The sequence below is a fragment of the Kogia breviceps genome, chromosome 5, assembly GCF_026419965.1.
Source record: "Kogia breviceps isolate mKogBre1 chromosome 5, mKogBre1 haplotype 1, whole genome shotgun sequence".
Taxonomy (NCBI): Eukaryota; Metazoa; Chordata; class Mammalia; order Artiodactyla; family Physeteridae; genus Kogia; species Kogia breviceps.
Window position 1 is genome coordinate 1,150,176 of NC_081314.1, and position 121,896 is coordinate 1,272,071.

General features: G+C 38.6%; 1 protein-coding gene across 1 annotated transcript; it reads left to right on the forward strand.

Moving 5' to 3' along the window:
* The first annotated feature begins 50,945 nt into the window (after positions 1-50,945).
* Positions 50,946-121,471, forward strand: GPR149 (G protein-coupled receptor 149). Its single transcript, XM_059063641.2, has 4 exons — positions 50,946-51,965; positions 52,932-53,124; positions 58,699-59,156; positions 120,290-121,471. The coding sequence occupies exons 1-4, from the start codon at positions 50,946-50,948 to the stop codon at positions 120,860-120,862; spliced, it is 2,244 nt and encodes a 747-aa protein (XP_058919624.1). The 3' UTR covers positions 120,863-121,471.
* The last annotated feature ends 425 nt before the right edge of the window (positions 121,472-121,896 follow it).

Consider the following 121,896-nt stretch of genomic DNA (forward strand, 5'->3'; position numbering starts at 1 on the left):
AGCTATTAATTACTCAGCCACGAAAACTTTAGTTAAATCTGGAACTTAGAAACACATAGATGGTTTATAAGTAGTAATATATTTACTTTGTTTTAATACAGAGGGAGCATCACACAGACACAGATGATGGAGGGGAGTCAATTCTGTACATCATTAGAACATACAGAAAAAATAACTCAGAAGTTCTAGTATCCCAATACAAATGTACACAACGATCAGAGAGATAGCCAACATTCACTTAAGGAGAGCATTTAGTACGAAAGCACCCTTAACAATGATAGAAGGAGAGCGTTTTCAGATGCCAAGCCCCAGTGCTGCTGTTTTGGGCCCTGCAAAAATGAATGACCAAGGAGATAAAGAGAGCTAGGATCCATCCTGTGCTCTGCTCACCAAGCCCCACACCCTTGCATGGGACTGCCTTCTAATAGGCAAGCCACGCCTCCAACTGGCGGCAGTCTCAGAGGAGTGCCTTATCCTAAGGCCACTAAAAGAAAATATATAGGAGTGGACCCCCATCACTTTTTATGTTTTAAATCCCCTAGTGATTCCTAGGGACTCTCCATGGCTAAGGGCAATTTTAGAAATAACACTATTTCTCGTACAACATCCTTTCAACACATAGGAATCAGAGTGTAGGCTGTGAGAGATGTCTTCCGAGTTCAGTATTGCCTGTTATTACACAGAAGCCCCTTCCATTTCCGTTATGTTTGTTGCCTTTGTCTGTCATGAAATGTATAGCATACTCCAGAAGGACAAAATCGAGTCTTTCCTGCATTGTATCCACACTGCCTATCATAGTGCTTTGCGTGAATTCAGTAAAAATTTCTGAATGAATGTATGTATGAATGGATAAGTGAGTGGGTGAATGAACATGTGAATAAATGAATATATTCATCTGAACCAGCAGTTTTGTACTAAGCTACTTTATCTTCATAATACATGGGTTAAATCTAGATGGCACAAAATCAACCCAATGATAGTTTCAAACTCTAGTCACTCTATCAACATACTAGATATAATACTATTAAACAAATAACTTGATTTTCCCTCCAAGGATTTCATAATAAGTTGGTCATTTGGGTATTGTATAAAAACAACTGTAAAAATTAATAAACAGAAACCTAAATTAAAATAGAGTCAGGAGGCCAGAAGCGGGGACTCTCATACCCTACGACAATAGCAAAGCCATCTCTTTCTTCCTGCTTGTTAAGAGCTTAGCCAATGAGAGACTGTCACAACTCAGCCAATAAAAAACCACTAGACTTCAAACTGTCAACTACTCCAATGGACTTTTTCTTTACTATAGCCTTCCCAGCTTCCCTTTCTTCATTTTAAAAGAGTTCTCTTCTTGCTGTGGAGTGACTTGCAAGTGGCTCGCCATGGTTGCAGCCTCCAAACTGCAATTCTTTGTTGATCACGAATAAACCTCTTTTTTGTTGGAGAAATAACTGGCAGTCTATTTGTTTTAGGTCATTACAACTTAAATCACAACTTATAGAAATTAAAACACTAAGAACAGTATAATGGCAGAGAGAAAAAGAAAGACACAAATAACTTTTAATTTCAGGAGAATTTGGGAACTTTATCTTTTTTAAAAAATTTTTAAATCAAACTATAGTTGATTTACAATGTAAGGGAATATTTTATTTAGATAGTCTCAGATTTGCTTAAAACTGAGATTGTTGGTTCAGGGAAAATAGACACAGAAGAAAAAAAAGAAAAGAAAAATTAAGTGTCAGCTGATTTAATGAACTGTGACAAAATTAAAATGAGATTTATGTTTTCATGTTATTTAACAGCATGAATGGATTTCTCCACGGAGTCATCAACAATGACCATAGTTAAGCTTGTGTATAAACTTATGCTACAAATGGTGGTAAAATAAGACTCCTGGCCAAGGTAACAGCATGAGAAAATCCAGGGTTTATAGTCAGACGTTTTTAAAAATTCTAGTTCTATTATGTGCTGCCTATACTACATTAGTCTTGCTAATTTCCCTCTTCAAGTTTCAGTTTATTCATAATGCTTCAGTATATTTCTTAAGATTATATGTGAGAGCCACATAGAAATTGCCTAATAGTGCAGAGTGCATAGCAAACACTAAGTGTATGTTCATTTTCAGCCATTGACTTACTCATTGACATGGTGGCTACTCCATAACCCTTGAGTCTCTTGAATCCTGAGTGGAAAGCCAACTTTCTCTCTTCGGGAGGAATCAGAAGCAGAGAAGATGAGAGTGTGCATAATGTGTTAGGTATGGAAACCTAGGAAGAAGAGAGTCAAGAAAAGAGGCGCTGATTTCAATTTCAAAATTTTAGAGTTGTAAGCTGGTAAACTCCCTAAAATATTCACTTGCTTCTCACTCCCTTAAGCTATAATTTCTGTTAGTATGTTTTAGAACATAATTTTTTCATTTTCTCTTTCTAGTCCATCTCCTCTGTCTCCAGTTTATTTACTGTGGGGCCCCAACTCTGCCAATCCAACCACCTCATGGAAACCTCCTATCCATTGACCTTGCCACTTGATGATAATGCCCCTCATGTTCTCACTTCCTTCTTTATCCAACTGGACAATGGGAATCCATCTCTAGTATCACTCTCCTGTATATATCATTCACTCCCTTGCTCCTCTCTCTTCACCTTACTCTTTTGAAAAATCCTAACTCTGGTTAACTCAACTCTTTACTCATTCTGCAGCTGAACAGAGCAGGAGAAAGACACACAATTGTGGTGTCCCTTTAAGTTTGAAAATACAAGTGGGCACTTGGCACTGCTCTGCAATCTAGTTGCATTCTCCTAATAAATTAACTTTCTTCTTCTCTTAGAAAACTAATTCACATCTTATTTCTTATACTCAAATTTCCATGTTCTCCTCCCTTCTTTCTCACTCTGTCCTGATGATCTTGACTCCTTTATCACTCAGAAAATTAGAAGTAATAGCAAAAATACTTCTCCAACTTCCAATACCATATCTGCTAAACGACCTGATTCTGTTCCCATATACTCTACTTTCATTCCTGTTACAATATATATTCTTAACATTGTGTGTGTGTGTGTGTGTGTGTGTGTGTGTGTGTGTGTGGTGAGAACTTCTAGCAGTCTGGAAAAGCCTGTAAACTCTTTTCAGAATAATGTTCTTGAATGCATAAAATAAAATGACTATGAATACAAAAAAATATTAAAATTTAACTATCAGGATGTTTAAAAACTTGTGTTATAGTAATATATGTTTCTTTATTAATGCATTACATAAGAAGATCTAGCAGGTGGTCTAACAACTACCATATTTTAGTGTAGTGAAGAGAGAAAGTTATATTTTAAGATATTTCCAATAGTTATGTGATTTGAAAATATCTGTATTAGTATCCAATTCTGATTTGTTGATTACATTCATTATTGAAGGAAATATTAAATTTCAATCAAAGATTAATAAAAATAAGGATATAGTCTTTTGCCCATTCAAGTTCACAAGCCTTCTGAATTCTCCTATGGGCTTCTTGGAAGTAGGTGCATACCAGATTTAAAACCTGAGATAAAGCCAACCCTTCCACTTGTACAAAAATTGGATTGATCCCTTAATCATTATGTAGTGTCCTTCCTTGTCTCTTGTAACATTCTATATTTTAAAGTCTATTTTATCTATGAGTATTGCTACTCAGGCTTTCTTTTGATTTCCATTCACGTGGAATATCTTTTTCCATCCCCTCACTTTCAGTCTCTTTGTTTCCCTAGGTCAGAAATGGGTCTCTTGTAGACAGCATATATATGGGTCTTGTTTTTGTATCCATTCAGCAAGCCTTTGTCTTTTGGTTGGAGAATTTAATCCATTTACATTTAAGGTAATTATCGATATGTATTTTCCTATTACCATTTTCTTAATTGTTCTAGGTTTGTTTATGTAGGTCCTTTCCTTCTCTTGTGTTTCCCACTTGGAGAAGTTCCTTTAGCTTTTGTTGTAGAGCTGGTTTGGTGGTGCTGAATTCTCTTATCTAGAGCTGATCAATGAATTTGGTAAAGTTGCAGGATACAAAATTTATGTACAGAAATCTCTCATTCCTATACACTAACAATGAAGGATCAGAAAAAGAAATTAAGGAAACAATCCCATTCACCATTGCAACAAAAAGAATAAAATACCTAGGAATAAGCCTACCTAAGGAGGTAAAAGACCTGTACTCAGAAAACTATAAGACACTGATGAAAGAAATCAAAGATGACACAAACAGATGGAGAGAGATACCGTGTCTGTGGGTTGGAAGAATTAATATTGTGAAAATGACTATACTACCCAAAGCAATCTACAGATTCAATGCAATCCCTATCAAATTACCAATGGCATGTTTAGAACTAGAACAAAAACATCTTAAAATTTGTATGGAGACACAAAAGACCCCAAATAGCTAAAGCAATCTTGAAGGAAAAAAATGGAGCTAGAGGAATCAGACTCCCTGACTTCAGACTATACTACAAAGCTAGAGTAATCAAGACAATATGGTACTGGCACAAAAACAGTAATATAGATCAATGAAAAGAGATAGAAAGACCAGAGATAAACCTACACACCTATGGTCAACTAACAAAGGAGGCAAGGATATGCAATGGAGAAAAGAAAGTCTCTCCAATAAGTGGTGCTGGGAAAATTGGACAGCTACATGGAGAAGAATGAAATTAGAACACTCCCTAATACCATACACAAAAATAAACTCAAAATGGATTAAAGAGCTAAATGTAAGACCAGACACTATAAAACTCTTAGAGGAAAACATAGGAAGAACACTCTTTGACATACATCACAGCAAGATTGTTTTTGACCCACCTCCTAGAGTAATGGAAATAAAAACAAAAATAAACAAATGGGACCTAATGAAACTTACAAGCTTTTGCACAGCAAAGGAAACTATAAACAAGACTCTCCAAAGAAGACATACAGATGGCCAAGAGGCACATGAAAAGCTGCTCAGCATCACTAATTATTAGAGAAATGCAAATCAAAACTACAGTGAGGTATCACCGGACACCAGTTAGAATGGACATCATCAGAAAATCTACAAACAACAAATGCTGGAGAGGGTGTGGAGAAAAGGGAACCCTCTTGCACTGTTGGGGGAATGTAAATTGATACAGTCACTATGGGGAACAGTATGGTGGAGATCCCTTAAAAATTAAAAATAGAATTACCATATGACTCAGCAAAGCCACTACTGGGCATGTACCCAGAGAAAAACATAATTCAAAAAGACACATGCGGGGCTTCCCTGGTGGCGCAGTGGTTTAGAGTCTGCCTACCGATGCAGGGGACACGGGTTCGTGCCCCGGTCCGGGAGGATCCCACATGCCGTGGAGCGGCTGGGCCCGTGAGCCATGGCCACTGGGCCTGCACGTCCGGAGCCTGTGCTCTGCAACAGGAGAGGCCACAACAGTGAGAGGCCCGTGTACCATGAAAAAAAAAAAAAGACACATGCACCCCAATGTTCACTGCAGCACTATTTACAATAGCCAGGTCATGGAAGCAACCAAAATGCCCATTGACAGATGAATGGATAAAGAAGATGTGGTACATATATACAATGGAATGTTACTCAGCTATAAAAAGAACGAAATTGGGTCATTTGTAGAGACGTGGATGGACTTAGAGACTGTCATACAGAGTGAGATAAGTCAGAAAGAGAAGAACAAATATCGTGTATTAATGCATATATGTGGAATCTAGAAAAATGGTACAGATGATCGATTTTGCAAGGCAGAAATAGAGACACAGATGTAGAGAGCAAACATATGGACACCAAGTGTGGGAAACAGGGATGGGAAGTGGTGGTGGTGGTTGGATGAATTGGGAGATTGGGATTGACATACATACATTAATATGTATAAAATAAATAAATAATAAGAACCTGCTGTATAAAAAAAAAAAAACTGCAGGGCTTCCCTGGTGGTGCAGTGGTTGAGAATCTGCCTGCCGATGCAGGGGACACAGGTTCGTACCCCGGTCTGGGAAGATCCCACATGCCGCGGAGCGGCTGGGCCCGTGAGCCATGGCCGCTGAGCCTGCGCGTCCGGAGCCTGTGCTCCGCAACGGGAGAGGCCACAACAGTGAGGCCCGCATACCACAAAAAAAAAAAAAAAAAAAAAAACTGCAAACAAAATATTGGCCATATGCTGGGACAAAAAGCAAATTTCAAGTGATTAAATTCTGACCTCTGAAATTAAACTAGAAATCAGTAATAAGATAACCAGATAAAATCTCTCTATTTAAAAATTAAATACTAAATATATCAAATAACAAATTAAAATAAAAATTAGAGAAGTTTTTTATTTGAATTATAATAAAATTATCACAGAACTTTAAGCATCAACATTATTGTGGTACAGATTTTTTAAAAGTTGAAGGAAATTTACAGCCATTAAAATTAAATGCATAAATTTGAAAAGAAGTGTTGAAAATTAATGAATTAAACATCCATTTCAAGAAATAAGAAAAAGAAACCCAAAGAAAATGAAAAAGAGGTAAGAGTGGACATCATTAGAGAAATGCAAATCAAAACTACAATGAGGTATCACCTCACATCAGTCAGAATGGCCATCATCAAAAAATGTACAAACAGTTAATCCTGGAGAGGGTGTGGAGAAAAGGGAACAACCTTGCACTGTTGGTGGGAATGTAAATTGATACAGCCACTATGGAGAACAGTATGGAGGTTCCTTAAAAAACTAAAAATAGAACTACCATACCACCCAGCACTCCCACTACTGGACATATACCCTGAGAAAACCATAATTCAAAAAGAGTCATGTACCACAATGTTCACTGCAGCTCTATTTACAATAGCCAGGACATAGAAGCAACCTAAGTGTCCATTAACAGATGAATGGATAAAGATGTGGTACATATATACAATGAAATATTACTCAGACATAAAAAGAAATGAAATTGAGTTACTTGTAGTGAGGTGGATGGAACTAGAGACTGTCACACAGAGTGAAGTAAGTCAGAAAGAGAAAAACAAATACCGTATGCTAACACATATATATGGAATCTTAAAAAAAAAAAAAAGGTTCTGAAGAACCTAGGGGCAGGACAGGAATAAAGATGCAGATGTAGAGAATGGACTTGAGGACATGGGGAGGGGGAAGGGTAAGCTGGGACGAAGTGAGAGAGTGGCATGGACATATGTACACTACCAAATGTAAAATTGATAGCTAGTGGGAAGCAGCCGCATAGCACAGGGAGATCAGCTCAGTGCTTTGTGACCACCTAAAGGGGTGGGATAGGGAGGGCGGGAAGGAGACACAAGAGGGAGGAGATATGAGGATATATGTATATATATACCTGATTCACTTTGTTATAAAGCAGAAACTAACCATTGTAAAGCAATTATACTCCAATAAAGCTGTTAAAAAATTAATGAAATAAATGAATATATGTTAAAGGGAATCGACAAAGTCACAAATTAATTCTTTGAAAAGGCTAATAAGCTGGTAAAACTCTTGGAAGACTGATCAAGAAAAAGCAAGAGGCAACACATATAACCCAAAGAACATCACTATAGATCCTACAGATACTGAAAATACATAAGAGCATGTTATAGGCAACTTTATGTTGATAAAATGTTGAAAACTGAAGTAATGTGGACAAAATTCTAATAAAGAACATTTAACAGTATGAACAGAGATGAAATTAAAATATTGTTAGTCCTTTGACTATTATAAAAATTCAACCTGTAACTGAAACCTTGTCTGAAAGAAAACTCCAGGCCAAGATAGCTTCCCTTGGTGGAATTTTCCAACCATTTAAGGAAGAGTTGTCCCTAATATTATAAAAACCCTTAGAATTAAGGGGAAAAGTGAATATTGCTCTGTTTGTGAAGTTATCATAGTCTTGATATCAAAGCCAGATAAGGAAACCACAGGGAAAAAAAATTAAATCCAACTCCACCCATAAACATGGACAGAAAAATCCTAAGCAAGACGTTAGCTAGCAAATCATATTCAACAGATATAAAATGAATAAAATCTAATTAATCAAGATGATTTGCTCCAGGAAAGCAAGGTTGTTTTCACACTTGAAAATCAATTAGCATAATTCACCACATTAACCAAATGAAGAAGAAAAAGCATGGGATTTCAGCAGACGCAGGAAAAAGAAGGTGTCATAAAATTTGACATCCATTTATAATAATTAAAAAACACTCAGCAAACCAGGAATTTATTTAATATGATTTTTAAATAAAAATAATTTATAAGATATTAAATACATTTATCTGATTTAAATACATTTATCTAGGTTAATGAGTATGAAAAATTCAAAAAAGCCATTTTTTCAGAATACCAGCAACAATAATTTAGAAAATAACCTTTATAAAATAGTACTACTCAAAATAGCATCAAGAAATATCAAATAAGTTTGTTTGTTCCAATTTGCTGGGTGAGGGAAAGCCTAAGGCGCCCCAGGAGAAATGAGGAGAAGGATATGGAAGTGGAGTACGGATGGCATTTAAGGCAAAGACGTGCGAGGGAGGTAAGAGCTATTTAAGGAGAAAATTCTACAGACTGACTAACCAAACATGAGGAGAGCAGGTGCTGCAAAGATGGCGGCAGCTGTGACAGTGTCTCTACTGACATTTTATGTTATATTTCAAGTACTTGAAATAAAAATGAATGCAAGTTTAGGAATCAATTTGCAAGATTAGAACACAACTCTATGTTGTACAAGATCTCCCAGATCAAAAGATTACACCAAGAAAAATTTTTTAAAATAAATCCAGGTGTATTTAGCTACCACACAAATGCAATAAAATTGACTCCTTTTGTATATGCATCTTGACAAACATCGGTCACGTAACCACCACCACAATTGGGATGGAGAACATTGGCATCATCCTCAAAAGCTTCGTGCCTATTTGTAGTCAGTCCTGTCCCCTTCACTCTAGCCTGTGGCAAAGATTTATATATTTTATGTTCTTAGAGTTTTGTCTTTTATGGAATGTCATATGCCTCTTTGCTTCCAGAAATATATTTTTAAAGAATCTAGTATTTCTAAAACACTTCAAAGTTTACTCACTATAATAGCATTTTATCATAGGAATCTCTAACAACTTCATATTCTAACCACAATTCTAAGTAAAAATTCCATGCACAGTATAGTCACATGTATTAAAACAGACAAAATTTACACAGATGAAAAAATATAAAAATAATTGTAATAACACTTACATAGTCTCTTCTATGTGCCAGTTACCTATCTAAATACTTTCACATATATTAAATCATTTCATCCTCAACTATTATAAATAATTTTACATGTAATAACTCATTTAATTCAACAAAACTATAGGGAAATTACTATGATCCTAATTTTATGTATGAGGAAATTGGAGATCAAACAAAGTAATTTGCCCAAGGCAAAAAGCTAGTAAATGGCATAACCAGAATTAAATGCAAGCAAGTTTGTTACGTATTCATTCTTTTAAGAAAAACAGGAGAAAACAATATAATATTCAACCATAATAGATTGGATCATAGCAACCTGGAGATTGCGGCTGACCTTAGTCATGCACCTATGTATGTACACTAATGAATTAGAGTCCCCCAATCAGCACACTGCATACAGAAAAGAACTTGCAGCTCATCTTGTCAAATTCCTTTACTTTATCACTGAAGAAAATGAGGCCCAGAGAAAAACAAAAAATGTGTTCTGTATTGTTAGGCTAATTTATGGCTGACTTGGCAGTAAAATACAGGTAATTTCTTCCACACTATTTCAAAATATCCCTAATCACCTTGAAGCAGATAATCTACACAAGTTATCTGTCATGTACAGAGCCCTCTTCTGAAAATCCTCAAGTGCCTTCATTCTCACAGACCCCTTCTGAACAAAAATAGACAGACTACCTTATACACAGGCTATTATGGTTTATTTCACATGACTTCGCTAGTCCAGGATCTTTGCATGGCCAAAGGTGCATGTAATATGTCTAATATAAGAGCTGTGCCCTACAGAGGCACTCTCTACTGAAGAGTGGCTGGAATATCCAGTCAAACCATTGACTCCCAGGCACAGTTGGCAGGTACAAATGCAGAGGGTCACAGAGAGAAAAAACAAAAAGCAGAAGTCATGAAGCACTAGATTCGATGAGTCCCTGGCTTCAAGGACTTGAGATAAAAATGAGAACTGCTATCAGAATAAGATCAAACAGGAATATGGAAGCAGAATCGAAGGGACCAAATCACTAGCCCTAGAATGCCCTGAGGTCAGCACAGTGGCTTTTATACCACTAGGTTAGGGTGCAGTAGAATCACTTGGGAACTGGTTAGAAGTGCAAATTTTAAGACCCCACACAGACTTACTAAGGGTAGGGCCCAGAAAACTATGTTTTTAATAAGCACCCCAGATGACTCTGATGTACCGTAAAGTTCAAGAACCATGAAACTAGGCCAGCGACTGTACCCTGAACATTGGTCAGAATGACATTCCAATTCCTTGCTTCCTTACTTAACTTTCCCTAAATCCTTTAAGATAAAAGCCTAGGAGTTATCTAGGAGTAACCCTGCGGTTTCTGTTCCTTGCAGCAATTTAATTAACAATCAGCTTCAAGTGTTGGAGAACTGCTGCATATAATCAACTTTAATGAATTGTTTGAAGTTTATTCAAATTATGCTGCTCTTTTGCATATTAATTTCTTCATTCATTCAATAAATATTTATTATTCACTATTTACCATGTGCCAGACAGTACATAGCAATGAAAATACAAAAATCCCTGCATTTTTAGAACTTAGATTATGGCGAGGGGAAACAGACAATGAACAGTTAAATAAATAAGGTAGGACATATGTCAGATGGTGATAAGTGCTATGGGAAAAATAATAGAGTCAGGAAAGGTGACGGAGTATAGAGGGGGCTTTGTGATTTTAAATAGAATGGACAGGGCTTCCCTGGTGGTGCAGTGGTTGAGAGTCCGCCTGCCAATGCAGGGGACATGGGTTCGTGCCCCAGTCCAGGAGGATCCCACGTGCCGCAGAGCGGCAGGGCCCATGGGCCAGGGCCGCTGAGCCTGCGCTTCCAGAGCTTGTGCTCCGCGCAGGGGGAGAGGCCTGCGTACCGCAAAATAAATAAATAAATAAATAAATAGGGTGGACGGGAAGGCAACTCTACTAACGTGCCATTTGAGCAAACACCTGACGGCTCTATGGGAGCAAGCCTTGTGGATACCTGGGAGAAGGGAGATCTTAGAGGATTATAGGAATGCAAGGAGGCCAGTGTGACTAGAGCTGAAAGAATGATGGGAAGAGCCAAAGACATAAAGACATAAAGTCAGAGAGACTAACAGGAAGCTAGATGGTTTAAGACTTTACAAGTGATTGTGAAGACTTGGGGGTTTATTCATTAGTTTTTCAAGTTGTGGATAATTTATTTCTCCAATCGCATAAGCTTTGAGATTCTTTATTTGATAGGAATAAATGGCCTAACCTTTTTAACCAACGTATGAAGTGCAATTGTGCCGTTTGATAAGGCAGCTTTACGATCATAATTCCAGGCTGGCCCTGGAGAGAGGAATACCAAGAGAGTAGCCTATACGATCTTAACCACTGTAACAGGGAGAATCAAAAAATAAATCTCTCTTCTGGTTTTCTGGAGATAGACAAATTCTTTGCAGCATTTTGAGTAAAGTGACTTTATCTGAGGTTAAAATGATTCCACAGAGAAAGCAATTCTTTTTATTATTTTTTTATTTTTAATTTTTTTGCGGTATGCGGGCCTCTCACTGTTGTGGCCTCTCCCATTGCGGAGCACAGGCTCCGGACGCGCAGGCCCAGCGGCCATGGCTCACGGGCCCAGCCACTCCACGTCATGTGGGATCTTCCTGGACCGGGGCACAAACCCATGTCCCCCACATCGTGAGGCAGACTCTCAACCACTGCGCCACCAGGGAAGCCCAGCAATTATCTTTAGAATAGAATTTATCATTGGGCTAGGAGGATGCATGAACTTCTTCTGAAACCTTTTGTTACCAAGTACGTGGAAAGTTATAGTTACATGAAAATATTCAGCTTGACACAAGTCTAAGACCTAAATCCATTAGAACAGATGTGCCTGGAGACACAAGTGATTGTAGAGAACATATCCCTTCTTTGTGCACCATCCCAGACACACTGAGTGTGGGGTGGTCAGCAGGTCTGCAATGAATGCAACAGACAACAGTCCCTGTCACGTGGAGATCACATTACAGGATAGGGATGCAGAAAACAACACCTAAACAATAAATTGGCTGATTTCACATAGTTATGAGTGATATGAAAAGGGTAGCAGGACAAGGAGTGACTGGTAGAGTCTGTGGCTTTCTACTTGAGGTTAATTGCTCAGGAAAGCCCTCTCTGAGGTGGTGACATTTAAATTAAAACCTAAATGATGAGAAGAATCCAGTCTTGCAAAGATCTGGGGCCCAAGAACAATGTAGATAGTTCAGATACACAATAACCCTTAACATTTATAATGTCATCTACAGTTTTCACTTCTGTTTCACATACCTTGATTTCTTTTTATCCTCACAATAACACTGTGGAAAAAATACAGTAGACATTATTTGACCTATTTTGCAGATGAGTAACTAGGTTTCAGGGAGGTCTAAGGGCCTGCCAAAGACAGGATTAGTAGATGGGCTTTGGCAGGCATTCCTTCCTGGCCCAGTTTGTTGCTATTGTGATTCCAAAGAAAATGAATATTCTCAAGTTGAGAAATACCGATGTTACATAGAGGATAAAAACAAAGAAAAAAGTTGTATTTAGGTTTTAGTTATTTGTAAATAATAAAATATAATTCACCTGTAATTTTTTAACTATAGGTTTTAATTGCTCTTTATTTTTCATTTGAGAGTTTTAGTTTGGGCCATCTAGGTTTGAGGGGTGATATAGTGGTCTCTTCTGCTAAGTCTTGATTTGCATTTCCTTCTAATTTTAACCACAAGAGATACTTAAGAATCTAGCCTACACAGATTTTTGCTACATTCTGAGCTTATACATTCCTCATATGCACAGATTTATAGAATAAATCTACGTACAACCTCCAAATCTAGGGTTACTAGGGCAAGGATATACTTGATTATCAAATGAGGTCATTAAAAGGGTTTTAAAAAGTAAATATGAACAATTTTACTCTATCATTGATATTAGTATTAAGATCTGTGCAAGGGTAAGTTTTTCTTCAATTCCTAAAGGCCTATACCACACTACATTTTTCCAGAAATGCTTTTGTTTCCTAACATTCTGACGACATTGACTATATGAATAACAAGAATTTTTTTCTACCTCTTCTGGAAATGTGTAGTTCTCTGTCATTTTACAATAATAAATTTCAGGGAACAAATTTAAGAAATATTCATGTCATCTTTTCATGAAATGAGAAATTCCTTCTTTGTCTCATGGATCTCAGAGGACTACATTAATAAGTTCAGCTACTACATCACAATTATATGAGAAACACTTCTGAAATTTACTGAAACATAATATTTTGAAATTATAGGATAAAATATTATCATATTTAAAATTAAAGCTGATTTTGCACACAGTGATCTATATCAGTACCTAATAAGCCAGGATGTGTGTTCTAGGCTTTTTAAAAGTCACAGCACAGGGCTTCCCTGGTGGCACAGTGGTTGAGAGTCTGCCTGCCGATGCGGGGGATGCGGGTTCGTGCCCCGGTCTGGGAGGATCCCACGTGCCGTGGAGCGGCTGGGCCTGTGAGCCATGGCCGCGGAGCCTGTGCTCCGCAACGGGAGAGGCCACAGCAGTGAGAGGCCCACGTACCGCAAAAAAAAAAAAAAAAGTCACAGCACAAGGCAAGAAAAAAATGGACAATGACAAGCTTTGATGCTGATAAAGTCAACAGTAGATGCAAGTTGTGGTAATAGTAGTATTTTATGGTTTCCTTTGCTGTGCAAAAGCTTTTAACTTTCATTAGGTCCCATTTGTTTATTTTTGTTTTTATTTCCATTCCTCTAGGAGGTGGGTTAAAAAGGATCTTTCTGTGATTTATGTCATAGAGTGTTCTGCCTGTTTTCCTCTAAGAGTTTGATAGTGTCTGTCCTTCCATTTAGGTCTTTAATCCATTTTGAGTTTATTTTTGTGTATGGTGTTAGGAAGTGTTCTCATTTCAGTCTTTTACATGTAGCTGTCCAGTTTTCCCAGCACCACTTATTGAAGAGGCTGTCTTTGCTCCATTGTATATTCTTGCCTCCTTTATCAAAGATAACGTGACCATATATGCATGGGTTTATCTCTGGGCTTTCTGTACTGTTCCATTGATTTATATTTCTGTTTTTGTGCCAGTACCATACTGTCTTGATTACTGTAGGTTTGTAGTATAGTCTGAAGTCTGGGAGCCTGATTCCTCCAGTTCTGTTTTTCTTTTTCAAGATTGCTTTGGCTTTTCAGGGTCTTTTGTGTTTCCATACAAATTGTGAAATTTTTTGTTCTAGTTCTATGAAAAATGCCATTGGTAGTTTGATAGGGATTGCATTGAATCTGTAGATTGCTTTGGGTAGTATAGTCATTTTCACAGTGTTGATTCTTCCAATCCAAGAACATGGTATATCTCTCCATCTGTTTGTATCAACTTTGATTTCTTTCATCAGTGGCTTATGGTTTTCTGCATACAGGTCTTTTGTCTCCTTAGGTAGGGGGATATATGTATATGTATAGCTGATTCACTTTGTTATAAAGCAGAAACTAACACACCATTGTAAAGCAATTATACTCCAATAAAAATGTTAAAAAAATAAAAGGCAGTGGGGCTTCCCTGGTGGCGCAGTGGTTGAGGGTCCGCCTGCCGATGCAGGAGACGCGGGTTCGTGCCCCGGTCCGGGAGGATCCCACGTGCCGCGGAGCGGCTGGGCCCGTGAGCCATGGCCGCTGGGCCTGCGCGTCCGGAGCCTGTGCTTCGCAACGGGAGAGGCCACAGCAGTGAGAGGCCCGCATATCACAAATAAATAAATAAATAAATAAATAAATAAAATAAAAGGCAGTATCTATCAGCAGTTGCAATGTGCCAGGTGCCAAGCTAAGTACTTATACTATCTTAGCCATCCTGCTGTTTTCCCACCACTCTCCTAAATAAATCCTGCATTAAACCTATCTCCTCCCTCTACGCCAAATATACTACACTTATTAATGCTTTATTCATTCACTAAATAAATATTTGTGGAACGTCTATTATATATTATGTACCATGAAATGCAACCACTGACTTCCAGTGAGAGAGACAAACAGAAAGAGCCATGCATAATGGTGAGTACTCTGACAGAGGGGAGTACTGGGTCCAACAGCAAAAAGTACAAGCAAACATCTAGCCCAGCTTTGAGAAAGTTTCCCAGAAGAGTTAATCATCAGAACTGAAAAAAGATGAGTGAGTGAGCAAGGGGGGATAACTGCCAACATTGTTCCAGACAAAGGCTCTGTGCAAAGAAGTGAGAAAGACCATGTAGGATTGGGTACCAGCAAGTTGATCATATGGCAGTAATGTACCCTAAGGGGGCAAGTGCAGAGCAATAAACTTGGACGGATAGGCTGAAGGGGAATTTTGCTGGTCCTAGCATACATTCCTAAGGAATTTGGATTTTATCCTGTAGTGTAGACCAGAGATTGGCAAACCTATCCTGTAAAGGATAAGAGAGTAAAAATTTTATGCTTTGTGGGCTATGTGGTCTCTGTCACAACCATGTAATGCCGCCATTGCAGTGCACAAGCAGTCACAGACAATAGGTAAACAAATGGACGTGCTTGTGTTCCAATAAAACTGTGTTTAAAAACTGGTAGTGGGGCTAGATTTAGTCCATGGACTCGAGTTTGCCCTACCTGCACTCCCAGTATAGATTCTTATTTCTCAAAGTTTTATCTGAGGTCCAGCAGTAGCAGCTGAAAATTTGTTAGAAATGCAGAATCTCAGACATCACTGCAGGCCCACTGAATCTGAATCATTTAACAGTTTAATTGTGTGCACATTCAAGTTTAAGAAGCACAACTGGAAAACAGTGAAAAATTTTAAGCATGAGAATGACATAACAAGCTTTGTTCCAGTTACAATGTGACTCTTTCTGAATATCCCCCATCCAATATTTTCCACACGTGTAAACCTTCAACATTGTTCAAGCCCCAGCTTGAGTCTACCTCACCCATGGAACCATATGCCACCAACCTGACGTGACAGTTTTCTCCTCTGATATCTTAAGCACAAAAACATGTTTTATCATTTAATTGTTTCTGTGACTTTTCTTAGGTCATAATATGCCCAGGAATAGGAACTATCCATACGTCTTTTGTAGCTCCCACCTAACAAACCTAACAGTGAAATATATGGAGGAAGAAATGTATTCCAAAAGAACCTGCCACTTTAGAAGCTGGTGTTAGTAATTTAGATTGGGACTACAGAGTTCTTAACTGTGGCATTGGTATTGCCTTAGGGAGCATAATTTCATATCCCACAGAAGCCAGCTTCCATTGGGCTGGAAAATTCTCTAAAAGTATACCTCTAAACCATGAGTCCTTTTGGATGTGCAAGGGCTGGGTCAGAGGAATTGCGTGGCTTAAAAAGAAAAAAAAAAAAACTCATCTAAAGTTTTGGGAGAAAAACCAATTCTAGGCAAGGGTATCATCTTTGGATAGTTCCTCAACTCTTGAAAGTCTGATCTTCAGAAATAACCATCAATACTTTGTTTCACCATATCAAGAGGCTTATGCAGTTCCAAGGCTCCAAAAGAATCGCTGGGTTGACTCAAGACATCCATGAAATTTGTTATAATCTTGTTATCATCAATTGAAGGTATCTGGCATTCCAGGGTCATCTCATTTTCCCCTGGGATGGGAGGCTACACTGACCCTGAAGGCCTTATTCACACAACCTGGGGTCTCTCTGCATAAAAACAAACATGAATTACTAGTTCTCCAGGGATATCTAGACTGGAATGCTCAAGAGTTAGGGCACTTACTGACTCTGTCTCTGGACGGGCAAGGGTCTGGTATGATTTACCAGAGCCCAGGTTCTAGGTGACAGGATTAGGGACTGAGTAGAGCAGTGCTGGTCCATGGGCTGTAGAATCTAGAACCAAGGAGGAAAAACAGAAAGAGAGACTGTCTAAGGGTAAAACCGGAATCAGAAAGACTATCTAGTACAAGTGATCAGGATAGTTAGATAAGAAACTGGAACCATAAAGGCAGGGGAAGCATCTGACTAATGGAAAGCGGAAGGCGGGGCCAGGAGTGATTCCCAGAGGTATGGGATGATAACGACAGGACTTTATGGGGTGCCAGAGACGTTTCCTGTGGGAGGAGGAGAAGTGGTTACAAACACTCCACACATTGGAACAATAGCATTTTGGTCTAAGTTAAATATATTTCATCCGTTTCTATAGGGCAAAAGATAACATCAGTCTATGTACCCCATAGTTTCCTCTGCATAATGGACATCCCAATAGTTTTTAAATTTTTTCATGGATGGTTCTGGGGAAATTTAGATTCATTAACTTTTAAAAAGAAACAGATTTAAATTCCCTTCCCTGGCCAGCTAAGCCCTTGCCCACGCTTATCTAGAATGAGGAGTGGCGCTAAAACACCGAGAAATCCCATCAGAACGAAGGCCTGGCAGCCACAGTTCAATTTAATGCCTAAATATTATCAAGTTTTCTTCAAAGAAATGCCATTAGGGAGGCATTAGAAAAGCAGTGGGTTAGCATTTCAGAAATTGTCTATGAAAATGGTACCATAAATTATAGTAATGGAATAAAATTAACTTTGATTATTTATAACACACTGGGCCTCAGCATTCTATACAGATGATCGCATTGTTTCCTCACAAAATTCTTTTAAGATAAGTGCCAATGTATTTGCCATCTTATAGGTGAGGAAGCTGAGGCACCAAGAGGCAGGTTCACACATAGCCAATCTGACCCTCTGATTTTAGCCACCCCATGGATGGCAACCCACCATGCTGTTTGCTCAGCAACCTATAGAATCCTGGCTTCTGAAGTGATCGCTGTCTAATGTGAAAGAACATTATCATCAATGCAAAAGATGGTTTCAGATATTCCTGTTTTATGAATGGTTTTACTAAAATACTTTTAATTACATTTACAAACTTTTCAAATATCAGTGACAGCTTTTCTCTCACAATTTCAGCCTCAGTGCTGAAAGTTACGGTGTTTTGTTTTGTTTTTATAATGCACATAAGCCTAAATGTTTCTCCAAATATAGTATTTCCATCAATCATCTGTAGATATCATCCTGTAAAAAGGAAACTAAAAGATCCCAGTAACACTGAATTTCATTAGCATGCAGTGATTTACAGAACATTTCAGCATTTTAGCCCACACAGTTTCTATGAATGTTTCAGACTGGAATATGACAAAACTGCAATGAAAAATAAAGATGAATGTACTGAAAATATAGCAGTAAATTGATTTAAACATGGTAAATAATAACAAAAGATCTTTTTGAACAGAATGAGAATTTTTTTATGTTGACTTCAAGAAATCTATAAGGAAAATGGTTGCATAAAATATATTATTCATTAAAGACAGGACTATTTTTTAAGAGTATATGTATGTTTACTATTATTTAAGTTATCCATAAGAAACATGGGAACTATGACATTCTGTACACTTATTCTTATTTACAGATCTTGTTCAGAATAAAAGAAAAAAAAGTACTTTAAAACAGCTCATTTTCTTATTCCTTTCAAATGCTCTTTATTTTTATAACCCATCTTTTATAAACTGTTTTGTTATTTCCACAGACTCTGAATGTAAGAGAAATACAGATCATTAAAAAGAATTTTGACTATAAATATGTGTACAAAGTACCTGAAATATCTTAAGTTTTCAAGATGAGTAAACTAAATTATTTAGTACTAATTATGCGATAATTACACTATTTGTCCTTTTATATACATTATCAAAGAAGCTGTGGGAGGTATTTTGCTATCTCCAGATGAGAAAGGTAAGTGACCCACCCAGAGTCACACAACTAGTAAATAAAAACTCAATTTACCATTCGATTCTTTTCTTTTAAAGATTTAGTTTATTTAATTTATTTTTGGCTGTGTTAGGTCTTAATTGCGGCACATAGGATCTTCATTGAGGCATGTGGGATCTTTTGTTGTGGCGCTCAGGCTTCTCTCTAGTTGTGGCATGAGGGTTTTCTCTTCTCTAGTTGTAGCGCACGGGCTCCAGTTGTGGCAGGCAGGTTTAGTTGCCCCGCGGCATATGGGATCTTAGTTCCCTGACCAGGGATCGAACCCACGGCCCCTGCATTGGAAGGCGGATTCTTTACCCCGAACCACCAGGGAAGTCCCCACCATTTGATTCTTCATATTCCAAATATTTCTGCATTCTGACTGACATCAAAAAGAAATCTTTGTGTCAAATAGGTCTACAAGAATCTGGAGTAAAATGAGAATAAGGTCAGAATAAATGACAATGATTCTAACAATGTTGATGCTATTTAAAAGCTTACTATGTACCTGACATTATGTTAAGCATTTTATATGTATCATTTCATTTAATCTTAATATCATGAAATAAGTTGTTTTACTACCTCTGTTTCATAAATAGAGAGAAAAAAGTTTAGAATCTCATCTCATTTCAAAGTTAAATATCTTAATCTTCCCAGGATTAGACATGAAAATGTATAGAAAAATTTGTCAAATTTAACTTTAATGCATTGTAAGCCTATTAAAATTATGGTTATGAAGCTTATATAATAATGGAAAATGCTTGTGATATGATAGAGTTGAAAGGAGGGTATACATATTTAAATATACTACATTATTACAACTATATAAAAACAAGCTTAATGGAAGACTATAAGAAGAAATATACATGAAAGGCAGAATTCTAAAATGATCTCCAGTGATCTAAACAAATGGTACAAATGAGCATATTTAGAAAACAGAAGTTGAGTCATAGATTTAGAAAACAAACTTGTGGTTACCAGGGGGAAGCAGTGGGTGAAGGATAGATTGGGAGATTGGGATGGACATATACACACTACTATATATAGAATAGGTAACTAATAAAAACCTATTGAATAGCACAGGGAACTCTATTCAACACTCTGTAATGACCTATATGGGAATAGAATCTTAAAAAGAGTGGATTTGTGTGTATGTATAATGGACTCACTTTGCTGTACAACAGAAACTAACACAACATTGAAAATCAACTATACTTCAATTTTAAAAATTAATTTAAAAAATTAAAAATGCAGGTGCAAGATGATTATGTTGCAGAGATGTCCCATACAATATCATGCCTATGGTTAACACTGTACTATACACTTAAATTTTTTTAAGAAAGTAGATCTCATGTAAAGTGTTCTTACCACAATAGAAAGTAAAAATAATATAAAATAAAATGATCTCCAATGACCCATGCCGTTGGTGAAAACTGTGAATATGATAGAATTTCACTCCTATGATTATATTATGTTATTTTTAAAATTTTTATTGGAGTATAGTTGATTTACAATTCTGTGTTTCTGCTGTACAGCAAAGTGAATCATATATATATATATATATATATATATACACATATACGTGTGTGTATGTATGTGTGTGTGTGTGTGTGTGTGTATATATATATATATCCACTCTTTTATAGATTCTTTTCCCATATAGGTCATTGCACAGTACTGAGTAGAGTTCCCTGTGATATGGCTAAAGAATTTTTGCAGATATAATTAGGGTTCCTAACCAGTTGAGTTTGTCAAAAGGAAGACTATTCTAATTAATTCTAATTAGATGAGTTTTTAAAAGGAGGTCTAGAGATTGAAGAGATGCTCCTGATGTCCTGGAAGAAAGCAAAAATCTGTGTTGTGAACTGCCTTTGGAAGCCACGTGGCAGGGAACTGTGGGCAGCCTCCAGCAGCTGGGAATGGTCCCTGGATGACAGCTACTAAGAAGATGGGGATCTTCATCAGATAACCACAGTGACCTGAATTCTGACAGCAACTTTGAAGGGCTTGGAAGAAGACCTTGAGCCCACGATGAGAACTGCAGCCCTGGACAGACCCTTGATTGTAGCCTTCTGAAACATGAACAGAGCTGCAGCTAAGTTGCACCCAGACCCCAAACTGTGCTTCAGTTTTCTCATCTATAAAATAGGGTTCAAAAGAGTGTCTATCTCATAATGTTGTTTCAAGGATTAACGAGTTGATTCATGCTGACTGCTTGAAACAATAAGTTTTAGTTACCTACTGTTATATAAAAAATTACCCCAAAGTTTAACATCTTAATACAACAAATATTTATTATATCGTGATTTCTGAGTCAGACATCCAGATGCAGTTATCTGTGTCTTCTAGCTCGGGGTCTCCTCACAGACTGCAAGCAAGGTGTTGGCCAGGGCTGCAGTCAAGGCTTGACTAGGGAAGAATCAGCTGTCAAGTTCATGCATGTAGTTGTCGACAAGATTCTCAGATTGTTGAACTGAAGACCTCAGTTCGATGCTGGCTGTCGAAAGGAAGTTGCCCCTAGTTCCTTATTACATGGGAGTCTCCACAGAATAGCTCGCAACACGGCAGCTTGCTTCATCAGAGAGAGCAAGTGAGAGAGTGTGAGCAAGATGGAAGCCATGTTCTCTTTGTAACCTAATCTCAGAAGTGAAAGCCAATTACATTTGCTGATTCCATTTGTTAGAAGTAGGTCACTAAATCCAACGGATAGTCAAAGGGAGGGATTACACAAGGGCATGAATACCAGGAGGCAAGAATCATTAAAAGCCATTTTAGAAGGTTTCCTACCCCCAGATGCTTGAAACAATAGCTCTCAATGAATGTTAGCCACTATTGCTATAATTAAGTGCTTTTAAGAATAAGCTAAACACAAAAATAATAATAATAGCAAGATGACTTTTGGGTAGGCTTAAGAAACCAGTTTAATGAATTTTTATTGAGTACTGTGTGCCAGACACTATCCTGTAAAGTAAGAATACAAAGATAAATGAAGCATGGTTACTTACCTTTTAAGGAGTTGATGGTCTATTGGGGAGAAAAATCCCCAAAATGTCATTTGCTGTGATGGAAGTAGGTATACATTTTAGTGGGGCTACAAACAAAAGAGTGAATAGTCATCTTAAAAATTGAGGTGATGCCTGAGCTAAGTTCTGAACAATTGATAGGTATTCACAAGATTGGGAAAAGAGCATTCTATGGAGAGAGAAAGCTGTGGATAAAGATAAGAACAGGCAAAAGAGCATGACATATTTGGGGAACTACTGGTTGACCAATATGGCTGAAGAGTAACAATACATAAGTCTTCAAAGAAAGTATAGATTTCTGGATGTGAAATAATTATGGTTTAGCTTATAATGTGAATATGAAGACTTGGAGGTAGGACATCTGGGTGTAGAAAGGCAAGTCGCATGCAGGTTTCTAACTGAAGGGGGATTTTTGAGTTGGAGAAGTAGTCTTCAAAATCTTCAGCAATCAGATGTTAATTGAAATTCTGGGATTAGGTTAAGTCTCCTGGTGAAAGTGTATAGAATAATTAAGGAATGGGCTAGTATTAGAAACTTTAGGAAAACAATATTTAAGGGGCAAGATAAAAACATAAGAAAAAGAAGGAATAGTCAGAAGGGTAGGAGTACAATCAGGAGAGCCTGATGTCTTAGAAGCTGAGGGAGTACAAATGTTCAAGAAATAGGGAGTGGTCAACAGTGCCCAAAGACAAGGAGAGATCAAGTAAAAGTGACCAAGTGAACTGTAGATGGTCAAAAGGAATCCGATTTAGTAGGCAGGAAGGAAAGTGTCAATTATCGATTCATACCACAATTGTTATGTCCATCAGCCTTCTATGAACAGTATTATTACCCTTCGTTTCCATATGTACACACTGAACTAGTTACTTGCCGAATATCACACAGCTATTGGATGGTGGAGCCAAGATTTGATCCCACAGGTTTCAGACCCCAAAAGCTCACTCTCTAACCCTGAACATAAACTTAAGTTTGGGTAACGTTGGTATAGTGGGTTAAATGTTGCCTTCTCAAATGATATATCTACATTCTAACCTTTGGAATCTGTGAGTGTGACCTTATTTGGAAAAAAGGTCTTTGTGGATGTAATTAAGTAAATAATCTGGAGATGAGATGTTCCTGTATTATCCAGGTGGGCTTTAAATCCAATTAAAGCCATTTTTATAGGAAATAAACAAAAGAGAGACACACAAGGAGAACAGGAGAAGGCCATGTAAAGACAGCAGCTGAAATTAGAGTGATGCAGCCACAAGGTAGGGATGCCTGGGGCCACACGAATCTGGAGGAGGCAAGGAAGGATTCTCCCCTAGAGCACTCAGGAGGAGTCTACATTATATTTCATATTTCTAGCCTCCAGAAACATGAGAATAAATTTCTGGTGTTTTAAACCACTAGGATCGTGGTAATTTGTTATGGCAGCCTTAGGAAACTACAGTTGACCTTTGAACAATGCAGGTGTTAGGAGGTGCTGCCACCTTGCTCAGATGAAAATCCAAGTATAACTTTACAGTCTGCCCTCCATACCACAGTTCTGCATCCCTGGAATCAACCAACCACAGATTGTGCAGTGCTATAGTATTTACTGAAAAAAATCTACGTATAAGTGGATCTGTACAGTTCAAACCTGTGTTGTTCAAGGGTCAACTGGAATACAGTTGGTTTCTTACTCAGCTTAGGCTGCTATAACAAAATACCATAAACTGGGTACCTTACCAACAACAGGAACTCATTTTCTCACAGTTCTGGAAGGTGGAAGTCTAAGATCATGGTACCAGCATGATCAGGTTCTGGTGAGGACCCTCTTCCAAAGTCCCTCTTTATAAAAATAAAATAAATTTATTTATTTATTTTTGGCTGCATTGGATCTTCATGGCTGCACACGGGCTTTCTCTAGTTGTGGCAAGCAGGGGCTACTCTTCACTGTGGTGCGCGGGCTTCTCGTTGCAGTGGCTTCTCGTTGCAGTGCACAGGCTCAAGGCACGTGGGCTTCAGTAGTTGTGGCTTGCAGCCTTCAGTAGCTGTGTCACTCAGGCTCAGTAGTTGTGGCTCGTGGGCTCTAGAGCTCAGGCTCAATAGTTGTCGCACACGGGCTTAGTTGCTCCGCGGCATATGGGATCTTCCCAGACCATGCTTGAACCTGTGTCCCCTGCATTGGCAGGTGGATTCTCAACTACTGTGCCACCAGCGAAGACCTCAGGGTCTCTTTTGTAAGGGCACTAATCTCATTCATGACGGTTCCACCCTCATGACCTTATCACTTTCCAAAGGCCCCACTTCCTGATACCATCACACTTGGGGTAGAAATTCAACATATGTATTTTGGGAAGACACAAACATTCAGTATATAATAATTGGTAATGGTGGGGTTTTTTTCTTTTGTTTTTGGGGGGCTTTTTGGGTGTGGAAGGGGTTGGCCACATTTTAGAAGAAAGAATCATTCCAAGGAAAAAGGAATTAGATTAATCAAATGAACAATTTTCAAATTAAAAGCTTTTTGATTATTGCTATATAAAGGACCTTTACTATGTACATTTTTTACATCAAAGCTGTCTTATCATTTGAACTTAATATCATTGGTATAGCAAAACTTCATAATAAACCATCAAAACAATGGCTTTCAATTAAAGCTTTTGTTTGCAATTAATAACAAATGCTTTAAAAACCGTAATATATTTTCTTTTTTTTTTTTTTTTTTTTTTTTTTTTTTTGTGGTACACGGGCCTCTCACTGCTGTGGCCTCTCCCGTTGCGGAGCACAGGCTCCAGATGCACAGGGTCAGTGACCATGGCTCACGAGCCCAGCCGCTCCGCGGCACGTGGGATCTTCCCGGACCAGGGCACGAACCCGCGTCCCCTGCATCGGCAGGCGGACTCTCAACCACTGCGCCACCGGGGAAGCCCCATAATATATTTTCCTTTAATATTTTAGCACTTTACGGCAGTAATCAACTGTCTTTTAAAGTCATATTTAACAATTTTTTTCCAGAAAATTCATTTATTCAACAGCATTGAGATATTATAGCATCATGTAAAGCTGTCTTTAGCTTTACTATTTAGCTTTACTATTAGAAAGAATGTTGGTGATCCAAATTAAGGAGTAGTAAGTGGTGATCCCCAACCAATATTTTCCCAGTGAGTCAAACTTAAGATTTCTAGCATATAAAGGAGAAAATCTCCATTTTTTAATTTTTCAAGTTTCTTATAACTTCTTTTTCGATGTCAATATGTTTTCATTGGTGGATCACCAAAGATAATGCATACTCTTCTCCAAAGGTAATTTAGAGGTAATTTTAAAGGTAATTTTACTCTTTCACCAGATTTATAAAGGATAAATGATTTTTATACATGGCTTCATTCCTTTTTACTATTTGACACTGTGGCAGATCCTGATTTTAAACACCATAACTCACTCAACATAATTATGGCCTATTTTATAGCTTGCTGTATTATATTTGAAAAGCACATTTTTCATTGTGGTCTGAAAACATTCATAGGATAAGTGTGAATGTATTAATTTAGTTAACAATGTTTCAAGCAAAGCGCAGATAATATTAAAATAGATGTTTTCTTTGACTGCTAGCAACACATACATTATAACAACAAAAAAAGAAATTATTTTGAAGGCTAGTCATGTTATACTAGTATCTTACAAGTAGTGAGATAAATATCAGAATCTAGATTTTATTTTTTTTAACTTTTTATTTTATATTGGAGTATAGGTGATTAACAATGTTGTGTTGGTTTCAGGTGTACAGCAAAGTGATTCAGTTATACATATACTTGCATCTATTCTTTTTCAAATTCTTTTCCCATTTAGGTTGTTACATAATATTGAGCAGAGTTTCCTGCGCTGTACAGTAGGTCCTTGTTGGTTATTCATTTTAAATATAGCAGTGCGTACCTGTCAACCCCAAACTCCCTAACTATCCCTCCCCCTCCCACTGTTCCTCCCCGGTAACCTATAAGTTCATTCTCTAAGTCTGTGAGTCTAGATTTTATTTTAATGCACCATAAAGTAAAAAGGAAAAGGAGATGGGGTTAGTTAATTAAAAATAAGTACATTTTTACCCTCTTAAGGCAATTTCCAGGTCGTGTGGTGTTAATGGAAGGACCATGAACCTTCTGCTCAAAGAGATACGGTTTTTAATTTCTGTTCCACTACTAATTAGTTAAGTGATACAGCACATAGTAATTAATCTCTCTGCGACTTTATTCTTACCTGCAATGAGAGAGTGCCTACTAACTTCTGGGCCTCTGTGAAAACTAAATACAGTACGTAAGTAGGGCAGTTAATAGTGACTGACAGATAGTAAATAATCATTACATGATTGATGTTGCTGTTGTTGAATCTACCTTTAGAATTTGAAGCACTGACAGGACAATTCCATGATTTGTGAGTCTTTTTTTTTTTTGCGGTACGCGGGCCTCTCACTGCTGTGGCCTCTCCCGTTGCGGAGCACAAGCTCCGGACGCGCAGGCTCAGCGGCCATGGCTCACAGGCCCAGCCGCTCGGCGGCATCTGGGATCCTCCCGGACCGGGACACGAACCCGTATCCCCTGCATCGGCTGCACCGGCAGGCGGCCTCTCCACCACTGCGCCACCAGGGAAGCCCTGTGAGTCTTCTTAGCTATGATATCATTCCTTTTCTCAACATCTCTTCTCAGATTCTTCTACCATTTCTTTGTAAATTTACCTTATTGCTTATAAATTCTATTACAGAGAATTAATCACAAATTCGAGATGTCTTATACAGCTGACTATATCATTATCATGTGGCTTCTTAATATTTTTAGGCAACCAAGCTCACTTAAGAGAAATGGAATCCACAATAAATGAAGAATAATATACAGTTGACCCTTGAACAATGCAGGGGTAAAGGGCACTAACCCCAGCACAGTTGAAAATTTGCACATGACTTTTGACTCCCCAAAAACTTAATTGCTAATAGCCTACTGTTGACTAGAAGCCTTACCAATAATACGAATCATCAATTAACACATATTTTGTGTGTTATATGTATTATATACTGTAGTCTTACAATAAAGTAAGCTAGAGAAAAGAAATGTTATTAAAATCATGAGGAAGAGAAAATATATACATTTACAGCACTGTACTGTAATTATGGATACCATAAATTTGTCATCTGCTTACAAGATATCATCTGTCTGTCAGTACCTACATCAATATTGTCTTATAGAATACAAAGCACTATAGATGTTAGATGTATTACTAACACTAGACATTAGAAGTGAAAAGATGGTGTGATAAAGAAATTCATATTTACAGGTAAAACAATTCATGCATTGATAATGAAGAAGCATCAGTATGATGGCTTTATGGTAGCCCAGTATAACTGATACGATTGCCTCATGGTAGCCTAGCTTACACACTAATGGATGAATTGTTATAAAAATGTTATGGCGTATAATATTACAGTCATGTTCATAACACGATATTGGAAAGATTGTTACATCTTTTTTAAAAAACCACTTACCACTGATGATAGGCTAATACGTAGTTTCTCCAATTGTGAGAGAGAGGGGCATACTGTACAGTAATGTACTTCTTTGAAAGCCAATTATAAAACAGTAAGGAAACCTACACATTATTAACTGTATACTAAATATCACTCACCATATGCCTATGTAAGGATAGATTGTCCACTTCCATACAAGTCTTGCACACAGTGTTCTACACAGTGACTACTTAGGCCTGATGATAATGACGCATAAACATCTCATACAGTTCTTGCCATGGAGTTACTACATTTTCACACACACATACACAACACATAAGTTTATGAACTCTACAGCATGATGATGATTTAGTGTTCATTAAGGGGAGGTGAATCATCAGAAAGATCTCCATCCTTGTCGTCTTCACATTGAGTAGGCTGTGGGAGAAGAGGAAGAGGAGGCGTTGGTCTTACTGCCTCCAGGGTAGCAGAAGCAGAAGACGGAGAGGAAGCGGAAGGGAAGGCAGAAGAGGCAGGTACGCTCAGTGTAACTTTATGGAAATACATCATAATTTCCATCTGAATTTTTGCTTTTTCATTTCTCTAAAAATATTTCTCTATGGTACCAATTCTTCTTCCACCATTTCCTTTGGTTTCAGTGCCCATATCATAGAAGGGTCCCTGTCATAAAAGAAGTCAGAAGCAGTCTTGAATAATCAAAACCCTTCTGCCAGGTTGTCTAACATCCATTTTTTTTCTGGCACTGCTTCTTCTACATCTTCTTCCTTATCATCTGGCACTGGTTTAGAAGCACTCATCTCCATCAAGTGGTCTTCTGTTCATTTCTCTGGTGTGGTGTCTGTTAGCTCTTGAATTTCTCCAAGAGCCATATCTTGAAACCTTTCACCCTCATCTTTTTTTTTTTTTTACCATATCCATAATCCTTTCCATGATTTCCTTGATTGGTTCTGTCATAAATCCTGTGAAGTCATGCACAACATATGGACACAGTTTTCTCCAGCAGGAATTTATGGTTTCAGGCTTAATGGCTTTCATGGCTTTTTCTGTTACAACAATGGCATCTTCAGTGGTGTAATCTTTCCAGACTTTTATGGTGTTCTCTCTGTTGAGGTTCTCTTCCATTGCATTGACAATCCCTTCCATAGTGTACCATGTGTAAGAGCCTTAAAGGTCCTTATGACCCCCTGATCTATAGGCTAAATTTAGAGATGTTGTGTTTGGGGACAAGTACACCACTTTGATGCCTTTGGTCTTGAACTCATGGGGTTCTGGGTGGCCAGGGGCATTGTTCAATATTGAAAGAACTTTAAAACACAGTCCCTTACTGATATGGTACTCCCTGACTTCAGAGACAAAGCATTGATAGAATAAATCCAGAAAAATGGATCTTGTTGTTCAGGCCTTCTTGTTGTGAAATCAAAAGACTGGTAGCTGGTATTTGTCTTTTTCCTTCCAGGCTCAGGAGTTTGCAGCTTTATAGATAAAGGCAGTCCTGATCATAAGCCCGACTGCATTTGCATAGGTCGGTAGAGTTAGCTTACCCCTTCCTGCCTTAAATCCTGGTACTAGCTTCTCTTTCTTAATAATAAATGCATTTTGTGACTTCTTTTCCCAGAATAAGACACTTTTGTCTGCATTAAAAACCTGTTCAGGCAGGTATCCTTTCTCCTCAATAGTTTTCTTAATTGTGTCTGGGAACTCGTCTGCTGCCTCTTGGTCAGCAGAAGCTGCTGCTTCTGCTATCTTGACATTTTCAAAGCCAAACCACTTTCTAAAATTATCAAACCATCCTTTGCCTGCATTGAATTCTCCAGTTTTAGATCCTTCACCTTCCTTTTCTTTTAAGTTATCATATAATGACTTCACTTTCTCTTGAATTATATTAGAGTCTACAGGTATGACTTTCTTATAGCAACCCTGCACCCACATAAAAGCTGCATTTTCAATAAGAGGTAAAAAGGTATTTCATGAAAAGTACAAGGTTTTGATGCCTGCTGTCCTAGCTACAGTGACAGTTTCATGAATTTCCTTTTTTATTTTAAACGTGTCCTTATGCTGGATTCGCTTATCTTAGAATGGTGGGCAACCACCATTTCAGACCTCAATCTACAGTACCTATCAAACAACTGAACTTTTTTTCTTATCATATCATGACTTTGCTTCTTGGGAGCACTTCCAGCATCACTGCTTCGTATGGGTACCATGGTGTTATTTAAAGTTATGGTATTGTACTAAACACAATGAAAAATACACAAGAACCTCGAGAGTTCACTGCAATATGAAATTTCCTGGAGAGGTGAACTGCTCATGTGGAGACGATTAGCATCGCAAAGTGTTTTAAGCAAATACTTGCAACGCTTGTGCTCTCTGCAATAGCAACAGGAGGTGGCTACAGAATTATTACAGCAGGACAGCGTGTACTACAGTTTTATGCAGCTATGATTTAATACTGAATCTTTATGTTTGTTTACATTTCTCTCAACTGTACAGTCTGTGTGCATAAGTTTTGATACATTTTAACATTTTATAATAGAGTTGTGTATATTTTATGGTGGTAAATGGTAGAATAGTATCTACATAGGTTTCATGAATTCATATCATACCTTTTTCTTAATTTTTTCAGCATTTCAATGCTACACGGTTTACCTGAGAGTATTTCAAACTGTCACAAGTCTCCAGAATTTTTTCCGATATATTTATTGAAAAAAATCCACATATAAGTAGACCCACACAGTTCAAACCCATGTTGTTCAAGGGTCAGCCGTACTTAGGAAATGATTCCACAGATGCATCTGAAGTGAGGCAATGATAAATTTTTTGTCCATCCTTGTGTACAGTAAACAAACAGTGGAATACAGTGCAAACTCTCAACAGTAGATTTAGTCACATGCAGCACCTCTTCTTTAAAAGTGGTAAATAAATCAGAGGTTTTTAAATTTAGGGTATTTCCTTCTTTTTTCTGTGTTAAAAATTACTCTTTTAAAAATACCCAATTAAAGGTTTTTAGTCCAAGGTGGTATTTTTCCTTTCTCTCTCTCTCTCTCTCTCTCTCTCTCTCTCTCTCTCTCTCTCTCTCTCTCTCTCTCTCTCTCTCTCACACACACACACACACACACACACACACACACACATACACAAACTAGCAAAATCATGTGATAATCATCTTTTCAGGTGTACTACCTGTTATTTCACAGTGTTGACAAAAGTTCAAACTCCTCTGTAAGAATAAGAGAGAACATAAGTCTGTCTAGGCTGGGGTTCTGGGAGATGAGCTTAAATGAGGAGTAACGTAGGGCCAAGCCTACCTTGTGCGGGAAGGATCTTAGGCAGAAGTGGAGGAAGGCTCCCATGGAGGAGGGCGGCTCAAGAGCCAAATGAACTATCCTCACAGACAATCAGTCCCAACGGGACCAAGCACAGAGATGGAAATGGCTTCAAGGCACTAGGTCTGTAAATAGAGGTAAATATATGAAGAAGACAGATAAGATGAGCCCGATAAAGACCCAGCAGGTAGAACCATGGACAGTGTTTTCAGTTGTCCGTGGTCTTATCCGTGGACGTGAATGGAGCCCTTAAAGGTGTCACATCAGTCCAAAGAATACAACCAGGAGATACTATCATTCCCTCAATAGCTGACTTTGGCAAATGTTTGTTTAAAAGAGAGCCTTCAGGGCTTCCCTGGTGGCGTGGTGGAGAGTCCGCCTGCCGATGCAGGGGACGCGGGTTCGTGCCCCGGTCCGGGAAGATCCCACGTGCCGCGGAGCGGCTGGGCCCGTGAGCCATGGCCGCTGCGCCTGTGCGTCCGGAGCCTGTGCTCTGCAACGGGAGAGGCCACAGCAGTGAGAGGCCCGCGTACCGCAAAAAAAAAAAAAAAAAAAAAAAAGCCTTCAGTTCTACCTTCATCAAATGTTCTTTGAGCACTTGTATGGCAGGGTGATGATCTATTAAGTGACATTCCTTAGTCACTTCAAGCTGACAATAAAACTTACCTTTACTAAAAAACAATTCGTTGCCAGACCCAGGGTGAAAACATACAAGATGAGTCTAGAATATTATTTCTTGCCCTACCAATATGCTGGGAAACTATCAGCTACTGGAGTTGTGTCGAAAGGACTTAAGGGCCAACTTTAAGAAGCTCTCACTAGCCAAAGTTGAGAAGATTTGAGTATCAATAAAGAAAACTGCAGCTAATGGAAAAAAATTTTTAAATGTATGCCCATAAATTCATAATAATATTTTAAAGATAATAATAATTGGTCACCTTAAGAGGATCTTAGGGTTTCAATCATTATTTTGAAAACTGGTAACAAAGGAAAAGAATCAAAAATCTGTTTTGCTGTTAAAACATACTGTACCTCAGGATAAGTCAATAGTTGATGAGGGAGCTAACAAATGAAAGTGAGTTGACAGAATTTCTTAGCCTCTAATGCATTAATGGATCTGGGGAATGATCCTCCGTGGCTCGCGACATCACAGAAAGGGAGGCAACCAGACATTATATGTCTCCTGATGGAAGCATGCATCAACTATGCAGTATTTAAAAAAAAAAAAAAAAAGTGAACCTGAGTCTTATCAAACCTCTAAATCTAACTTCCAGTTCACAGAAGACAGAGGAAAGTTACAAATAGGCATATTTGACAGCATAGGAAGCAATCTGATCCACAAAATCCAGACTGTGGAAAAACAATGCATTTCTTCAACAAACACATTTCAAGAAAAGAAAAAGAGATTGAAGGAGAAACTATAGTTGAAGAGATACTTAAGAGACAGCAACTAATCTAAACACTAACCTAATCTTATTTGGGTCCTGATTAAACAATCTGCTAAAAAGAAAGAAAAGGTGAGAGAGAGACAGATTTGGTGGAGCTGGGGGAGAGAGAGAGAGAAAATTGGGCAAGTGGAAAAACATAAGTCCAGTCTATAAACTCGATGTGATAGGACTTTTTGCAAATATTTTTAGGCGTGATAATGGTATTAAGGTTATGTTTAAAAGAGCAATATTTATCTTGAGATATACATACTAAAGTATTTACAGATGGAAAGACGTGATATTTGGAATTTCTTTCAAAATAATCTGGAAAGAACTGGTGGAACACAGATCAAAGAAATTTGACCATGAGTTTGTTGAAGGTGGATAATGGGGATTCCTTATTCTGTTTTCTCTACTTTTAACATATAAAAATTTCCATAAAATTAAAAAAAAAACTATTGACCTTGATGACATCCTTTTTGGATGAATTTTTGTGGTTAGGATCACAATTCTAAACATGCTAAAAGTTATCAAAAGGAAAGAACGTTGCTATAACCCCTGCCTTACAGTTTTGATATGAAGTCACAGATAACACACAAAAAGTTCCTAGCCATTGTCTTGCAAACCAAAGTTGTCCAGTAAATAATGGTAACTATTATTATTTGTTTGACCATTGTAGCATCCAAAGTGAGTGCTGCTGAAAAGACAAAGTAGAATCTTCCTGAAAATGTGGTAAATTGAGATTATGCCAGGAGCATCATCACTGCACAAAATAGAGGAGAAGTAATTACCCGAAACAAAAGGGAAAATTGGTATGTTTCACCACAGGTTACAGAGCAGAGGCTGGGAAGCAAAAGAAACAAACATCCACCATATGGAGAATACAGGAAACTTCTGTTTTAAGCCTAGTACTTGGCTTTATATAAACTAAGGATTCAGTACTGATAGGGTAATACCAGTAACATTTAAGTTACATCCTAAATCCAAACTAAATTTTTATGAAAAGATTTAGAGTATGTGTTATAGTGATTAATTTTAGTCAGATCGCACAATAATTAATATTTAGTTTTAAGTAGAGTTCTTAAAAATACACATTATTATCTTCCTTCTAATGTCAATTTGAGAATGTGTCAATATCTCACAATTTACATAAACTGAGTAAAATTCCACCATCAAAGTTATAGGGTAAGTTTTTGAATAATATGCCTAAAATCATAAATAGATTTTTGAAAGACCACAGTTTACTCTGCCATGCACATATAAAAGCGTCTGACTACAATGAAGAAAACCAAAACATAATATTTTAAATTTTGTTCGTATAATGGCTTAAAATACTCTGTTCTGGAAAAAATGTTGACTTTTTTACACGGCTAAGATTTCAAAAGCCCTTAATTTCTTTCAGAAGGCAGTCTGTATGCAGAAAATAGCACTAAAGTGATAATTACATTGGTAATGATTAAATATATAAATTTCCATTTAGTTAAGGCCTTACTAAAAAAACTGTTCAAAACATATAGGAGGAACTTGGGGTAAATTATTTGAAAGATGCAACCCAGTAACTCAGCAGATTTTTATCAGATTCTTCCTTTCTCCAAGAACTGTTCGAAATCCTTCGTATACAATGATGAGTAAGATACCATACCATCCCCTCCTTTACTGCCTAGTGAAGAAGAGAAGACCTCTGTCTAAAGAATCGCTGTATGATATCACGAATGCCATGACAGAGGCAAAAACTCAATGCTATGCAAGATGGAAAAGAGGTGCTAAGATTTTCTCAGGGTCCAGGAGTAAGGAAAGTTGAGTGGAATATGAAATAAGTAGTAGCAGCACAGTTGACTGTAAACGAGAGTCATTCGATTACATACTCCAAATTAATAATTCAAATTTGTAGAGTCATGGTCACATAATACACATATTTTTAGAAGGATGACTTTGGCAGCAATGAAAATGGATTGGAGTGGGTGCAGCTGGAAACAAGAACACAGGAAGGATATTTCAAGAGGGGAGAATTAGGACAGAGACAGGTGGATGGATGGGAAAGTTGTATGTGAGAATATTTAGAAGGTAGGATTCAGGAGACTTTGTGAATGAGCACAAAGAGGGAAATGGAGTAAGAAAAGCAGTTAGTGGTTCTTAAAGCAGAGTACCTGGAACAGCAGCAGCAGCAGCATCCCCTGGGAACTTTCAAGAAATGTAAATTCTTTGGCCTCACTCCAGACCTTCCAAATAAACTCTGGATATGGAGCCTGGCAATCTATGTTTAATAAGCCCTCCAGGCAATTCTGAGGCATGCTACAGTTTGAAAAGCACTTGCAGCGGTTGATTCTCAAAATTAGCTGCATTGGGGAATTGCCTGGGGAGCTTAGAAAAAGAAGATTCCCACCCCAGAGATTCTGGTTTCATTGGGCCAGACTGTAACCTAGACATCAGGATTTATATATATATATATATATATATATATATATTTTTTTTTTTTTAACTGAAGTATAGTTGATTTACAATGTTGTGTTAATTACTGCCATACAACAAAGTGATTCAGTTATACATATATATATATATACATTCTTTTTTAATATTCTTTTCCATTATGGTTTATCGTAGGATATTGAATATAGTCCTCTGTGCTATACAGTGGGAACTTGTTGTTTATCCATTCTATATATAATAGCTTACATCTGCTAGCCTCAACCATCCACTCCAGCCCTCTCCCCTCCTCCATCCTGTTGGCAACCACCAGTCTCTTCTCTATATCTGTGATCCTGTTTCTGTTTCATAGATAAGTTCATTTGTGTCATATTTCAGATTCCACATATAAGTGATATCATATGGTATTTGTCTTTCTCTTTCTGACTTTCTTCACTTAGTTTGATAGTCTCTAGTTTCATCCACGTTGCTGCAAATGGCATTATTTCATTCTTTTTTATGGCTGAGTAGTATTCCATTATATATATGTACCACATCTTCTTTATCCATTCGTCTGTTGATGAACATTTAGGTTGTTTCCATGTCTTGGCTATTGTAAACAGTGCTTCTATGAACATTGGGGTACATGTATCTTTTTGAATTATAGTTTTGTCCGGATACATGCCCAGGAGTGGAATTGCTGGATCATACGGTAGCTCTGTTTTTAGTTTTTTGAGGAACCTCCATACTGTTCTCCATAGTGGCTGCACCAACTTACATCCCCACCAGCAGTGTGGGAGGGTTCCCTTTTCTCCACACCCTCTGCAGCATTTGTTATTTGTAGACTTTTTAATGGTGGCCATTCCGACTGGTGTGAGGTGGTACCTCATTGTAGTTCTGATTTGCATTTCTCTAATAATTAGTGATCATGAGCATTTTTTCATAGACATCAGGATTTTATAAAGTTCTCCCGGGTGATTTCAGTCTGCTCGTGGTAGACTGCTGGTTCTGATTGGGGAAGCTCAGTGGGTAGTGCCCATACTCACCAAGGAAAGGGGGAAGGTTTAAGAGAAAATCTGGTACCAGTTTCCCAGGCTAACTGTTCTCTGTTGAATCCCCAAAGAAGCACACCAGACCTTATTTAACTAGCTTTTCTATAGTTTACTACAGGCAAACAGATGAAAAAAGTAACAAAAGTTATCAAAACATGAGCACATTATAAGGGCATCGAAACTTTGAAAATTCTCCCTAACACCCTTTTCATTCTCTGAATTTTTTTTTTTTTTTTTTTTTTTTTTTTTGCGGTACGCGGGCCTCTCACTTTTTTTTTTTTTTTTTTTGCGGTACGCGGGCCTCTCACTGTCGTGGCCTCTCCCGTTGCGGAGCACAGGCTCCGGACGCGCAGGCGCAGCGGCCACGGCTCACGGGCCCAGCCGCTCCGCTGCACGTGGGATCCTCCCGGACCGGGACACGAACCCGCATCCCCTGCATCGGCAGGCGGACTCTCAACCTCTGTGCCACCAGGGAAGCCCTCTCTGAATTTTTTAAACTAAAATCTCCAAAAGCTCTAATGTCCTTCTGCTCTCCTCTTCCTTTTATTCCTAAATATAGAATTCATCAATGCTCCCTCTTCCTTTAGTCCACATTCAGTCCTTAATGTAGTGGTTAAGCATACAGGCTACCTGTGTTCAAATCTCAGCTTTACCACTTGCTAGCTCTGTGGGCTTAGGCAATTTACTGAACTTCTTTGTGCCTCACTTTCCCCATCTTTAAGTGGGAATAACAGTAGAACCTACCTGTTCGGCCTGACTGAGGATTTAAAGCATTAATAATTGTAAAGTTCTTGGAACAGTGCCTGGCACATGGTAAGGGCCATGTAAATTGTATTAAATTAAAAATGTTTTAAAGTTAGCATGGAACATTTGGTGTATAAATCAAAAGGCAATTCAAGGGCTTCCTAGTACAAGGGAAGTAATTTGCACTAGGCAAGCCTCACTTGTGTCTCCAGGAGACACATACAACATGATGACTCCTGTAACTAGACTGCCAAGTCCTTGCAGACGGGTGCCATGGCTTACTCACCTTTGTATTCCCACTTTCTAGCACAATGCCTAGCCCATGGTAATTAGTAAATATTCACTGAATAAATGAACTCATGATGGATTATTCATTTCATTCATTAAGTTTTACTCTATGCAGAAAATAAGATCTCATATGGTATCTTCCAAGAGGAAATAACCAGTTTAGGGATGGTGGTTTAAGCCAAAGTGTCCCAAGATGAAGGCAGAAGATAAAGAGAACTGCGCTACACATCCTACCTCATTTAGCTCTAGCCAGGAAATCAGGTAGGTCCGGGCCTGCAGAAAGATCTCTCAGAGATTCTGGGAGGGGCAGAGGCAGGGAAATGAGGTTGGGACTGACATTTGGAGTGGAGGGGAAAAAAAAAAAAAAGACTTAGACAACCAGAAAATCTTTCTGAAGCAGTTTTCATTAGCCTAGCAGAAGAATAGGGCAATTTTATAATGTCAGAAATTCTGCCAAAGAAATAAAAGCATTATTTAAGACTTGATAGACTTGGAATCAGGGCCAGCTCTGCCATTAGCAAGCTCCTGACCTGGCATGTGTCACCTAGCCTGCTGAGCCTCTCTAAGCCTCAGTTTCCTCCTCTCCAAAATAAGGCATTGACTAATGATCTAGAAGGTCCTTTGCAGTTCTGTAGTTTTTGATTCTAGCAGCAGACTGAAAATTTAAGCTCTTCCAAGGAAAAATAATATACTTTCTTTTAAATTCAGGGAGCTATTGCAGGGACTCCATATCTCCTTTCTGTGTGCAATAATACTACCTACTCTTAAAATTTATTCTGTGTTTTGGACTTTCACTTGTAACGATATGGACTGACACCCAGCTTAGGATAATTACCAAAAAACAGAGCTTAATGCACTAGACCAAATTTATTTTTAACTTTGAGTCACCCATCACAACTCTGTAACAATATGCTATGAAAATCATAAGTCTCTAAAGAGTCTTTGTAAAAAATAGCTTGAAAATACTACAATACCTATTTAGTTTTTGAACAATTTATTAGTAGACTTAAAAGGCTCTACCCTTCATCTGAGTTACAGCTGCTCTTTAGGCTTACAAAAATGAAACAAAATAAAGCAAAACAAAACAAACAAACAAAAGTGAACCACTAACTCTGAAGTGGGTAGGTAAGAAAAATGAGTCACAATTCTATGACTTTTATGTTTCCATGCAAATTGCACATATCACACCTAGGGATTTGTGTCAAACTCAGGTTTAAATGGTAGAAACTGATTTACTTGGTTCACAAAGGTTCAGAGCCTCGAGGCAATCAATCTAACTCCTTGCAAAAAGACATCAGTTATTTGAGATTTTTACCTCAAAACCTACTGTGCCCCCAATGTGCTATCTCTGATTATTGTTAAATGAAGTCTCAGTTGGCAGAAAAGTTCACCATGCTAGGGCTCTTGATAGCTTCAGAGAAATACTTCATTAAATTCTAAAGCATTCAAGCCATACCTCCAAAGCACAAGCAAACCTCCAGAGTTTCCTTCAGAAATTACTCACAGCCCAACTACTATTGGGGCCATAAAAGGCCTAGCATCAGAACCACAGAGCTAAGGTGGGAACCAGTTCCTTGCTCTGCTAACTCCATAAGGACTATTTTCTTGTTATCAAGATCTCTAAAGCCCCACAAAATACCATGTTCCTGTCAACATCGACTTCAGATAAACACTACGAACGTGAAAGTAGTTCCCAGCAACTGTAATTCAGTTCTTGCTTTGACATACAGCTGGAGCTTGTCATTCTCAATGCAACATTTACCACATTGAGTATTTCTTTGTGTGTGTGTGTGTGTGTGTGTGTGTGTGTGTGTGTGTGTGTGTGTGTGTGTGTTACGCGGGCCTCTCACTGTTGTGGCCTCTCCCATTGCGGAGCACAGGCTCCGGACGCGCAGGCTCAGTGGCCACGGCTCACGGGCCCAGCCGCTCCGCGGCATGTGGGATCTTCCCAGACCGCGGCATGAACCCGTGTTCCCTGCATCGGCAGGCGGATTCTCAACCACTGCGCCACCAGGGAAGCCCCACATTGAGTATTTCTAAGCAATCCGAAGGTTCATACCACTTATCAATTTATCAGTAGTTTTGCCCAGTGTGTACATGATGCGTCTTTTGTGTACGAGACATTAAGCTAGTGAGTAAGTATAGCTGAACACACAGCATCTCAAACTCTACAACAGTTTTGTTGTTACCTACTTGCCATCATAAAAAATTGTTCTTTATTAAAAATCTCCTCTGAAGGAGAGTCAGGTGCTCATCATGGTGATTAAAATGTAGAGAATCGGGCTTCCCTGGTGGCGCAGTGGTTGAGAGTCCGCCTGCCGATGCAGGGGACACGGGTTCGTGCCCCGGTCCGGGGAGATCCCACATGCCACGGAGCGGCTGGGCCCGTGAGCCATGGCCGCTGAGCCTGTGCGTCCAGAGCCTGTGCTCCGCAACGGGAGAAGCCACGACAGTGAGAGGCCCGCGTACCACAAAAAAAAAAAAAAAAAAAAAAAAAAATGCAGAGAATCATAAGCTTCCCAAAGAGAGATACTAACCAGAAAAAAAATTCTATGGGGGAAAATTACAGTATATGCTGTCGTAAATTATTGTCGTGTACACACTGAAATTTTTGAAGTACAGCTACTGCAGATGTTAAAGGTCTGTTTTCATATGCAAAAGGCAAATGATAGTGAACCCTTGTAACTGTGTGTTAAATCAGCTGTACTGTATTAAGAGTAAAAAAGATCACAATGTAGGTGAAATTGCTTAGTAACCTGCAAATCAGTTTACAAAGAAAAAAAATTAAGAGCTATGTAGAGAAAACTACTGCGGTGCATCATCATTTAAGGGTGCTGGGGTGTCATAAAAGATAAAGAGACCTTTTCTGTAATCCTTCTGAGAAAACAAAAACTTCTAGTTATATGTTGCCTCTGTGTCATTCATAGTTCCACAAGTTCCTAAAAGGGAATTCTGTGTTTGGAAGCGCTACATGAGAAACGAAGAGAGAGAGAGAAAGACAGAGACAGAGAGAGAAGTAGAGACAGAGAGACAGACAGAGTGAGAGGGAGACTCTGAAGGGCTAGAAGTTTCGTATGTCGCATGTATTCTATCATATGGGACAATGTGGATGAACCTTAAGGACATTATGCTAAAGTGAAATAAGCCAGTTAGAGATGGAGCAATTCCTTTTAATTGATTTTGATCATCTTTTGTTTTTCTCGGTTTTCAACTATTGCAAAAATATTCTTTCCTTTTGTTCTCACTCCAGAAACCTTGTTCATGATATTTGTTTTTTTAGCAGAAATTCTTAATTTTGATGTAAAAAGCTGCATCAGTATTTTCACCTTATAATTTGTATGTTTTCAGTTTTCATTAATAAGACCTTCACTTCCCTGGCTTCAGAAGAACTTAATACTTTGCCTTTTATATTCAGGTCTTTGATCCATCTAAGATCATCTATATATATATATATATAAGATCAGGATCAATTTTTATTTTTCTCCGTAGAGTTAGGTGATGATCCTTCAGGGCACCACACTTGTGATATAAGTTGTTATATAAACATATAGGCCTGTCTCTGAACTCTCTGTTCTGTTACATTTGTAGTTTATGCGGGGTTTTTTTGTGTTTTTCTTAAAAACATCTTTATTAGAGTATAACTGCTTTAAATGGTGTGTCAGTTTCTGCTTTATAACAAAGTGAATCAGTTATACATATACATATATCCCTATATCTCCTAACTCTTGCGTTTCCCTCCCACCCTCCCTATCCCACCCCTCTAGGTGGTCACAAAGCACCGAGCTGATCTCCCTGTGCTATGCGGCTGCTTCCCACTAGCTATCTATTTTACATTTGGTAGTGTATATATGTCCATGCCACTCTCTCAATTTGTCCCAGCTTACCCTTCCCCCTCCCTGTGTCCTCAAGTCCATTCTCTACAGCTGAGTCTTTATTCCTGTCCTGCCCCTAGGTTCTTCAGAACCATTTTTTTTCTTAGATTCCATGTATATGTGTTAGCATATGGTATTTGTTTTTCTCTTTCTGACTTACTTCACTCTGTGTGACAGTCTCTAGTTCCATCCACCTCACTACAAATAACTCAATTTCGTTTCTTTTTATGGCTGAGTAATATTCCATTGTATATATGGGCCACATCTTCTCTATCCATTCATCTGTCAGCAGACACTTAGGTTGCTTCCATGTCCTGGCTATTATAAATAGAGCTGCAATGAACATTGTGGTACATGACTCTTTTTGAATTATGGTTTTCTCAGGGTATATGCCCAGTACTGGGATTGCTGGGTGTTATGGTAGTTCTATTTTTAGCTTTTTAAGGAACCTCCATGCTGTTCTCCATAGTGGCTGTATCAATTTACATTCCCACCAATAGTGCAAGAGGGTTCCCTTTTCTCCACACCCTCTCCAGCTTATTACACTTTCTAGTTGGTTGTTGCTCCTATTGATTTTTAAAAATTAATCCTTTGCCCAACAATTGAATTCTCTTTTTAGTTGTAATCATTTTTCTTTGAGTTCTTTTGCTTCCTAGGTTTATGATTATATCATCTGCACATAATAATTCTCTTTCTGAACTTCCACCCAGTCCAATCTCTTGTTTGTATTTTTTCCTCATAGCATTGGCTAGGACCCCCAGTAATATGTTAAATAGTAATGGTAATCGTGGACATACTTGTCCTGTTTCTATTGGGAGATAATTATCCATGCATATCTTGCATCTCTGTATGTCTTGCAATCAGAGACACTGACTGTCTTTTTGTATTTTCTTTTTAGTGATGTCTGTATCCAAAATAAAAGGCAGACTTGCTTACAGCCTTGGAAGAAAGGGATAGCGTCTCCCTCCAGAGTGAAGGACAGGCATACTTACTGCCCATGATAAACTGTTTGTGTTCCTAAGCTAGTTCAGGGTTTCTCTCCTGACACAACCTCCATTGTGTGTGCAGGTGTCACCTGGCCGTCTGCATGTGACCCTGTGGGAATTTGGGCTTGGGAAACTGGCACGAGAAAGTACTGATATTCTACTGCTATTGTTGCGAATAATAAAGTCCTTTGCTTCTGAACCAGGAATCCCCTTATTCTGCTACGAAACTGCAGCAAGTTAACTTTACAAGCTTGCAAGTAGGGTAACATCTACAAGTGTTTGTTTGTAATAGCCCCAAACTGACAGCAACGCAAATGTCCATCTATGATGGAATTGACACTTAAATTGTAGGCTATTCATAAATCTGGAATTCTATATACCAAAGAAAAAGAACCACTATATTAAAAAACATGGATGAATCTCACAAACATGACATTGAACAAAGGAAGCTAGACTCACAGCAGCACATACTTTAATCTTTCCAAGGAAAATGAGTCTACAATTATAAATTAGAAGTCAGACCCTAGTTACCCTGGGGGTGTGTTGTTGGAGGCTGGTTCAGTGGTAACTGGAAGGGACACTTGGGGGCTGCTGACATCCTGGTCATGCGTTTCCTCATCTAGGTGCTGTAACACAGGTGAGCTCACTTTGCGAAAATTTATTAATTTGTGTGTTAATCGTTGCACACCTTTCTGTATGCATGTTATAGAATTTATAAAAATATATATTATTTTATGGGATAGGAATCAGCAGAAAATAATCTGTATAACAAAATAGAGATTCAGAAATAGACACAATTCATATAGGAAATGATTATACCTGTATCGTAAAGGTGTCATAGCAAATCAGTTGGGAAAAGGTAGGCTATATAAAGTTATGTTGGAGCAACTGGATACGTACTTGGGAAATAAAAATCAAGCAAAATTCTGTTCTAAATCCTTGTACCAAAATATATTTAACGGGAAAATTTTAAGTGCAAAAGTGATTCCATACTAGTATTTTAAAATGATGTAATTTATTTTACACTTTTGATGTGAAGTATTTTGTGTGACACAAAGGAAACTGTCAGTCAGTTTGCCTTAAAAGAAAAACCCCTTTTAAAAATAAGCCATAAAGGGCTTCCCTGGTGGCGGAGTGGTTGAGAGTCCGCCCACCGATGCAGGGGACGCGGGTTCGTGCCCCGGTCCAGGAAGATCCCACATGTCGCGGAGCGGCTGGGCCCGTGAGCCATGGCCACAGAGCCTGTGCGTCCGGAGCCTGTGCTCCGCAACGGGAGAGGCCACAGCAGTGAGAGGCCCGCGTACCGCAAAAAAATAATAAAAATAAATAAATAAATAAATAAATAAATAAAAGCCATAAAAAGATTAACAAGTACCCTTGAGAGATTATTTCTTAGACCCTGCTTCTCCCCACTCATGAAGTCTTCAATTACCTCTAAGTTGTTCAGCGACAAAATTTGTTTTGAACAAAATGGGAGAATGACAATGTTGAACTTTATCTGAACCCTTTGCTTCCAGAAAGCGGTAATGGTTGAGAGATTCCCACCCTTTATGCTCTGGGAAATGGCTAAATCCAAAGACCCACCATATTCTGGCATTTCCCCAAATAAAACCCACCTCCATCCTTATCAATAATTCCCCTGTTACTTCCCTCAGTACAAACAAGGCCCATCCCTTTTCTTTGAGTTATTTCTCATTAATGAATGCTCTCCCAATTGCAATAGCCTGAATAAAATAATTTCCTAAAAAATTAATCATCAGCAAAATCATAATATAATTGAAAAATTCATAACAAATATCTGAACATATGAAGTTCTTAGTTTCTTCACGCCAAAAGACACTTATAAATCAATATTTTTTTAACCTAGCAGATGGAGCAAAAAAATTTAAAGCTTTCATAACGCTCAGTACTGGTGAGAATGTGGGAGAAGCAGGCAGTCTTAATATATTTGGGTTTATGCTACCATTATTGGTGCAGATTTTTGGTAGGCACATAGACAAATAGGTCAAAATTAAAGCAACTTTGGCCCAGCAATTTCAACTTTAAGAATTTACCTTGTGTATATACTTACAAAAAGGTGCCTTGATATGTATACAGTGATGTTCACTCAACATTATGTTTTTAGAGCAAAACAATAGGGAAAAAACCTTACACATTCTTTCATAAGGAACTAATTAAATAAATTATAGTTCATTTATATAGCCAAATATAAAACATCTATATAAATAATAAAGAAGTGCTGGTATGAAGTGATTCCCAGAATGATTTCATCCATAAAAAAAATATAAGTATGATACCTCCAATCTACTATATATTCATTCATTCTCATTCTCTCTCTCTCTCCGCCCCCTATCCCTGCCATCCCTCCTTTTCTCTATCCTCTCTTCATTGCACATTTTAGTAACTGGAGCATCCAATTTAGAGATAGCACGATTGCTTGGTGACTTTTTGGTTCTGATATGCATCAGACATGGAAGGAAAGGAAGGAGATACATACGCTCCATCACAGCTGCTGCCCCTTTATTGTCATCTACCAGAGAACCCGGAGCTGGTGCTAGTGTAGTCTTTCACGTCACAGGAAACTGCCAGTTCCAGAGATACGTATACTAGAAACACATCATTATTTATTCTAACCTTTTATGATGCTTTTCATCTGAGCTTTTCAAATTCTTCAGGACAGGTGTTATTTTCCTGTCTGTGAAGCTGGAGGAACAAAGCCATAGGTGAGATGAAGTGGCTTGCTGAAGGGTTCAAAGCAAGCCTGTTGAGCCGTAGCAGTGATTCTGGTTGTCGAGTCCGGCTGCTCTACCACAGTGACCAGAGGATCAATATCACTTTTCACCTCTGCAGGACTACTGTTTCTAAGCCCTTACCGTGTCTCTCTTTCATGCGAGATTTTAAAAATAACTTCATAAATACATAACCTTTTCATTTCAAATACACCAAAACTTGGGGTATTTCTCACTACATAGCCCTGAGACACTGCTGTCCCTGTGAGTAGACACCAATGAGAAAAAGGAGGAAGGTAAATCTAATTTCCACCTCAGTCACTGAATTGCAGCATCATCTTCAACAAGTGATTTTGCTTCTATGCTCTAACTTCTCGGCTGTAGAGTTTGGATAAAACTTCACTTCTTAGGGAAGTAAGAACTACTGAGATAATTTCTTTAAAACCCTTGGAGCTCAATGATACTAAATGAAAAGAAAGAACAGGCAGCCATCTGTATCATTCTATTACTGAGTTAGGACCTCAGAAATTTGTATTGCCTCAGGAAGTTGTCTTCCTCAGCAATCCCTCTGATTTATTAAAGCTCACAGAATGTTTGCAAAGGCAAGAAATCTAGAGAATAGGAAAGAAAAATAAACCACACACAATTTTGCCTCTATAAGCGAGGGGTATGTCTCTGAATAAAACCTAACGTCTTCGTTTACAGGCAGTGTAATTTTAGGTGGGTTATTTACTCTCTGTTCCTCAGCTCCTTTGTTTGGAAAGTGCGACTAAAACTAATACTCACATCTTAGTATTGTGAGTATTAGTTAATTAGTTAATACATGTAGTTAACTTTATTAGCAGAATGTCCAACACATTATAAGGACTTAAATTGTGTTAGCTGTTGCTATTATTTTTGTTATTGATATTAATTATATAATTTATTATATAATATAGTATATATTATTATATATGTTAGAACATAGATAAACCCACATACATGTGGGTTTGTCTAAAGCTCACAAATGACCCAAACATTCTATCAATTGGAGTTACTTTGCACTGAAATTCTCCTGTTTTGGATAAACCAAGAATCAACATATTTTTTTTCTGTAAAGTGCCAGATAGTAAATATTTTTGGCACAGTCTCTGTCACAACTACTCAGTGTTCAACTCTGTGGTTGTAGCTTGAAAGCAACCACAAAAAGACTTAAACAAATGGGTGTGGCTATGTTCCAATAAAACTTTATTTACAAAAACAAACCACAGTTTGCCAGCCCCTAACATAGAACAAGAACTCTTTCAAAGTCATTGTTTTTTACTTAGTGAAGTAAACTGGAACCTTAATAAGGAAATTACTCTTCCTGCCAAAAGACATGAGAGAAAACATGTTTCCCATGACTGTGCCCCAGATACCACCTCAAGGCAAGACAGTGACACTCCTACAGGACAGATTAGAAAGCAAAGCCATAGCACTGAAGGAGATGCCACTCCTACAGCAATCAGTGGTATTCATTTTGCAAAGCACTGGAAAGAACGATCATCTTTGAGAACACGGTTGATGAAGTTTGGGTACTTAAAGTGGACCTTGAGCCTTTATAGATGTAGAGACTGAGAAGTTTCTGAAGTACTAAGGAAGGCTTTATTCAAAAGGCAGCAGGGTCCCAGCACACACTGGTATGGGTCGCGAACCACGTGGAGGTGGTGGTCGGGCTGGGGGGGATGGTCACTTAAAAATTAAGGATCAGCATAACATGGGCCATGCGGGATGAAGAGAAATCTGGAGCAGACCAGAACCAAGAGCGACTCTCATAGCTACTTAAGTGAAAAGAAACCAGCTCCCAAGTGAAAAGAAACTAAAACATAATATCAGAACTGCTGCGTATATCGCTTATAGTCATAGTACTGAGCTGAGGATTTATTCTATCCTCAAGATACTGACATGTTGAAATAATTTCTTTGAAACCTTGTAGCCCCAAAAATAAGGTACAGGGGCCCTCCTGTATTCCTTCATTACTAATTTAAGACTTGGTCAATTTGTTGTGCATAAGGACATTCTCATCCTAAGAATTAAATATTTATTGTGTGGACTCCCTTGGGATGAGAGATTATTTTCAGAGAGGAATTTAGGGAAGAAGATAGTATGAAAAATAACTAGACCATGAGCTTCATAAGGGCAGGAACTCTAATGTTCTGTTTGCACATTGTCTGAACTTTAGACACTTAAATGTTGAATGAATGAATGAAAGTTTACACTGTATAATTATGGTTAGAATGACTATATATTATTTATATTTTTATTCTGTGGAGTGGATTCAGTCATTCTCAATCCACTCAATGCTTCACACAGCTCTATATTAAAACTCTCTTCCAGATATAATCATTATTTTATGACTAGGTGGACCTTCACAACTACCATGGTCAAGATCTTTGCCCAGAATGAATAAAAAGAGTGACCATTAACAGTAAACCTATTTCTCTCTGTAACTGTTCTACATTAACACATATACACATTCATATATATATGAAGTTAGCCTCTCTGACTTGGCGCCAAGTTAAATTGTGTCCTTATTCAAAGTTATTAGACAGTTTTAAATATTGTACATTTCTGATGAGACTTTGAAAAAGAAGAAAATAAATCACAGCATTTGGGCTCTCCTATGACACCAAATTGCTAGTGACTTTTTTTGGAAACTATCAGCTAAAGCAGAACATGCATATGTTTAATACAATCTGGATTTTACATATAAATATAAAATATATATATAACATATATAACATATATATGTATATAACATATATATTCATATATGTTATAAATTTATATGTGTATTATATATATTTATATTCATAAATTCTAGACTTTATATATTATGTATATGTATGCATATGTATTGGATAATTTATGATATTTTTCGCTTGAGCTTTGATGATAAGTTAGTAAGAGTCTTAACCTGGGCCAGTCCTTTAAAATGTTTTGGTTACATCCTATATTTTTAGAAACAAAGAAATGTTATGTCTTCATGATTGTTTATCTGTGATGCTTTTTTAAAAAATTTTCGTAATACAAGACTCAATGTTTCCATCTGATTCTGTGGTTATTTTTTTATTGCCAAAGCTCCGCATTGCTGAGGATGTTATTTAACCATATTCAGCCAGAATTTTTTATGCTGTTTCTGACTTTTTGAGGATTTTCAGATATAATGTAGATTTTTAGAAAAATGAGTTGCCTGCAGTACTTTGCAAAGGTACAGTTACATCAAGGACTTCATAAACTAAAAGTCTAACAAAATTTTTTCTATGAAATTCTCTCTAGGTTGTTTTATAGTCTCTAATGCTATATTTTTCAAAGTAACCAAGGCAGCAGTGGGACAATAAATAACATCTTCACTTAAGCTGTTGTGGTATAATCATAATGTCAATTTAAATCAATTTAAATTTGTATTATTAAGTAATTTGAAGACAGGATTTTCAATAATTGAAGATATAAAGATTTATCATAAATGAGACAGAGGAGCAAGGCTCATTCACAAGAACTGAGTAAATTTAAGGCACAAAGGGGCTTCTTAGAAATCTTTCTCCCCAGACTCCTAAATGTTATCCTGGTTATTTGAAAGGCATTTAGAGTAATTCTTTTTTTTTTTTTTTTTTTTTTTTTTTTTTTTAGCTCAGGAGGATATTGCAAAGAAAATGAGATTATGGCTAAGGGGAAGGCTTACAACTTTCAAAAAACTCATGTATAGTATACATATGTATTATATATATATACACAATGTATGTGTATATATATTATAAAACATAAAGCTTAGTAAAAGGTTGTTTATAAACTACAACTTTGAAAAATGAGATATTTCAAACATGCTTTCTGAGAAAGAAAAACAGAAACAAAACTTTGTAATTGTCAACATTCGTTGGAAGTGTTCCCAATCATGAGGTGCTAAGAGGGGGCAATTAGAAAATGTCTGTGTGTTGTGATTAAGAATGCAAAGCCAGGCTACAATTTTTAAAACTGGCTCTACTAACTGTTGGGGCAGCTCTATACCTAAACATATTAGGATGAGCTAAGTTACCATCCAGTAACAATCAACCCCCAAAACACAGTGACTTACACAACAAACGTTACTTCTTACTCATACAAAACTTACTGTAGGTTCTCACAGCCCTCCAGGGCAGCCATGATCCTTCAGTTGGCCTAGCATTCCAGGCTGCTTGAATCTTATACCTTCTTCATCTTGACAAGGGCCTGCATGTCATCACAGCAGGGAAAAAGGAAGCATGGAGAACCCAAGCATCCGTTCAATATTGATTATTGTGAAGTAGGCAGAAAAGAAAATTCAGATAAAGTTAACCTGAACTATTTAAAAATTATATCATTCAATTTTAGAACTTGAAAGGACCTAAAAATAATCCAGTCAAGTCCCCTTATTTTACAGATGTGGAAACAGATACCCAGAGAAAGTATAAGAATTTTTGCCCAAGTTTACACAGACAGCAGTAGCACAGTTTGGAATCGAATTCAGGTTTCTCTCCTAGCTCCCTGCTGGCTGCAGTTCCACCAGCAGCCTTTGGAAATGTACTAACACTCTTGCCCCTTGTGTCATATCGTAGAGACAAGGGGGCAGCATGGTGGTCAGGTGTCCTGTCCCTTTTCAAAAATTATATTTAATAGAAAACCCAGAGACGATGGTAATGACAGAAGGAATGTCCCCAGGACTCAAGTGGCATTGGGACAGCCATTATTTACTTCCACTCATTGCATCTGAACAATGTGACACGTATTGTCCAACCCCACTCAAACTCCAGGGTTAAATACCATATGGAAAGGTAACCCAGAGCCTTCTTTATCACACCGCGCCGCAAGGTCTATTACGAGCAGTAGGAAGAGCCAGAGTGCTGAGCTAGCTGTCACAGGAGGCTGAGTGAAGGGGAGATCAAACAATATGTCAAGATGAGGGAAGGGCCCACTGTTTATTGAAGGTTATGGCTGGCAATGACTAGTGCAATCACTTTTCCCTTGGACAGGTTCAGGTTCAAAATGTAGCTTCAGTTACGTCTAAAATGAAAGGACTGTTCAGAGTTCTGTTGCCACTTCCATGTACTTAGACCATTCCCAAGTGGGTGTTCTCCTTTCCCTTTCCCTGCTTTCCTCCAGACTCCAGCACTGTTGTGTGGAAAGACAGCCCTCAGGTCATGAGGCTGAGCTGAGGAGGATTACTGCCCCAAAGCATCCCGGGAGATGCGGGACCAGAACTATTGCCGTCTGTTACCTCTTTGCTAAACCACTCATCTTGCAAAACCAACGAGGCGGGAGGGAGACGCAAGAGGGAGGAGATATGGGGATGTATGTGTATGTATAGCCGATTCACTCCGTTGTACAGCAGAAACTCTAACACGCCACTGTAAAGCAATTACACCCCAATAAAGATGTTCGTTAATTAACTAATTAATTTTAAAAATGAGTTCAGAGACTCCATTGTTGTACAAAACACCCCAATACTGTGGTTAAAAATGCTTTTGTGAGATAACTTCCTTTTTACTCCCTATATAATGCCATCTGACTTTAACAACTAGAAATATTATTTATTCAAATGGAAGCTTGCTTACTTTGTGACATTGACTTAAAATAGTTACATGGCTAAAGTTAGAATGGCCCCAGCCGAAGATTCTGCAGAATCTTGTTTAGTGGAGTGAGGACCATAATGACATTCTTATTAGTAAGTACAACACATATTTTAAAAACAAACAAAGCTGGTACCTCCTATGCTCTTAAAAATGGCATTGATGATATCCTTCCTCCCGTGGATTATGGAACAGAGAGGTCTAGACAAGAGAAAAAGCAGCCCCTTAGCAGGGGAGCTTGGACCTCCCAAAGCGGTTATTTGTCATTCACATCAAGCCTGAGCAAGTATTTGGGTTAGTTTTATATGTCAAAACCGAAGGGGAAGGCTTAGCGAAAACATGGTCTCTTGCCCCGAATAAGGCAGGCTGAGGAGATGTACATCATTTCGCTCACACACTGAGCCCCCCTCTCTTTTGTTCCTGCTTCTCTCCAGCTTGGAGCTGACTCCTCCCTCCTGCCGCTCTGAGGCTGATTGGAGAACACAGCGGTTCCGTCGGGGAGCCGTGCTCAGTGACTCACTCTCTCGTTTTCTGTCTTGTCTCTGAACCGGCACAGCTGAAAAGCACCTGATAATCTCTCTGCCTTTGAATCCAGCTCTGGAACCCAATGCATCATTTTACTGCTCTTAAAAACTGAATAGAGTTTGATTACCTCAAGCCAAAGCTGCTTTGCTCCATAAGAAGGACCCGAAAGGACCCACACATCATTGTTTTTCAATCTACTTGAGGAGCTTTTGCTTTCATGCCTGAAACTTGCTGGTTTCAGGAGGGAGTTTTTGGTTTGTCTGTTTTTAATTGAAATGTTGAAAAGTTTCTTACTGCTGCTTTAAGTGGAACCCAGTTTTAAAGTGTGGGTTGAGTCAGATCTAAAGAAGACTTGTCTGACCATTTCCTGCCGGGACTGACTGGTGAACATCTTGAGGGAAACTTGGTAGGAGATAATGAGATCTGATTTGCAACTAACAGCCATGCTTAATTTTGAGAATATTTATAGACCCATTGAAAAAGAAATTAAATATTGACCAAGGATAATGTCTGTATTTCTCAGTAACTTATCAACAAATGACTCTAGCCTGTGGAAAGAAAATCATAATTCGACAGATCTTTTAAATCCGCCAGGAACCGTGAATATCTATCTGTTTTGCCTGACATGCTTCATGACTCTCGCAGCCCTGGCAGGCAGCATTTACTCACTAGTTTCCCTAATGAAAACGCGGAACAGAACTGTGGTGTCCATGCTTGTGGCTTCCTGGTCTGGGGATGATCTCATGAGCGTCCTGTCGGGGACCATCTTCATGTTTCTGCAGTGGCCAAATGAGGTCTCTGACCACTTCCAGGCTCTGTGCACCACCTCTGCCTTACTATATTTATGCCAGGGCCTCTCGAGCAACTTGAAGGCGACTCTCTTAGTGTCCTACAACTTCTACACGATGCACAGGGCTGTGGGGCGCCAGGCAGCCCCCGGAAGATCGGGCCAGGTGCTCGGCGTGGCGCTGACGGTGTGGGCGGCGAGTCTGCTAATCTCCGCGCTGCCTCTGTGCGGCTGGGGCGCCTTTGTACGCACGCCTTGGGGCTGCCTGGCCGACTGCTCCAGCTCCTACGTGCTGCTGCTTTTCGCCGTGTACACGTCGGCCTTCGGACTCCTCGCCGGCCTCTCGGTCCCCCTCACTCACCAGTTGCTGTGCTCGGAGGAGCGGCCAAGGCTCCACGCCAACTACCAGGAAATTGCCCGCGGAGCTTCCACCCCAGGGACCCCTTCAACGCGGGGGAGAGTGCTTTCCCTGTCCCCAGCGGATGCTCCGGGCCCGGCCCTGCGGTGCTCTGGACGATGCGCCCCGAGCTCGGACACCGTGTTTGGAGCGGGTCTGCCCGCGAGGGCAGGGCCGGGGCCGGGGCCGGGGCGCGGTGCTCCCGCAGTGGCTGGAGCCTGCAGGCGTGAGGACCGGGGGACTGGTCTCTATGGCACCAGGAGCTTCACCGTGAGCGTAGCGCAGAAGCGCTTCTCATTGATCTTAGCGATGACCAAAGTCACCCTTTGGCTGCCCATGATGGTAAAAGCGCGGTTGCTTACAGTGCGCGCGGGGTGGGGTGGGGGTGGGGGGTGCCAGGCAGTATGAGTGCGTGTTGAGACCAGCGTCCCCGGGCTTGGAGGGTCGCCCAGAGACGTGCATTAAGTCCGCTGACGAACGTATCTCGCTTGGTTTTAGCGAAGCACTTGGAGGAGGGCAGTTCACGGGTAGGACTCGCAGCCGCGGAGCCTTTGCTGCTAAGTGCCTCTCGGTTCAGAACTGGGGAGGAGGATGAGGAGCGCTTTCGGGCGCGGGAGACTTAGTTTTCTGAGATCTCTCATGGTCCAGGGTGTCCTTTTCTCTCGTAGCGATATCTGGGAGTGTTAAGAAGGGAAGGGAGGTAGTAAAGAGGGTTTTTTGCCCCCGATCCTCTGTCATGCCCTTCTCTCTGCTCCATTCCTCCCTAGTAAGGACGCCGCCCATCCCCAGCAGGGAGACAGGAGAGGCGTGATCAGAAGTAGAGACAGCAGAAAGTAGACAGAGCAGGCTTTTGTTCAAGCCTCCAGGAAAGAGCCCAGCTGAGAGGTGGCAGGTGGTGCCCTAGTGTGACAAGCATAACCTGGCAGAGGTGAGGGGCCAGGGACGTGACCAAGGACGTCTGGAGTACCAGGTACAGGTTTCATACATGCTTGCCTGTTTTCTGGGATAGCATTTTCTGTATTGTGACTGTGCTTCCCTGGTGGAAACTTGAGCTGGCAGCTAGCACAGACCAGGCTGTCAAGAGTGGAAACCCTCAAAGCCTGTGCAGCCTGGAGCAGCGGGCCTCCTCCCAAGGCATCCCAGGAGTCCATCACCCAAGCTGAGGGTGCCGGCCCAGGAGTCGAGCTTCTGGCTCTCAGACAGGAAAGGGTCCTGGAGGAGGGAGCTGGGGCAGCATGCTTGAGGGAAAGGCTTGGCAAAATGGAAAATGTTATCCGAGGATAGGTCTGAAGCTCTCTGCTTTTGCAGATCCACATGGTGGTCCAGCACGTCGTGGGGTTTCAGAGCCTTCCCTTTGAGACGCTCAGCTTTCTGCTGACCCTCCTGGCCACCACTGTAACTCCAGTGTTTGTCTTGTCCAAACACTGGACACACTTGCCCTGTGGCTGCATCATCAACTGCAAGCAGAACACATATGCAGTGACGTCTGACGGGAAAAAACGTAAGTCCTGAACAGTGCAGAGGTTGGGAACAATATGCATATGGTCAAGTACAGAAAGGTGGTCTATTGAGTTGCCTTCGTAGGGGATGAAGAGTCCAAGGACAAGTGAAGTGGTAAATAAAGGGAAGAAATTATAATGTGAAACAATTATTAGCACAGTATTGGAGTAAGTTTTAAATGAGGCAAGTTTAAAACAACTCTGCCAACTGCTTGTACATTGAATAATTATTTTAGGTAAGAAGGAAAGAGAATTCATTCAACACAGCATGAAGTCAGCAAAGGCCTTTAGGTGTTACATCCACCATAGCTCTTAGGCTAGAGTAGAAAATAACTCTCCCTCCCAAGTCTATGTAGGAGAAGTCTGCATCTTTGAAAAGTTAAAAACTCATTATAGTAAAGTTCATTATCGTTGAGTGGAACAGTAAAGAAAAGCATCTTCTTTAGTTTGCTGCTTATATTTTTCCAGGGTTTTGGAAAGTTTTCAGAGTAAGCAATAGGAGTGACTAAAAACAGTTCCAAAACAAATTTTAAGTGTTTGCCTCTGCTTTTGGAAAACATACATATATACACAAAACAACCCCACAAACACCTATAATTTCAAAAAAGGACAAAGGTGGCAGAGTTTGTCAATGTATGTTCATGTATGAATCTAGCCATGCCAGTTACTTAAAAATAAAAAAAATAAAAAAAACTGTGTTCTAAAGAGTACCTCTAGACCAGGAGTGCAGTCAATTATAAAACTCACTAGAGTGTAATTGTTCCTATTCTGAGACAGGAAAAGTTGAAGAATGACCTGTATATTTTGACTCTGCCAGGAAGGAAAAGGATATTTTTTTGTCATTCCAGACAAAAGATAGGATGTTCTACCATTTAATAAATCCAAGGCTACATTAGTGTATGCTGAATTAACTTCCATTAATTGTCCTTTGCTCAGAATAAGCAAGTATATTATTCTTTAACAGAGAAGAAAGAGTAAATAAAAACAGTCCATTTTAGACTATTTTAGGACTATGAAAACTGGAGACTGTTAAAGAATATTCTGCAATCAATTCTTCAACAGGTTTATTTTATAAACATTAAATAGTCATGAACTGGTCATTTTCCATGTATTCATGACATTTAATGTCTAGATAATTTTCAAATGACCAGAAGATTTTTTTTAGTGTTCAGGATGCCATGAAGTTTTATTGTTAATGGATGCCAAATTCATCTATGCCCTTAAAATAAAAAAACCATGGAACTTGTAATAAGTATGTGCTTTTGGATATTAATATCCAGAGCAACAGTGACACAGAAAATTAATAATAAATCTTTTTGGACCACATAGAAGAACATAGAACATATAAAAATCACTTACAAACCTGAAAGTTCTACCAGTCTATCAAACATTAATATTTTGTCACTAAATTAATGAACTAACCCCATCTTATAGTATTTAAAATTGTGAGAGAGACAAGAAGAGTTTAGGGCAGTCATTTTTTTTTTTTTTTTTTTTGTGGTACACGGGCCTCTCCCTGTTGTGGCCTCTCCCTTTGCGGAGCGCAGGCTCGGGACGCACAGGCTCAGCGGCCATGGCTCATGGGGCCCAGCCGCTCCGCGGCATGTGGGATCTTCCCGGACCGGGGCACGAACCCGCGTCCCCTGCATCGGCAGGCGGACTCTCAACCACTGCGCCACCAGGGAAGCCCTAGGGCAGTCATTTTTAAGAACTAAAGGGCACCTCTAACAGAGCTGAAAACAAAGCAAGGCAACAGATCTATCACTATAAATGGTCTAGGAAGCACTCTATCTTATACTGCACAAAACAGAAGAAACTACAGCAGGCTGGCAGAATCAATAATCCTGCTAATATCTCATGTTTGAAATTAGAACCATGCCTTTCAAGATCAAACTAATATTTTCCCTCTAAAATTATCATTGCCCTTATTTGTATTTGTTTTAAAATTTCAGGGAAGATGTTGAAATGTGAACTTAGAGAGGCATGGCTTCAAAAATAAAATGTTGTGAGAAACGTTAGTTTAAAATGGCTCCAAGGGCTTCCCTGGTGGCGCAGTGGTAGAGAATCCGCCTGCCGATGCAGGAGACACGGGTTCGTGCCCTGGTCCGGGAAGATCCCACATGCCGCGGAGCAACTAAGCCCGTGAGCCATGGCCGCTGAGCCTGCGCGTCCGGAGCCTGTGCTCCGCAACGGGAGAGGCCACAACAGTGAGAGGCCCGCGTACCGCAAAAATAAATAAATAATAAATAAATAAATAAAATGGCTCCATTCTCTCTCTTTTTTTTTTTTCTAACATCCTTATTGGAGTGTAATTGCTTTACGATGGTGTGTTAGTTTCGCTTTATAACAAAGTGAATCAGCTATACATACACATATATCCCCATATCTCCTCTTTCTTGCGTCTCCCTCCCACCCTCCCTATCCCACCCCTCTAGGTGGTCACAAAGCACCGAGCTGATCTCCCTGTGCTATGTGGCTGCTTCCCACTAGCTATCCGTTTCACCTTTGGTAGTGTATATATGTCCATGGCACTCTCTCACTTGATCCTAGGCTCTGCCACAGGAAAATTATAAGAATAAGAATGATGTACTTTCCTTGTCTGAGGACCCACCATAAATGTTCCTATTGCTAGGATGACACAAAAACAGAATTTTGAAACTCCAAAGATGGCTCCTCCTCAGGTGGGCAGGTGCTTGATCAGTGATAGTACTTTGATTCTATGTAGTTATAGTACTTTGATGGCTCCAGTTTCACATTTAAGCTTTTTCTCATCAACAAATTAATATCCCCCTTTTACATTCTTTTTCTGGCAACTCCAGAAGCAAGAAAAGGAAAATATTTTTTCCTAACTCATATTTACCGTAGGTTCATTTTGGTGATGTAAGCATAATTCTACATCTCAGCTTCACTGTATGGATACTGAGAGACATGCAGCCAGAAAATGAATGTCAGTAATGGAAAATAATCTCCAGAAGTAATAGTTCTCTGCTGTTTTCAACAATAATCTGTATTACTAGTGTCTGAAAACAAAAGTGTTTTAAAAAAAGATGGTTTTAACACAGAGGTCTCAGGTGGTAGACATATGGATTGCATATGGCTTTCAGACCCATTTGGTTTGCATGACATGATGCGTTCTTTTTTAAATTGAACAGTTAAAATAAAATATTTTCTATAAAAATCAGATTTTCAGCTTCCGTTTTTTGACAAAGTCAGAGTATCTGGTGACATGTTACTCTGAATAATTATGTATATTTATAAGCTGATATAATTACTTATGTTTAAAATTGTCATTAGTAAAATGTGATTAAAAGCAGAAGACTAGAGCTATTTCATGCCTTATCCAGGGTTTTGCTTTTCAGAGCAAAGGTAGCATACTTATTTTTCATAAGTGTACTATAGACTTCAAAAGACCCTGACTGTATTCTGATGGTCTTTAAGTTTCTTGTAAGTTACTAGTCAAATACTGTCAAGTCTGTTATGTTGTTATAACCTATTACCTTCATTGGCTAGTCAGAATTTACCTCTAGTGTTAAGGAAAAGTCAATAACAAGAAATGTTTCTATTGGTTACATTTCATAATTAATGTACTTCCCTTAAAGATAGCACAACAGGGACATTCTGCTTCCATTAACATATTTCTCTCATGGATCTGATTAGCAGTAAAGCAATTTCACATAGAGGTTAATGACTCCAATTCTGGAGTCAGCTTTAAATTAAAATCTCTTTACCAGGTAAGTAATCTTAGGTAGGTTTCTTCTGTCAGCCTCAGTTTTCTCAAATGCAAAATAGAACCAATATGCCTTTTATTATGTAGGGTTGTTGTTTTGTTAAATGTCATGACCTATGTGCATAACTGTCCCTGGAATGCTCTAGTTCCCCACTGTATCTTTCTCAATCACACTTCCTTCTCATAGCCTAACTCAGACTGCTTCTTGCACCCAGTGATGTGGAAGTAGATTCTCCATCGACACATTCTGCACAGCTCTTTAAAAACATTACTCACTTTTGCTTTATATATTTCATAGTTATAATACACAGCTAATAAAATATATAGCCACAGGTATCCATTTATATGATAAAATAGGGATTTTATGACAGTTTTTGTTTGCTTAATATCCTTGAATTGACCACTTGTCACTTTATAACTTTTTTTAGAGAAAAAGGAAACCCAACAATAACTAAAACGTCCTTTTAGCTCCTTCAGCTTTCACACTATTAAAGTAAATTAAAAATTCTAATTTAATTTTACTGGACTATATTACTAGAAAAAGTTAAGTAGTACTATAAATGAAATAGTGTATAATGTTAACATCTGTTTCTACTTTTCCATTTTCTTTGAAGAGAAATTTTTGTTTGTATCCTGGCTCAGTGAATGTTTTGGCTCAAATAATGAATGATACCTATAAATTCTCTTTCAGTCAGCAGAATTGGTTTGTAAATCTTCAGTTCTGAGGTAATTTCAATAATAGAATCAGCATATGAATGACATGAGGTTGTATTGTAAAATGAATCAAATTTTACCTGTTCTCAGAGAACTTTTATAGTTTTTAATAAATTCTTCCACCAAGGATAGCTAAATGTGTGCTATAAAACACAGAACTATCCAAGTAGAAAAAAGTTTTGAAATGAGCCATGTTTGAAAGATGAAAATCAAAACATTACATTGCATTTTGTCTACCACCTTGATAAAGCTTCATTCTTAATACACAAAAATTATCTAGTATTTTATGACGTTCACATACAACAGTTGTATCACTTCTGTCACATTCTCATGTGTTATTCTACTAAGACTTTATACAGTATTCACCAAATAGTAGTGCTATATGTAAGATACCATCATATTTCACCTGATTTAAACCATGGAAAGTTTTATGTGTTCCTGCTAAACTCATCTTGTAGTTAATCAGGTATAGACTGTTGTAAAGTGCTTCAGCTCACAGAAATATGTCTATATACTCTTCTTTACAATTCAGTTCAAATTTATTCAGAAATGTACATATTATTTTTAAAAGTTTAAAAGCTGTTTTGTAGCATTATCTAATTTCTACTGTATGCATTTATAAACATATAAATGTCAGGAATGATATACATCAAAATATTTAAAGCAGTTATATCTGTTGTTGGTATTGCCAGCAGAATAGCTCAAGTAATATTAAGAGCTTTTTAATAATTAAGTTGTAGCAAAATAAAATTTATAAACAATGTATTTTATCCCCAAATAAAGAAATGTAGAGATAATTGGTAGACTGATAGAGCTAAAACTTAAACTGAGTGGATATGAGACTATTCTAATTTATGGATAAATTTTTTACATAAAATTTCTTTAAAGACTTCAGTGTTCTGGGGTTGTATGTATTTCAAGCCTTCCATTGTGTAAGTGAGAACAGTTAGGCCCAGAGTGATAAGACGATTGAATTTGTGAGGCACAGTTGCTTTGCATAATTGACAAGAAGTAAGCGAAGATAATTCAACTAATCAGGTTGAATTCACTTTCCTATTTTTATTCATTTTGTATATCCAAGCACTGTTTATATCTATCTTCCTAATCATGGAATTTTGTTTTTGTTTTTACATAGCCAAGAGGAGATGCTTTGAATTCAATCTATCATTTCAACGAAGTTATGGAATTTATAAAATAGCACATGAAGATTACTATGATGATGATGAAAATTCAATATCCTATCACAATCTCATGAACTATGAGTGCAAAACTACAAAAGACTCTCAGAGAGACTCTCATAATATATTCAATGCCATAAAGGTGGAAATCAGCACCACACCCTCTCTGGACAGCTCCACGCTAAAAGGCATCAACAAATGCACAAACACTGATATTATAGACGCTAAACAGGAATCCCACAGTGAAAAGGGTGTTGATCCACTGCTCTCTGAAAAAACAGAAGGTGATATTAAATATGACGAAACCACCCTTTTGGAAGCGCCAGAAAGAAGACTTTCTCATGAGGAGAGTCAGAAACCAGACCTTTCAGACTGGGAATGGTGTAGGAGTAAATCAGAAAGAACCCCTCGTCAGGTACAGTAAAGGTTGTTATTCCTCTTAAATTAAAAGTGAGACCAAATATGACAGCATGCAAAAAAATTATCCGTTGCTTATTTCATTCATCCAACTACAAGGTTATCTTCACTTAACTCAATTAATTTCCATAATACTAAATTTTACTTCAAAGTATCTTTTAAAATTTTTTTAATTAGTTCTACACTTTCAGTCAAATTCTATATATTTTGGGATTGGCAGAGCTAAACAGGATCTTTGAGATGAGCCTCTATTTTAACCTCAAATAATCTGTGTAAATTCAGACTAGACTCTCAAAACTTTTTTCAAACTAGTAAACTTGTAGGTTTTATATTTTTTCTTCACCTGAAAAGTTTACACAAGTGTCCAAAACAGGTTTTGGGGCAAATGTTTATACAACTACCGGTAAACAGGTAGTCCTCTTGCAGCTCTACTGTTCACATAGCTTGCCTATTAGTCTTTTTTTTGTTTTGAATTTTAGTTCTTTATTTTTTTATACAGCAGGTTCTTTTTTTTTTAAAAGTCTTTATTAGAATATAACTGCTTTACAATAGTGTGTTAGTTTGTGCTGTATAACAAAGTGAGTTAGCTATACATATACATACATCTCCATAATCACCTCCCTCTTGCATCTCCCTCCCATCCTCCCAATCCCACCCTGCTAGGTGGACACAAAGCACCCAGCTGATCTCCCTGTGCTATGCGGCTGCTTCCCACTAGCTATCTAATTTACATTTGGTAGTGTATCTATGTCCATGCCACTCTCTCACTTCATCCCAGCTTACCCTTCCCCCTCCCCATGTCCTGCAGTCCATTCTCTATGTCTGCATCTTGATTCCTGTCCTGCCCCTAGGTTCTTCAGAACCATTTTTTTTTTTTAGATTCCATATAGATGTGTTAGCATACAGAATTTGTTTTTCTCTTTCTGACTTACTTCACTCTGTATGACAGTCTCTAGATCCATCCACCTCACTACAAATAACTCAATTTCATTTCTTTTTATGGCTGAGTAATATTCCATTGTATATATGTGCCACATCTTCTTTATCCATTCATCTGTCAACAAACACTTAGGTTGCTTCCATGTCCTGGCTATCGTAAATAGAGCTGCAATGAACATTGTGGTACATGACCCTTTTGAATTATGGTTTTCTCAGGGTATATACCAGGAGTGGGATTGCTGGATGGTATGATAGTTCTATTTATAGATTTTAAGGAATATCCATACTGTTCTCCATAGTGGCTGTATCAGTTTACATTCCCACCAACACTGCAAGAGGGTTCCCTTTTCTCCACACACCCTCCAGCATTTATTGTTTCTAGATTTTTTTGATGATGGCCATTCTGACTGGTGTGAGGTGATACCTCATTGTAGTTTTTTTTTTTTTTTTTTTTTTTTTTTTTTGTGGTATGCGGGCCTCTCACTGTTGTGGCCCCTCCCGCTGCGGAGCACAGGCTCCGGACGCGCAGGCCCAGCGGCCATGGCTCACGGGCCCAGCCGCTCCGCGGCACGCGGGATCCTCCCGGACCAGGGCACGAACCCGTGTCTCCTGCATCGGCAGGCGGACTCTCAACCACTGCGCCACCAGGGAAGCCCCTCATTGTAGTTTTGACTTGCATTTCTCTAATGATTAGTGATGTTGAGCATTCATTCTTTCGTGTGTTTGTTGGCAATCTGTATATCTTCTTTGGAGAAATGTCTGTTTAGGTCTTCCACCCATTTTTGGATTGGGTTGTTTGTTTTTTTGATATTGAGCTGCATGAGCTGCTTGTGTATTTTGGAGATTAATCCTTTGTCAATAGCTTCATTTCCAAATATTACTCCCATTCTGAGGGTAGTCTTTTCGCCTTGTTTATGATTTCCTTTGCTGTGCAAAAGCTGTTAAATTTCATTAGGTCCCTTTGTTTATTTTTGTTTTTATTTTCATTTCTCTACGAGGTGGGTCAAAAAGGATCTTGCTGAGATTGATCTCATGGAGTGTTCTGCCTATGTTTTCCTCTAAGAGTTTTATAGTGTCTGGCCTTCCATTTAGTCTTTAATCCATTTTGAGTTTATTTTTGTGTATGGTGTTAAGGAGTGTTCTAATTTCATTCTTTTACATGTAGCTGTCCAGTTTTCCCAGCACCACTTATTGAAGAATCAGTCCATTCTCCATTGTCTATTGTTGCCTCCTTTATGAAAGATAAGGTGACCATATGTGCGTGGGTTTCTCTCTGGGCTTTCTGTCCTGTTCCATTGATCTCTATTTCTGGTTTTGTGCCAGTAACACACTGTCTTGATTACTGTACCTTTGTAGTATAGTCTGAAGTCAGGAAGCCTGATTCCTCCAGCTTCGTTTTTCTTTCTCAAGATCGCTTTGGCTATTTGGGATCTTTTGTGTTTCTATACAAATTGTGAAATTCTTTGTTCTAGTCCTGTGAAAAATGCCATTGGTAGTTTGATAGGGATTGCATTGAATCTGTAGATTGCTTTGGGTAGTATAATCATTTTCACAATGTTGATTCTTCCAATGCAAGAACATGGTATATCTCTCCATCTGTTTGTATCATCTTTAATTTCTTTCACCAGTGTCTTATAGTTTTCTGCATACAGGTCTTTAGTCTCCCTAGGTAGGTTTATTACTAGGTATTTTATTCTTTTTGTTGCAGTGGTAAATGGGAGTGTTTCCTTAATTTCTCTTTCAGATTTTTCATCATTAGTGTATAGGAATGCAAGCGATTTCTGTGCATTAATTTTTTGTTTGTTTGTTTGGTTTTTTTTTTTGCGTTACACGGGCCTCTCACAGCTGTGGCCTCTCCCGTTGCGAAGCACAGGCTCCGGACACACAGGCTCAACGGCCATGGCTCACAGGCCCAGCTGCTCCGCGGCATGTGAGATCTTCCCGGACCGGGGCACGAACCCGCGTCCCCTGCATCGGCAGGCGGACTCCCAACCACTGCGCCACCAGGGAAGCCCCTGTGCATTAATTTTGTATCCTGCTACTTTACCACATTCATTGATTAGCTCTAGTAGTTTTCTGGTAGCATCTTTAGGATTCTATGTATAGTATCATGTCATCTGCAAGCGGTGACAATTTTACTTCTTCTTTTCTGATTTGGACTCTTTTATTTCTTTTTCTTTTCTTATTGCTGTGGCTAAAACTTCCAAAATTATGTTGAATAATAGTGGTGAGGGTGGGCAACCTTGTCTTGTTTCTGATCTTAGTGGAAATGGTGTCAGTTTTTCACCATTGAGAACGATGTTGGCTGTCGGTTTGTCATTTATGGCCTTTATTATATTGAGGTAAGTTCACTCTGTGCCTACTTTCTGGAGGTTTTTAAATCACAAATTGGTGTTGAATTTTCTCAAAAGCTTTCTCTGCATCTCCTGAGATGATCATATGGATTTTCTCCTTCAATTTGTTATTATGGTTTATCATATTGATTGATTTGCATATATTGAAGAATCCTTGCATTCCTGGGATAAACCCCACTTGCTCATGGTATATGATCCTTTTAATCTGCTGTTGGATTCTGCTTGCTAGTATTTTATTGAGGATTTTTGCATGTTCATCAGTGATATTGGCCTGTAGTTTTCTTTTCTGTAGCATCTTTGTCTGGTTTTGGTATCAGGGTGATGGGGGCCTTGTAAAATGAGTTTGGGAGTGTTCCTCCCTCTGCTGTATTTTGGAAGAGTTTGAGAAGGATAGGTGTTAGCTCTTCTCTAAATGTTTGATAGAATTTACCTGTGAAGCCATCTGTCCTGGCCTTTTCTTTGTTGGAAGATTTTGAATCACAGTTTCAATTTCAGTGCTTGTGATTGTTCTGTTTTTATTTTCTATTTCTTCCTGGTTCAGTCTCGGAAGGTTGTGCATTTCTGAGAATTTGTCCATTTCTTTCAGGTTGTCCATTTTATTGGCATATAGTTGCTGGTAGTAGTCACTCATGATCCCTTGTATTTCTGCAGTCTCAGTTGTTACTTCTCCTTTTTCATTTCTAATTCTATTTATTTGGGTCTTCTCCCTTTTTTTTCTTGATGAGTCTGGCTAATGGTTTATCAATTTTGTTATCTTCTCAAAGAACCAGCTTTTAGAGCTTCCCTGGTGGTGCGGTGGTTGAGAGTCCGCCTGCTGATGCAGGGGACACAGGTTCATGCCCTGGTCCGGGAGGATCCCTCTTGATGCGGAGTGGTAGGCCCATGAGCCATGGCCTCTGAGCCTGCATGTCCAGAGCCTGTGCTCCGCAATGGGTGAGGCCACAACAGTGAGAGGCCCGCATATCACAAAAAAAAAAAAAAAAGAACCAGCTTTTAGTTTTATTGATCTTTGCTCTCCTTTCCTTCATTTTTTCATTTATTTCTGATCTGATCTTTATGATTTCTTTCCTTCAGCTAACTTTGGGGGGTTTTTTGTCCTTCTTTCTCTAATTGCTTTAGGTATAAGGTTAGGTTGTTTATTTGAGATATTTCTTGTTTCTTGAGGTAGGATTGTATTGCTATAAACTTCCCTCTTAGAACTGCTTTTGCTGCATCCCATAGGTTTTGGGTTGTTGTGATTTCATTGGCATTTATTTCTAGGTATTTTTTGATTTCTTCTTTGATTTTTTTCAGTGATCTCTTGGTTATTTAGTAGTGTATTGTTAAGCCTCCATGTGTTTGTATTTTTTACAGATCTTTTCCTGTAATTGCTATCTAGTCTCATAGCGTTGTGGTTGGAAAAGCTATTTGACACAATTTCAATTTTCTTAAATTTACCAATGCTTGATTTGTGACACAAGACATGATCTATCCTGGAAAATGTTCCAGGAGCACTTGAGAAGAAAGTGTAATCTGCTGTTTTTGGATGGAATGTCCTATAAATATCAATTAAGTCCATCTTGTTTAATGTGTCATTTAAAGCTTGTGTTTCTTTTTTTATTTTCATTTTAGATGATCTGTCCATTGGTGAAAGTGGGGTGTTAACGTCCCCTACTATGATTGTGTTACTGTCGATTTCCCCTTTTATGTCTGTTAGCATTTACCTTATGTATTCAGGTGCTCCTATGTTGGGTGCATAAATATTTACAATTGTTATATCTTCTTCTTGGATCGATCCCTTGCTCATTATGTAGTGTCCTTCTCTGTCTCTTGTAATAGTCCTTATTTTAAAGTCTGTTTTGGCTAATATGAGAATTGCTACTCCAGCTTTCTTCTGATTTCCATTTGCATGGAATATCTTTTTCCATCCCCTCTGTTTCAGTCTGTATGTGTTCCTAGGTCTGAAGTTGGTCTCTTGTAGACAGCATATATACGGGTCTTGTTTTTGTATCCATTCAGCCAGTCTGTGTCTTTGGGTTGGAGCATTTAATCCGTTTACATTCAAGGTAATTTTCAATATGTATATTCCTATTACCATGTTCTTAATTGTTTGGGGTTTGTTATTGTAAGTCTTTTCCTTCTCTTGTGTTTCCTGCCTAGAGAAGTTCCTTTAGCATTTGTTGTAGAGCTGGTTTGGTGGTGCTGAATTCTCTCTGCTTTTTCTTACCTGTAAAGGTTTTAATTTCTCCATCAATTCTGAATGAGAGCCCTGCTGGGTAGAGTCATCTTGGTTGTAGGCTTTTCCCTTTCATCACTTTAAATATGTCCTCCACTCACTTCTGCTGAAAGATCAGCTGTTAACCTTATGGGGATTCCCTAGTTTGTTATTTGTTGCTTTTCCCATGTTGTTTTAAATATTTTTTCATTGTATTTAATTTTTGATAGTTTGATTAATATGTGTCTTGATGTGTTTCTCCCTGGATTTATTGTGTATGGGACTCTGCACTTTCTGGACTTGATTTACTCTTTCCTTACACATATTTGAGAAGTTTTCAACTGTAATCTCTTCAAATATTTTCTCAGTACCTTTTTTTTTTCTCTTCATCCTTTGGGACCCATAAAATTCGAATGTTGGTGCATTTAATGTTGCCCAGAGGTCTCTGAGATTGTCCTCAATTCTTTTCATTCTTTTTTCTTTATTCTCCTCTATGGTAGTTATTTCCACTATTTTATCTTCCAGGTCACTTATCCATTCTTCTGCCTCAGTTATTCTGCTATTGATTCCTTCTAGAGAACGTTTAATTTCATTTATTGTGTTGTTCATCATTGTTTGTTTGCTCTTTAGTTCTTCTAGGTCCTTGTTAAATGTTTCTTGTATTTTCTCCATTCTATTTCCAAGATTTTCGCTCATCTTTTCTATCATTACTCTGAATTCTTTTTTCGGTAGCCTGCCTATTTCCTCTTTTTTTTTTTTTTTTTTTTTTTTGGTCTGGCGGGCTTTTACCTTGCTCCTTCACCTGCTGTGTATTTCTCTATCTTCTCATATTGCTTAACTTACTGTGTTTGGGGTCTCCTTTTCACAGGCTGCAGGTTCGTAGTTCCCGTTGTTTTTGGTGTCTGCTCCCAGTGGGTAAGCTTGGTTTAGTGGGTTGTGTAGGCTTCCTGGTGGAGGGGACTGGTGTCTGTGGTCTGGTGTATGAGGCTGGATCTTTTCTTTTTGGTGGGCAGGACCACATTCAGTGGTTGTGTTTTGAGGTATCTGTGGCCTTATTATGATTTTAGGCAGCCTCTCTGCTAATGGGTGCATTTGTGTTCCTGTCTTGCTAGTTGTTTGGCATAGGGTATCTGACACTGTAGCTTGCTGGTCTTTGAGCGGAGCTGGGTCTTAGCGTTGAGATGGAGATCTCTGGGAGAGCTTTCGCCGTTTGATATTATGTGGGGCCAAGAGGCCTCTGGTGGGCCAATGTCCTGAACTCGGCTCTCTCACCTCAGAGGCTCAGTCCTGACCCCCAGCCAGAGCACCAAGACCCTGTCAGCCCCACGACTCAGAAGAAAAGGGAGATAAGAAAAGAAAGAAAAAAGAAGGAAAGAAAATAAAGTTATTAAAATAGAAAAAATGTTAAAAATAAAAAAGTAATTTAAAAAAAAGAGAAAGGAAGAAGAGAGCAACCAAACCAAAAATCAAATCCACCAATGCTAACAAGTGCTAAAAAACTATACTTAAAAAAAACGGACAGAACCCTAGGACAAATGGCAAAAGCAGGGCTTCCCTGGTGGAGCAGTGGTTGAGAGTCCGCCTGCCAATGCAGGGGACATGGATTCATGCCCCGGTCCGGGAGGATCCCACGTGCCGCGGAGCGGCTGGGCCCGTGAGCCATGGCCGCTGAGCCTGCGCAGCCGGAGCCTGTGCTCCACAACGGGAGAGGCCACAGCAGTGAGAGGCCCGCGTACCACAAAAAAAAAAAAAAAAAAAAAAATGGCAAAAGCAAATCTATACAGACAAAATCACACAAAGAAGCATGCACATACACAATCACAAAAAGAGAAAAAGGAAAAAAATATATATATATTAAAAATTTAAAAAGGAAGAGAGCAACAAAATCAATAAACAAGTCTACCAATGATAATAAGCTCTAAATACTAAACTAAGATAAACATAAAACCAGAAACAAATTAGATGCAGAAAGCAAACCCCAAGTCTACAGTTGCTCCCAAAGTCCACCGCCTCAATTGTGGGATGATTTGTTGTCTGTTCAGGTATTCCACAGATGCAGGTACATCAGGTTGATAGTGGAGATTTAATCCACTACTCCTGAGGCTGCTGGGAGAAATTTCCATTTCTCTTCTTTGTTCGCACAGCTCCAGGGGTTCAGCTTTGGACTTGGCCCCGCCTCTGCATGTAGGTTACCTGAGTGCATCTGCTCTTCACTCAGACAGGACAGGGTTAAAGTAGCAGCTGATTCGGGGGCTCTGGCTCACTCAGGCTGGGGTGAGGGAGGGGTACGGATGTGGGGCGAGCCCGTGGCAGCAGAGGCTGGCATTACGTTGCACCAGCCTGAGGCGCGCCGTGCGTTCTCCCGGGGAAGCTGTCCCTGGATCCCGGGACCCTGGCAGTGGCAGGCTGCACAGGCTCCCGGGAGAGAGGTGTGGAGAGTGACCTGGGCTCACACACAGGCCTCTTGGTGGTGGCAGCAGCAACCCTAGCATCCTACACCCGTCTCTGGGGTCTGCGCTGATAGCCGCGGCTCACCCCCGTTTCTGGATCTCGTTAGGCGGTGCTCTGAATCCCCGCTCCTTGTGCACCCCGAAACAATGGTCTCTTGCCTCTTAGGCAGGTCCAGACTTTTTCCCGGACTCCCTCCCGGCCAGCCGTGGCGCACTAACCCCTTCAGGCTGTGTTCACGCTGCCAACCCCAGTTCTCTCCCTGGGATCCCACGGAAGCCCGAGCCTCAGCTCCCAGCCCCGCCCGCCCCGGCGGGTGAGCAGACAAGCCTCTCGGGCTCGTGAGTGCTGGGCGGCACCGATCCTCTGCGGGAATCTCTCCGCTTTGCCCTCCACACCCCTGTGGCTGCGCTCTCCTCTGCGGCCCCGAAGCTCCCCCCTCCGCCACCTGCCGTCTCCACCCGCGAAGGAACTTCTAGTGTGTGGAAACCTCTCCTCCTTCACAGCTCCCTCCCACTGGTGCAGGTCCCGTTCCTATTCTTTTGTCTCTGTTTTTTCTTTTTTCTTTTGCCCTACCCAGGAACATGGGGAGTTTCTTGCCTTTTGGGAGGGCTGAGGTCTTCTGCCAGCGTTCAGTAGGTGTTCTGTAGGAGTTGTTCCACGTGTAGATGTATTTTTGATGTATCTGTGGGGAGGAAGGTGATCACCACGTCTTACTCCTCTGCCATCTTGAAGATGCCCTCCTATAGCAAGTTCTTATTAATTATCTATTTTTTACACATTAGTGTATATATGTCAATCCCAATCTCCCAATTCATCACACCACCACAGCCACCCCCTGTTTCCCCTCTTGGTGTCTATACATTTGTTCTCTACATCTGTGTCTCTGTTTCTGCCTTGCAAACCGGTTCATCTGTACCATTTTTCTAGATTCCACATATATGCGTTAATATACGATATTTGTTTTTCTCTTTCTGACTTACTTCACTCGGTATGACAGTCTCTAGGTCCATCCACGTCTCTACAAATGACCCAATTTCGTTTCTTTTTATGGCTGAGTAATATTACATTGTATATATGTACCACATCTTCTTTATCCATTTTGCCTATTAGTCTTGCTGGAACTAGTCCCTCTAATACTCAGCGAGGAAAAAAAGATCTATTCCAGAATAGACCCAAGTGAATCTTTGCAAAAACCCTGCTAAATGTTCCATTCTTTTAAGGGTTCAAGAATAGTTTTATAATTTTTTAAAATTTTTATTTATTTGCTTATTTATTTATTTTGGCTGCATTGGTTCTTCATTGTTGTGCACAGCCTTCTTGTTGCTGTAGCTTCTCTTGTTGCAGAGCATGGGCTCTAGGCATGTGGGCTTCAGTAGTTGCAGCATGTGGGCTCTGTAGTTGTAGTTCACGGGCTCTAGAGCACAGGCTCAGTAGTTGTGGTGTATGGGCTTAGTTGCTCTGTGGCATGTGGGAATCTTCCTGGACCAGGGATCAAATCTGTGTCCCCTGCATTGGCAGACGGATTCTTAACCACTGCGCCACCAGGAAAGTCCCTATATGATGTTTTATAATGAAAGAATTTGTACCTTAAGCTCATCTCATTCTTTCCTAGATTTAAGCCTGCCTAGAATGATGAGGGGTACTTCTTATTTTATTGAAATTGTAGTGTGATATTGATATAAGATTGTTCTTCCGTCCAAATGCTCATACGTGATAATTAAAGTTGCTCTTGCTTTCCACACAATCGATTTACTAGGAAAAGATATCTTTTTCATGACTTAATGTAAATCAGAGTCCACTTGCCCCTAATCTCTGGAATCAAAACTATAGTTTTTCAAATATCTGCTAGTAATAGTGCAGTCATTGATCACAAGTATGACCATCTAACACCAACTATGAATATGAACAAAATAACCTGAGATTTCCTTTATTCTCCTTGATTAATTAAAACTGCTAGTTTTTCTTTGATATCACCAGTTTTAACAGTTGGATAATAAAATGAAATGTACAAAATTTATGATTAAAAATAATTTTTCATAGTGTTTAGTGATTAGGTATCTCAAAAAAAATCTAAATATTTGCTGTAAATTGCAAGATACAGTGAAAACTATATTACTGACAGGATACACTGCTCAATATTTTTAGAACAATGTGATACCCCAGCTAAGAGGGGAATCCCTACAATATCATCATCAATTTGTTCCTAAATAATCTAAACTTCCTGGTTTTCTTGCACTTAAAAATTAAGTAGGGCTTCCCTGGTGGCGCAGTGGTTGAGAGTCCGCCTGCCGATGCAGGGGACGCGGGTTCGTGCCCCGGTCCGTGAAGATCCCACATGCCACAGAGCGGGGCGGCTGAGCCTGTAAACCATGGCCACTGGGCCTGCGCGTCCGGAGCCTGTGCTCCGCAACGGGAGAGGCCACGACAGTGAGAGGCCCGCGTACAGAAAAAAAAAAAAAAAGTAATATTATGAAGCATGTATGTGTGTGTATATCTGAGTAACTTGCAACTACAATACCCTGCGTGCCACTCCCCTCTTCCATCCTCATGCTTACCCCTTAGGGGTTTCAGCTATCTTGAATCTTGCTCATGCTTTTTTGTTTTACTGTTTTAACACAAATGAATGTATTTCTAACACAATATATTCCTTAGTTTGCTTATTTTGAGCTTTCTAAAGATGGTATCATTTCTGGGACTTGCTTTTTTTCCAATTAACATTACTTTAAATGACTTCATTTTCTAATGTATTTTGTCAAAGCAGTGGGACATGCCAACTGAGCTATCACAACATACAGCCCTCTTTTAAAAGTCTGAGTTATATTTTGGAGAATATAATCAATTAAACACATCTAGAAATATGTGAAAAGATCAGATACTGTTTACACATAAGCATGTTATCTTATGAGAATGGTGAAGCACAACTTACACACCTCTGTAAAACAAACGAACAAAAATGCTACATGGAAAGCACAAAATGTTTGTCAGTTCAGGTATCTTTCAACTACAAAGATTTGCTTATTAAGTATTAATATTTTAACATTTATGAAGAGCAAGTAGTTCAGGAAACTGATTTAAAATGATACTTATAAAAAATGTTTAGTGGTTAAATAGATAATACAATATTCAGGAAAAGTAAAATTTATATTTTAAGAAACTAAATGAAATACTGTCATAAATTTAAAACAACAGTAAGAAGTCCTTATGCCACAGGCTGATGTTATTGGTATGACTTTCCCTTAGCGAAATCACCTATGGACCTAAAGATTAATATTATAAGAAAAAGACATTTAGAGTTGAAAAGCTTATGACAACTTTTTCTCTGACCAAAGGCTGGGTTTAACTCTTACCCTATTCTTCAACAACAGATATTTCATGGGAGTAGGTGGTGACTTAGAAAGCACTTTCTTTTCATCATTTTCTTCCAAGTTCCTTCTTTGCTCTGAAAGCAAAGTTAACTTATATATCTTACAGCGATACAATAAACTGGTAGATACTGTAATAACTCTCTGAAAACACTATCTCTTTTTATTTTCTATGGTTGTACTTTCAAATATTTAGGCTCAGTTTATCAGTTCATATCTAATGGTACTACATTGAATTGCATATGTTCTTTGTTTTTAGGCTATAAAAAAAGGTTTCATTTAAAATGTATTTAATGAGCCTTACTATATTTTTACAATACACATTGCTTAATTTTTTTAGAGTTCATGTGAGTAAACAAATTCTCAGTATATCTTGTTGGAAATCCTGGTAGGAGTGAGAGTGTCAGATCAAGGTTAAGTTATAAAGGAAATGTGAGTAGAATGGCTTTAGTAGGTTCAAATATGATCCAATAAAATGTATCACAGGTGAGAGTGTTTGTAAGACTAAAATTGTGTTACACTTAGCCACATAATCACTTCTTTTTGGACCCCTAGTAGGTAGAGTCCTAAGCAGTTTACTGTTTAAAAATTCAGAAAAAATAGTCAGAAATGCCAGAGTTCTTCAGTTACAAAGTTTTAATGTGGTTGCCATGGTATGACTGTTCCTCAAGTGAAATAATGATTTTCCACAAGCCCAAAGTTTTGTCATCTATGAATAAAGAAAATTGTACTTATAAAATAATTTAGTAACTTGTGGGAGATCATTCTAATTTTCTCTTTTAATACTAAGCTCATCAAGTTATCCATGGATCCCATTTTCTTTTGTTTTAATGTGTTGTCTTAGAGCTCTAGAAACTCATTTATTACTGTAAATCAGAAGCAAAGATATGCTGTCACTATGTCACTTAGTCCCACTAATAATTCTGTATCATCATAGCATTTGAAAGATGAAAGGTCCTTCACTATGCCAATAGGATATAGACAGCCAGATTCTGAAAAAAATCCTTCTCAGATGAGAGTCAAATGGGGAAAGTGATTGCTTTTGAATTAGCTACATGCAAACCATTTAGTATAAGGATGAATAAACCAACAGAACTAACTTTACGGTCACTGGGGAATCAACGAAATTTAATTTTTCTTTTAAGGAAAATGTTTTAACTATCTAAAAATAGTTTTACAAATGAAAGTTGTGTTTGCTCACAGAGTTCAGGGGCAATATTGGTTTCTGTAATCTTTTTTTAATATTATTATTTCTTTAAATCCTTTTCGTAGAAAACTATAGAAAGCAAATGCCTATCTAGATGATTTTGGGTTCTTTAGATCCGAGCTTCTCCAACTTTAATGTGCAAATAAGTCAAATGGGGATCTTGTTAAAATGTAGATTATGATTGAGTAGGTCTGAGATTCTGCATTTCTGACAAACCCTCAGGTGACTGGTGCAAAATCAAAGTCCCATCCCAGACCTACAGAATCAGTAATGTGCATCTGAGCCAACCCAGTTTAAGTACTTAATTTAAGTACTTCTTTCTAAAATTTAAGAAATACAGTTTTAACATCTAATCACTAGGAGATGGATACTAGTTTAAAGAGTTGGGCAAAATCAATCCTCTTCATTTAATGTATGCCCCATAAAGTGAAATAAGACTTGAAGAAAATACCCCAGTATGCATATCTTTCCTCTCCCTAAAAAAAGTGCATCTTCTCTTTTCATTTTAAAAAATAAACTATTTTCCTGTGACACTGTCAGCTTGATAATTGCAAATGCTGAAACTTGTTCTCTGAGTAATTTTTGACATTTTTAACTGAAGTGACAGTAGGAGAAAAACTTACTTATCACCTCCTATTTGTAGCCTCAAGGCAAAGATGTAGCCTCATCCTAACACAAAATGAGTGTTTGGAATATAGATATTTTATATTTAGCTACATCCGTTTGTTTGGAGTAGTTAGTTCCACTTACTGTTCAGAGACCTGAAAAATTATTATCCTGCTTTCTTTTTTCAAAACATTTATTTTTTTGATTATAAGGTAATATAATTATTGTAGAAAATTTAGAAATTGCTGATAAGCAAAGAAAAACACCCACTTCTAACCACCCAGAGTTAATCACTGTTTACATTTTATCATATAAAACTTTAGGCTCTTTCCTAAGCATATATTTTCAATTTTGACAAAAATGGGATCATATTGTATGTACTGTTTCGGCATCTGCTTTGTCCACTTCAGAGTGTAATTTTCACCTGATTTAAATTGTTTGAGTCATTTGTGTGATTATCTGGTATAGTTTAGAATGGCTATTTAGAGTGTGGTTTAAAACTCATTCACAAATGTAAATTTGTTCTCAAGTATTTAAAGTCTTGAAAGTTGAAACTAAGGAAATTTCATTGTAAACTAATTTGAATATTTCATAACACATTTTGTGATCCTCACAGCATGTATCATTTGCTGAAATGAAGTCAAATTGAGCTAACTGTTCACTTTCTATGGATTCAAGGGGATTAGCATTGGATCAAAGCTTGTGTAGAATCCTATAATTCACTTTTTAAGCTAAGGATTCTGTTAATATCCTCAAAAAAGCCTCATGGTTTAAGGAGGCCTTACAGGCTATGTGTTGGAACCGCCCAGTTATGGCTTCAATCTCTTCTACAACTCCTGTTGCGTGTTATCCCTTATTTGAAATCAAATGGCTGGAAACACTGCTTTTTTTTTTTTTTTTTTTTTTTTTTTTTTTTTGCGGTATGCGGGCCTCTCACTGTCGTGGCCTCTCCCGTCGCGGAGCACAGGCTCCGGACACGCAGGCGCAGCGGCCACGGCTCACGGGCCCAGCCGCTCCGCGGCACGTGGGATCCTCCCAGACCGGGGCACGAACCCGTGTCCCCTGCATCGGCAGGCGGACTCTCAACCACTGCACCACCAGGGAAGCCCGAAACGCTACATTTTTAAAACATTTTATTATGCACTAATTTTAGAGTTACAAAACAGTTTTTAAAGTAGTATGAGAGTTCTAATATATCCTTCATCCAGCTTCTATTAATGTTAACATGTTACATTATAATAATGTAATTATTAGGGAATTAATAACCAATTTATAGACCTTATTTCAGTTTTGCCAGCTGTCCTGCTGATGTCCTCTTTCTGGTCCAGAACCTGATCCTCAGTTCCTTACTGCATTTGTTGTCATGTCTCCTCAGATTCTTCAATCTGTAGCAGTTCCACAGTCTTTCTGTGTCTTACATGATTTTGACAGTTTTGAAGACAACCAGCCAGTTTGTTTTGTTTTGGTTTATTTCTGGAATATCCTTCAATTTGCAATTAACATATGCTTACTAATCAATTGAGCATACGCATTTTTGACAAGAATCACACAGAAGTGATGTTTGCCCTTCCCAGCACATCATATCAAGAGGTACATGATGTTGATATGTCTTATGATGGTGATATAAACTTTGATCACTTAGTAAAGGTGAGATCTGCCAGATTTCTCCATGTAAAGTTACTATTTTTCCCTTGTAATTTATAAGTATCTTGTTGGGAGATATTTTGAGGCTATGCAAATATTCTGTTTCCTATCATACTTTGCCCACTAATTTTAGCACTAATTGATGAATCTTGCCTGTAACAATTATTATGTGAAGGTGATATTCTATTTTTATAATTTCTTCTATATTTATTGTTGGAATTCTCCTGTAAGAAAAAGTTATCTCTTCTCCTCTGTTTACTTATTTGTATCAGTATGAGATCATAGGTATTTATTTTAATCTATAGCTTATTAGCCATACTATTATTTATTTTATTACTCCAATTATCCTAAATTTGGCCATTGGGAGCTTCTTCAAGTTGATGCCTTTATCCTCAACATGCCCTTCTCATCTTTTTGAGCACTTCCTTACTTTCTAGCAACACAAAATATTCCAGCCTCGTTTTGTATTTTCCCTGACCCATCCCTAAAATCAACCATTTTTCCAAGGAGTTCTAGTCACTTTTGTTAGAGAATGGGATTTAGAAACCAACATCTGAGTATGCTTATTGTTACAGAGGTGTCTTGCTTCTAGACCCTATTATTGGACAGATCTAGGAAATACATATATATGTGCTCATGTAGAAATCTATATTTCTATATCAGTTTCTCTGTATAAATCATTTTAAACCATGAGTTTATACTGATAGTTCCAAGTCCAATCAAACCACAGAATTCATTCACACCTTTCCCTTTTCTTACTTATTACTTCTTTTTCTGACAGTGAGGAAACTGGTTCTCATTCTCTACAAATTTCTTGACTTATCTGCTCAGTCCTGGTATACACATACAGTAGTTTTAGAATTGCTAACCCACACCACTGTGGGAAAAAATATTAACTAGAGTATAATAGTTGTGTATAGTTCTTTTTATCTTTAACCTTACAGTTTATCGTCACAATACAATCTTCCACATTTATTAGGTTAGTTATTTTCATTTCCATTCCCTTCATTTTATATTACATTTTGAGTTCTTTTGACTCATTTTGATTCTTTTTGATTTTGGTTATTTATGTTTAAGTATGTGAAATTATTACCATGTTTCCAGAGTCGGATCTATAGAAAAGGTATACCATCCTCCCTCATTCCTTTTTCCCTGTTCTCGTTTTCCCATTCTTACCACCCTGTTCCCACCTATCCCCTGTAAGTAACCAATATCAATTTCTAGTTTAATCGTCCTGTATGTCTTTTTGCACAATGAACAGATACATGCGTATCTTCTTATATCTTCTTCTTCCTTACATATACTCTTTCTCACTTTGCTTTTTTCACTAAATAATATATCGTAGAAGTCATTCCATATCAGTTCATAGAGGTCTTCTTCATTCTTTTTATAGCTGCATGATAATCCATAGTGTGGATACACCATAGTTATTTCAACCACTCTCTTATATGGACCTTAGATTGTTTCTTATGTTTTGCAATTAAAAATAATATAGCAGTGAATAACCTCATGCAAATGAATTAGAATTTCTGGGTCAAAAGTTAAGTGTAATTTTGTTAGAAATAGTCATAAAAGTTTGCACTGCCACCAGCAATGTATAACAGAAGACCCTTTTCCCCACCGCCTCAGTAATAGCATATATTATCATGCTTTTTAATTTTTGCCAGTCTGATAGTAGAGAAATACTATCTCAGGTTGTTTTAAATTATATTCATATAATTATAAGTGAGTTTCAATAGTTTTCATTTGTTTAAGAGCCTTTTTTATCTTGTTACTTTTTGTAACCTTTTTATCTTTTTCCCATTTTTCTATTGGAGTTTTGTCCCTTTATCCTTCAATTTTTAAAAGTTCTTTATATATTAGGGATATTGGTTCTTTGTGATATATATTGCAAATATTTTTTCCTAGTTTGTCATTTGTATTTTAACTTTACTTATGATGTTTTTTAGCACGCACAATTTTTAAATTTGTTTACAGTAAAATCTATCAATTTTTTATTTACTTGCATCTGGATTTTGTCCTAGTTAGAAAGCCAGTTTTATTTTTTATTTTATTTTTTTAAATTTTATTTTATTGAAGTGTAGTTGATTTACAATGTCATGTTAGTTTCAGGTGTACAGCCCAGTGATCCAATGTAAAGAAGTTAAAAATAAAGTTTGTCCAGATGATTCTGATGAGCACCCACCCCCCTAGGCCTCTCATGTGCTTCTGCCTCTTGGGCCCACCCAGAACCGTCCTGTTACCTCTCCCACTTGCTGTTAAGCTAAGGAAATATGGTTTTCCAGTTCTTCACATTGCTGTCCTTTCTCATCTATGCTAACGAAATATTGTTACTTTCCAACGCCTTTCTCGTGATAAATTCACTTACAGTAGCCCATAGGCTTTAATTATGTAAAACCTAGAATCAAGCGGAATGTTCAAGCTGTCTTTTCTTCTTCACTCTGTGAACTACACTTCTCTTAATGTGATCTTAAGGTCACATTCACTTATTCGGCAGCCATATCACGCTGCTGGTGTGTGTTTTCTTGTTGTTGTTGTTTTGTTGTTGTTGTTGTTTTTACTGCTGGTATGTTTAACATCAGTTAACAGCCTTAAGCCCTTTTGCTCATGCTGCTGCTTAGACTACCTTTGTAGTCTATTGTTTTTTGGCTTTTTTTTTTTTTTTTTTTTTTGTGGTATGCGGGCCTCTCACTGTTGTGGCCTCTCCCGTTGCGGGGCACAGGCTCCGGATGCGCAGGCTCAGCGGCCATGGCTCACGGGCCCAGCTGCTCCGCGGTATGTGGGATCTTCCCGGACCGGGGCACGAACCCGTATCCCCTGCATCGGCAGGCGGATTCTCAACCACTGCGCCACCAGGGAAGCCCTGTAGTCTATTGTTTACACTCAATCTTATCTCTGTTCAATTTCATCTAGTTCCACTTAGTTAACTCTTCCATCCTTTTCCATACCTTTTTCTAATGCCATCAAAATACTTTCAGATGCTGATTCTAAGAACTGACTTCTATGCTGTAATTCCCAAATTTGTATCATAGGTTTAATAAATCACCTTTCATATTTTTATATACACTGTTGACTAAAAATGTGGGGCAAGACAGGGCCAAAGAAAGAGGCCTGCTATACACCGCCAGAAACAAGTCCCTCCTTTAGTTTGGTTTATTTAAAAACACCTTTAGTATTGTGGTTCCAGTAGTTATTAATCTCTTTAGTTACCCTTGCAATCAATATATTTTTACTCCCTCTTGTTCACATGGATGTAATTAGTATATTATGCGATGCTTTAATGAAAAACTAATATAAAATTTTCTAACACATCTCTTTTATCTGCCATTAATTAATTTATTCAATAAATATTATTAATAAAAACACTATAGATATAAAGATATAAGCTTCCTGCCTTCAAGTTAGGAAGTACAGTTTCAAGCAAATAGCTGAGCCTCAGTGAGAAGAGTGGACAGAATACAGACAATGCATTTTTAGACCATGGAGGATGGAGTGATTATGTCCAGCAACCGTGAGGAAGAAAGGAATTGACCTATTAAGACATGGTTTTAGTAGACTAATACTGTGTCGTCATCTTAAATCTTCTTTTTTTTTTTGGCACTCAAACTCTATCTTTTCATCAAGTAAATCTTAGAAATGTCCCAGGAATTGATGTAAATATCACTTGTCTAGTTTGCTGATTTCATTTCTTTCCATTTGAAAAAGGAGAAACATTTGCACATTTCCAGTGTTCGATTTCCCGTCTGCATAAAGGTCATCACATGTTTATATACAACTTTTCCTAGTAACTTTGAACATGATTCTTTTGAGGGATTAATCTTGCGCTCTTGCAGTAGCAAGTTTCTCCCATATTATTTCTTTTTTTTTTTTTTTTTTTTTTTTTTTGTGGTACGCGGGCCTCTCACTGTTGTGGCCTCTCCCTTTGCGGAGCACAGGCTCCGGATCCCCTATTATTTCTTTTCTTTTTTTTTCATATTTTTTTCTCACATCTTCATCGGAGTATAAATACTTTACAATGTTGTGTTAGTTTCTGCTGTACAACAGAGTGAATCAGCTATATGTATACATATATCCCCATATCCCCTCCCTCTTAAGGCTCCCACCCACCCTCCATATCCCACCCCTCTAGGTGGTCACAGAGCACCGAGCTGATCTCCCTGTGCTCTGCGGCTGCTTCCCACTAGCCATCCATTTTACATTTGGTAGTGTATGTGTGTCAGTGCTACTCTCTCACTTTAGCCCAGCTTCCCCTTCCCTCCCATACCCTCAAGTCCATTCTCTACATCTATGTCTTTATTCCTGCCCTACCACTAGGTTCATCAGTACTGCTTTTTTAAGTTCCATATATATTCATTAGCATACGGTATTTGTTTTTCTCTTTCTGACTTACTTCACTCTGTATGACAGTCTCTAGTTCCATCCACCTCACTACAAATAACTCAGTTTCATTCCTCTTCATGGCTGAGTAATATTCCATTGTATATATGTGCCACATCTTCTTTATCCAGTCATCTGTTGATGGACACTTAGGTTGCTTCCAAGTCCTGGCTATTGTAAATAGTGTTGCAATGAACATTGTGGTACATGTCTCTTTTTGAATTATGGTTTTCTCAGGGTATATGCCCAGTAGTGGCATTGCTAGGTAATATGGTACTTCTATTTTTATTTTTTTAAGGAACTCCATTCTGTTCTCCATAGTGGCTGTATCAATTTACATTCCCACCAACAATGCAAGAGGGTTCCCTTTTCTCCACACCCTCTCCAGCATTTATTGTTTGTAGATTTTTTTGATGATGGCCATTCTGACTGGTGTGAGGTGATACCACATTGTAGTTTTGATTTGCATTTCTCTAATGATTAGTGATGTTGATCATCTTTTCATATATTTGTTGGCCATCTGTATGTCTTTTTTTGAGGAATGTTTATTTAGGTCTTCCACCCATTTTTGGATTGGGTTTTTTGTTTTTTTGATGTTGAGCTGCATGAGCTGCTTGTTTATTTTGGAGATTAATCTTTTTTCTGTTGTTTCATTTGCAAATATTTTCTCCCATTCTGAGAGTTGTCTTTTCATCTTGTTTATGGTTTCCTTTCCTGTGCAAAAGCTTTTAGTTTCATTAGGTCCCATTTGTTTATTTTTGTTTGTTTTTATTTCCATTTTTCTAGGAGGTGGGTCAAAAAGTATCTTGATGTGATTTATGTCATAGAGTGTTCTGCCTGTGTTTTCCTCTAAGAGTTTTAGTGTCTGGTCTTACCTTAAGGTCTTTAATCCATTTTGAGTTTATTTTTTGTGTATGGTGTCAGGGTGTGTTCTAATTTCATTCTTTTACCTGTAGCTGTCCAGTTTTCCCAGCACCACTTATTGAAGAGGCTGTCTTTTCTCCACTGTATTTCCTTCCCTCCTTTATCAAAGATAAGGTGACCATATGTGCGTGGGTTTATCTCTGGGCTTTCTATCCTGTTCCATTGATCTATATTTCTGTTTTTGTGCCAGTACCATACTGTCTTGATTACTGTAGCTTTGTAGTATAGTCTGAAGTCAGGGAGCCTGATTCCTCCAGCTCTGTTTTTCTTTCTTAAGATTGCTTTGGCTATTTGGGGTCTGCTGTGTTCCCATACAAACTGTAAAATTTCTTGTTCTAGTTCTGTGAAAAATGCCATTGGTAATTTGATAGGGATTGCATTGAACCTGTAGATTGCTTTGGGTAGTATAGTCATTTTCACAATATTGATTCTTCTAATCCACGAACATGGTATATCTCTCCATCTGTTTATGTTATCTTTGATTTCTTTCATCAGTGTTTTATAGTTTTCTGAGTACAGGTCTTTTGCCTCCTTCAGTAGGTTTATTCCCAGGTATTTTATTCTTTTTGTTATGATGGTAAATGAGACTGTTTCCTTAATTTCTCTTTCAGATATTTTGTTGTTAGTGTATAGGAATGCCAGAGATTTCTGTGCATTAATTTTGTATCCTGCAACCTTACCAAATTCATTGATTAGTTCTAGTAGTTTTCTGGTGGCATCTTTAGGATTTTCTATGTATACTGTCATGTCATCAGCAAACAGTGACAGTTTTACTTCTTCTTTTCCAATTTGTATTCCTTTTATTTCTTTTTCTTCTCTGATTTCTATGGCCAGGACTACAACATTATGTTGAATTATAGTGGTGAGAGTGGACATCCTTGTCTTGTTCCTGATCTTAGAGGAAATGGCTTCAGTTTTTCACTATTGAGAGTGATGTTTGCTGTGGGCTTGTCGTGTATGGCTTTTATTATGTTGAGGTAGTTTCCTTCTATGCCCACTTTCTGGAGAGTTTTTATCATAAATGGGTGCCTAATTTTCTCAAAAGCTTTTTCTGCATCTACTGAGATGATCATATGTATTTTATTCTTTAATTTGTTATATGGTGTATCACATTGATTGTTTTGCATATATTGAAGAATCCTTGCATCCCTGGGATAAATCCCACTTGACCATGGTGTATGATCCTTTTAATGTGTTGTGGATTCTGTTTGCTATTTTGTTGAGGAGTTTTGCATCTATATCAGTGATATTGGTCTATAATTTTCTTTTTCTGTGATATCTTTGTCTGGTTTTGGTATCAGGGTGATGGTGGCCTTGCAGAACTAGTTTGGGAGTGCTTCTCTCTCTGCAACTTTTTGGAAGAGTTTGAGAAGGATAGGTGTTAACTCTTCTCTAAATGTTTTGATAGAATTCACCTGTGAAGCCATCTGGTCCTGGACTTTTGTTTGTTGGAAGATTTTTAATCACAGTTTCAATTTCATTACCTGTGATTGTCTGTTTATATTTTCTAATTCTTCCTGGTTCAATCTTGGAAGGTTGTACTTTTCCAAGAATTTTTCCATTTCTTCCGGGTTGTCCATTTGTTTGGCATATAGTTGCTTGAAGTAGTCTCTTAAGATGTTTTGTATTTCTGTGGTGTCAGTGGTAATCTCTCCTTTTTCATTTCTGATTTTATTGATTTGAGTCCTCTCCCTTGTTTTCTTGATGAGTCTGGCTAAAGGTTTATCAATTTTGTTTATCTTCTCAAAGAACCAGCTTTTAGTTTTATTGATCTTTGCTATTGTTTTCTTTGTTTCTATTTCATTTATTTCTGCTCTGATCTTTATGATTTCTTTCCTTCTACTAACTTTGGGATTTCTTTGTTCTTCTTTTCTAGTTGCTTTAGGTGTAAGGTTAGATTGTTTATTTGAGATTTTTCTCGTTTCTTGAGGTGAGCTTGAATTGCTAGGAATTTCCCTCTTAGAACTGCTTTTGCTGCATCCCATAGATTTTGGATCATTGTGTTTTCATTGTCATTTGTTTCTAGGTATTTTTTTATTTCCTCTTTGATTTCTTCAGTGATCTCTTGGTTATTTAGCTGTACACTGTTTAGCCTCCATGTATTTGTGTTTTTTTACTGTTTTTTTCCTGTAATTGATTTCTAATCTCATAGTGTTGTTGTCGGAAAAGATGCTTGATACGATTACAATTTTCTTAAATTTTCCAAGGCTTCATTTGTGACCCAAGATGTGATCTATTCTGGAGAATGTTCTATGTGCAGTTGAGAAGAAAGTAATTCTTCCACTTTCATGTGGAATGTCCTAAAAATATCAATTAAGTCTTTCTGGTCTATTGTGTCATTTAAAGCTTGTGTTTCCTTATTTATTTTCTCTCTGAATGATCTGTCTATTGCTGTAAATAAGGTGTTAAAGTCCCCCACTATTACTGTGTTACTGTCAATTTCCTCTTTTTTGGCTGTTAGCATTTGCCTTATGTATTGAGGTGCTTCTATGTTAGGTGCATAAATATTTATAACTGTTATGCTTTCTTCTTGGATTGATCCCTTGATCATTATGTAGTGTCCTTCCTTATCTCTTGTAACTGTCTTTATTTTAATGTCTGTTTTATCTGATATGAGTATTGCTACTCCAGCTTTCTTATGATTTCCATTTGCATGGAATACCTTTTTCCATCCCCTCACTTTCAGTCTCTATGTGTCCCTAGGTCTGAAGCAGGTTTATTGTAGACAACACATATAAGGGTCTTGTTTTTGTATCCATTCCTCCAGTCTGTGTCTTTTGGTGGGAGCATTTAATCCATTTACATTCAAGGTGATTATTGACTTGTATGTTCCCATTACCATTTTCTTAATTGATTTGCGTTTGTTTTTGTGGGTCTTTTTCTTCTCTTGTGTTTCCCGATTAGAGAGGTTCCTTTAGTGTTTGGTGGTAGCTTTTGCTTGTCTGTAAAGCTTTTCATTTCTCCATTAAATCTGAATGAGATCCTTGCTGGGTAGAGTCATCTTGGTTGTAGGTTTTTCCCTTTCATCATTTAAAATATGTCTTGCCACTCCCTTCTGGGTTGCAGAGTTTCTGCTGAAAGATCAGCTGTTAACCTTATGGGGATTCCCTTGTATGTTTTTTGTTGCTTTACCCTTGATGCTTTTAATATTTTTTCTTTGTATTTAAGTTTTAATAATTTGATTAATATGTGTCTCAGCGTGTATCTCTTTGTGTTTTTCCTATATGGGACTCTCTGTGCTTCCTGGACTTCACTGACTATTTCCTTTTCCATGTTAGGGAAGTTTTCAACTGTAATCTCTTCAAATATTTTCTCAGACCCTTTCTTTTTCTCTTCTTCTTTTCGGACCCCTATAATTTGAATGTTGTTGCATTTAATGTTGTCCCAGAGGTCTTTGAGACTGTCCTCAATTCTTTTCATTCTTTTTTCTTTATTCTGCTCCCTGGCAGTTATTTCCACTATTTTATCTCCCAGCTCACTTATCCATTCCTCTTCCTCAGTTATTCTGCTATTGATTCCTTCTAGAGAGTTTTTGATTTCAGTTATTTTGTTGTTCATCACTGTTTGTTTGCTCTTTAGTTCTTCTAGATCCTTGTTAAATGTTTCTTGTATTTTCTCAATTCTGTTTTCAGGATTTTGGATCATCTTTACTGTCATTACTCTGAATTCTTTTTCAGGTAGGTTGCCTATTTCATCTTCATTTATTTGGTCTTGTAGGTTTTTACCTTGCTCCTTCATCTGTAACATACTCTTTTGTCGTTTTTTTTTTTTTTTTTTGATGGGTGGGGCCATATTCCTGCCTTACTGGTTGTTTGGCCTGAGGCGTCCAGCTTGGAGTTTGCAGGCAGTTGGATAGAGCTGGGTCTTGGTGCTGAGATGAGGAACTCAAGGAGGCCTCACTCTGATTAATATTCCCTAGGATCTGAGGTTCTCTGTTAGTCCAGTGGTTTGGATTCGGAGCTCCCATGACTGGAGCTGAGGCCCAATCTCCAGCCTGGGAACCAAGATCCTGCAAGCCACATGGTGAGGAAAAAAACAAAAAGAAAAAAAGGAGCAGTACAATAACCAAGAATAAAAAGCAAAATAAAATTAGAAAGATAAAAAATATATTAGGAAAAATAAAAATATAATTGAAACAACTGCAACAAGGTAAAAGAAAACCACAACAGGAAAAAAAAAAGGGAACAGCCAAAAGGAGCAGAATAACAAAGTATAAAGAATAAAATTAAATTAGAAAAATCAAAGATTTATTAGAAAAAATAAAAATATTAATGAACCAACAATAATGAATTAACAACAAGGTAATACAAAACCCCAATCTAATAGAGGAGAAAAGAAAACCAAAAAAAAAAGCCTTGGCTATGGGGGGCAGAGTTTAGGCAGAGGTGGGACTTAGGGGTGAGGTTTAGGGTGGGGTGCCACCTAGGTGGGGGCGTGGTGACGTTTGAGCGTGGAGTGGGGCCAGTGCTTAGGACCTGCGCATAAGGGGAGAGGTGGCACACCCAAAGGAGGGCTTCTGGAGTGTGGAATTCTGGAGTTTGGAGGTAGGGCCCTGGCTGAGGGTGTGTGGGTGGGGTTTAGGCCCAGCATGTTGGAGGGGGTCTCCGAGTGTAGAGGTAGGGCCCTGGGTGGAAGTGTAGGGGAAGGGCTTGGGTTCTGCATGGCAGGAGGGAGGCTGCAAGGGCAGAGGATTAGGCCCAGGAGCCCAACAGGCTCCTTGGTGCCTAAGTGGACAGGGAAAGCACTGGCCACCTTCCCTTCCGTTCCTCCACACCCTGCCCCCATCTCCCCCAGGGTCTCCCCCATTGCTGCTGGACCCCTAACTGTGGGTGGGTCCCCCTGGGTGTAGGAAGTCCTCCCCTCCCCCAGCCACCCCTCAGGGGTGCCGGTCTCAGCTGCCAGCAGCTCTGCAAACACTCTATGGGAATTTTTATTCCAATGTGGCAAGTCAAGTTCCAGGAGGGATTTGAGTTAAAGATAGGATCCGTAATGAATAGAAAGGAGGAGTCCAGGGGCTTCCCTGGTGGTGCAGTGGTTAAGAATCCACCTGCCAATGCAGGGGACATGGGTTCAAGCCCTGGTCCAGGAAGATCCCACATGCCACGGAGCAACTAAGCTCATGAGCCACAACTACTGAGCCTGTGCTCTAGAGCCTGCGTGCCACAACTACTGAGCCCGCACACCTAGAGCCGGTGCTCTGCAACAAGAGAAGCCACCGCAATGAGAAGCCCACGCACCACAACGAAGAGTAGCCCCCACTTGCCACAACTAGAGAAAGCCCACGTGCAGCAAGGAAGACCCAACACAGCCAAAAATAAATAAATATTTTAAAAAAGAAAAAAAGGAAAGGAGTCCAAAACTAGTCTAAGGATAAAGATGATGTTTGTTACACAAAATAATAATTGACAATTTTTAAACATTTATAGGAAAAGATAGGTTACAACTTGCTTTTCTTATCCTCAAAATATTAACTTTATAGTAGCATTTATTCACTTTTTAATGTTACTTAAGCTCAACTTTTACATGAGAATTATAGTTTTGTATAAAGGTGGGAAATTATAGCCTGAATATTTGATAAGATATTCACATTATGAATACAAACTTTGATTTATGTTTAATGGGCCTAATCTCTGGAGAAGTACCTAATAAAGAAAAACACCCTAAATCCAGCCAGTGGTTCTCAACTCCATCTGGACATTAAAATTATGTGAAGTGCTTTTAAGAAATACCAATACTCAGGCCCCACTTCAAACCAACCAAATGAGGATCTCAGCTGGTTGGTTCTAGTATTCAGTGTTTTTTAAACTATTGATTCCAATAAGCAGCTTAGGTTGAGCACCACTAGTCTGTACTTTATGAACCGAAGTTATAAAATAATGAGAAAAACTGCCCCAGTTGTAATTAATCCCGTCCTCCACCACTTTACGCGGGCCTCTCACTGTTGTGGCCCCTCCCGTTGCGGGACACAGGCTCCGGACGCGCAGGCTCAGCGGCCATGGCTCACGGGCCCAGCCGCTCCGCGGCACGTGGGATCTTCCCGGACCGGGGCACGAACCCGCGTCCCCTGCATCGGCAGGCGGGCTCTCAACCATTGCACCACCAGTAATGCATCATGGCCTGCCTTCCCTGTTTCTGCCTGTCAACTCCACAGGCCTTGCCATGGTTATGTTTTCTGAATGCTGCTTCCAAGGTACCAGAAAGTCATTCCTTAGTCAGTTCTCATGTAAGAGCATATACTTCGAAGCCCATGTATTTATAGACTCAGAAAACTCAGAAATAAAAGCTTAGAGTACATTGGGAAAATGGGGAGAAAAAAGAGAGACAGGGACAAAAACAGAGAGAAGTTGTTTGAAATTGTCCTGATAAAACACAGGAAAAACAAAAGGAAAATTGGATTCCAAATTGGTACTTTTCTCACAAATTACAGTTCATAAGAGTCCATAGATTTTGGAATGTTGCTATTTTCCACGATTCATTTTATAGAAGAAGAAAACTAAATGTAAATGTACCTAAAATTTAGGTAAGGTAACATAGATCATTGGGATTTTCTAAATGAGTTATTAACCGAAACATAAGTTTTCAAAACAACCTGAAGAACCAGTGGCATTTTTAAAAGTACATGTTATTAGAAACTGTGTATGGTTCACACATCAGTGTGTTTTCCTCCAACTCAAAATAGGCAAAACAATATTATTTCGTATTTTAAAAGCCTCTGCCTCTTGAGGCAAGTTATAAAAAATCATTGGTCCTCCCCAAAACTAATGCTCAGGCTTATGTTTTTCACTCTTTGTCTTATTTTTTGCTTCATTTTTTCTAGAGTCATACCACAGGAGTTCACAGGATGTGTACTATTTAATAATAGAAAGCACAGGTATAGTGAAAATGTTTCCAGGTTGTTTTTTCTTCTCGGGGTAAATTTTTCAGCACTCTGGAGAGTGCCAGAAGCTTGCTTGATGTGACAATAATAATGTACTCTCTAATAAGGAACTCTGGCGCTTCCCTGGTGGCACAATGGTTGAGAGTCCGCCTGCCGATGCAGGGGACGCGGGTTCGTGCCCCGGTCCGGGAAGATCCCACGTGCCGCGGAGCGGCTGGGCCCGTGAGCCGTGGCCGCTGAGCCTGCGCGTCCGGAGCCTCTAGATGTCGTCTTATTTGTTTTCCACCATTCCCATGTTGGAGAAGGTATAGCTTTCTGAAGTTTAATAAGACATCCAGAGATAGTAGATGACTGAACTAGGAAAATAATTTAGGTTCACTGACTCCTACTCTACCAAAATTAAAGAAGACATGAGATCTGATGTATGCTTGGGTCCACTCAGGTTTGAGTGTATGTCAGGTCACTGCATCTTGACCTTATGGGGAGAATATCAAGGTACTTCCGACTGGGTCTAGATTATTCACTCAAAAAATATTCATTGAGCCCAGGGCTTAGGTATTAATATTCAAAGGCAATAGGATAGAGCCCTTGCTCTCAAGTAACTCAGGGATCAGGAAGGAGGAGGGCACAGATAATGACAATATTTCAAGATAATTGATTACTGTGGTTTGGGCAAAAATGCTACAGGCACACTTAATTCTACTGAAGGGAGAACTAAAATAATCACAGCTTTCATTGTGAGCCTTGAAGGGAATAATAGTTCATCCTGCAGAAAGAGTGGGAGAAAGAGAGCACATTTCAACCCACAGAGGCATGAAAAGTCCAGGAACTTCCCACATTTTTTTTTTGGTACAAAATTTCTATTCAAAAATTTCAGTGAGGGCTTCCCTGGTGGTGCAGTGGTTGAGAATCCGCCTGCCGACGCAGGGGACACGGGTTCGTGCCCCGGTCCGGGAAGATCCCACGTGCCGCGGAGCGGCTGGGCCCGTGAGCCATGGCCGCTGAGCCTGCGCGTCCGGAGCCTGTGCTCCGCAACGGGAGAGGCCACAGCAGTGAGAGGCCCGCGTACCACAAAAAAAAAAAAAAAAAATTTCAGTGATAGGTATTGTTTATATATATATTCAGTTATGCATTTTAAAATTTAACATCTAGTGAGCATAACCCTGAGGGTCTCTTGGATATTTCTTTTGAAGGGAAAAACAGAAGAAAAATACACTTCAACACTTCTTCCAAAAGAGAAAAGCTGAATTTATCCCGGATGAATAGAAAGAAAATACACAGATTATTATAATATTTTAAAAATATGGACTCTCCTATTTAGACATTCCTAACTTTATTATAAATGTCTTTGCAAGAAAAATATAAATTAATGTTTTTTAGATGACCAAATCTTAGTGTCAGCTCTACAAGGATTAAATCTGAAGTGGTTATGTTTCTTTTTTGTCCCTAATCTTGTGTTTTCTTCAGGCAACCTCTTTCACAGGGATATTTTGCCCATTCAGAATGCACAGTCTCTCTAAGGCAAGTCCCTGGGTGGAATCAAAGAGTGAGAGGTGGTCTCTTCTGCAGATATGATGAATGTTGCCTTAAGGAACTGGATTACACTACAAAGGGCTTCCTGTTCAGCTAGGGAGATGGATACAGGCTCCACTGTGGAAATCTGATCTCTTTTAAAACATCTGTACAAACAGCCCTTTCCTGTGATCACAGAGTCACACCATGAGACAGTATCATCTTCCTCCCTCAAAAGAGTATTCTCTTGAGGTCAGGTCTGAGTCTTTTGGGGGGTACTTGTCAGGCTGATCCTATACTGGTGCAAACAAAAGCAGAGGGGGCACTCTTGGGTCTTAAGAAGCGACGTCTAGTTCTTTGCAGTTGTGTAAGTTGTAATTGTGGTCTCAGGAGCTCGAAGCTGGCACTTTCTAATTCCGATTTATGACCATTCTTCAACCTCTATTTGACCCTCAGTTCCCTCAGCTGTGAAGGGAGATAAAAATATTCACCCCAGGCTTCCCTGGTGGCGCAGTGGTTGAGAGTCCGCCTGGCGATGCGGGGAACACGGGTTCGTGCCCCGGTCCGGGAAGATCCCACGTGCCGCGAAGCGGCTGGGCCCGTGAGCCGTGGCCGCTGAGCCTGCGCGTCCGGAGCCTGTGCTCCGCAACGGGAGAGGCCACAACACTGAGAGGCCTCGCGTACGGCAAAAATTTTAAAAAAATAAAAAATATTCACCTCACAGCATATTGAGGTGAAACAAGCTAAAAGTATGAAGCATCTTTCAAATACTAGGTGTTTAATGTTGATTAAATATGTATTAATTCATGTATTCATTTAATATTTGTTATGAGCCATTATCAGTCATTCCCCTTATCTGTGCCAAAGAGTCAGAAGGTTACAGAAATTTGTGAAAACTACCACACTGGAGATCTTTGGATTTATGCCTGTCACTCAAGCAGTTCTTAAGGGTATATAGTCCATGTGTAGACTTGATGGTAAACAAAAAAACCAAAAAGGAGCTCCCGGGCTTCCCTGGTGGCGCAGAGGTTGAGAATCCGCCTGCCGATGCAGGAGACACGGGTTCGTGCCCCGGTCCGGGAGGATCCCACGTGCCGCGGAGCGGCTGGGCCCGTGAGCCATGGCCGCTGCGCCTGCGCGTCCGGAGCCTGTGCTCCGCAACGGGAGAGGCCAAAACAGTGAGAGGCCCGCGTACCACAAAAAAAAAAAAAAAAAAAAAGGAGCTCCCCTAAAATCACGTAGCTGGTGAGCACCTGGTCGAGATTATACTCAGAACGTCGGACTCCAGGCTTCTCTTTTACCTCTCTTCTTGTCCTACTCAGTCCCCCCCAGTAGCTAGCAGAGGACTAGGCAGTTACTCACTAGGGGTGGGTGTCATGCCTATGGTAAGGGGAGTTCCTCTTGTGAGTTTTAACCTCCTTAGTACTGACCACAAGTACAAAAAATATATGAGTTCCTACTCTGGATTTTCCATCTCCAAAGGATCCCCAGGGATTGGGGATGAAAACCAGGTCAGATAACCTCCAGACTCATCATCCTTGCCTGCCCTATAGCAGGCACACTTCAAGTTTCTTTTCAGCAAATAACTTCCCTACCTAACAATATCTAAACACCAAGACCTCAGACATAGACTGACTCATATTCAACCCATAAGCTTAGATATGCACTACACACTCGTATCATTTAAGAAATAGTATTTCTCGAAGCACAGGCATACACATAACCATACTTATAAAACAAATAATATGCATTCAAGGCTGTAGCTTACTTACATGTCCATTCAGGGGAAAGTCCATAAGAGAAGTTGGTAGGAGAGAAGAGGTGAAGAAGAATCAGCAGTGTCTCATACATCATCCTCTTCTGCTTAGAAGTGCTAGTAACTATTCTTTAGTTATTCTGTAGCCAGAAAAAATAGCCATACTGATGATGGAATTCCAACCATGAACCCAAGTTACCAAGTTACCCTGACACACGGTAGCTATACATAAAGGCACACGAGCCCAGGATCTTGGTTGGCTTTCTTTTTGCTGGACAGAATTTGGACTCTATCTCTGACTCAGGGACTGATTATGTGATACTGGGCAGGCTCTTTGCCATTTTTTTCTCACCTGAAAAATGAGACGTTTGAGAAAAATGAAAAGATTGGAACTAGGTAACCTCAGGTCTTTTCCAGCCCTAGAATGCTATGGTCTATAATTCTTTCATACATTGCACTGTACCCACATTTCACTTCAAAAAGCTTCTCTCCAGTGTTGTAGGGTTTTCTCTATCCCAGTTATATAAGCCCAGAGCTTAGGCTTCCATGGCAACCATGTAATGGCCTCAGTTGGCATTTCTTACTGAAGATGTTTGTATCTACTACTAAGCTGTATACCTTGAGGTAGTTACTGATGAGGCAAACAGACAGACTTTGGTTTTGAATAAATCTTTTTAGGTTTGAGCTGTTCCTAGTTACTTTATATAATTAAAGAGTCTGGAGATGTTTCTACCTGAGAAAATGGCTAGACCTTTACTAGTAATAGCTATTTATAACTTTGCTTCTTTGAAGTTTAGTTTACTAGAAATAAAATCTCACCTGAGATTTCAGGAAGATGCCTCCAGCTTTTAAATCGTCACAATTTTCTAAACCTCCTCTGAACTTTCAAGCCCAGAGGGCTTGGTTTCGATGCAGTATCTGTACGTAACTTTCTTCCTCAGAGGTCAAGGTACAACTGTAACACGTCTGTGTTTCAAGCATATGCTGTGAAATATGAGATTCTGATTCCTAGGGAAGTTGCCATACAAAGCATAAATTAGAATTTGTCATGAGAAAGGCCCTAAATGATTTGACGTGAGTTTTCAAGAGTCCAGATATAACCATATCAAGTCAATGAGCATTTTTAAACCTATTCTGGGCGTTCCAGGACTGTGCTCCATATTCACTGCCCGAGACTGAAACAAAATAAGATTGAAAATACTGCTTCCTTCCAAGGAGAGAAATCTGTTGAGAAGTAGGTGCCTACAGCCTCAGCCACACCCTACTTGAATTGTCTCCTATCTTGGGACCACCCATGACTTAAAGGAAGCAGAGATGACTGTGTGATCTGAGATGGTTTAAATGTGGCCTGCGCAGTAAAGCTTCTCAGCCCCAAGCCTGTTTTCTGAGTTTCCTCTTTCCCCAGTTCTCCCACAACTGGGTCAACTAATTTCATCTTCTGCAGATCCAGCCTATTTATTTTCAGAGCAGTCTGAGGCTATAAATAAGTAGCCTCTGGTCCAGTGCCTCCATTCATCCAGGCTTATTATAGCAGCCCTTTTCCAGATATGGGGCATAGGCACTGTGTCCTGGGCTACCTCACGACGATCTATACTAGAGCCATTTTCTACTCTTTCCAGACCTTGACACCCCCATCTCAGCCCTAATCTTCCCCCAATCCAGCCCACAGGCAATTCACCAAAAATCAGTTCCCTGAAAGAGCAATTTTCTGAATGACTGATTCACTGAATTTAATAAATTTATCAACATACTCACAATTTGTTTTAGGGAACGTTCTTTTTGAAAATATTAAATGAATTTGAATATATTCTTATTGAGAATATATTTGAAAATATATTTTACTTGAATATGATCAAGAATATATTCTTGAATATATTAAATATGAATATCCACCTTATAAAAATATTCTTCATGAACATACTCATAAGAAAAGTTAATGATCCTATGACCCTCAGCATTTAATAAATTGAATATTATTTAAAGTACAGCTAGGGCTTCCCTGGTGGCGCAGTGGTTGCGAGTCTGCCTGCCAATGCAGGGGACACGGGTTCGTGCCCCAGTCCGGGAAGATCCCACGTGCCGCGGAGCGGCTGGGCCCGCGAGCCATGGCCGCTGAGCCTTCACGTCGGGAGCCTGTGCTCCGCAACGGGAGAGGCCACAACAGTGAGAGGCCCGCGTACCGGAAAAAAAAAAAATAAAAAAATAAAAAAAATAAAGTACAGCTAGAGTAAAGCACATTAATAAATTCAAGAAAACTGTTTCTCCGTCTGAGCTTTTGATAATTGGTAAATTCGATTAAATGGTCATTTCACAAATTGACCTTTCAGTAAGTTGACTTTCTGCAAAATGATTTTTGGTAAAGGGATCTCAATTCACCAGGGTGCTGCATCCATGCTTCCATGTACAGTCTCCTATACCTTCCTGGATTTCTGAGTATTTCCTTCACCACCCACCCCTGGCTGAACTCTGCTACATCTGGCACCAGGTGTTGATGGGAAAATGAATGTCACTTCCTGAATAGGTGGTATTTACCCATATGTCTGAAATGTTTTTGCTGGCTATTTTGTCTCACCAGTGGGCTCAACTCCTTCTCTCCTCACTCCCTCCTTCTCAGCCTCACTGTCAAATTTCAAGATATAACAGATCCAAAGGCCTGTCCTCTTTTCTTTCAAACAAGCAGTTTTTAAATTTTTTTCCTATTCTCTCATAGTAATGCCAGAGTTATAAGAAACCTTGAAGCCCACAGGGAAATAGTAACTCCCTATGTTGACAAAAAACTTTCAGCAGAATAACTTCTGTTGGAAGATGTCTTATTGTTTGGAGATGATAGAAGTAGTTGGGCAGCAAAATAGGTAATTTTAGCATCAGTTGGACTCATTGAGGTTGAGAATATTACCTCTTACTCTCTTCTAAAGACAAATGCATATTTCTAAGAAACTTGTGCTAGAAAGTAATCACATCTTTTAAAAATTAGTGCATATCACCAATTCAATTCTGAGTGCTATGACTTAACAACATATGACTTCCATGCTCTTGCATTAGAGGACTTCAAATCATTACCTTTATTTCTCCAATTAGATCTTAGCTGTTAGTTCCACAACAAATATCTTAAAGTCTGTTTTAATCTTGAAGCTTCTCACTCCCACCACCACCAAAATAATGACTTTATATTAAAAATATTAAAGCAACTAGACATTTCTGGTATGGTAGGGAACCTTAGAAACAATCATTGTACGAAAAACGAAACCCTAAATATTTGGAGACCAACAGAACTGAATTAACTTAAAAATACAACAATTCAAACAGTAAAACCTTATTTTGTTGGCACTCTTGAAAAATGCTACCTGAAAAATCTTGGTTTCTCAGATCAAAGTGATGTAGCGATTGTTGATCTGCAGCATTTATAATATACAGTTATCTGACAAGCAAGTATATGAGGAGTTATTTGTAATGAGGTGGATAGACCTGGAGTCTGTCATACAGAGTGAAATAAGTCAGAAGGATAAAACCAAATACCGTATGCTAACACATATATATGGAATCTAAAAAAAAAAAAAATGTCATGAAGAGATTAGTGGTAGGATGGGAATAAAACACAGACCTACTAGAGCATGGACTTGAGGATATGGGGAGGGGGAAGGGTAAGCTGTGACGATGTGAGAGAGTGGCAGGGACATATATACACTACCGAATGTAAAATAGCTAGCTAGTGGGAAGCTGCCGCATAGCACAGGGAGATCAGCTGGGTGCTTTGTGACCACCTAGAGGGGTGGGATAGGGAGGGTGGGAGGGAGGGTGACGCAAGAGGGAAGAGATATGGGAACATATGTATATGTATAACTGATTCACTTTGTTGTAAAGGAGAAACTAACACACTATTGTAAAACAGTTATACTCCAATAAAGATGTTAAAAAAAAAAAAAAAAGTATACGAGGAGGAACAAGAACACCAAGTCTTCAGATTACTTTCTGTCAGTGGCAACGTGAATGGAAGAGACAAGCTCACGTGAGTAGCGAAAGTCTTTGAGGTCTAGTGAATGCACCCTGATAGTCTGCAGTGACCTCTCCCAAGGGCATCCATGTTGTTTTCAATATATTTTAACGAGGAAAAAAAATCTCACTTGCATCGGTCACGATGTCGCACTTAGCTGCCTATTTGAGGTTTTGTTTAGAACAGTGATTCTTAAACCTCAGTGCACATTAGAATTACCTAATGATGCCTAGTCCCCACCTAGACGAATTAAATAAAAATTTCTGAGTGTGGATTCCTTGGATTTGTATCTTTTTAAATTTTCCTGAAGAAATGCTGACGACTCTCTAGACTTGGGAACCACTGGTTTAGAGCATAATATCTGCTAGATACAAAAAGTAAAATAGCTGTAGGAATTTTCCTCCTGCTTTTTCTGCCCCTGGGGCTTGGCTATTAGCTTTCATGTTCCTACTTTTAAAATCCTGTATCTGACATTGGCTTAGCTCAGTATTTGGTGGGCTTGGGTTTGCTTGGCATTTATTTGGACACACGGCCTAATGGCAGGTAGTTAAGCTAACAGGCGTTTTTTTTTTTTTTCTTAACTCTGTATGAATAATCTAACTCTTAAGTGCTTTTACAGAATTGGATATTGGCAGTTTGGATTTAATTTACTTAGGTACAACAATTTTGACCTTGAAATAATTAGTGTTAATTATTAGATTAAATATTAAATTTGAAACATAGTGATTTCTAAAAAAAAAAAGGATAGGAAAGAGAGAAATTAATCTGGGGAGGTTTAAAGGGCTATTTGCAGAATAAAAGAGCCCTTACTTTACACCATATACAAAAGTTAACTCAAAATAGGTCAAAGATATAAATGCAAGAACTTTACTTGTGAAGGAAAACACAAGGAAAAAAAATCCTTATAGCCTTGGATTAGGCAAAGAATTCTTAGCTATGACATCAAAGGCATAATTCATTAAAGAACAAACTGATAAAGTTGAACATGAAAATAAATAAATAAATAGCTTTAATTTATGAAAGAAAGTAAATATATAACTGTGTGCTCCAAAAGACATGATTAAGAAAATTAATAAAACAGCCACAGACTGGGAGAAAAATACTTGCAAATTATACTTCTGATAAAGAAATGTTTATGATATATAAAGAACTCTTATAAGCAATTATAAGAAGAAAAACAACTCGGTTTTTAAAATGAGGATATTTGTAAAGATACATAACCAAAGGAGATACAGAATGATTAATAAGCAAAGATCCTTAATATCATAGAGAAATGCAAGTTAAAGGCACAATCAGATACCACTACACACTCACTAAAATGGTTGCAGTTTTAAAAGTACAGTAATAAACGTTGGCAAGGATGTAAAGAAACTGGAACATTCCACATTGCTGGTAGGAATGTAAAATTGTATACCCACTTTGGAAAAAAGTTTGGTGGTTCCAAAAAAGGTAAACATAAACTTATACGATCCAGCACTCCCAGGATTATACACAAGAGAAATGAAAACATATGCCCAAAGACATGTACTTGAATGTTTAAAGCAGCACTATTTATAATAGCCCCAAACTGCAAACAATCCAAATGTCCATCAAGTAGAGAATGGATAAAAGGTGTGGTATACCCATACAAAACAGGGATTCTATTCAGCAATGAAAAGGAATCAACTACCAATACATACTACCACATGAAACCAATTCAAAAACAGTATGCAAAGTGAGAGAAGCCAGACCTGAAAGACTATATATTGCATGATTCCATTTATATGGAATGCCCATGAGATTTAAATCTATGTATACAGAAAGCAGATTGGTGGTTGCCAGGGGCTGAAAGCCAGAACAGGGATTACCTGCAGGTGGGCACGAGGAAAGATTTTTGGGGTGGAGTGATGGAAATGTTCTGAAACTAAACTGTGGTGATGGTTGCACAACTCAATTTACTAGAAATCGTTGCATGGTACATTTACAATGGGTGAGTTTAGCGGTATGTAAAGTATACCTTAATAAAGAATGTTTGAAAAAGAATAATAATTGCAGAGCAAGAAGATGTTCTAGCCCAGAGCACACTGCTCATATTGGCTTACACAGATATGCTTTATAGATTTAAAACCAAAACATCCTTTGCCTAAAATCTTTCTTTTAAGACTTTATTCTTGCTCAAGGGCCATACTATTGAATATTCATTAAGTAATGATACAACATATTCTATTCCCACTCACTTTAAAATTATGTTCCACCGCCAATTTACATCTTTTTACTTTCTAAATTCCTGCCACAATTTACCCTGCGTTTTTTATTATTATCTTCTGTTTTAACATTCAGGAGTACTGGTGCTTAGGGCTTACAATAATAAACACTTCTTGAAACATACCATCTTCTACAATACTTTACACATCTGTTTTATTTACTTCTCACCTCACTTCATTTAATTATCAAAATAGCCCTTTGAAATAAGCATTATTGTAATCCCTGTAACATGTTAAAGGAGATGGAGGCACAGGGAAGTCGCTTAACGTTACCCGTATCTAAAGTGGTAGAGCGGGCTTCCCTGGTGGCGCAGTGGTTGAGCGTCCGCCTGCCGATGCAGGGGACGCGGGTTCGTGCCCCGGTCCGGGAGGATCCCACGTGCCGCGGAGCGGCTGGGCCCGTGAGCCATGGCCGCTGAGCCTGCGTGTCCGGAGCCTGTGCTCCGCAACCAGAGAGGCCACAACATTGAAAGGCCCGCGTACCGCAAAAGGGGGGGAAAAAAAAAAAATAACGTGGTAGAGCCGAGATATGACTCCCAAGCCCAAGCTCTTAACCACTGAGTTGAAGTCTCTCTAGAGCATTGACAGAGAGGGAATGTTTTGCAGTTATCTTCCATTTCTATTACAGTGGCCTTGTGGCCTTGCATATTTTTACATAAAGCTCTCAAACAGGAATGCTCTAAGTGTATACTGCTGTTTTCCTGCTGGTTCCTTAAGAGAAACCATGAAATGTGTGGGCACATTATATGAATTTGTTATCCACTCCTTCAAAATAGCATTTGTTTCGTATTAGTAATTGGGGAAAAGTATAAAGATACATACCTACAATGTGAATACACACACATTGGTTATTTGACTTCCTGGTAGAACTTTGAATTTAACCTCAATAACTAATCTCTTTAGACACATTGCTTCATCCTGACATGTATAACGTATATAAGGAGGAACAACTTGAACAAGAAGAATTGGTTCGTGAAAGAACAAAGCTACTATAGATGAATTTTTAGAAACTTTAGTTGTAGCGGAGGAAATGAGTCTTTTTAAGAAAATTGAAGGCCTGACTCTAAGACTTCTTTGTAAACAATGAGATGGGCATTGTGAAAAATGCCTCTTCCAGCAACTAAAGTTTGAATAATTGAGGAGCAAATGATAAAAATAAGGAAATTGTTATATACTTTTCATAATCAGGGATATGAACATACACCCAACTTCAGTATAACTCCTTTTATGACTTTTTAGACTGCCACTATGGATTATGAGTTGTGAGAAAATATAATTTGATTCATAACTTTCAATATTAGGATCTATTCAGCATGTTAAAAATTAACATTCTGGCACACCTAGTCCTCTGGTGAAAATAGTGTTCTAGTTTCAAGCTGACAAAATATCCTAAAGGTATTTTGGAGAGGAATTTATACAGATTTAATACCAACAAAGATGCCCTGTGGTAAGCTTTGATGATGGTATCGAAGAGAGTTCACTGGGGAGAAAAAAACTTTTAAAAAGATGAAAGTCATTTGAAAAAATACAATATTTACACAATGTAATATCTTGGCATGGAACTATTGAGGACAAAATGTTCTCAAACCATTTTAAATTTTTTAAGGTAATGTTTCCTACTTAACAGAAATAAAATTGCATATTAAATAGTGTACCTCTACCAGGAAAAGAAAAGGAAGAAAGCAATATTAAAAAGTGGCTCTTGGGTGAATATTTGGATTAAAATTTCATATTGAATATTTCCTAAGGAGCATAGGATATTAGAATTTTCAGAAACAAACCTCTGTCAAAAAAACTGCAATAGAGCTAGTCCGAAATAGTTCTCTTTGTTCAAACTGTACCACACCATGTAAGACTTGAGAGGCTAACCAGAGAGAAGAAGTCTGTTAAGCAACTGTGCCATAGCAATCTGTTAGAAAGGATGGTGGGTTGTTGGAAATGCTGCTAAGTTTGCTTAGCCCATTTCAAGAGTTTCTCTAAGGACCAAAGTCTGCATCTCCAATGATGCTATCAAAAAAGCAAGAGATGGGCCAACAGCCAACTGCTTTCCAGTCTTTCCTTGCTTCCTAAGATTTGCCAAGAGTGGTTTCTTCTACTAAAACATGACCCCTGAGCTATATACACTGACCCAGATTTCACAAGTCTGTGTGCCTCCCCTTTGCTACTAAAAATATTGGGATGTTCATTTTTGGGGCATTTTGACCAAGCCTGGTTTGAGTCTGGGACACCACTTTACTCCTGGATATTGTGACCGACTAGAGCCCCTGCCCTCAACCACTTGCCGTTTGGGGGCTCTTGGAGAATGTTAAGACTTGTGTGAGCCCCTTTAGATATGTGGTCTAGCTCTCAGAGAGTTCATAATTTTTTAAAAAACTGGTCAGACAAACAACTCTAAGCACGCAAAAGATATTTTCTGTAGCAGTTCTTTCCCCCACTTTTCTATTAGTCATAAAGATTAAAATTGCTTCCTACATTTTCCTCTCATTCATTTGATACATATTTATTTAGGGCCTATTATGTGCTAGGCACTGAGAATGTAGCAATGAATAGTCATCTACTTCTCTTTGCAGCATATTTTTGTTACCTAACATCCCATGCATCATACTGGTGCAGAAAGGTTGACATGTAGATTCTTGAGAAAAGAGTCCTGAGGGAAGCAGGAAAGGTTCAGAATTCTGTAACCAAACTGTGTGCCTTCTCTTTAGGCTTTCAGTATACAACAAGGTGGAAAGCAGGATAAACGGCATCTCTTGTTCTCATTGTGTCTATTCCTAAAAATATACAGTGACCATATTTCCTTCAACAACCAACAAAAAAATCTGACTAATATAAACACATATGACAAGAATGGATTTTATAAACGGGAACTGTTAGACAAAACCAGGTTATTTGATTAAAGTATTTGGCAATTAGTGATGACGTTTCAGGGACTTCCTTTAAAAGTTCCCAGGGGCTTCTCAACATGGGTTTCATCAGCCACTGTCCCCATGTTGGACCCTGAGAGAAAAGAGTATATATGTGCATCTTTGCATTGACTCCATTTGTGGTAGCTTGATTCTCCATCTCGTATTCCCTACCTGTCCAGGGATCAATGGACTTTTCAGTCTTTATCCTACCTGACATCTCCGTAGCATTTGACACTGTGGTTATCTTTCTTCTACTCTTTCCTTGGATTCCATTGCATTTTACGTTTCTGATTATTCTCCTATCTCTTTTGCTTACTCCTTCATGGACCCCTTTATGATCTCCCCTGTCTCTGCCCATTCCTTAAATGTTTGTGTTCTTCAGGATCCTCTTCTCATTTCACACACTCTCCTGATTCAATTTCATCTCAAATATTTATACAAATATATACACAAATGTATATTTCAGATCGAATCTCTCCCGAACCCCAAGCCCCAATATCCAACCTCCTGCCGAGCTTCTCCATTTGGACACCCATCAGTCATCTCAATTCCAGCTTTCCAACACTGAACTATTAATCTTCTCCTGAGCCCTCTATCCCATGGCTCCAAACTTGCTTCTCCTCTGTTCCCTTTCTCTGGCAATCACACAACCACCCGTCCAGTTGCCTAAGCCAGATACTTGGTCCACCTCCTTGATTGGTCTTTCTCTGTCACAGCTCACATCAAATCAGTCACCAGTCCTACATCTTAAAAATATCTTGCTGTTCCCATGACTCACCATAGCCATTGTTTCGCCCCTAATTTAAATCACCATTCTTTCTCTCTCAGTTGCTTCTTTGCTGGTCTTCCTGCCTCTCAAGTGTGAACCCTTCCAGTCTATTTCACAGACCACAGTCCAGAATAAATTTGCAAAAATGCAATTTTCATCACATCAACCCCTTGTTTAGAACACTTTGTGGTTCCTTTATCATTCAGGACAGGGTTGAAAGTTTTTAATGCGGCTTAAGTGATTGGTTCCTGTGGTTTCATCTCTCCTCTTAAACTCTTTGCTCCAGTTTTTCTAACTATTAATAATTTTACTTCTTGAATATGTCATGCTTTTTCTTTCCACCAGAACTTTGAACCCTCTAGTCAAGGATTCCCTCTAAAAATCCCTCTCAGAGGATCCTTCAAAGATTACCTAGTACTGTATACTATTTTGTGATCTCATGTCTCATGCTTCACCAGTGGTGTGTCTCTAAATAAGCCCGATATTCATACTATGATTTCTTACTACCGACCCTTAAGACAGGTATGTATACAGGTTATGTGGAAATTGAACATTACATCTTTGGGGGAGATCTCTGTTTTTTAAAAGTATACAAATCATCAGAAATCCCCTGGCGGTCCAGTGGTTGGGACTCTTCAGTTCCAGTGCAGGTTCGATCCCTGGTCGGGGAACTAAGATCCTGCATGCCACGCGGTGCGGCCAAGGAAAGAAAAGTAAAATTACATAAATATACAAATCGTGAATACAAAATAAGGTATGAAAATGAATATTTATTTAGAACAAGAGAAGAAATCATAACAAATGTATTGGTGCCCTGGAGATTCAGGTGTCTTTTTTCTGAGATCTTGTTAGGCCATTTCCCAGGTACACTTACCTAGAAATGCTTTCTGGTTGTAACCTCGTTTCCCCTCCCCACTCAGGACGCTACAGCTTCCAACAGTAATCAGTTTTCAGAGTAGCCCGTGCTTGTGAGTGGCTCTGGCACTTTAAATTTATGATAGATCTGTCTCCTCCTTAATAGTTTTGACGTGTCCCAGCCAATGTCAATGCCCATTTGCTTTTTTATTTGTCATTCTGACTAAAGCTTGGAAATCAGAGAATAGGGGCTTATAGCAAGATATTTCTTAATGTCCTTTTCTGAAGTGTTCAGTAAATTAACCAGGAAATTATTTACTCTGTGTGACATCACAGCTCTATCTTCATTTTCTTGTATCTTCTAAGTTAGTGGGTCCCAACCCTGGCTATATGTAGGAATCATTTGGAGAGCTCTTTACAAATATAAATTCTTGGTTACAGTTATAAACCTACTGAATTAGGCTCTCCCACAGTGAGGCCAAAAATCTGTATTCTTAACAGACTCTGCTGGTGATTCTTATGGAGTCAGTTCAGCACCAGTCTAAGAATGGCATTTGGAAACAACTGGTCTAAAGAATTGAAGAAGCCAGGTCAAAGGCCCAACTCATTGAGGAACAAATAGTCTCAATCGGTGGATTAAATTTTCTTCAAACACTTTTATAATACAGAGAATCATTGTTTCTAAGAACCTAGATGGTCTATTGCAGATTTCTAGGACTTCCACATTAGGATAGGACTGCCAACTTATTCTGAAACCTTAACTGATAGGGAAGAGAGAAGAAACACTATGCATTGGCCCAAATTTTTTTTTTTTTTTTTTTTTTTTTTTTTTTTTTTTTTTTTTTTTTTTTTTTTTTTGCGGTATGCGGGCCTCTCACTGTTGTGGCCTCTCCCGTTGCGGAGCACAGGCTCCGGACGCGCAGGCCCAGCGGCCATGGCTCACGGGCTTAGTTGCTCCGCGGCATGTGGGATCTTCCCAGACCAGGGCACGAACCCGTGTCTCCTGCATCGGCAGGCGGATTCTCAACCACTGCGCCACCAGGGAAGCCCCCAAATTTTTAAAAAAAGACTGGAGCATCACCAGTTTTCACCCTGTGAAGTTAAAAACATGCATTTGTGCATATGGTTGTCCTATCATCTACTACACAAATAATTTACATGAATTAAAACCAAAATCCAGGAAAAGTTTAAATTTAAGTATCTGAGTAATTCCATCAATTAAAAATGCACTATCAGGCATGTTACAATCCAAAGACTTTAATCTATTCCTAATGTTGTTTTATATGTGTATATTATTCTCTTCCCAGAAATAAAAAGACTAGTCAGATATGGCATTTTCACTTTCACGGGGCTCATTTCCTCTGAAGGCAAGTGGTTCATTTCTGAAGAGTGTTCATATGGGTGGTGTATAACTGTATCATTAGCATTCTCCTTCTTTGAGATCAAATAATATCACTAAGACTTTTAGTTAATTTTTTCTAAAGAAACTTTGTAATGTTTTTAAAAAGAATTGCTTTAGTATTTGTTGTGTGGGATGGAAACATTTTGGAGACCTTGACTTCTAAATCAGTCTGAGAAAACAATTTCCACATGTCATGTTCTTTTGCTTTGTATGTAGTGAGAAGAAAGAATGAAGCAGTTTTTTCATACTCCTTTGAGTTTAAGATTTGAAAATTTACTTTCTATTTCCTTCAAAAGAGAAACGAGTCACATTAGGTTTTATCTTAAGAATAATGACTTTATTGTTTTAATAAAAATAACATATGCTCACTATTTTAAAAATTCAAGCAATACAGAAAAGTACAAAGAAGAGAGAAATTAACCTAAAATTATACCACCCAGGAAGAACCATAGCTCTCTATGTGCATATACAGAGAGAAAGATGGATGGATGGATGATGGAGGGATGGATGGATGGATGGAAAATCATTTCATACCCCCAGTCCCTGGAATGGTGTCTGGCTTATAGTAGGTACTCAATAAAAATACAGTAAATGAATGAATTGGATCGAATAATTGATTAAAATAAATGATTTTTTTTTCTGGAACAATACTGCCCAAATTGTTATATCATTTCTACCACTTAATATGTTTGACCTTAAAAAAGACACTTAACATCTCTGCAACTCAGTTAACTCATCTGTAAAATGGGGATAATAATACTACTCACCTTCATCCATGACATTCTTAAGTGAAATTGGAGAGAGAGAGAGAGAGAGAAAGAGAGAGAGAGAGAGAGTGAGTGTGTGTGTGTGTGTGTGTGTGTGTGTGTGTGTGTGCATGAACATGCATGTACAGTGGTGGAAGAGACAATGCCTACTGTTAGATTTGGTGTTGACTGCCATGAAACATGTTAAAGTGCCAGCAGTTTTACCTGTCATTGCTTTTGCACCAGCCGTGAACATGCCAACACAGTGAAAATGGCAAATAAAGCTTTCATATCATTATGAAAATAGTTTTGACTATACAGACCCCTTCATTTTGAGAACCACTTTTAAAACCACTTCTTGCCAAAATAAAATTTATAGCCAGAGTTATCAGGATATTAAGTCATCTTCTTTCTGTACAACTGCTTTTGCGTTTTATTTTTTATTTTTATTTTTTTTTTATTTTATTTTTTTTTTTCAGGGCCATAAATGTAATGATTATACATTGGATAACAATACATCGTTTTTTTTTTTCTCCAAGCAATATTCCTTGCTTCACAGGAGTAAACAAGGCTGAAAACATAAAACATCTTGCAAAATCACAATACAATGGAAGCATTAGCAGGCTTGAATTTAATAGCATTAAAGCCATGGGGGAAAAATGTAAAAATTGTTTGTAGAAAATTCATCTTGATGTATATTAACATCTGATATATGTTAAGTACAAGTTAAACCAATGAATATATATAGAAAATCATTGAATGAAAAATAACTTAATCCAAACTTCTCGTTTTACAGAAGAAACCAAGTTGTACAACTGCTTTTGGAAGTGGGTGACTCCTTTATTTCTTTCTGTAACCACTACTGTAAGGCTGAGCCCTTTATTTCGTTGTTGCTTGAACCCGTGGCTGTTATTTTTCTTCATGTTATTACTGGATGAGAGAGATTCTGTGATTGGACTACATTCCAACACCTTCATCCATAAGCATAGTTGGGTTTTTGAGTTAATTAAAAATAATCTCATGTTTTTACTATTAAGGTTGGGGTTTCTCTTCCATTGAATAGGATTTTGGTCAGTTAAGGTTTAGTCAGGGGAGCAAAAGCACTATGTTATGGGATAAGAGACTTATTTCGAATTGTGGTAAATCTAGGGAAGAGAAGAGCCTAGAAGAGAAGATGGAGGGCCAGATGTGGAGTTACCAATTAGTCAATTTAAGAAGCCACATATGTCTAGTCCCAAAGTAGGAACACGAAGGCGGAATCTGTGTAGAGGTCTATGAAAAACTGTTGCCTGCGAATAAACCACAACCTCTGTGGATCCACAGCCAAGCGCCTAAGGGTGGATCTGAGCCACTGCTGGTCAACACTACCAGGAGTGAGTAAGCAAAGCTAGATGTAGAGCAGGGGAGGGAGATGACATGGTGGCACCGGCCACGTATCGCTTCTTCTGTCTCTATACCTGCCTGTGGAAATAGTTCCAGGTAGTTATGACCACTGCCTTGTTTCTACCTTCCAAATATTGAGCAAGCCCTGTCTTGGCCAGTTCTAACCTGGAAGCATACAAGGAAGGGAATTCTGGAGAATGGAGTCTGATGGCATGTACTGTCTTTTTTTTTAAGGTGTAAATATTAGATTTATCAAATGATTTTCTAGACAAGAAGTATAAAAAAAAGTTTCCAGAGAATTTCGCCACTGTTTTGCAAAAAAAAAATTTTGCAAAAAATTAGGAGAAAATCCCATTAATTTAAATAACTCATGCTATCCACATAGGCTGTATAGAGTGGAATGATTCTTTTTTCAAAAGGATTAAAATTCTTAAAACTATAGTCACATGGAAGTCATCCTTACTTTTCTATAACCTAAGGACTGTTTGGTCCATATTCTTCAGATATTATTGTAATTGCAAAAATTTACAGCAATGTATTATTTTTATCATCAGGAAAAAGTTAGCTATAAATTATTATACACACATATAAAATACACACACCCCATATATACTCATATATGCAGGTTTCTACATGGTCTTTTAACTATATGTAGTGTTCAATAAATATTTCCTATGATTGAAGATTTAAATTAGAACTATATAAGCGTCATGAAACTCTCCTTACAGGTTTCTTTCTAAACAATGGTTTATAATCTTCTTCAGTTTCTTTCTTGCTATTTTATTTTCCCACCACAGACATTTTCATTGTACAGAATGCATGGTGGCTTAGGGTTAATATATTTTGAAAGCATAAAAAATGTTCCATCAGCAACAATGTCCTACTGGTAAAAAAGAGGAGGGGTCTTTGAAGGGGCTTGGATCCATAATTTTGGGAGCAAGTTTTTAAAGGAAATTTTTATATTTCAATTTCTTTCAGAAGAGCATCCCTGCTTAGATATTTTTCAAGGAACAAAGTGCTTTCTTTGAGGCCAACTTTGCCAAAATAAAGTCAAAGAATATTGAAATAGAAGAAATGAGAGATACTTTGCGGGTCATCTGCCTGACCCCCTCTTTATATAGATAATGAAATAAAGGTCTAGAGTGAATACACTACTTGTCTAGAGTCACACGGCTATTTGGTGGCAGAACAAGTGCTGTATTTCAGGGTCTCCTGAATATCAGTCAAATGTTCCTTTAAAGAAAACTTTATCGAGGAACATTTTACATATTTCAAGTGTACAATTCAATGATTTCTAGTAAATCTGTTTTAGAACATATTCATCACACCAATGAGATCCCATGTGCCCATTTATTCTTTTTTTAAAATTATTTTAAAATTTTTACTTATTTGGCTGTGCCAGGTCTTAGTTGTGGCGGGCGGGATCTTTGTTGCCGTGTGTGGGATCTTTTAGTTGTGGCATGCAGGATCCAGTTCCCCAACCAGGGATCGAACCCTGGCCCCCTGCACTGGGAGCACAGAGTCTTAACCACTGGACCACCAGGGAAGTTCCTGCCCATTTACTCTTAATCCATCACCATCCCTTCTCCCAGGATACCCCTAAACTACTATCTCCATAGATTTGTGGTTTTTTGATTTTATCTTTTTCTTATGCTGTCTAATAAAAACATTTTGTCTTCTGTACTTTTATAAATACCATCAACATGAATTTTAACACCTTTTCTGAAGTATAGTAATCTTACCAAAAACACTGTATTTATCCTTTGAAACTGTCTTACAAATGAAAATATACATTCATTCCTGAGCTAATTCAGGTTAATGAAGTATGAGAAAAAATATCTGTGCAAAAATTTTTATTAGGGTATCCCTAACTGATACAAAACCAAATTGAATGGGTGTTTATCATTTAGATGAGAAAAACTATTTCATTTCTTAGGATTCATTTATTCCTGATAAAATTGTATATTCCAAATAGAATCAAAGCATGTTTTCTTTCAAGTTACAGTTTATTCTCTATTTTGTTAGAAAAACAGAAAGAATTGGTTTCTTTTGGAAAAAAAGAAGAAATTTATTCTTTATTTCCATTTATTTCACATGGAAATAAATTTGGATACATATCAGATCTAAACTGAAATGTCATTGTTAGAGTTACAAGAGATTTAGTTTCTATTAGATCAGAGAATGGAAAACCTATCCAATAATCCCAAGAGCTACAATTTTACACACTTAAATTCAAATTTCCCACAGGGGACTTCCTGGTGACGCAGTGGTTAAGAATCTGCCTGCCAATGTAGGGGACATGGGCTCAAGCCCTGGTCAAGAAAGATCCCACATGCCCCAGAGCAACTAAGCCCATGAGCCACAACTGCTGAGCCTGCGTGCCACAACTACTGAAGCGCACGTGCCTAGAGCCCGTGCTCTGCAACAAGAGAAGCCACTGCAATGAGAAGCCAGTGCACCACAACGAAGAGTAACCCCCGCTCACTGCAAAAGCCCACACAGTGAAGACCCAACACAGCCAAAAATAAATAAATTTTTTTAAAAAATTCCCACAGGATTTCTTATAGCCTGTGATGATTGTGCTCATGGGTTCAGATAAAGCTCAAAAGTACAAATTGAAAATATGAGAATACCAATTTCCGTAAATAAAAAATAGAACAATTTAAATGCAGTGATATATTCATTTCAGAAGCTTATGTTTTGGTTGTAAGATCAATGTAAAACGAAGATTCATGCTGAAACTTGATCATTTTTCATCAGGATGGTTCATCATTTGAAATATGTGTCATTTGAGTAAAATATTAGAATATATTAAAGGCATGTGAAAAGATGAGTTTGTTTCTCATCCTATTCAGCTATAAAGTAGCTTTGGAGGGGCTTTCTATTATTCTGTCAACTGATATTGAATTCTCTCTACTTTTCTAAACTGCTAACACTATAAAATAACAAAATCTATTCACCTGTGAAATCATGTAATTTTAGAACTGTAAGGAGCCTTACAGATTGTATGTCCTTTGCTCCTTAATGTCTGGTCCTTGGACCAGCAGCCTCAGCATCATCTGAGAAATTTTATTAAGTGCAGAATCTCAGACCACCACAGACCTACTGAATCAAAATCTGCATTTGGGCAGAGCAAAAGTTTTTAATTTTGATGAAGTCTAATTTATTAATTTTCCTATTATGAATCATGCTTTTGGTACCAGGTCTAAGAACTCTTTGTCTAGCCTTAGGTCTCAAAGATTTTCACTTATGTTTTTACTAAAATTTTTATAGTTTTACATCTTACATTTAAGTCTGTGATCCCTTTTGAGTCCATTTTTGAATAAAGTATGAGACTTAGTTCTAGGTTAATTTTTTTGCCTATGGATGTCAATTGCTCCTGCATCATTTGCTGAAAAGCCTATTGAATTGGTTTTGCACCATTGTCAAAAAGCAGTTGGGCATATTTGTGTGGGTCTACTACTTCCGGGTTCTCTATTCTATTCCATTGACCTATGTGTATATCCCTCCACCAATAACACAGTCTTGATTTTTGTAGCTATATTGAAGTTAGGTAGATTGATTACTCCCACTATATTCATTTTTTTCAAAATAACTTCACAATTCTGTTCATTTGTCTTTTCATATTACTTTTAGAATAAACATGTCTGTATCTGCAAAAAAAAATCTTGATGGAGTTTTATTGGGAAGTGCATTAAATCTATATATCTATTTGGGGAAAACTGACATTTTTACTATAATGTCTTTCAGTCCATGTACATGTTATGTCTCTCCATTTATTTAGAACTTCTTTGGTTTCTTTCATGAGTCATGTAGTTTTCAGCATGTAAGTTCTTCATAGGTTTTGTTAGACTAACATGTATTTCACTTTTTTGATCAATTGTAAATAGTACTGTAATTTCCAATTTTCACATCCATACATTCATTTGCTAGTATATAGAAATAGAAATGACTTTGTATGTTTAACTTGCAGGCAACCTTGATTAGCTCATTTATTAGTTCTAGGAGTTGTTGTAGATTCCTTGGGGTTTTCTGCTTAAACCAATGTAATCTAAGTACTGACAGTTTTAGTTCTTCCTTTTCTTGACTTATTGCACTGGCTGGAACTTCCAGCACTATGTTGAGCAGAAGTGGTGAGAACTGACATCCTTGCCTTATCCCTGCTCGTAAGAGAAACAAGTCTCTTACCATTAAGTGTAACGTTAGCTATAGGGTTTTTATAGATGCTCTTTATCAAGGAAAGGAACTTACTCTTTTTTTTCTTTTTCTTTTTTTTTTTTTTTTTTTTTTGCGGTACGCGGGCCTCTCACCGCTGTGGCCTCTCCCGTTGTGGAGCACAGGCTCCAGACGCGCAGGCTCGGCGGCCACGGCTCACGGGCCCAGCCGCTCCGCGGCACGTGGGATCCTCCCGGACCGGGGCACGAACCCGCGTCCCCTGCATCGGCAGGTGGACTCCCAACCACTGCGCCACCAGGGAAGCCCAGGAACTTACTCTTGATCTTACTTTTCTTTTATCATGAATGGATGTTGCATTTTGTCAAATAGTTTTTCTGCATCAACTCATATAATCATGTGATTTTTCTTCTTTAGCCTATTAATATGGTGGGTCGCATCAGCCTATTCCGGAATATTGAAACTAGCCTTGCATTTGGAATAAACCCCACTTAATCATGAAGTTTAGTTCTTTTTATTGACTGCTTAATGCCACTTGCTAATATTTCTTTAGAATGTTTGCATTTATATTAATGAGTTATAGCTCTCTGTAGTTTTCTTTTTTGGATTATCTCTGTTTAGTTTTAGTATCAGGGCAAAATTTTAAACCATTATAAAATGACTAGGAGATGAAGATGGTTAAAGTAGCATTAAATTATCAACATCCTCCTAAGCTCCTTATCTCAACTACTAGTACTAGACACTAGCAATAGAATCTCAAAAACATCGTGGTTTCCTGTCTCTTACTCACCTCCCAAAAATAGCTAATAGTTATGGAGCACTTACTTTGTGTGAGGCACTCAGCTAACCATTTTACATTCATTAACTCATTTATTCTTCATATTTTGCAAATGAAAACAACTGAGGCTTAGAGAGGTAAGGATTACAAAGACTGTGACTCCACCGAGTTCAAAGACAGGTATGTGTGGGCTTCCCTGGTGGTGCAGTGGTTGAGTCCGCCTGCCGATGCGGGGGACGCGGGTTCGTGCCCCGGTCCGGGAGGATCCCACGTGCCGCGGAGCGGCTGGGCCCGTGAGCCGTGGCCGCTGCGCCTGCGCGTCCGGAGCCTGTGCTCCGCAACGGGAGGGGCCACAGCAGTGAGAGGCCCGCGTACCGCAAAAAAAAAAAAAAGGTATGTGTGACTCCACAGCCGTATTTCACCAGGACCCTCCACAATCTCAAGAGTTTTGCCTCTGCAGTTCCCCTATAGTCCATCCCACATATGTTTCTACTCCCAGTACTGAAGTTCAGATTCCCTTTTCTTTCGTACACAATGATTTTTAAAACTACCTAATTGGTCTCTCTACCACCCCACTCTTCTTCCTCAATCTGTATTCCACAGGCTACCCAATTATCATGTTAGACCAGAAGAGGCATCGCAGAAAGCATATGGAATCTGAGATGAGTATATATCACAATTCAAAACTTAACTTCCTATGTAACCTAAGCAAGTTAATTAACCTCTTCACACCTCAATGTATTTATCTATAAAATGAAAATAATTTTACCTTCCTTATGGAGTATTATATTAAATTAGATTTCACAGGTAAAGTGCCAAGATGAAGCACCTGTACATAGTAGACCTTCCATATATCTTAATTTCCTTCCTTTCGATAAACAAAAATAGGTGATTCCTGCTTGCCTGTGGGATACAATCAGAACTTGTTATCCTGGTGGACAGGGCTCTTGGCCCTGGGCCCAAACTCTGTTTTCAGTCTCATTTCCCTCTACTATGTCATTTCCCCAAAATTCTTACAGTTCTTACTGTTCCCTCATCCTGGATTCCATTTTTCCTACTTTTCTGCCAACTGACGTTATCTCTTAGGACCCTATTTAGAAACCATTTTCTTTTTTTTCTTTTTTTTTCAGTTTGGAATATGGCATTTGACTTTATTCTTGACAACGTTCAGGTGGTTTTCCAACAATCTTGTGGAAGCACATTAAAGTCACAGAAATACTACCAGGCAGCCTGGTGCCCTTCACTTGCTGTGCCATAAGTGCTTGTGAGGTATTTGCAAAGTGCGTGATAGTAATGCTCTGAGTTTTCTAATTTTAAATTTCCTTCAGCCACCTGTTTTGTACATATATTTTCAGTAAGTGCCAAATATGTCAGTATTGCATGTAAATAATTGTGGTGGGGTTTTGTTTGGTTTGGTTTGGTTTGGCTTGGTTGGTTGGTTGGTTTTTTGGCTGCACCCAATGGCTTGCAGGATCTTAGTTCCCCAACCAGGGATTGAGCCTGGGCCCACAGCAGTGAAAGCACCGAGTCCTAACCACTTGACAACCAGAGAATTCCCTTTTTTTTTTTTTTTTTCTTATAATTGTGTTAATTCTTTTACTGTAGCATAGATTCTATTTACAAAATGTTTGTTTATGAAGTTTTATGGATGTTTACAGTCAAGTGTAGAAACGCTTTTCTTAAAATCTTCTCTAAATACTCCCTTCACTTCCCAAAGTGAATAAATCTCCCTTCTCCCTTGTTCCCACATGACATCGCAGGTTCCAGCTGGATTAGGAGAGTGAGGTGTTATTTATGTTTCATTCCCTAACACAATGCCTTGAAGTAGGAAAACGGCTAAAAACAGAGGGCTTGAGACAGATAATCCTGGATTTGGATTTGATTATGCCATTTACTAACTGGAGTTACCTCCCTATGACTCAATTATGTCCTCTATAAAATTGGGGTGACGAGTGTCTCTATTTAATAAGGTTGATGTGAAAATTAAATAAGAAAATGTATATAAAGTGCTTTAGTAAGAAGTCTGATATATGGGCTGTGTTCAGCAGATCAGTAAATATTTGTTTTGATGAATATCAATCCTAAATCTGTCACTCAGTTGTGAGACTTTTCATCACTAACAAGGCAAATCTTAATTTATAGCTCAAAGGTCTGTGAGAATTAAATGGGAAATGTGTTAAAATATATAACATTTTCCATGCCACATAATAGGACCTTTATAGAGGCCCTTATTTTCTCACTCTTACTCTTTTCTTTAAGCAATTCACGTGTGTGCTTTTTGGTTTACTAAGGATTTAAATGAAGGCGACAGGATGACACAAGGACTATTTGGGGACTTGAATATATGAAAATATAGTAATCACACAGTTTTAAATAAAATTCCAAAAGTAAATTATTAAAAGTCTAGTTTATTGTTTTTCTTACAAAGTTCTCACTCTCCCTGCTATTTTTGTGTGTCCCTATCTCTTCTCCAAGCTCTCTTAGATGGTCTGCTTGACCTAATTCCTCAATGTCTGTACTTTTTGATGCCTGAAAGTCACCTAAATCACCTAAAGATCATCTATATGATTTTAATTTAGATTAAAATTGTCAGTCACGTGGATTATTCATGAGTTACTGATAGAATCCTACCTTCCTGGGCAGAAAACCCATGATCCACCATCCCTGGCTAAAGCAGATTTCTTTCAAAGTAACCACATAGTGCAGCAGGAAGAGCTTTCAACTGGGAGCTAAGACACCTGATTCCTGGTGTCAGTCCCACTACTATCACCTGTGTGACCCGGGGCAGGTAGTCTCACCTCTCTGGCTGTCAGTTCTCCCTTTATAAAATGGTCTCTGCTGAGTCCTATGATCCCACATGCTGTAATACATCTTTCAAAACTTGAATGATTCAGATAATCAACAGAAACTTCACCTGTTAGGAGAGAGATTTTGGAGCAACTGTTTTATATTATAATTTCACCCTGATTTCACTTAGAGGCTTATAGTGAAGAAACAAAAAGTTCATTATGCTCAAGGTCAGTTAGTCTGAATCAATTATCACAGCAGATTATTTGTGCTAATGTGTTTACATGGCATGATCTCTCCTTCTGAAGCATTTCTGAGGTTTTGAAAACCGCTTTTCATTTTCAAATAAAAAAGCTCCCAGCCACCTACACTCAGGGATACAGCAATAATGGTTTGGCACTATTCCTGACAGCATATGCTAATTCATAGGCTTTTAAATGGAAAGAAAGCAGAGACTACGAAATGAGTAGTTTTATGTTTTCTGAATCTACCATTTTTTCTCATGCAATAAACTTTCACATACAATTCAGTCCCTCAATATCCTATTTTATTTTCAAAAAAGAATACGTTCCAATATGACCTTCTGATGCACTTGTAACTATCATCAGGTATTATATAGGGCTGTTAAAATAAAAATAGATAAATTTTAAACAATAATACCGGTGTCCCCTGCTTTTCGAAAATTCACTTTTATTCCACTTCGCTTTTACGAAAGACCTACATTAGAACCAGTTTTCGCTAACTGAAAGAAATCCAAAGAGGATTTTTGCTTTAAATAAGAAAGGCAAAAAGTGAAAATAACATTCAGTTTTCGTTTTGCAGCAAGCCTTTATAGAAGCAGCGCACACCCAGAGCTGCGAGAATCGCAGCACTCAGCTCCTTCTCTGGAAAATATACTCAGCATCTCGGCATCCAGCCGCCATAGATTTGAACTGTGTCTGTGAGCATCTGTGCTGTATCTCAGTTAATTTTGTGCATCTATTGGCAAGATGTGTCCTAGGGTAATTGCTTCTTCACTTTACGCCATTTCAGCTTATGTAAATTTTCACCCGAACACTCTACTTTCAGATAGCAAGGGAAACCTGTATTTTTAAAAATTGATCTTACGTTTTGTGCTTTAGAAAGTTAAGATAAATAAGGTCCTATTGTATAGCACAGAGAACTATATTCAATATCCTGATAAACCATAATGGAAAAGAAATTTTAAAAGAATGTGTATATATGTATAACTGAATCACTTTTCTGTACAGCAGAAATTAACACAACATTGTAAATCAACTGTACTTCCAAAAAAAAAAAAAGTTAAGATATGGAATCTAAAAACCCTACAAAGTCAATGCTGCAGATTCATTCATTCATGCACACATTTATTCACTCAACAAATATTTTTTGAAGAGCTGTGATGTGCCAGCCACTGTTAGAGATAGCAGTAGCAGAAAAAATAAAGATCAACAAGGAAATGTTCCCTTCCCTTGAGGAGATTACATTCTATGTGGATTTGACAGAAATGACTCATAGTTCCAGTCTCCACAGGAAAATAGGCAGTTGTAGGACTTTGCAAAACGTGTATATGCATATGTATTTCTGTGCTTCTTTGCATAAAACGTTGTATTCGTTTCCTAGGGCAGCTGTAACAAGTTGGGTAGCTTAAACAACAGAAATCTATTGACTCACATTTCTGGAGGCCAGAAATCCAAAAATCAAGGCGTCAGCAGGGTCATGTTCCTCTGAGGCTCTAGAGGAGGATTCTGTCTTGGTTCATGACAGTATAACTCCAAATGCTGTCTCCTTCTTCACATGTCCATTTTCCCTATGTGACTCTATGTCCAAATTTCTCTTTTCTTAAAAGGACACCAGTTATTGGGATTAAGGCTCACTCTAATCCAGTATGACTTCATCCTAATTTGAGTACATCTGCAAAGATGTTATTTCCAAATAAGGTCATATTCAAAGGTCATGGGTGGATATGAATTTTGGAGGGGATGCTATTCAACCCAGTACAAAAATCAAGATAAATTAAACCAAATATTAACAGTCTTTCCTATTATCTCCTTCTTATAATTAATTTTCTCTTAGGATTTTATTGCTTTTTATTTTAGTCCATTTTTTAAATTGTTTTGCGGTACGCGGGCCTCTCACTGCTGTGGCCTCTCCCATTGCGGACCACAGGCTCCGAACGCGCAGGCTCAGCGGCCATGGCTCACGGGCCCAGCCGCTCCGCGGCACGTCGGATCTTCCCGGACCAGGGCACGAACCCGTGTCCCCTGCATCGGCAGGCGGACTCTCAACCACTGCGCCACCAGGGAAGCCCTGAAATTGTTTTTGAACTTTTAGAGTGGTTTGTAAACCTGCGGGCTGAACTGTAGTTTGTGACTCAAGATCTATAGTATTTCTTTGTTTTTGTTTTTCTTTCCTGAAGTGGAATTCTTTATTTGAACTCAGTGTTTACATTGACATCTTGTTGGACTCAAATGTTTACAGTAGTTTTTCCAGTAAAATTAGTGAGGAGAATCTGACTCATTACAGACCCTGGCCACTTTGAGAGTGCTATAAATTTGTGCCTGCCTAGGATCAGAGGATCCTTTTCCTTTCTAATAATTAAAAATATTTATATTTCTTGTTGTAAGTGCCATTGTCTATACTTTTAAAATGTGAATGCAAAATAAGCTGTACCGCAATGGGGACTCTCATTCTAACCAACCAAACTGTTACGGCAAAATTTTGAGACAGTACAGCTTCTCTCCTCTCTCCTGACCTAAAAATAGCACAAACCCCCAAAGCAGAACAAACCCAATCAGACTACCTAACTGAACCCTGAGGCTGATTACTATCAGAGGCATCAGCCTACCCTTGTATTCTAGATTTCTTTCTAGTGATATTTTCCACTCTCTGCCTCTTCTACTACCTAATCAACTTCCATGAGCAAAATCATCAAACAATCTAAAAATATAAAACTCAAAATCCTCCCTCCAGGGCTTCCCCCCTGGTGGCGCAGTGGTTAAGAATCCGCCTGCCAATGCAGAGGACACGGGTTCGAGCCCTAGTCTGGGAAGATCCCACATGCCGTGCTGCAACTAAGCCCACGTGCCACAACTACTGAGCCCATGCGCCACAACCACTGAAGCCTGTGTGCCTAGAGCCCGTGCACCGCAACGAAGAGTAGCCCCCACTCGCCGCAACTAAAAGAAAGCCTGCGTGCAGCGATGAGAACCCAATGCAGCCAAAAATTAAAAAAAAAAAAAAAAAAAAAATCCTCCCTCCCATCCACTTACAGAGAAAAGAATTGTTTGGTATGTAGCCTTTCAAACCTTTTTCTATGCCTATAGTATACAGGTGTGCTTGTGTCTGTGTATTTTTTATTCCTATACATGTGTAATTTTCTGGGTTGATTTCTGGTGTTTTACTGCAAGAAAACTAGATTATACCATACATATTACTTTGTAACTTAAAATGTATTGAAATTATTTTACCCAGGCACAACTCATAGTTTCACCTCATTCTTTCAAGATAGTTTTCCAGTATATTACTGTACCATAATTCATTTAACTACTTTCTGAATGATGGACATTTAGGGTATTTCTACTTTACAACAGTGCTGAAATAGACATTACTATGGGTTGAATATCTGGTGGTGCAATTGACTCACAGAAATAGGATTGCTGGTAAGTATATGTAGTTTTTATTTTATAGTCAAATACAATCAAAATACACTTGAAAGATGGCATTTTTTTTTCTTTTTCTTGGTTTTTCATTTGTTTTGATGGAGGGCAATGTGAGATGCTAAAAATGATCAAGTGTTTTTACTTACACCTTTTTTTGATTATCAGTGAAATTGCATATCTTTTTGTATGTTTATTCTCCATTTATATTTCTTCCTTTAATTGCTTTGCTCACTTCCTATTTCCACTTTCCTGCTGGGATGTTTATCTTATTGATTTTGGAGAAAGTCTCCATATTATGGCTATTAAACTTGGTTTTATGCACACTACAAAGATTGTCTCCCAAGCTGCCATTTGTCTTTTACCATTGCTTTCAGCATATATTTCTACACAGATATTTTTAATTTTTCTGCAATCAAATCTATCCATCTTGTACTTTGTCATTTCGGATTTTCATTCCTGATTTGGAAAGGTCTTCTTCACTCAGGATTTTAAAAGAATTATTAAGACTCAAAAATCATTTTTGCATATAACATGAAAAGGGGTCTAACTTAATTTTGTAATGAATAGCCAATAATATGTAAGAGCTCACTTGAATCCTCATTTTGAAATGCTATCTTCATGATATACTATGTCTGGTTTCTTGACTCTGCTTGATTGATCAAATCTTGCCATCAACACCCTGTCTTAATTAGGTAGCTTCATATTATATTTGCAAAATCACCTCATTAGTCTGTTTCCAAATTTCTTGGTTATCCATAAGCATTTACTCTTGCAAGTAAATCTTAGAAGAAACTATCCAAGTTCTAAAATAAAATTCCATTGGTATTCCATTGAAATTTTTATTAAAATTGTATTAAACGAATAAAGTAAAAGAAAATTGCCATATTTACAATATAGAGTTTTCCCATATGGAAACATTGTTTCTTTTGTCTCCTATTTATTTCCAACTTTTTTTTTCAGGCCTCCATTTCCCTCACTCCACCTACGTTAGGTGCTTTTATTCCATATTCTCACAATACTTCAGCCTGGGTCTACTGTAGCACAAATCACAGGGAAATGCAATGTTTATCAGCTTCAGTATTTCTGCATTCTATGGGCTCTTTTTTTTTTTTTTTTTTTGCGGTATGCGGGCCTCTCACTGTTGTGGCCTCTCCCGTTGCGGAGCACAGGCTCCGGACGCGCAGGCCTAGCGGCCATGGCTCACGGGCTCAGTTGCTCCGCGGCATGTGGGATCTTCCCGGACCAGGGCACGAACCCGTGTCTCCCGCATCGGCAGGCGGATTCTCAACCACTGCGCCACCAGGGAAGCCCTCTATGGGCTCTTAAGATATGAGAGCCTCTTCATTCCATTGCTATAGACCTACCAGCTAATCAAGTCCTAGTATATAACAGTGGTTCAGTTCGTCTGTTCTCCTAACTTCTAATCTCTCTCCATTTTAGTCCTCCTTCCATATCCTAAAAGAGGTGGAAAATCCTATTGATTTTACTCAAATTCTGTCATCTCCCTCCCTGAATCTCTATTACTGCTTCGTTAGTTCAAGCTCCATTTTCTCTCACTTAGAGCAATGTTTCTCTAACTTAATAGACAAAAGAGAAAAAATTATATAAACCTCATTGTCAAATCAAATTTTATGATTTTGCTTAAAGACATACAAACAAAATTTGGTGTAAACACCTTACACTTGTACTTCTTATACAAATCTAAAACCAAAACAACTTATACATTAAATACTTTCATAACCAGTACAATTAAAATAACTGAATTAGCTTAAAATGACAGTACCGTTTTCCTGAAACTAACCTTCCAATTTTGAATTAAGAGTATAAAGTGTGCTCAGATCTATTTCTATATAATCTCTGTGTTTTTACTTCTATGACTCTCAATCATAGTCTTTTGAATGTTTCACAAAATAATTTTGATAACTCAGCACTCTGTGTGCTATTTCAGAATAATCAGACTTCATAGGTAGCTAAACTCTGGCACTATGCAGCTCTCAGATGCCAATTTTAATGAGCTGTCATTTGATAACTCAGTAAAGCTTGTTTTTTCATTTGAAGGTGAGGTTAGCAGGGGGGAGCTATTGAAATCTGCAATATTTGGATGTATAAAATCAGATGCAAAAAAATCGCATTTGCTTTTGCTTTTATATTAACTGCTCATCAGTGATGCAAGTTGGTACATATAAAAATATGGTTATGCTGTTGATCCTACAGTGAAAGTTCTTTTAAAAACATATGCCAATACTGCTGGGTGCTGATAACTTAGTTTTCTCATCTCATCTTTTTTAAACTAGCATACTCCATAGGGCTTTGTTTATATAGCATACCATGCCAAAGAGAAAACTTACGAACAACTTTTAAAGTACTGATTAGGGATGTTTCTTCTTCTTGCAATAAAGTATAATGTAAGGAGGTCAGCTTTCAGGTTAACTAGCTCTCAGAATAAAGAAGGCTGTACTTAAAATTCACATTATTAAATTACAGTCAAATTTTCTGATTAAATAATGTCTTGGTAAATTTTGTTTTAAAAAAGAAACAGAAGTTTCTGACTTTTTCTCAGGATGGAAAGCTTTTAGGTTTGCCCTTAAACTCATGATTTATTTCTCAGAAAGCAAGGCTTTAAAACTGTTGATCTTTCCTTGATTCTTAAGATCAATTTCAAATGCCACCCCTACATGAAATCTCTCTATCAGAGGTGGTCATTCCTTGAACACCTTTGAGCTTGGTTCCTAGCTCAAAGATGAAATTTTTACTTTCTACCTGTCTTTCCCACCCAACCATCTGTGAGGTCTTTGAATGCATCCAGTGCAAGCTTAGAAACTTGCAGATAATATTCAGAAAATGTTTAATGAATGATGAATAAAAAAATAAATGAAAGCACTCCTCCTTTACCAAAGGCATTCAAACAATGCTCTCCTAATGAACTTAAGTATTTTCCCTCTGTCTCTTGCTTCAGTCAACTTCACACAAGTGAAGTTGGTCAAGTTCTGCCTCAGCAGAAGGGCAAACTGATCTTTATGGTGTAAGTTTTCCAAGTGTATGGCCCTTTAGGGTGCAAGGCCCTAAATTTAGGTCCCCAGGTCCCTTTATGGATAAACAGAATTGAAGCCTACTCCATAGGGAATAACTGGGAAAGACTAGTGCAATGTCTCACACATCCTAGACTACATTTTTTTCTTGGTCCCGAAATTCAATGGGTGTGGCATGAAGCCACCTGAACGAAGCTCATGATACATCCTCCCTTAAAATTTCCCTAAGCAGATGAGAATACAAACTGTTCTTTAATGTGGGACCCTGGTCCTAGGCTTTCTCTAGCTACTCTTAGGTCCAGATACAAAATGCCCATGGAAAATAGGGTGACCAGCCGTCTTGGTTTCCCTGGGACTGAGAGGCTTCCTGGGATGCAGGAATTTCAGTGCTAAAACTGGCACAGTCACAGGCAAACTGGGAAGGGTGATCGTCCTACATTGACAGAACATTAAGAGCCCTCACGCCCATTCCCCTGGTGGAAAGACACATTTAAGCCAAGCCAGTGAGTAATTCCAGGCTTTACAGATGGTGGGCACACGGATAAAACGTGTCTGTTAAGCACCCCTCCCCTCCCCTTCTCTTTCTGGGCTACAGCATTTCTTTAGTTACAGCAATGGGTCTTGAATCTCACCACGCAACAGAATCACCTAGAGGGCTTCTTAAAATACAGGCCGCTGAACCCCACCGCTAGCGTTTCTAATTTGGTAGGCCTGGGGTAGGACTCAAAAATCGCATTTCTTTTTTTTTTTTTTTTTTTTTTTTTAAAGAAGATGTTGGAGGTAGGAGTTTATTTATTTATTAATTTTTGCTGTGTTGGGTCTTCGTTGCTGCGCGAGGGATTTCTCTAGCTGCGGCGAGCGGGGGCCACTCTTCATCGCGGTGCGCGGGTCTCTCTCCGTCGCGGCCTCTTGTTGCGGAGCACAGGCTCCAGACGCGCAGGCTCAGCGGCCATGGCTCACGGGCCCAGCCGCTCCGCGGCACGTGGGATCTTCCCGGACCGGGGCTCGAACCCTTGTCCCCTGCATCGGCAGGCGGACTCTCAACCAGTGCGCCACCAGGGAAGCCCCAAAAATCGCATTTCTTATAAGTTATCAGGTGATGCAGATAATGCTGGTCTGGGGATCTAGCTTTTAGCACCACTGCTCTAAGGTTGGCATATTACTGTCTTCTTCTGAAACTAACATGTAATCAAAGCGTCAACTGAAAGTATGAAGGCATGAATCTACAATATAAAGTACAGACTATCATAAGAAGTAGTCTTCATTTCTTAAGCAGTTCTCAGTGGTTGAGTACAATTTAAAAACAAAATTTTAATACTTCTAAATATAATATAAAAGTTTTGCAGGGATGTGAGGGCATTCTCTATTACTGGGTTTACTTTAGTGACTGTGATTTCTCTGTGGAAAAGTAAGCACACTGTACCACACAGTGCTGGTGACATTTGGTTCCTCTTCTGTGTGCTCAAACCTACAGTCAAAATCTTCTTTGTATTTAATTTGCACCATAGTTTCACAGGTGTCACTCTCTCTGGCATACTAAACAGGAAAAAAAAATGCATTTTGATAACACATTCTGCATTTCTTGCAACCTACGAAAGCTTTTTAATATAAATGAACATGTTACAAAAATAGAAAAGCAATTCCAGAGTGTAACTATGCATTCGATTTTATGCCCATACTCTACCCATCTCCTGCCGGCCACAGTACACAAATTTTGCCTTGAACTGTGGAAATATGTCCCTTTATCCTCAAAGATAGGTTTCTGACTGCCCTCATTTAGATGCAGTATTTGACCTAGGAGACACTAAGCTACAGAGCTCTGATGACAGAATTTCAATCCCATATCTGTAAAAGGTTTCTATGGAATTGGGTTTGAAAGAGAAAAACTTTACCATTTTGATGAATAAAATGAACTACTAGGGCTTCCCTGGTGGCGCAGTGGTTGAGAGTCCGCCTGCCGATGCAGGAGACACGGGTTCGTGCCCTGGTCCGGGAGGATCCCACGTGCCGCGGAGCAACTAAGCCCGTGAGCCGTGGCCGCTGAGCCTGCGCGTCCGGAGCCTGTGCTCCGCAACGGGAGAGGCCACAACAGTGAGAGGCCCGCATACCGCAAAAAAAAAAAAAAAAAAAAAAAAAAATGAACTACTAAATGGTCCATCTCAGACACTAGTTTTCAATAATAACCATTTTGTTTTTGTCCCCAGCGTCCCAGTGGTGCCCTGGCCATTCCCCTGTGTGCATTCCAGGGGACCGTGTCTCTCCAAGCCCCAACCGGGAAAACCCTATCTCTTTCTACCTATGAGGTGAGCACAGAAGGACAAAAAATAACCCCAGCCTCTAAGAAAATAGAAGTCTATCGATCCAAAAGTGTTGGCCATGAACCAAACCCAGAAGATTCTCCCTCCACATTTGAGGACACCAGCGTGAAAATACACTTGGAGGTTCTTGAAATTTGTGATAATGAAGAGGCCTTGGACACGGTGTCAATTATTAGCAACATCAGCCAGTCCTCCGCACAGGTCAGATCTCCTTCCCTACGCTACTCACGGAAAGAGAACAGATTTGTTTCGTGCGATTTAGGGGAAACAGCCTCCTATTCTCTCTTTTTACCCACAAGTAATCCTGATGGTGATATCAACATCTCCATTCCAGACACTGTTGAAGCACACAGGCAGAACAGTAAAAGGCAAAGCCAAGAGAGGGACGGCTACCAGGAGGAAATCCAGTTGTTAAACAAAGCTTATAGGAAAAGAGAAGAAGAAAGCAAGGATAACTAGTGATCATCGGGCCTCATAAAGGCAAGAATGGCTCTGCCACTTCAAACTACTAAACTAACACCTTTGTTCTGAGGCTATTTGATTTCCTTTGCTATTTGTTGGTTTACATAAGCTTTACAGACAATTATTTTTAGCGCAAACAGCTGGGAACTAGTGCAAACACTTGAGCGCTTTTGAAGTGTTACTTATAGATCACACACCGTGCCAATTATAAGATTCTGTTTCTTATCTGATTTCTAAAAACCTTTTCTAAATCAAACCTTGGTCTTGTTTACTAATGTGTCCGCCTGTTTGTCAACCTCAGAGTAAACAGAAAATTGTATAAGCTCAATGAATATACTGTTCTCATGCATGTGTTTCTACCCATAAAGTTGGCCTTTAGAGCAAGGGGAAAAATATTTTGGGAATGGAAGAAATGTAGCAAAACTCTGAGTTGTATTTGAAGAGGCTTACCTAAATGTGGCTAGCAAAGCAAGCTTATTATTAGTTACTGCTTTAGCTTTACACGGATGTCTAGGAAATATACTCCTGTATAAAACGGCAAATTAGCTTCCAGCTTTGAAACATGCATGTCCCTAGTCTGTAAACAGTTGTTCCCTTCATTTCTATAAAACACAAATTGTTTACTGAATTTTTTTTCTTACTCTCTTAAATATGAGGGTTTTCCTTTCACCTTTTCAGTATGTTGACTGCTCTTAAAACAGATACATTTGTATGTTAGAAGTAGAACTGGAAGTAGCTCTTAAACATATTGGAAAAGTTTGTAGATGTATACTTATCATTTCTAGAATTCTTTTGTTTATTTGAACAGAAACTAGGGAAGAACACCGTAAGATTAAATTCTGTGAGGTGCACCCAAGTAGACTAAAAAACTTCTGGGCAGAGCAGAGGAAAAATTCTCTAAGTCCAAACAAAAGCATCTGTTTCTAAAGAGGCAGATATGGCAAACCTTCTTTACCACTCTGGAAGCACAGAAAATTTTAGTTCACATATTATTATTCTAAGTTTAGATGCTTTTTCATTTCCTTCCCAAA

Coding starts and splice junctions, on each gene's coding strand:
- GPR149 (XM_059063641.2), top strand. CDS start 50,946: ATGTCTGTATTTCTCAGTAACTTATCAACAAATGACTCTAGCCTGTGG. Junction 51,966..52,931: donor CCCTTTGGCTGCCCATGATG/GTAAAAGCGCGG, acceptor CTGCTTTTGCAG/ATCCACATGGTGGTCCAGCA. Junction 53,125..58,698: donor GACGTCTGACGGGAAAAAAC/GTAAGTCCTGAA, acceptor GTTTTTACATAG/CCAAGAGGAGATGCTTTGAA.